The sequence below is a fragment of the Sorex fumeus genome, unplaced genomic scaffold (genome assembly GCF_029834395.1).
Source record: "Sorex fumeus unplaced genomic scaffold, SorFum_2.1 ptg000041l, whole genome shotgun sequence".
NCBI lineage: Eukaryota > Metazoa > Chordata > Mammalia > Eulipotyphla > Soricidae > Sorex > Sorex fumeus.
This window is the reverse complement of record NW_026606098.1, coordinates 10,751,133-10,894,356: the sequence shown is the minus strand read 5'-3', so window position 1 is coordinate 10,894,356 and position 143,224 is coordinate 10,751,133. Positions and strand designations below refer to the sequence as shown.

Genomic DNA, 143,224 nt, shown 5'->3' with positions numbered 1-143,224 from the left:
AAGAATAGAAAGAGCTATGCTTGGAATATCACGTTTCACTCAAATGAGAGAACGAATCCGGAGTTCTGACATCCGTCGACGATCAAGGATCAGGGACGCTGTCTCATTTGCCAAGTTGTCGAAAATCAGATGGGCTGGTCACGTAATGAGATTTAAAGACGACCGTTGGACTAGAGCTGTTACTGATTGGATTCCACGGGATGTCAAGAGACCGCGTGGCCGCCCACCTACCAGATGGTCAGACTTCTTTGTCAAGGTCATGAACGATCGGTTTGAGGCCCTCCATGTTCCCGGAGCGAAGAGATGCCATTGGGCTACACTAGCACGCGACAGGGACAAATGGAGACGTTACTGGCGCCCGCTCGAGCAAATCGACGACTAACGGGAAGTTAAGTGACTTAAGTGACTTAAGAAAGTTGATAGCCTCAAAAAGCAGGCAGACAGAAGACACATATTCTAGCAACCTCTCACGTAACATCATAGAGAATTTAGAAAGTAGGATTTTTAAGTTAAATAATATGTAACAAAGCAAATTCTCAGGCTGGGATAGTGCATTGGGTCAGATGCTTATCTTGCTCGTGGCTGACCCGGGTTCGAATCCCAGCATCCTATATGCCGCCCCTGCCGAACATGCCAGGAGTAATTTCTGAGTGCAGAGAAAGGAGTAAGCTCTGAATATCACTGGGTGTGGCCCAAAACCAAAAACCAAAAGAAGATTTAGAAGAGTTATTAAAAACAAAACAACTCCTCCCCAAGTTCTGTCATATTATTACAAAAATGGTAATTACATATTAGTGAGAGTTAAGTTCTGTATGCAAGTCACAAAACTCACCAAGTCTTTAATTACTAACAACACTTCTAATGTTAAACGACAATTGTATTATTTTTTATTTACCAACAAAATTATTCTTGGGCAGCATGACATAATCTACCATGGCAGCTCAAGATTCAAAGCAGGAATCAGTCTTGCACAAAATGACAGTGATCGTTCCTGATGGGGTTTGAGGGACCCTGTGGGGTACTGGGAATTGAACCCAGGTCTGTGGTGTGCAAGGCAAATGCCCTCCCACATGGACTATTGCTCTGGGCCCAATGTTTTTTCTTGGATTTTTCCTTTGGTTTTGGGGTCATGTTTTGTGGTGCTCATGGGATCACTCCTGGCAGTGCTTGGGGGACCCCATATGGTGCCGGGGGTTGAACCAGGTTTGGCCATGTGGCTCTCTGGCCCCACCCAGCCAGATGAGAGGTGCTTTCTCCCTGGTAGCGCTTCTCTCCCTCACCCACGTGCTGGATTCCAGTGCCCCTCGTGATTAACTTCCCTTCCCCCCCCACCCCCCCACACACACACACACGGCCAAGCTTAATCACCTTGAAACTCTCTGGAGTAGATGGAAGATCTATTCTTGGACTGCCACCTGCTTCTGGGAGGGATCCAAACTAAAACATGACAAAGAGTGTGTGGTACAAAGCAGCCGCATGGACGAAATTTAGCACATGGGTCAGGATAGGGCTGCTTCTGAGTGAAGAGCAAGACTAGGACATGACTGAAATTCATTAGGAAAAATGTCTCTGGTGCGGCTTCTGGTCACCTTTTTCATTTCTGTGATTATTTTGCAGTGTAAACTCAGCTTCACATGTGAAGACAAATAAATGCTCACTGTGGAACCGTGTCTCCGATTGATTCCTTTGTTTTTATTTACAAAATGTTTTAGTTAATTTGTATATTTTGACTTTTATGGGTCACATATGGAGGTGCTCAGGGGTTACTCCTCGCTCTGCACAGTTAATCCTTGTTCTGCACTCAGGAATTGCTCCTGACAGTGATCGGGGGACCATATGGGATGCTGGGGATTGAACCTGGGACAACTGCATGCAAGGCAAATGCCCTCCCACTGTACTATTGCATTGCTCGGGCTTCTTCTTTGTGATCTTAATTATTTTGAGTTTTTGTGTTTGGGCCACACCCAGCAATGCTCAGGGGTTACTCCTAGCTCTGTGCTCAGGAATTATTTCTGATGATGCTCAGAGTTCCCTATGGAGTGTCAGGGACCAAACCTGGATCAGCCACATGCAAGGCAAGCGCCCTCCCCACTGTACCATTGCTCCAGCCCTGCGATTCCTTTAACTTATTTTTTTCATAATTTTATTTATTTTTTCTTCTTATTTTTATTTATTGAATCACTGTAGCAAAAGTTACTAAGCTTTCAGGTTTAAGTCTCAGTCATACAACGATCAAACTCCTTTCTCTTCACCAGTACTCATTTTTCACCACCAAGAACCACAATATACCCCCCTACTACCCAATATACCCCTCCCAATGCCTGTGAGGCAGATGATTTCTACTTAACTTTTCTCTACATTGATTACATTCATTATTTCGACAAAAGATGCACCATTATTGTTTAGAATTCCCCCCCCCCCCAACAATCAGAATTGCTGAAAAGGCATTGTGAAACACTTTGTCTTCTATAGCTGGTATGAGAATCATATAATGTTGTGCGGCTGCAATAACAGCCTCGTGATTTTGGATTTCTGCAAAGAGCCAGATAATTACGAGATTGGTTTCTGTGCATCTGGTGTTATGGCAGTGCCGGAGAGCCGCTCGTGGGGGGCAACTCGTGATCTCGATAGGGTGTGAAAGATGAGTTGGTACCGCCCCCCTTCCCATGAGACTGCAGTTGCCCCATCACTGCTGGCTCATACCTGGCTTTCCTATAAGCTCTGAGACGCAGCCACCCTGCTGCTGGGGGGGGGGGGGGGAAGGCGGAAGGGAGCAACACCCTTTTCCTCCTGGGGAGGCATAGCGCCGTAGTTTAACGCATGGTCCATTCACTTTTCTGTTGCAAGCTGCCGGGCTCTGGATTAAGTCCTTTTGCCTCTGGAGCCATGGCCGTGCCGAAGAGCCACTCCTGTGGGACAACTCATGACCTCGGTAGGGCATGAAGGACAAGCCAGTACCGCTCCCCCTTCCATGAGATTGCAGTTGCCTCGTCACCGCCAGCTCATACGTGGCTTTCCAATAAGCTCTGAGGTGGCGGCCACCTTGTATGCGGTCCAGATGCATTTCTGCCAAAAGCTGCTGGGTTTCGAGATTTGTTTCTGAGTCTCTGGGATCATGGCCATTAATCAGCTTGATCAGGAGCCAGAGAGGCCGTTTGTAGGCGGCGACTTGAGGTCTTGCTGGGAGGGGGAGGAAAGGGCTGGTTCCACCCCCATCTGGTGAGGCCCCGCATGTCTTGTCTCTGTAGGCCCAAACCTGACTGTCCAGTGGCCTCTGGAGGATGGTAGTCACCGGGCCACCAGGGGGAACAGGCCAAGGCACGAAATCTATTCCCACCTGGAGTGGTCCAGCACCAGTAACCTACTTAGGAACAGGACACATTTCTGCCAAAAGCTTTTGGGTTCCGAGATTCGTTTCTGAGTCTCTGGGATCATGGCCATTAAGCAGCTCGATCAGGAACCAGAGAGGCCATGCCTCCAATTATATAGCTGAGCCGGAGGTGTTTTGTGGGTGTGTCTCCCACATACCTAACTTTTGGCTGTTTACTTTCTTGGTAAACTTTGCCCCAAGTTTTTGGGGTCTGACCAAAGGCACAGCATCAATTTTGGGATATCTGAAAGTCTGACAGTGCCATCAGGCTGCTGATGCACTCACCTCACAGGTACAAATTGACCTGCTGGTGGCACCATACCCCCTCCTTTAACTTATTTTTTATTTTTGTTTTGGCTTTTTGGGTTACATCCGGTGATGCTCAGGGGTTACTGCTGGCTCTGCACTCAGGAATGACTCCTGGTGGTGCTCAGGAAACCATATGGGATGCCGGGGATTGAACCTTGGTTGGCTGTGTGCCAGGCATTTGCCCTCCCCGCTATACTATGGCTCTGGCCCCTCCTTTAATTAAGATCTGATGTACAGCTGGAATACAGCTCAGAGTAGAGCATGTGCTACTCACAATGAGACCCTGGGTTCGATTCTTGGCACCTGGAGGAAAGAGGGAATTCAGAAAGCATCATCATAATACTGTTTATGTAGAGTCCGAATTTTGTTTTGTTTTGGGACCACAGCTCCAAAATGGTGCTCAGGGTTTTATTCTTGGCTCTGCACTCATGTTTATGGAGAATCTGCTGAAACAAAGGTCAAAGTTTTCAACTCAACTGGAGCCATTCTAGAGCATGTGCTTGTGTGCGTGTATGCACGCGCGCATACACACACACACACACACACACACACACACACAAAACCTTAACAGGTGTATTGAGATATAATTTACGCCATGAAAATTCGCCCACTAAAAGAAAACACTTTTGGTACATTTGTAGTTGTGCAAACATCACCACAGTTCAACTTTAGAACACATGTGATGTCCCCCAACTAAGTGTGTGTCATGAGGCTGGAGCTATAGCATTATGGGCATGGTGTTTGCCTTGCACACGGCAGACCTAGGTCCAATCCCATAACCCTGAGCCACATGAGGAGTGATCCCTGAGTACAGAGCCAGGAATAAGTCCTGAGCTCTGCCAGATGTGACCTCCATCAAAACACAAACAAAACAAAACAAAATTAAAAAAAAAAACCTACAAAGAGTGATGACTGGAGGGCTGGAGATTTTTTTCAAATCATCCCATGAACTCAGTATGAACACTCCAGGAGACAATCGTTTCATAAGTGACCATACACAACCTGTATCAACAGACCTGGTCACAAAGTAAATTCTGAGAGTTGTGGTCCGGAGCGATAGTACAGTGGGGAGGGTGTTTGCCTTGCACATGGCTGACCGTGGTTTGATCCCCGGCATCCCATAGGGTACCCCAAGCACCACCAGGAATGATCTCTGAGCACAGAGCCAGGAGTAACTCAGGAACATCGCTGGGTATGACTCAAAAACAACCAACCAACAAACAAAGAAATGGTTCCAGAGGGATGGAGAGATAGTGGATTGCCAAGGTGCAGTTTGCAAGCAGCACAGGGCTTCCCCGCCCAAACACCAGAGAATAACTGCACTAAGGGGGATGGCTGAGCTCTTTCCTTCCTTCCCTGCACTGCCCAGGCCCGGCCGTGGCATCAGCACCAGGGAAACTGCTCCAGGGAAACTGCTCCAGGGAAAGTGCTCCAGCAAGAAAGCGCGTCCTCAAGTAGCTGTCTGAGCTCAGAGGTCGCAATGAAAGGCTCCTTCCTGCTAAACAAGGAAGGAGCCAAAAGAATGACCGAGTTGGAGAAAATGAGTTGGAAGCTGTCAGCCCCGCCTGAAGGATGACAAGCACAGTGGGGGCTTTTCAGGGGCAGCTGGGGCTCATGTTTATTGACTTATTTTGGTTTTGGGGCCACAACCGGCAATGCTCAGGGAACCCTAGGGGATGCCAGGGATCAAACCTGGGTTGGCTCATGCAAGGCAAACTCTACTACCTGCTGTACTATCTCTGTGCTCTCTCTCCAGCCTGAGGCTCAGATTTAAATCACTGCTTTCATTTTAGCTTAGGGCCAGACGCAAAGGCATTATTTTTTATTTGACCTCCAATTTTTGTTTTGCTTTTTGGGTCACACCCAGTGATGCACAGGGGTTACTCCTGGCTCATGCACTCAGAAATTACTCGTGGCAGTGCTCAGGGGACCATATGGGATGCTGGGAATCGAACCCTGCTCAGCCATGTGCAAGGCAAATGTCCTACCCGCTGTGCTATCGCTCCAACCCCCCCAAAGATAATTTTTAATAAAATAAACACTCCAGGGATCCAACACAGAAACTTTTACTAGGACCCACCCACATGATCCAACCAAGACTCCATTACTTAAAAATTATTTTTAAAAATAAAAGACTGAACTTCTTAACTGCCAGTGATTTTAGGTAAAGAAAGAATAATAATAATTGGAAGAAAGAATGTACTTCTCCTCAGTCATCTTCCCAGAAACAGAAAGTCTTACTTCTACTGTTCTCCAACTCTACAAAAGCTTCGCTGATTCGAGGTTAGGCTGACAATTGAATCAAGTTTGTAATGAGGCGTGCTGCAAATTTAGCGTCCAAGGGTCTGGAAACTTTAAAATAAGCATCGTCATCCCCAAGGCAAGCCGAACTGGGTCTACCAAAGACCAAAGTAAGAAACGTTCTCTGGGCTCTCACCGGCACTTGCTGGGTGGGGCTTAATGAAGGGGAAAGTGCAGGTCCCTGGGGTTCCAGGAGAGCAGCCAAAAGCCGGGTTACTCCCTTGGCGGCTGGAGGAGAGCCAGGGAGGAGACGGAGGCCAGGCCAAGGAAAGGGGCTGAGCTCGGGGCACCAACAGCTCGGCCATGCAGGCATGGTCTCTCCTTACGCACACGACGCGCATCACGGGAGCGTGAGGCCGCCAGCCCCTACGGATCGACTCAGGACTCTCGACTCGCGTGCAGCAGTGTCAGTTAATAAGATGTTCTGGGCAGCCTTCTGCACGCCTAATCATTTTTGGCAACTGCCACACTGCGTTTGTTAAATTGAACGATCAAACGCCCTCCCAGGATTGCATCCTTGGGGATTTGAGATTTCTCTGTGGCTCTCTGGCTCACAGCAGCCAATCTTTTCCGTTTCTGACGGACGCCTCTTAATATTTCCGTAGTCAGTGAATTGCTGGCACAATCACGCATACTCACTATGCATTAGTTTAGTTTACTTTGGGGGCCACACGGGGTAGTGCTCAGGGGTTACTCCTGGCTCTGAGCTCAGGACTCATTCCTGGTGATGCTTGGGGATCTCTATGGGACTCTGTCAGCTATGTGCAAGGCAAGCGCCCCCTCCCTGCTATACTCTCGCTCTGGTCCCATGCATTATTTTAGAGATATATTCTTCTATTGTGCAAGAACTTGCTTCCTCTGCCCACAGACATAATGACGTTGATAGCATTATAGCACTGTTCTCCTGTTGTTCATCGATTTGCTAGAGCGGGTACCAGTAATGTCTCCATTGTGAGACTTATTGTTACTGTTTTTGGCATATCGAATACGTGACGGGGAGCTTGCCAGGATGTTGATAGCAATGACTTAAAATTATAAAATAGAATTTTTATTGAGTTATCATTAGGTTGCAATATTCTACCACTTTAGAGGTTTTCATGAACACCTCTCTGGGGGCACAAATTTGCTATATCTAGAATCAAAGTTCCCCTGCCATCCCACCAATGAAAATACACCATTATTTCTACCTGACCCCCCCAGTGATCACTACAATATTCTCTAAGTCTACAGGTTAGTTTAAGTAGGTGCTTTTACCTGTTTAAAATACGTTCTTTCTACTGGCTTTGTCACCATTTGGGGCCCAGGATGTGGCTTAGCCAACCTACTGCCTAGGTGAGGTCTTGGCTTGAACCCTTTACCACAGAGAGAAAAAGCCATCTTTGGAAACATCTGCCACTGGCTAACAGAGCAGATCTCTGAAACATGAAGCTGCTTCATGTCCTGGATCAGCTTCCTCTGTTCCCTGACCCTGAACTGAAAACTTTCCAAGAAGTGTGGTAGCAAAGTTTGATTTTGTACTTTCTTTTCCATGGTTCCTCAGAAACTCCTTTTTCTTTTCTTCTTCTTTTTTTTTTTTGCTTTTTGGGTCACACGCCGACCCGAGTTCGATTCCTCCGCCCCTCTCGGAGAGCCCGGCAAGCTACCGAGAGTATTTGATATGCCAGACACAGTAACAACAAAGTCTCCAATGGAGACGTTACTGGGCCCGCTCGAGCAAATCGACGATCAACGGGAGGGCCTTTACCTTTACCTTTTGGGTCACACACGGCAGTGCTCAGGGATTACTCCTGGCACTGCACTGCACTCAGAAATTACTCCTGGCGGCGCTCGGGGAACCATGTGGAATGCTGGGGATTGAACCTGGGTTGGCCGTGTGTAAGGCAAACGCCCTACCCGCTGTACTATCACCCCAGTCCTGCTCCTTTTTCTTAAAAGCTGCTGTTTGTAACTTTGCAAAGCAGAACTGAAACGATCTATGTGAAGAAGTTTGAGGCTAACTGCCAGTGCCTGCAGCCTCCTTCGGGGAAGGTGGTGAGGCCTGTAGCTACTGACTCCGCAGGGCTGTCTGGGGTGAAAAAGCCGCTGTCCAAGGAGTGATTCCACAGAGAGATCAAGTCAGCTGGCCACTCTGGTCAGAATTACATGTCTCTGCTCATTACAGGAGGACATAGATTGCTTGAGTTAAATGTGGGCACAATAGATCTTGAATAGCTGTGGCAACTGCTTCTCAAGTCACTCCTTCCTCGAGACATGCTGAAAGAGGGCTGAAGAACGATGTTAGAATGACAGTCTTCCTCAGTTTATCCTACCCCCTAAGAACCCAGAAGGCAAGGAAAGCCTTGAAATGGATCTCAGAAGCTGATGAAGCCAAGGCCAAAGCACAGTAAGAACCTGCAGCCTCTCCCTGAACTTTCATCAGGTTCAAATCAGTGCCTCGTGCAACAGACGTGATCATGAATGTGGTCGCTCGCCCTGTGCCCACAGTGACTTAAGATGCGGGAAAGCTGAATTTCGTGGCATTTTTGAAACATGTCTATTGTTCAGTATCCCCTACTTCTCTGAAAGAACTTCTAAAATGGCAACCCTGCAACAGAGGAAGAATAACATTTTTTACAAGAAGGGAAACTTGCAGAGGTTTGCAATCGTTTCTAATATGATCATGTAAAACAGCACAGACACTGAGATATTGAGACTAGGATGCCCTAGTGAGAAGGTCCTGGAAGACCCTCTGGACGTCCTTATTTCTCGTGAAGGGGTTCAGCACAGGGACAACTATTGTGTACATCCTAAGATCTCCTGAGCCCTGCCAGGAGTGATTCCTGCAGAGCCAGGAGTAAGCACAGAGCATCGCCAGGTGTGGTCCAAGAAGCCCCCCATCCTCAGAAAAAAAAATAAAAACTTCAGTGACCAAAAGGACATGCTGACCAATTCTAGATGCTCCACTCAACCGTCATTTCTCTAGACAGAAATGCGGTTCAGTTCCTAAGGTTCGGCTGTTCTGTTCAAGAGTCTCTGGAAGGCCCTCTTGATGTCCCTATTTCTCAGGGTGTAGATAAAGGGGTTCAGCATGGGAGTGATCACAGTATATATCACGGAGGCTACTACATTCTTCCGGGGAGAAGGGGAAAAAGCCAAACTAAGGTACACCCCAAGACCAGTACCATAGAATAAGCAAACCACGGTCAGGTGTGAGCCGCAGGTGGAGAAGGCCTTGTGCCGGCCCCCGGAGGAAGGGACTCTGAGGATGGAAGAAATGATCTTAGAGTACGAGAACAAAATCCCAGAGGCCGGCAGCGCTCCAAACACGGCCGCGATCAGGAACATCATGATGTCTTTGGCGGAGGATTTGTTACAGGAGATCTTGATGAGCTGGGGAAGGTCACAGAAGAAGTGAGGGACTTTGGCCACGGCACAAAATGTCAGCTGTGACATTAACAGGTGGTTCAGCTGGGATTCCAGCACGCTGATGAGGAAAGACGCCAGAGCCAGCAGGCTACACAGCTGGGGGTTCATGATGATGGGGTAGTGCAGGGGGTGGCAGATGGCCACGAAGCGGTCATAGGCCATCACAGCAAGAATGACACTGTCCAAACAGCCAAAGAGATTAAAGGAAGATAGCTGAGCCAGGCAGCCAGTGTAGGACATGCTTCTGCTCTGGGTATGGATGTCCCAAATCATTTTCGGGACCGTGCTGGAGATGAACCCAGAATCAGCCACGGACAGGACGGAGAGGAAGGAGTACATGGGGGTGTGCAGGTGGGGGTCGGAGCTGACAGCGAGGATGATGAGCAGGTTCCCTGTGACGGTGACCAGGTACATGGACAGGAAGAGACTGAAGAGGACGGGCTGGACTTGGGGGTCATCTGAGAGCCCCAGAAAGAGGAACTTGACCACCCCAGTCAGATTGTGGGGGTCCACAGAACATAGGCACCTTTGGGTGAGGGGAAAGCAGTAAGACAATATAAAGGAAACAGGTTTATAGGTCCCTTCTCTGTGTATATTTTTCCAAACCATTTTTTTCTGCTTTTTGGGTCACACCCAGCAATGCTCAGGGGTTACTGGTTACTCCTGCCTCGGAGCTCAGGAATTACTCCAGGTGATGCTTGAGGGACCCTACGGGATGCTGGGGATCAAACCTGCCTCCACTGCATGCAAGGCAAACACTCTATGTGTTGTACTATTGCTCTGGTCCCAAACCATTTATTCTAGTGTAAAGTTCTTGAGTTTTCAAAGTTTTCTTTCTGGTGCCTGAGTGATAGCCCAGTGGGGAGGGTGCTTGCTTTGCATGCAGTCAGACCTGGGTTCAATCCCTGGGATCCCACAGGGTCTCCTGAGCCCCACTAGGAGTGATCCCTGAGCACAGAGCCAGAAGAAGTCCTGAGAACTGGTGGGTATAGTAACCCCCCCACCCAAATAAAGACTAAATAGATGTAAACTAGGAGTAAAGGAACCTTCCCCCCAACCACCCTCCCCTCATACACTGTCACTTTCCATTTACATACATTCATACATATGGAGCTTAAAGGAAAACAGCCAGCCTCACACCTTTGGGCCCTTGCACCAGCTCCTTTGGCTAAGAATTGCCCTTGGGACCTGTCTTGGGGAGCCCCTCACACCCCCAAAAAATCAAAGACCTCCAGAGTACCAAGCTCAGAGGCTTCCACCAGGATACCACTGAGTTTTGTGGCTATATGGCAGCTCCCTTCACCAAGTTCACGGTCAATAATGACCTTTTGGGTAATGTGTAGAGAAAAAAACCTGGCAAGATCCATTTTCTGCTCTGGGGGTGGTGTGAACTAGCAGCTTAAAGAGGTAGGGTACAGAAGTAGAGCCCCCAAATCCATGTCCCCAGGTTCCCAGCAGAGTCAAGAGAAAGAACCATGAAAGACATGACTTGCAAGTTTGCTACTGGTTGAACCCTCCCGGTTCTCTAGGACTGAGGAGTCCTCAGCCTTCCCTCCCCGTATCAGCATCTCCCGGGTCACTCACTGCTCAGGGCTGGGTGGCACCTGCTGATGCATGGTATCAGGGGGTGCCCCCCACTGGAGGGGGGCTGGGGCTGAGGCTTTGTGCTCAGAACGCTCAGAAACACAAACTCCGGCATGGACCTCGTTTTCCTGAAGACCCTCTGGTGCCCAGTGAGACGCAGAGAGAAAATCCGACTGTCGCTTACAGAGCCGGAGTGACTTCAGGGCACAGGCTAATTATCTGCTCGGTGCAGCCAAGAGGGGCCAATGCACAGAACTCATCATTAGCCAAATTGGTGCCTGCTGCCCCGATCTCAGAGGAGCTCCTGGCATCAACAGGGGAGGGAGTGAAGGAAAGGGACTGAGGGTTCCAGAGTGGCTGACACCTCTTGTTCTTCCCGGCCCCCTCTGCATCCTTGACACCTGGCACTTGACCCATTGGCCAAGAAGTGTCCATGTTCTTGTATTACTTCTGGTCCACCTTATGGTCCTCCTGCCCCCTCCCCAAAAACCTGGTATTCTCAGCCTGTGACCAATGCTGAGGTTCACTGTCCATAAATCCTGTCTATGCCCTAAATTTGTTTACATGACATATGAGTGAGATCCCCTGGGCTTTGTCCTTCCTCTATAGGACCAGGACGGTTTATAGTGCATTGCAAAACAATGATAAAAAAATGAAAGGAGTGGAGCCTATAAAGATCATGGAAACTGGAATTCAGAAGCAGGGTGCTTGGTGATCTCTTTCCTGTCATGTTGGGGGGCTGGAGCGATAGCACAGTGGTAGGGCGTTTGCCTTGCACGCAGCCAACATGGCCAAACCGAGTTCGATTCCTCCGCCCCTCTCGGAGAGCCCAGCAAGTTACTGAGAGTATTTCGCCCTCACGGCAGAGCCTGGCAAGCTACCCGTGATGTATTTGATATGCCAAACACAGTAACAACAAAGTCTCCAATGGAGATGTTACCTGGCCCGCTTGAGCAAATCGATGATCAACGGGAAGGCCTTTACCTTTACCTCTACCCCAATGGTGCTGGAGACCTCCAGGGCTGTACCAATCATGCCCATGGAACTGTATGGTGCTGGGGGGGGGAATCAAATTCAGGTCAGGCAATGCGAGATATTGCTACCCAACTCAAGGAAATCTGAATGAACACACGCTTATAAAATTAAACCAGAGGGGCTGGAGTGACAGGACAGCAAGGAGGGCGTTTGCCTGGTATGCAGCTGACATGAGTTTGATCCCTGGCACCCACAGGGTCCACTGAGTACCTCCAGGAATGGCCCCTGAGCACAGAGCCAAAAGTGAGCCCAGAGCACCATGGTCCCCAAAACAAAAGTGAACAAAAAAAGAATATTGTGGAGCTGGGGACATGGCACAAACTTTGCATGTGGAAACTAGGGGTTCAACCCCCACTTCACATCCCCCCGCACTGCTGAATGTGGGCTCCAAAGGAAAATAAAAACAGAATACAAAGGTTGTAAATTTTATAAACAAGTACACTTTGGCTACACCAAATGAATAATAATAATAATCATAAATAAACAACTGTAACTTAACAGTAGCCAATTCTTTATTGCTTTAACTTGCAGCAACACTTAGCTCAAAACAATCACACAAAACAACTCTATAAAAATTTACATTTCCTTTAGGGGATAGGTTTTAATAGTTCAAAATAGTTTGCTTTACGAAACCTTCAGCGTTTCTGCTAAAACTCTCTCAGTCTGGGGCTCCATGAGGATCAATATCATTATCAGTAACGGTTTTCTGGTGGGTGATAAACTTGCAAGGAACCTCCTTCTGCCACATTAGCAACATCTATTTCTGGGATACTCTCTGAAATTGCTCTCAAGGTCCTTCTGGAGATGTCTTTTGTTTTTTGTTGTTTGGCTTTTGGGTCACATTCGGCGGTGCTCAGGGCTGACTCCTGGTGTGAACTCGGGGGATGCCAGGGATGGAACCCAGGCCAGCCACGTGCCAGGAAGGCACCCGCTCTGCTGGGCGGTGGTGCCAGTCGGGAGATGCTGCTCTTTCCCAAAACAGGTTCCCGTTGACCTGCTTCATTCTCTTCTTCTCTTCAGCGTGGATCAGCTTGTAAGTGAAGAGCGCATCTTGTACTTTTCTTTGGACGAACGCAAACCTCTCCGGGTTGGGGTCCATGGCTTCAAACTTTTCAAGGGCCCCATTGAGGTCGGCAAAGGCTTCGGCCAAACCCTGAGCTGTGAATTTTCTCAGGGGCTTTAGGTCTTTCTCTTCTCGGGCTCCAACTTCCTGTCGCTCTTCTGGCGCCGGGGGAGGTGATCCCTCGGCCACTGCATCCTGACACCCCTGGATGCCGCCCTCCTCAGCCCTTGGCACTTCGCTGGGCATTTGGACCCGGGTCAAGGAGTAGCGGTTCTTGAAGCCGCGGAACCACCTGGAGCTTGCGGTGAACTGGACATCAAAGCCAGGGCCGGCCTCTGCCTTCAAGGCGGCAAACAGGGCTCTGGCCTTGGCCGTGATCACCAGGGTGCTAAGCGGGACGTGCCTCTGCGTATGGGCCTCGATCCAGGCCAGGAGCCGCGTCTCCATCTCCGAGATGGGCCCTTCTCGGACCTTCGTCAGTCGTGTCGCCTGCAGGGACACGGAGCCTCGGACAGCTGCCAGCAGCTTCTCCTTGTTCTTCAGCACTGTGGCCACGGTGGAACGGCAGGTGCTCGACCGGCGCGCGATGGCTGACACGGTCGCTCCGCCTTCGTGCTCCCTGATCCACTTCACTTTGGTTTCCAGGGTGATGACACGGCGTGGCTTCTTGGGAGCCCCGCTGGGGGTAGCCTCTGCCCGCTTTGGTGCCATTGGGACACTCACCTGAGAGGTCAGCCGCAGTGGGGAAGGATGCGATTGAGGGGGCGGGGGTCTGAGGAGGAGGAGGGTGCAGCCTCCGCCAAGCAAGAGTCTGTGATGACACCGGGGTGTCTCCAGATGAGAGGAACTCGGGGCCCTCTGTCCTACAGATGCACCATCGTTTGCTGAGGTATCATTCTAGGGAGCAGGTCTGGAACAGAACACAAGGATCAAGGTGTCAGTACAAGAGAACATAACAGCTGTGTTCATGTAAACGACGGAGGAGATTCCTTTCTTGTTTCTTGATCAGGCCACACCGGTGGTGCTCAGGGCTCTCTCTTGGCTCTGAGCTCAGGAATCACTTTTTTTTTTTAAGGATTCAACAATGCATGATTTTTATTCTCTTGCTCTGAGAGCTTGTATCAAAAAAATATATATTAAACCAAGGAAAATAACTCAAGACTTATGGGCCTCTTGTGCTTTAAAAAGAAAAACAGAAGAGATAGCCACTAATTTGCTCAGATTTAGCAGGCCTAGTGTTCCTGTATTTTCAAAGTTTATAAGAATTTTTTTTTACCGGAGGAGGGAAGGAGAACATCCACTACCCCTTTCCAGAATTTAAACAGAGGGCAGTAGACATTTTTTTACACCCAAATAAAATCATGGCAGCAGTTAACATGTGACCAAGGTAAATGTAGAATGATGTTCTAAACAACAGCTAGGACTCTCAACACAACTAACACACTAAAATCATAGGAAGGAATCACTTTTTTTCCTTTTTCTTTTTGGTCACACCTGGCTTTGCACTCAGGAATTACTCCGGGTGGTGCTCAGGGGACCATATGGGATGCTATAAATAGAACCCAGGTCAGCCGTGTGCAAGGCAAGTGCCCTACTCACTATACTATCACTCCAGCCCAGGGATCACACTTTTTTTTTCTTTTTTTCCTCTCCCAATATTAAAAATTTTAGAAATATATATATATTTATATATGTGTGTATACATATACATATATATACATATTGCCTTTTGGGTCACATCCAGATGCTCAGGGGTTACTCCTGGCTCTATACTCAGGAATTACTCCTGGCAGTTCTTGGAGGACCACATGGGATGCCAAGGATTGAATTCAGGTCAGTGGCGAGCAAGGCAAATGCCCTATCAGCTATACTACAGCTCTGGCCCTAAATTTTATTTTTATAAAGTAATTCATAATAATTTATTACATTCAATATTCCAGTACCCATCCCACCACCATAACATCTTCCCATCACCATTGTTTTGAATTTTCCTACCACCAACCAAGCCTGTCAGGGATCACTCTTTTTTAAAAATTGAAAAAAAAATTTATTTTATTTTTTAAAATTTAATTTAATTAAAAAACTTTTAAGGGACCACTCTTAGCAGTGCTCAGGGGACCAGTGGGGGATTAAATCCAGGTCGGTGGCATGCAAGGCAAGTGCCTTACCCACTGGCCTCTTTGGCATCTCAACATAGGAACTTCCTAATATACAGGGAGCTAACAGGACTAAAGCAAGGATTGACCAAGCAACCACGGAAGGAGACCTCCACACCCCACTTATATTAATGGCCAGAGAAGCACCAAGGGCACTTTGGCCTCCCACTACACGCAGAACATTCAACCCCAAAGCGGCAGGACATACATTCTGGTCACACACAGAGCATCTTCAGGCACATACCACCTAATGAGGTAATAAATTCAAGAAGACTGAAATCACGACTACCTATCATGGCTATAATGTGTTTCTTATTTTTATTTTAAGGTTTTTGGGTCACCTAACCCGCTGCCAGGAGTCATTCCTGAGTGCAGAGCCAGGAGTAATCCCCGAGTTCACAGTAATACAAGTCTAGTCAAGAAACAAGAAAACAAACTCATAAGCGACCTCACCTCACCTCACCTCACCTAACAATAGGAAAATAATGCACACAAAGCCCAAGATAGTGAGAGAACAGACCAGCAGGGAGGGCGCTTGTCTTGCACACAGCCAACCTGGGTCCAATCCCTGGCACTCCATATGGTCCCCTGAGCCCTGCCAGGAGTGATTCCTGAGCACATAGCCAGGAAGTCAGTCCTGAGCACTGCTGAGTGCGGCCCTCCCCACAAAATAAATAAATAAATAAATAAAAAGGAAAGAAAAAGAAAGGAAGAAAGACAGAAGAGAAAGGAAGGAAGGAAAAGAGAGGGACTGGAGAGATAGCACAGAGGGGAGGGTGTTTCCCTTGCATGTAGGTCGACCTGCATTTGATCTCCAGTACACGGTCAGGTTCCCCAGCTTGCCAGAAGTGATCCCTAAGCAGAGAGCCAGGAGTCAGTCCTGAGCACCACCACTTGCACCCCCTCCACCAAAAAAACACAAAATACAAAAAACAAAATAAAAGGAAACACCATCACCAACAACAGAAGAGAAAGGTAGAAGAGGAAGAAAAAGGAAGGAAGGAGGGTAGGAAGAAAGGAAGTAAAGAGTGAGCTCCCCTCCATTTTTTCTTGGGGATCTTGGAAATATCTGGGGGCTAAGAGATGGCCCACAGCGACATGCCCCCAGAGGAACGCGCAGACTAGACCCCTCGGAGAGGAGATGGGCCCTGCCAGAGGTGCTCAGGGCCCCTTGCGAAGCCCACATCCCCGGGCAGAAAAGGCAACAGAGAGTTGAGACCCCCCTTTCCTCCCCTCACCTCACGATTCCTGATGGAGTCCAGCCTGGGGGACTGTCCACTTGGGCTCAGCCAAGAGGCTTCTCCTCTTGCAGCGCACTTGCAGAGACGGCTGAGACTTGGAGAGGACTCTGGGAGCTGGGGGGCTGGGAGGAACCCTGCTGAGGAGTGGGGGTCGATGGGGGAGGGGAAGGCTAAGCCTTTCTCAGCACCCTAGCAGCCACTCACTGAGCATTTGGGCAGTGGGAGCCCCATCTGTTTTGGGGGTGCTGTTCTACCCACACGGGTCCCCTGAGCATGGGCTGAGTTGCAGGGGGGTCCCCCAGGGCTGATGCTGCAAAGAGGGTCAGCAGCTGAGAAGACATCTCCCCATTCTCACCCCACATTCGGCTGTCAGCGGGGAAGGGGGTGGGGACTCAACTGGGGGGGAGGGGAAAAATTTAAGTTTCTTGGGTGCACAGGGGACCTGGGTGGCTCTTTAACAACCCCCCCAATGGATGCCACAGCCCCATCCTTGCTCCCTGTTTTTAAAGCAACACTTTAAAATGTAAAAAAAAATTACATACTTAATTTGAAAATTAAAAAAAATTCATCACAGAATTAAAACTTCAAATGGAAAAAAAACCCCTAGAAAATTAAATGTACGCACAATTTTACAAATTTTAAAGTTAAGAAAAGCTTCAATTATAATAAAAATAAAAAAGCTTTCCATCAGATCACAGTTAATTCACTCTTCGGAAAAAAGGCGAAAACCAATAAAACGATGTAAAAATCTATCCCGATGAGGCAGTGAAATGCAGAGGCGAAGGGCTGGGGTGAATGGGGTGGAGAGAAGGAGGCTGATCCACAGTTCTATTAATTCAGTCCAGGTACCCTAGTTGCTCCTAGCTAAACTTTCTGGCCTGACCTAGGGTGTAGGGGACACAATCTCACCTGTCCTCCAGTTCCCCAAAGTCTCTCTGGCATAAAGCTTACTTCCTGTGGGGTATAGGAGTGTGTTGGGGGGTGGGTGCTGGGGCTTGGTAGGCTGGAATCAGCCCCCTCGGTGTGAGATTTACATGTGAAAAGGGGCATTTCCCTTTCTAAGAGTTGGGGGATAACGTCTCTTAAGCCCGGGTGAGCAGCTTTCCCTGCCAAAGGCCACACTTGAAACTGGCCACAGCAGCGGCCTGCCCTAGGCTTGTGAGCCGCTTTCCAGGGAATTCCCAAGCGAAAATTATTTAAGAATGTGACTTAAGACATTTAGTTTGGTGGGGGCCGATGAGATAGTACAGCGGGGAGGGCGTTTGTTTTGCACGCAGCAGACTCAGGTTCGATCCCCGGCTTCTCATAGGGTCCTCATCCCTGTCAGGAGTAATTACTGAGCACAGAGCCAGGAAGAACCCATGAGCATCACCAAGTGTGGTCCCCCAAATAAAAAGCAACAAAAACAAAGGAAAAAGAAAACCCAATTTGGTAAATGAGTCCAGAAGCGGGCGGCACTCAGGGCTCTGAGCTGCAGGCTGCGCAAAAAATTTATCAAGAGAAGGTTTCCATGAGAACAAAGAGAGTTTGTGAAAGAGTGAACCATGGGAGAGAGAACTAGTACTGGAGTTAAAGCGCTTGCCCTGCACACAGCCAGATTCCTTGGTTCCGTTCCCTGGCAACGCATAGGGTCCCCCAAGTCTTGCCAGGAGTGACCCCAAGTGCAGAGTTAGGAGTCAGCCCTGAACACAACCTCTCACCAACTTCTAAATAAATCTCTCTGGCATAAAGGCAGTTACCCTGGGGTATTTTGCTGTGCTGGGTCCTGGGATCGGAGTGACCGGGCTGGCTTTAGGGACTGAGTGACAGAATGGAGTGACAGTAAGGTATATGGAGCACTCTGGGCACTGTAGAGCTTGGGGGACCATGTAGTTGTGGGGATCAGATCAGGGCTCCCCCCCTGCAAAACAAAATTCAAAACCACACTCATAACCAAAAGCTCTTGGCACCCCTAAATTTAATAAAGGTTTCTAGAAAAAAATTGAACCTATTACATTTTTTCTTTTTGGGGGGCACACTCAGTGGTTCTCAGTCTTGCTCCCGGCTCTGTGCCCAGGCACCACTCCTAGCAGTGCTCAGGGGACCCTATGGGGTGTCAGAATCGAACTGGGTTAGCTGTGTGCAAGGGAAGTACCCTCCCCGAAGCCATTACATTTAATGATGGAATATATCTTCTCACAAGCATAACTAGGCAACGGCGTTAAATTTTCATCGTGTCTATACATCGCCATAAAATACCCTCAGGCACGGGAAAGAAGTGTTAAGTCAACCAACACAGTTTGTGTGATGCTGACAGTACTGAGTACACAGGAAATCTGAAATAATCCATGAGCTGCAAAACTGAACTGTAAATATCACTGGACTGAATGTAAAAAAGTCAAATATATGTGTTAGCAAAATAAAGAGCTGGAGAGATAGTATGGCATGGGGTGTGCCTTGACTGTAGTACCCTGCCACTCCCCCCCCCCCCCAACCTTCCAGCCTTCCAAGGACTGTTTCCTGGGCAGAGTCAAGAGTAAACCCTAAGCATGACTGCGGCTGGATTCAATAAATAAAAAGCAAAACACAGGAAATAACACCAATACCTAGATATAAGTTAAAGATATTCAACACCTTTAAAGTTAAACCCCTTTAGCCCTGTTGAGAGAAAATCTAGACAAATAGGCAAGAGGTTACAATACTTTCATCAACCCTTCGAGTCAATCTCGGGAAGTTAATTTTACTGGGATGAGTCCATAAACACAAATGCACTGTCTTAGGGAACAGTGCTGAGCACTTGTGAGGGCTAACCGGCCTAAAAGCATTTCCTGGGCTACTACTTAGCCCAGGGCTGACTTTCCTGCCTGCACAGTTGTCTCCCGCTGCCCAGACCAGTATAAGCACCAAGGCCAATTCCAGATTTTGCTATGGACTAATTTCGTACTGGTAACATACTGGTAATTTCTAGATTCAGCCAAAACTTGGCCTCCTGCATGCCCTCTGGCAGATGGTTCTCGGGTTTTGGGATGAGCCTGGGGTAGCCATGCCCATACCCCTCGTTCACCACAGCGACTGAACAATGCACACATTGTCTGCTCATTCAAAAATGACTCTCCTTAGCTTCCCAATGGTTCCCAGTTAGAACGGCGTTTCCTCAAACCTATAAAATTCTCTTCATAACTTCCAAAAGCACATAGGAACAGCTGTCTAGACACACATGAGAACGCAGGCGTGCACACACACAGATAAAATATCTAATAGCACATGATTTAATACATGTGTATTTGTAACAAGACTGAGGTTCGCATGCATCCACCAAAGGACGGAAAGAGGGAAGTCCTCCCAGTAACAGAAGAACCCAGAATGGGTGAAATGCTTCAAAGGGGCACTCGGAAAGGGGAAAAAAAATACTCTTAAGAGTTGAGAGAACGCATGAGAAGCATAAGCAACGTCATTACGTACAACGGAAGGCAAATTCGGAGCAAAACTGGAGATTTTATTTTTGGTCACACCTGACAGTGCTCAGGGCTGACTTCAGTTTTTGTCTGAATCTGACTCTCCTGTGCTTGAGACTCTATGGGATGCCGTAGATTGAACCCTGGTCGGCCCTGTGCAAGGCAAGTGCCCTGCTGGCTGTACTATCTGATAAAACTGATGAATATTTTTAAAACATCCTTTGCTAAACGCTCAAATTAGAAAGTGCTGAATAGTTGATAAAGTAAAGTGATCATCGATTTGCTCGAGCAGGCCCAGTAACGTCTCCATTGGAGACTTTGTTGTTACTGTGTCTGGCATATCGAATACTCTCGGTAGTTTGCCGGGCTCTCCGAGAGGGGCGGAGGAATCGAACTCGGGTCGGCCATGTTGGCTGTGTGCAAGGCAGACGCCCTACCCGCTGTGCTATCAGTCCTGCACTGATTTGGAGTGTACTGTGGAATCAATCTATACTTAAAAATAAATTAAAAAAAAACCCTGAACTACCTACCAAAAATTAAATATAAAAATACTACCCTATAATAATGTTATTCATTTCTACGTATAACATTATGCCAGGGCAAAGAGGCATCTAAGTATGCCAAAAACAATCAGCAGGAAAAGAAAAACGACCCAGCGATCCACTTAGTAACCCCGAATTGTTAATGAATTCTTTTTAAATTTTTTTTTTTTTGTTTTTTGGGTCACACCCGGCAATGCACAGGGGCTACTCCTGACTCTGCACTCAGGAGTCACTCCTGGCGGTGCTCGGGGACCATATGGGATGCTGGGAATCGAACCCGGTCAGCCCTGTGCGAGGCAAACGCCCTCCCCGCTGGACTATCGCTCCCCCCCCCCAACGAACTCTTAAACTCTAAACGAACAGCAGCCGACACTGATCCTAAGTCTTAGAGTTCTGACGAGAAAAGAGATGAGCAAACCCAAATGCACTGAATGGGCCTCCTGAGCAGCGGTTGCCTACAGCAACTGGTGAGGAAGCAGACGAAAATTTCGGGAACCGTCAGGAAAGTTCTGTGTGGCGGTGACGCGATGGGACGGCGGGAGGGCGTTTGCCTCGCAAAGAGCGCCCCGGTTCCGGTTTCCATCCTGGCACCCTTTAGGGTCCCCCCGGACCCCCCTCCTCAGGAGCTATCCCTGAGCACCACCGGTGCGGCTTCAAAAATCAAAGAAAAAAAAGCAACGTTCCCTCAGTTTGGGGTGTGCGTGGGTGAAGTCGCCCTGTGGACCCCCCCAGCACCGCCGCCCACTTCCTGTCTAGCGGGACCCAAATACAACTGAAAACGCTAGCGGGGGCGGGGGGGGGGTAGGCGGGGTGCGACGGGCAGCCTCAGACAGAACGTGAAGACATCAGAACTGGGGGTGGATGCGGAAGGCACCCCAGAAAGCTTCGCCACGCTCGGCTTCGCACCCGCAGGGTCCCAAACTCAACCGTAACCGCCTCCCCAGGGCCCCTGGGCCCCCTAGCAAGGCCGGGTGCGTCCCCCTGACCCCACAAACAATTCCGCCTGCTTTTCTCTTTTGGGTTTGGGGCCCTACCCGCTGGTGCTGAGGGGTCACTCCCGGCGGGGCTCGGGGGCCCCTGTGAGGTGCCGGGGATCGAATTTACGTCAGCAGAGCGCCAGGCAAACACCCTTCATCGCTCCAGCCCTTCTACCTGCCTTAAAATTTTTTTTTTTTTTCCCAGAAGGCAATCTGTAATTCTGATACTAGTTGATCTGGCTGATAGCATCAGAATTACTTTGTCTCTATTTCTTTTTTTTTTTTTTAAATTTTTTTTTCTTTTTTTTATTAGTGAAAAACCATGAGGTACAGTTATAGGCTTACAAATTTTGTGCTTGGGTTTCAGTTATACAATGATCAAGTCCCCATCCCTCAGATGTTAAATTTTCCACACAAAAGCCACCGCTCAAGCCCGACTGCCACGCGCCTCACAGAGCTGAAGAGGCGTCGAGGGAAACTCACCAGCTTCACCATTCGCGTTGGAATCCCAACTCTACGGAGGCCCGAGACTGCAGGCCTGAGTTCTTTGAGTTTTCAGGCGCCGCAAGGGGTCACCTCTGGGCTGCAAAGCAGGGTCGGCCGCGTTGACAAGGCAAGCAAGTCCAGTGGCTCCGACCCCCGTACAATACTTTTGCAGTGGGCAGCACACGGCTGTCGCCGTCCGTGGTGTCTCTGATCACCAGAAACCCAAGGCTGCTTCTCTGGAGGCCATGACGCACGGCGAAGCTCAAGTCTGCGCGCCCGATCCGCTGCCCGCAGGAGGCGGGGCCACACCACACTCTGCGCATGCGTACTGAAGCCCCACAAGCAGTCTGCGGAAGTGGGCGGAGCCTTACGAAGTCTCGGTGCTCCCTGTGCCTGCGAGCGGTTTTCCCCGGTGCCTGTCAGCGGGTGTGGGCGGGGCCAGACGAAGCTCAGGCCGCGCTGCACATGCATGTGGCTGCTCCCAGGTGTGGCTCCGCACGTGCCTTGGCCTCTGAAGAGAGGCTGGGCACTCGAAGGCCCTGCCTCACTGCGCGCATGCGCAAGCGGCTGGTTTCTGGACCCTGTGGGTGTGCACGTGTGTGCACCGTGGCGGAAGGCCTTTGCCTCGGGGTGTGCATGCTTCCCGCTTTTCACCAGCGCATTCAGGCTGTGTGAATCTGCAGCGCTGATGGGTAGACGAAGCCTTGCTGCATTGGGGTGCACACATGCGGCCAAGGACACAGTTTAGGATGCAGGGGTGCGTGCTGTGAATGTTATTTTTTATTTGTTTTTGAAAAAATTTTTGTGTGTGTTTGGCCATATGTGGCTGTGCTCAGGGACCTTACTTGTGTATCCCAGGTAGTATTAAATTGTACTGGGGGAGTGGCGTGAGCCTGAAGACTTTTTTGGGTCACACCCAGTTATGCTCAGGGGTTACTCCTAGCTCTGCACTCAGAAATTACTGCTGGGGGTGCTCAGGGGACCATATGGGATGCTGGGAATTGAACCTGGGTCGCCCGCATGCAAGGCAAATGCCCTACCCACTGTGCTATCGCTCCAGTCCCTTGAAGAGTTTTAATTTATATATTTTTCTGTTCCTTCCAAGCTGTCTGCAGGACTCATCTTAGCAATTACAGTGATAGTGATTAGAAGCGAAAATTGGGGTCCAGGCCCAGAGTTGGGCGTTCAGTCTGCCTTTGTGGGTCTGCCACTCTGGGGTCTTGTTAAACAGGTTGTTGGCCTTCATCTCAGATTCAGAACCCAAAATTTCAGGGTCTTCCCAACCACTTCTCATGTAGTAAACCACCCAGGTCTATGCACGTGGGTCTGAAGGTTCAAAACAAATTTAATCAAAATTGATTAAAATTGATGACATAGGACCAAGACTTCAGTTCTTTACCTCCATTATTCTGTGGACAAATTATGGTCCTTAGGCCTTTTTATTGATAAAGTTACATCTCCCTTCTTTTTTCATAGCATTCATGTGTTTGAATTATCAAATTGATGTCCTATGCTTAGTAAAGTTTCTTGCTAGCTCATTATCATTCCTTAATGGCTTCATGGCTCATTATTTCACTTTTTTTTTGGCCACACCTGGCAATGCCTCTTCAAAAAAAAAGTGATTGATTAGGTGATTAGGACTAGAGAGATAAGTTCAGGGGCTGGAGTGTGTGCTTTGCAAGTGGGACACCCCTGAGTTTGAACCCCAGCACTGCCAGGGGTGACCCCAAAGCTAGAAGTTGTTTTTTAAATAAAAAAAATGAACATTTATTTATTTATTTATTGCTTTTTGGCGATGCATAAGGGTTACTCCTGGCTCTGCACTCAGGAATTACCCCTGGTGGTGCTCAGGGGACCATATGGGATGCTGGGAATTGAATCTAGATTGGCCGCATGGAAGGCAAATGCCCTACCTGCTGTTATTGCTCCAGCCACACATGTATTATTTTTAAGGTCCGATTTCTTTTAAATCTGAGAACTTGGGGCTGGAGTGATAGCACAGCTGGTAGGGCGTTTGCCTTGCATGCAGCCGACCTGGGTTCGATTCCCAGCATCCCATATGGTCCCCTGAGCATCGCCAGGAGTAATTCCTGAGCCCATGAGCCAGGAGTAACCCCTGGCCATCGCTGGGTCTGACCCAAAAAAGCAATAAATAAATAAATAAAATATGTTGTTAAAAAAATAAATCTGAGAGCTTCCACCAGTACATGCCGAAGTCCAGTTTCAGCAATAATAGGGCAGGGAAATTGCTCCAGTGGTGGGCCACATACACAGATAGAAGGACCTGGCTTCACAGGACTTCAGGTAAACCCAAGCACAGCTGATAGGACCCTGGGACTTCGGAACTACCTCTCGGGCCAAGAATTAAACTTTTTCAAGGCAAACACCCTCCCCACATACTATAACTTCAGTCCTGTTTATTGATTTTTTTTTCTTTTTGGGTCACACCCGGCGATGCACAGGGGTCACTCCTGGCTCTGCACTCAGGAATCACTCCTGGCGGTGCTCAGGGGACCATATGGTATGCTGGGAATTGAACTCGGGTCAGCTGCGTGCAAGGCAGACGCCCTACCTGCTGTGTTATTACTCTAGCCCCCTGTTTATCGATTTTTAATTTTTTGTTTTTGGGCCACAGCCGGTGGTGGTCAGGGCTTACTTCTGGCTCTGTGTTAAGGGATTGCTCCTGGAGGGGTTCAGGCAACTTTATGGGGTGCCAAGGATGGAACCTGGGTCAGGTACATGCGAGGCAATCACCTTTCCCCCTGTACTATGCTTTGGCTCCTAAAAATGTTTAACTATGGGGACCAGAGTGATGCTCAAGGCTTAACTCCTGTCTCTGCACTCAGGACTTACTTCTGGCAATGCTCAGGGGACTCTTTGGGATGCTGGGGAATGTACCGGGGTTGGCCATGCACAAGGCAAGCACCCTACCCACGGTGCTATCACTCTGACGTTGGTATAGCTTCTAAAGAAAATGGTCTGGAGTCTTCCTGCAAACTAAAGTTGGAAATACCCTAGGATGCAGTAATACCTGTGTTAGGAGTCATCCGAAGGAAATGAAAACATAAATTTGAAAATACAGGTGCTCTTTGAAATAAACTTTATTGGGAACAATATTGTAGCTTACTTTAGGGTCCTCATTCTTCCCACTAACTCATCTTTGTCAGAGGATTATTTCGCAAAGAAAATTTTTAGGTAAATATTTTTTTGGGGGGTCACACCCGGTGATACACAGGGGTTACTCCTGGCTTTACACTCAGAAATTACTCCTGGTGGTGCTCAGGGGACCATATAGGATGCTGGGAATCGAACTCGGATTGGCCGAGTGCAAGGCAAACGCCCTACCCTCTGTGTTATTGCTCCAGCCCCTTAGGTAAACTTTAATTTCCTGCCTGTCTGTGTTTCCTCTTTGCCTCTTTCCTTCTTGTAGTTAATATTTATGTCAGAGCTATACTTTCATATGTAATAAAATACTCAAAAATACAGTTGCGCCTCATTCATTCAAATATAGTGGCATGATTTACAATAGCCGAGACGTGGACTCCACTGAAAAGTCCTCTTGCACGTGGCCTGATAGAGTTTTGTGGACGATGGGATACTAATGCTCTCTGGGATACTGATTCTGTTGCTTCCCCTCCCCTTCACCCCACCCCTGATCTGCTCTTTAGAAGTTGGAAATTGCCCCCTTGGGAACAAAATGAATGGAATTTGAAGTGATTATAGTAAGTGAAATGTGTAAGAGAGTGAGAAGCAATTACCAAAGCTTTTATTAATAAGGGGAATCTGAATAACTAGAACAGATGAGTAGGCAAAGTCCACGAAGCTTTCCCACACAATCCCACCATCGGTGTCAACTTCTCTCCACCAATGTCCCTAGGTTCCCACACAACCCCTACAACCCCACAGCCTGCCTCCTTAGTAAGCAATTTTCTAGTTTGTGGTGGTGGAACATTATCCCCTAGAGCACTATTCTGAACATTTTTGTAAATCACAGTGCTTCAATAAAAAGTTTCATTAAAGAAAACTAAACTATTCTCCCAGACTTGATGAATATGTTGATGGTTAGTGGAGGGAAATAGAGCAACAGAGCATGGGGTAGAGAGAATTTTGGGTAATGGGGTGGTGTGGGAATTTTGGTGGAGGGTGGGAGGGCGATTTAGATATGCAAAGAAGTATCTATCAGCTTTGATGTTCTATGGTACTGAAGTAAACCAATGATGGATCAATTAAAAAGAGAAAAATACACGAGTATATTTATATTTTGTCATAAACTCTTATTTATTTATTTAATTTTTTTGGTCACACCTGGTGATGCTCAGGGGTTACTCCTGGCTCTGCACTCAGAAATTACTCCTGGATGTGCTCAGGGGACCATATGGGGTGCTGGGGATCAAACTCTGGTCAGTCGCGTGCAAGGCAAATGTCCTCCCAACTGCTCTATCACTTCAGCTCCCTTGTCATGAACTTTTAAGCATTTGCAGTTACTCATCTTTTTTTTTTTTTTTTTTTTAAATTTTTGGATCACACCCAGCGATGCCCAGAGGTTACTCTTGGCTCATGCACTCATGAATTACTCCTGGGCAGTGTTTGAGGGACCATATGGGATGCTGGGAATAGAACCCGGGTCGGCCGCTTGCAGGGCAAACACCCTACCTGCTGTGCTATTGCTCCAGTCCCCTTTCTCTATGGATTGTGATGTTGTACCCGTGGTGAAATTATTTGCCTGTGATTTGTAGCAAACTTTCCTTCCCAATTCTTGTCATTGTTCAAACTTAAATTGACTCCATCTCTAATTTTCCCTTGTTGAGTGTGTTTTTGAGATCACTTTTCCCTTAAAACAAACTAATTTGGACACAGTCTAATTTGGACCTAACTTTTCTGATGATTTGAAAGTCACCTTAAAAAATATATTCCCCCTGGATCAATTTTTCTGTCTTCTCTGAAGATGGGTCTATTCTAATTTCATTGATGCTCTTTACAGTGTCATATCTCAACGAGTTGTTGAACTGCCCCTTTTGGTTACTTATCTTCTGCACTGTAGCACTGTCTTCCCGTTGTTCATCAATTTGCTCAAGCGGGCCCAGTAATGTCTCCACTGTGAGACTTGTTGTTACTGTGCTGCTTGGCATATGGAATACGTCACGGGTAGCTTGCCAGGCTTTGCCATGCGGGCCAGATACTCTCGGTAGCTTGCTGGCCTCTCCGAGAGGGGTGGAGGAATCAAACCTGGGTAGACTTGGCCAGCCACATGCAAGGCAAACACCCTACCGCTGTGCTGTCACTCCAGCCTATTGCTGTGCTATTGCTCCAGTTTGACTTATCTTCAAAACATTAATTATAACAATGTCATGTGTCCTGGGCTGTTTGCATATTACATAAGCCAGCAATTATGAGCGTTTGATTGTCAATATCATTTTTTGAATGACATTTTGTGTTACATCTTAATCTGCTAGAGCAAGTCTTGGGTGCTGGGTCCTGCTGACATAATTGCCAATTTCATACTTTGATTGGCATAGATCATGTCATGGGAATCCTTTACTAGCAGCTTTTGCCCGAGGGAAGACAGACTCCAAAAGGAAGTGGAACATGATGGACCCACAGATCCCCCAGCCCCCCACTCCTGCCCCAGGGAAAAGAGTTTTCAAGCCAAGTTTTCATCATTTCCTGGGGCTGGAACTTTTCTTTCTTTTTTCCAAGAAAGTTGTTCTGAAAGAGGAAACTTTTTTTAATGGGGAGCTTTGAGAATTAGCCCCAGGACATCCCCCAGGGTAAAATACTCCTGTTGTACCTTCTTTTATATCCAAATCACAGATCTCACGAGACAAATAACTTACTGTCCCCTTCTATTGGAACCTGCCACCTACTGTGACCTCTCTGTATTTTAGCAGGGGTCCTGGACATCCTTCAGTCCAGGCTCCTTGCAGTGGGCATTGGTTGGCACGGTGCAGAGGGGCTCTTGGTCAGTGTTTGATTTCAGCCATAGATTCATTTTATTTGTGTTCAGCAGGTGGAGATGAAGCGAGACTTCTGGACAGCTCTGGACACTGCCATGTTTGCCGGAGAACAAGTGGCTGTCAGTTGAGCTGGACCTGAGTCCCAGCTGTGCTCACTGACAAAACACCACACGTGGAGACCCCAGCAGGGTAAGGCGTCTTCTCAACTGTGTCCTGATCCGTCTGTTATCACTGACAAGTGTTGGCCGGTTCATCACAGCACAGGTAGGGGGTAAGAATTCTGCATGGAGGGACGACAGGGACTAAATTAAGAGCTGTGTCCCTCGGTCAGCATAGCAATAATCCCAATTGCCTTTTAGGGAATAACTGTTGTGGGACAGTCTCTATGCATTTATAATGTCATTGTACCTATACTATCTTCTTCCATTTCTTTTTTCTATTTTTTGCTTTTTGGGTCACACTCAGCAATGCCCAGGGGTTACTCCTGGCACTGCACTCAGAAATCACTCCTGGGGCTGGCGCAGTAGGTAGGGTGTTTGCCTTGCACGCGGCTGACCCGGGTTCGATTCCCAGCATCCCATATGTTCCCCTAGCACCACCAGGAGTAATTCCTGAGTGCATGAGCCAGGAGTAATCCCTGTGCATTGCTGCATGTGACCCAATAAGCAAAAATAAATAAATAAATAAATAAGAAATCACTCCTGGCGGTGCTTGGGGGACCTTATGAGATATTGGGGATTGGACCTGGGTTGGCCACGTGGAAGGGTGGAAGGCAATGTCCTCCCTGCTGTACTATTGCTCCCCCCACTCCCTTATAGCTTCTTAGAAGCTTAGGGAGGTTCTTGTATTATCTTGCAGCCCCAAAGGTAAAGGGCACTGTAGCACTGTAGCCCTGTCCTCCCGTTGTTTATTGATTTGCTCGAGTGGGCCCAGTAGCATCTCCATTGTGAGACTTGTTGTTACTGTGTTTGGTATATTGAATACGTCGTGGGTAGCTTGCTACGCTTTGCCATGCGGACGAGATACTCTCGGTAGCTTGCTGGGCTCTCTGAGAGGGGTGGAGGGATTGAACCTGGTTTGGCCAGGCGTCTGCGTGCAAGGCAAACACCCTACCGCTGTGCTACCGCTCCAATGGAGCACAATTCAATGAGAAATTATTATTATTATTATTATTATTTGGTTTTGGGGTCACACCTGGCAGTTCTCAGGGCTTGACTCCTGGTTCTGCACTCAGGGATCACTCCTGGTGATGCACAGGGACTCTACAGGATGCTGGGGTCGAACCAGAGTCCACATTGTGCAAGGCAAATACCCTCCCTGCTGTACTATCACTCCAGCCCATCAATGAGCAATTGTGAATACGAGCCATAACAGTTCCCTTTACCACAGGGCCAACCTCTCCCTCTGAAGGAAGAATTAAAAATAACTGTGACTGGGGGCTGGAGCAATAGCACAGCGGGTAGGGTGTTTGCCTTGTATGCAGCTGACCCGGGTTTGATTCCCAGCATGCCATATGGTCCCCCAAGCACCGCTAGGAGTAATTTCTGAATTCAGAGCCAGGAGTAATCCCTGTGCATAGCTAGGTGTGACCCAAAAGAGCAAAAACCAACCAAACAAACAAACAAACAAACAAAAAAACCCAGAAAAACCCGTGACCAGGTGAAGCAATGATGACAGGCGAAAGATAAATTTTTCACAGGGGAAATTCTTGGCCAATGTTTTCTTGAATGAAGTGACAGACACATGGTTAAAGCAGTTAAAGTGAAAAATTAAGATTTGCAAGAAAACACAGGTTCTCTTTATGTCATTTAAACACACAAACATCAACATGACTTCCGACTTGACAAAAAAAAAAAAACAGTCTTTTTTGTATGACTCTAGTGTTTGTTTTCTGTTTTCTAGAGTTCCAGTATGAAAAAGTTGAATGTGCGCAGCCTTCTGGTTTGGCTTGCAGAGTTGAGACAGTCATGACCAGAGTAAGTTCACAGTAGACGTCTCAAATGACTGACTCCAAACTGGAAAACTTTAAATTGGGCTGTTATGGGTCAGAGTGATAGTACAGCGGGTAGGGCATTTGCCTTGTATGCGGCCAACCTGGCTTTGATTCCTGGCATCCCATATGGTCCCTCAGACCTCCAGGAGTAATTCCTGAGTGTAGAGCCAGGAGTAACCCCTGAGCATTGCTGGGTGTGACCCAAAAAGCAACAAAACAAAAAAAAAAAACCACCCCAAACAAACCAAAAAAACCCAAAAACAAAACCAAAAACTAAAAAAAGGCCATTTTCCTTTCCACCTTCTCAGCAAAGATGCTATGGCACTACCTACCCCAGATGCCCACTCTCTCTGGTTTTATTAGACCCACCCAGAAACTTCACATTTTTTTCTTTGTGTTGTTGTTGTTGTTTTTGGGTCACACAACCTGCAGTGCTCAGGGTTGACTCCTGGTTCTGGGCTGGGGAATCACTCCTATGGTGCTTGGGGGACCCTATGGGATGGCGGGGATTGAACCTGGGTCAACTGTGTGCAAGGTAAATGCTTTCCCCACTGTACTATCTCTCCAGTCTGTCACATTTTGTTCTGTCTGCAGCAAATACTTGCTGTTTCCCCGTCTCCTGATTTACAGTGCTCACCCTTCTTACAGTAAAAATATTCATAGCTAAAATGATCATTTCACCTTCCCTTACAGCTGAAATTGAGTCTCAGTCATTTTTAATTTAAAATTAATATATATATATATATATATATATATTTTGTGTCACACTCAGGGATGCTCAGGAGTTGCTCCTGGCTCTGCACTCAGGAATTACTCCTTGGCGATGCTTGGAGGACTATATAGGATGCTGGGGACTGAACCCGGGTTGGCTGTGTGCAAGGCAAATGCCCTACCCTCTGTACCATCACTCCAGTCCCTAAAATTAATATTATTTCTTGAAGGGGCAGAGCTTTGCACGTGGCTGACCCGGGTTGGATTTCCAGCATCCCATATGGTCTCCTGAGCACCACCAGGAGTAATTCCTGAGTGCAGAGCCAGGAGTAACCCTTCTGTATCACCAGGTGTGACCCCAAAAGCAAAAAAAAAATTTCTTTTTCAATGGAAGCATCCTACTTCCCAGCACCACCAATGTCATTTTACAGTTGCAGGATTACTGCACCAACCCGTTCACCAGCGTTTTAAGATCCCAGCCCCATTATTTCATTGTCTTTTCCCCTCCCTCCCTCAACCAATAATCAATAATTAATAATCAATAATCAATAGAAAACAATAACTGGTAGAAAGCATTGGCTGATCAAAACAGTGGCTATTGCACCGACAGATCACTCACCCGTTGGGTCTATGAATCTACTTGTTTTGCCCCAACATATGCGCACGCACTCTTGCTCTGTCCCAAGCTTCTCCTTCACACCTGCATGTCCTCTGTCCCCTGCATCATCTCTGCAGCTCAGGCACTCCCTCCTCTTTCTGGAAGCACCCACCCTGCAGGCCGGCTCTCACCCCCACGAGGATCTCCATCTAGCTTATATGCTGCATGGCGGTGCCGAGAGGTAACAACCGCTGTATCTGGAATGTCCCCATCGGGCCTTGGTGGCGGCTGGGGTTGTAGGCAACCTTGTTTGAGGAGGGGGCCAGGCAATGACCGGCCGCTGTAGCGTTCTAAGCGGAGTCTGGTGCTGGGGGCGGGAAGCGTATCAGGGAATGTTGTGTCTTGCCTCCGGGTGAGTTTCCTTCCCACCGCTCCATCCGTCTAGCCAGTATCTGCTCAAGTGCCAGAGCTGACGCTGCTGCAGAGAAAACAGATAAAGTCTTAAGGCACCGAAATAACTCTGGGCAAGTATTCTATCCTAGGAAATCCTGACACAGGCTCTCCTTGAGAACTCCTAGTTTTGCACTGTAGTTAAAAAATATATTTGAGATACCAAGGCTTACAAAATTGCTGATCAGAGAGTTGTTTCAGGCACACAGTGTTTCAACACCCATCCCACCACCTGTGTGACCTTCCCTCCGCCCCGGGCTCCTGCCCACCTCTACCCCAGCCCACCCCCCGGGACAGGCATATAGAACAAATGGATGTCATATCACTTGTTCTAACAAAACTTAAAGGAATTTTGTTGCTCAAAGGTCAGTGGACTTAAGAGAAAATAAGTCAGTAAAAGTCAGTTTGGGGGGCTGGAGTGATAGTACAGTGGAGAGGGCGTTTGCCTTGCATGTGGCTGACCCGGGTTCGATCCCCAGCATCCCATATGGTCCCCCAAGCACTACCAGGAGTAACTTCTGAGTACAGAGCCAGGAGTAACCCTTGAGCAGCGCTGGGTGTAACCTAAAGAGCAAAAAAAAAAAAGTCAGTTTGTGATGAGTGATGACCATCTGATTGGAACCTATGTAAATAAAAAAATTCAAATTCAAAAATATTTAAATCATTGAATGCAGTTGAGTATAAAGCTCTACTCATTAACATAAGTTGTTATCCACTCTGGCATTGAAAATATATTACTTGAATTTTTATTTGTGTACTCTGCAGTGGACTTTGATTCCCTTTTTTTGGTTTGTTTGTTTGGTTTTTTTTTGCTTTTATTACTGAAACACCATGAGGTACAGTTGTAGACGTCCAAATTTTTGTGCTTGGGTTTCGATTACACAATGATCAAATACCCATCCCTCCATCAGTGCCCATTTTCCACCACCATGGATCCCAGTATCCCTCCCACCCCCATCCCCCCCATCCCACACTGCCTCTGTGGCAGGGCATTCCCTTTTGTTTTCTCTCTCCTTTTGGGTGTTGTGGTCTGCAAAAGAGGAATTGGGTGGCAATCATGTTCGGTCCATAGTCTACTTTCAACATGCATCTTCCCTCCTAGGAGGATCCTGCAAACACCCTTTATTTGGTGCTCCCTTCTCTATCTGAGCTTCCCTTTCCCCTAGAATGCCCAGCTGGACTCTAAGCCATGGAGTAATCCTCCTGGTACTGATCTAAGCTATTCTTGGGTATTATTTGATTCCCTTTTTAACTCCTAGTTCTATGGTAGAATTATAGACCCATCTTGTCATAATGATAATATTGGTCATTCATCAAGACCCTATTATGACCAAAGGAATTTTTAGCCTGACAAAGAAGGTAATAATATAACATTTTTTTCCTACTTAAAATTTTTTTTTCTTTTGTCTACAACGGTGAAACTCAGGGGTTACTCCTGGCTCTGCACTCAGGAATTACTCCTGGTAGAGCTCGACAGACCATGGGGTAAAAGAGAAGGAACTGGGGTTGTCTGCATGCAAAGCAAGCAATCTCCCACTGGACTATTTCTCTGGCCCCAACCATGAATTTGTTCATTTATTTACTTATTTTTGGACCACACCTAGACATGTTTGGGCATTAATCCTTGCTCTGCACTCAGGAATCACTTCTGGGGGAACTGGTGTGTGTGTGTGTGTGTGTGTGTGTGTGTGTGTGTGTGTGTGTGTGTATGGGGAAACCTACGGGATGCCAGGAATTGAACCAAGGTCGGCTGAGTACAAGGCAAGTTCCTCTCTGTAGCATCACTCCATTCCCAACCATGACTTTCTTGTAGATCCGCAGGCTCCATGGAAGCAGCAAACCAGACAGAAGCATCACAGTTCCTCCTCCTGGGACTCTCCAAGGATCCGGACCTGCAGCCCGTCCTCTTCGGCGCCTTCCTGTCCATGTACCTGGTCACGGTGCTGGGGAACCTGCTCATTGTCCTGGCCAGCATCTCTGACCCCCGCCTGCACACGCCCATGTACTTCTTCCTCTCCAACCTGTCCCTGGTGGACATCTGCTTCACCACCACCACCATCCCCAGGATGCTGGTGAGCATCCAGACGCAGAGCCAAGCCATCTCCTACGTGGGCTGCCTCACGCAGGTCTACTTCTTCATGGTATTCGTTGGGTTGGACAATTTCCTCCTGACCGTCATGGCCTATGACCGCTACGTGGCCATCTGCCACCCCCTGCACTACACGGTCATCATGAACCCCCGTGTCTGTGCCTACCTGGTGCTTGCGTGCTGGCAGGTCATCATCTGGGTGGCCCTGTGGCACATCCTCCTGGTGGTGCGGCTGACCTTCTGTGTGGGCACCGAGATCCCTCATTTCTTCTGCGAACTAGCCCAGGTGCTCAAAGTCGCCTGCTCAGACATCCTGATCAATAACATTTGCTTGTATCTGTCTGCGGCCTTGCTGATTATAGTTCCCCTGGGGGGCATCCTCTACTCTTACTCGAAGATCGTCTCATCCCTGGTGCGCATGTCTTCCGGGAAGGGCAAGTCCAAGGCCTTCTCCACCTGCGGCTCACACCTCTCAGTGGTTTCCTTGTTCTATGGCACTGGCCTGGGCGTCTACCTGAGTTCTGCGGCCACTCACGTGTCTGAGAAAAGCTCTGTGGCCTCGGTAATGTACACGGTGGTGACTCCCATGCTGAACCCCTTCATCTACAGCCTGAGGAACAGGGATGTCAAAGAGGCACTGGGCAGGCTCCTCAGCCGAGCCGTCTCTTGTCAGTGATGGGCCTCAAGTGCATCACTAGGGGACACTTTGGTCCCCAAGGCTGGTTCAATGGAGGGATGAAAGACCCTGAGTCATTTTCTCCCTCAGAGACAGACTCTGTGTCTCCTTTGCTGATGGCAGGCAAGCCATTGAATTTGTTAGTCTTTGTTCTTTCTCTCTCTCTTTCTCTCTTTCTCTCTCTCTTTCTCTCTTTCTTTCTTTCTTTCTTTCTTTCTTTCTTTCTTTCTTTCTTTCTTTCTCTGTCTTCCTTCCTTCCTTCCTTCCTTCCTTCCTTCCTTCCTTCCTTCTTCTTCTTCTTCTTCTTCTTCTTCTTCTTCTTCTTCTTCTTCTTTTCTTTCTTTCTTTCTTTCTTTCTTTCTTTCTTTCTTTCTTTCTTTCTTTCTTTCTCTCTCTCTTTCTTTCCTCCCTCCCTCCCTCCATCCCTTCCTCTTTCTTTCCTTCCTTCCTTCCTTCCTTCCTTCCTTCCTTCCTTCCTTCCTTCCTTCCTTCCATCCTTCCTTCCTCCCTCTCTCTCTCTCTTTCTTTCTTTCTTTCTTTCTTTCTTTCTTTCTTTCTTTCTTTCTTTCTTTCTTTCTCTCTCTCTCCCTCTGCCATACTTGGTGATGCTCAGGAATCACTCCTGGTGGTGCTCAGAGGACTCTAATGGGATGCCAGGGATCGGACCCCAGGTTGGTTGTGTGCAAGGCCAGCATCCTACCTGCTATATTCTCTCTCTGGCTTGTATTTTTTGTATTTTCTATGACTTCGTTCTGCAATTCCAGGTCTCCTCCATTTCCCACTTTTGTTCCAAATACATAAAGTTCCTTTCCCAACATTCCCAGTCTGTGAATGGAAACCTTTGGAATCAATGAGACTCTCCCCCACTTCCACCCCAAATCCTTTCAAATGCTAACCCGCCATCACTAACTCTACTCTAAGCTGTTTCTCCTGAAGAAATTGAAATCAATCTTTCTGGAATCACCCCCAAGGAAACCCCATTGAGTCAGGACTTGCTGCTCATGGGTATGAGTTCACTTTTCTTCAAAACTCCCTGTGAGGACCGTTTCCTCCTGTTGCCCCACTTTTCCAAAACAGGGAGCAAGGTGGAACTGGACTGTCACCTGGCATGGTGGGCTCCAGCCTATTCACCTACTGTTGCTTTCCTGCTTTGTATGACAGTTGTGATGTGGTTTTGAATTTGATGTAAGAATATTTGGAAAGCTGACTTGGATAGTTGGAAGGTTCTCCTGTCCCCACGAGTCATGGTAATAAACTGCCTGAGAAAATGCTTTGTTTCTCAGTTCTTTGTTGCCTAGCATCCTTTCTTCCCTCTCTCCCTCCCTCCTTCCTTTCCCCCCTCCCTCCTTCCTTCTCTCCCTCCCACTCTCCTTCCTTCCTTCCTTCCTTCCTTCCTTCCTTCCTTCCTTCCTTCCTCCCTCCCTCCCTCCCTCCCTCCCTCCCTCCCTTCCTTCCTACCACTGAATTTTCTTTTTTTTTTACTTTTTAAAAAATTTTATTGAGTCACCATGAGATAGTTACAAGCTTTCATGTTTAGGTTACAATCACACAATGATCAAACATCCATCCCTCCACCAGTGCACATTCCCCACCACCAATATCCTCAGTATACCCCCCCTTTCCCACCCTCCCCCTGCCCCCATGGCAGACATGATTCCCCATAATCTCTCTACTTTTGGGAATTGTGGTTAGCAATACAGACCCTGAGAGGCTACCATGTTTGATCCTTTATCCACTTTCTGCACACATCTCCCATCCCGACCGATTCCTCCAGCCATCTTTTTCTTAGTGATCCCTTATCTATTACAGCTGCCTTCTCCCCTTTGCTCATGAGGCAGGCTTCCAGCTATGGAGCAATCTTCCTGTCCCGTGTATCTACTATCCTTAGGTGTCAGCGTCATGTTATGTTGTTTTATATTCCACAAATGAGTACAGTCCTTCTATGTCTGTCTCTCTCTCTTTCTGACTCATTTCACTTAGTATGATACTCTCCATGTCTATCCATTTATAAGCAAAGTTCACGACTTCATCTCTCCTGACAGCTGCTTAGAATTCCATTGCCTATCACTGAATTTTCAAGCCTGTACATTTTGGGGGTGGCACTCAGCAGTGCTCAGGGTTTACTCCTGACTCTGAACTCAGGAATCACTCCTGGCAGTCTTAGGGGACCCGATGGCATGCCAGGGATCAAACCTGGGTCGGTTATGTGCAAAATAAACGCCATCCTGGCTGTATTATTTCTCTGGACCCTTACATTTTTTTTAAATGAAGACACTGTGATTTAAAAGATGTTCACGGTAGAATTTCAGGAATTCAATGTTCCAGCACTAACCTCCCCCTATTCCCAACCCAAGCCATGTCCTCATGTTCTCTTTCAACCCCTTAGACCCCTCCTTAGTTGGCTTATTTACAATTTTGGTTAGTGTACATTGGATATCACTAAATTTTTGTTTTGTGTATGTGTATGTGTGTGTGTGTGTGTGTGTGTGTGTGTGTGTGTGTGATGAGAAGGACATCCCAAGCAGAGCTTAGGGAGCCTGGGGGCCACTCCCAAGGCTACTCAGTCAAGCAGACTGATTGACTATTGAATGCTCTGTCTCATGATGTGGAGCTGGTCAGGTCTAGCAAGATGGGTATTCCTAGGTTTATGCCCAGTGATGCTCATCAGGTCCTTGTACATGCAAGACAAGCATCCCCTACTTTTCTTTTTGGGCCCCATCTGGTGATGCTCAGGGATTACTCCCGGCTCTACACTTAGGAATCACTCCTGGTGGTGCTTGGGGACAATATGGAATGCTTGGGATTGAACCTGGGAGCATGCAAGGCAAGTGCTGTACTGCTGTACTATAGCTCTGGACCAAGACAAGCAGCCCTGGCTCTGACCCCTGAGTTCCCTCATAAATCCTTCTTTTTTTTCTTTTTGGGTCACACCCGGTGATGCTCAGGGGTTACTCCTGGCTCTGCACTCAGGAATTACTCCTCGAAGTGCTTGGGGTGGGATGCTGGGATGAAACATGGGTCAAATGCATGCAGGCACCCCCCCCCCCCCGCACTATTGCTCCAGTCCTCCTGCATTTTTATGTATGCCTTCCTGAAACAGAGCATCATTTGCAACTTAGAATCATATTTCTTCTTCCTCATGGTTTTATTTCTATGGCATCCCCCAGGAGAGGCCGGCAGGAATACAGGCAATATCCTACAGATGCTCCCCTTACCCCCCACCTTCAGGGTAATGATCCTGATGTCCAGTGGCAAATGGAGCCCACTTTGTCCAATCCCTAGGCTAGAAGTGGTACCCCATCACAGGTAGACTCAGACAGAGACTTAGGAGACAGATGGTGTCATTTGCCCTGACAAAGTGAGATTTACACTTGTTTGATTTGCCAGAATTCTGCATGGGCTGAAAAGTTAGCCTGTTCACTGTGGCCTCTTGCTCCCAGAAGCTTCTGGAAGTTTCCAGAAAAGCTTTCCCAAAAGTGGGTAAGAAAAAGATGCTCAGGAAATAACACAATACACAGACAATGCCTGCTCAGAATTTGCCACCCACTAGCGTCCATATAAAGAACAGGATGTGATAATTCAGCTCATACTGACTATCATTAATCAGGCAGCTATTAATCTAGATAGAAAAGTGGGTAAGTTCAAAACGTACAGTGTGAAGCTACAATATACCAGAGGCTTTTTATTCTAGTGATTTAAGAAAGCTTTACATTTTTATTTCCAATTATCCTAGCAATAGTGATGTCACTTAAGTACTCCTAAGGAATATTATCTCCTCATTATTGGTAGGAAACATGAGGCCCAATTTCATAGCTCAGCTGTTCTCATGCATGGATGGACAATCTGAATTAGCTTGAACAGAAACAAGATTTTTAGACAGTAGGCTACATTCCGAGTTGTAAAATCTAAGTAATTAATATGTGACTTTGCTCGAGCGGGCCCAGTAACGTCTCCATTGGAGACTTTGTTGTTACTGTGTTTGGCATATCAAATACTCTCGGTAGCTTGCCGGGCTCTCCGAGAGGGGCGGAGGACTCGAACTCGGGTCGGCCATGTTGGCCACTTGTAAGGCGAATGCCCGATAGCACAGCGGATAGGGCGTTCGCCTTACAAGCGGCCAACATGGCCGACCCGAGTTCGAGTCCTCCGCCCCTCTCGGAGAGCCCGGCAAGCTACCGAGAGTATTCGATATGCCAAACACAGTAACAACAAAGTCTCTAATGGAGACGTTACTGGGCCCGCTCGAGCAAATCGACGATCAACGGGAGGGCCTTTACCTTTTACCTTTTAATATGTGACTTTAAATAGTAAAAGAAACTAAAGTGGATAATTGTAGGATAATGTTGATTTGCCCTTCCTGCCTGGCTGCTGGGAGCTTGTGTTTGTTGATTGCCCCCCATCCTAACCTGTCAATTATCTTTGTCTACTGATCAGACTCTGACTTGTAAATATTGTCTTTCTCTTTTCCTTAATGTCCTTTGCGTGGTTAGTTATTTCAGAAAAATTGCTTTTTGTATGGATACAGGAAGACAGTTAAAAAGACAAGCCTGTAGCTTGGGAGTTGATTGACTCCAGATAAGATTACCTCCTAGACATCTGATCTCTCAACTTAAGCCTCAGTTGCCCTTACCTTTAGAACTCCAAAGGTAGGGTCCTGACGAGGGACTGGATGGATCAAGGGCAAATGGTGAGCTATGAGCTACCCTCGCATCAAAATGGGCTTGGCTAAAGTGCCCTAATGCTTAATTATAAGTTAAGAGCTTGGTCATGGACAAATTCTGTCATAATCCAAAAGTAATAACTAGATTTGGACCCTGCTGGGGTTAGGAATGATTAATCCGGCCTGAACACTGCAGTCTGATTCTGTAGCGAGATGTCCCCAGGAAAGTCACCCTATAAGCCTAAAATTGTCTATTACTGTGTCCATACAGAATGGTAAATATTAGGAAGTAGAATTAAAGATGTTAATTAAGTTGCAGTTCTAAGGAGAGGAGAAACACACCTTGAGGGTTGTTTTGCCCTTGTGGGCTGCAGGTGGTCGGAAAGTCTAGAAAAACATTTTTGATCACTTTTCCCGTGGGGAGGCATGGTTGGGGAGGCGTGGTGAGAGAATAAAATGTGACCGTGGGGATAAAGGGGGGATTGAAGGAGATGGAGGATTGCATGGAAGGAGAGAAGAGGGGAGACAGTTATGGAGACAACAGAGAGACAGCAGAGAGAGAGAGAGATAGAGGAGACAGATATAGCAGGAAGAAAGAATTGCACGGATAGAGAGATAGAGAGAGAGGGTTGGAGAGAGCTGGGAGAGATGAGAGATTGAATAAATGGCAACTAATCAGCAACCAGCTTGGCCCTTGTTCTTCCTTTGTCAGTCCAAAGCAACAGCCATCCCAGATGGAGAGCACCAAATGCGGGCAGCAAGAGAGAGCCGCCCAGAGTGCCTGCGAACATCCTCTCAAGTGTAATCCCCTTGAGAGAGGGGCTTACACAGCTCTTCGAGTGAGTGGGGATTTACACAGATAATGTTTATTTTGTGTATCAAAACGATAGTGATACAAAGCAACTTTGACTTTCTATTTATTCAGCCTCCACCCCTCTCGGAGAGCCCGGCAAGCTAACTGAGAGTATCTCGCCCGCATGGCAAAGCCTGGCAAGCTACCTGTGGCATATTCAATATGCCAAAAACAGTAACAACAAGTATCACGATGGAGACGTTACTGGGCCCGCTAGAGCAAATCGAAGAACAACGGGAGGACAGTATATCAATAGAAAATTATTATAATCCACACATTCACTGCCAGGACAATGGAGTACTGTGGCAATGAGTAAGCTCCTCTAGAGAACTATCTTAAAATTAAACTACTAGACTTCCCTCACCACCCCAATGAGACCCCGAGTCGCTGCCCATGAATGGCCTCTCTGGCTCCTCATCAAGCTGCTTAACGGCCATGATCCCAGAGACTCAGAAACAAATCTCGGAACTCAGTGGCTTTTGGCCAAAATGCGTCTGTACCTGCAGTAGGTTACTGTAGCTGGGCCACACCAGGAGGGAAAGGGTGCTGTCCCTCCACCTGCTCCCCCTAGGTGGCTTGGTGGCTGTCATCCTCCAGAGACCATTGGATATTCAGGTTTGGGCCCTCAGTGATGAGACACGTGGGGCCTCACGGGATGGGGGTGGAGCCGGCCCTTTCCTCCCCGTCCCAACAAGACCCTGAGTTGCTGCCCATGAACTGCCTTTCTGGCTCCTGATCAAGCTGCTTAACGGCCATGATCCCAGAGACTAAGGAACAAATCTCAGAAGCAGCAGGTTTTGGCAGAAATCCCTCCAGATTTAAGTGTTAAAATTTCGGAATTTCAAAATTGCACGGCCACTGTGCAGCCACATGACATCACATGTTATTCATAACTAGCAATAGAAAACAAATTGTCTACTGTTGCCTTTTCAGCAGATCTTAGTGTTGGGGTAAAATCCCAAATAATAATGGTGGGTCTGGTGTCAAAATATTGAATGTGATCAAAGTAGAGAGAGGGAAATGTGGAAATCCTCTGCCCCAAAGGTAGGGGGAGAGTGTGGTATGGGGGTATACTGGGGTTTTTGGTGGTGGAAAACAGGCACTGGAGAAGGTACGGGTGTTTCATCGTATGACTGAGACTTACACCCGAAAGCTTTGTAACTGCTCTCATGGTGATTCAATAAATGGTAAAGATGGTAAAGGCCCTCCCGTTGATCGTCGATTTGCTCAAGTGGGCCCAGTAACGTCTCCATTGGAGACTTTGTTGTTACTGTGTTTGGCATATCGAATACTCTCGGTAGCTTGCCGGGCTCTCCGAGAGGGGCGGAGGACTCGAACTCGGGTCGGCCATGTTGGCCGCTTGTAAGGCGAACACCCTACCGCTGTGCTATCGCTCCAGCCTTCAATAAATAAAATTATAAAAAATGAAAAAAAAAGTAAGGTGGAGTTCATGCCCAATTCAATCAGCTAATCAGTGGCTGAATAAATAGCAGTACTCCTACATAAAAGAATTAAACTACTAGAGGGGTTGGAGTGATAGGACAGCGGGTAGGGCATTTGCCTTACACACAGCTGACATGGGTTTGAATCCCAGCATTTCATATGGTCTCTTGAGCACCGCCAGGAGTAATTCCTGAGTGCAGAGCCAGGAGTAACCCCTGTGTGACCTGGTGTGACCTAAAAAGCAAAGACAAACATACATAATAAGCTATTAAAAAAAGACTGTTTTCACTATGAGCAAAGGTCAGAAAAGTCCAGCTACTTGAGCTTTTCTGCCTTGTGTGCCCCTTGTGCTTATTAAAAATGCACAAAGGGACATCCATTATTCTCTGTGCTTGTGAAACATCAACATTTGTAATATTAACAATACAAACCTAACTAACATTTACTCAAGGACAATGTAGCGTGCTAAAGGTAGCCTGGGTCATGGAAGTACTAACAAGATTTCTTGATAATACTTAGGGACCCTCATTACACCTTTATCAGAACTTTTTCTCGTCCTGCTCATGTTTGACTCAATCTGAACTTCAAAACTGTATGTGACACATGATCATGTGTGTTATTATTATTTTTAATAATGTAGGAGTACTGCTATTTGTTCAGCCATTGATTAAGCTGATTGAATTGGGGGTGTACTCCACATTACTTTAAAAAATTCAGAAGGTTAATTTTATTTTATTATTTTAAAATTGTTATTTTTATTAAATTATTATTAAAATTATTATTTTTATTCCCAAAAGCAAAATAATAATACATTTTATTTATTTATTTGTTTTTTTTGGGTCACACCCAGCGATCGACACTACCTCCACTACCCAGACGTCGCCACACTCCAGGACGCTTTCCGGCTTCGCGGCCGCGCAACACATCATAAAACACTAAATACCCATCTTCCAGAATTGTCGTACCATATTTGATAGGGTTCAAATATGGTAACACCTACAAGGGTGATTAGAGGTCGCCCCAAAAGCCTCTATCCCTCTCGGAAAGACCGGCCAGCTACCGAGAGTATTCCGCCCGCAGAGAAGAGCCTGGCAAGCTATCCGCTGTGTATTTGATATGCCAAAACCAGTAACTACAACTGGTCTCATTCACCTGACCCTGAAGGCTTCACCGACATGGCAGCACTGAGAAGGATGAGAAAGGAGAGGCCGACAAAATCTCAAGGCCGAACTAGGCTGCCACAACAAAGGAAGACAAAAATGATCGTCTGTACTTTCAATGCATGTACGCTAGCATCAGATACATCCATCGAGGACCTGATGGTACAAGCGCAAATGATCAAGTACGACATCATTGGTCTGACCGAGACTAGAAGGCACGAATCTCACCATGCCCTTTTCAACACTGGAGAAGAATTGTTCCTCGGAACATGCGATAAAAGAGGTGTTGGAGGCGTCGGTGTCCTTGTCAACACAAACTTGGCCAAGAGCATTGATTCATTCAAATGCCTAACAACCCGAATCGGACGTTTACATTTGAATAGATGTGGCTCACTGCCTGCATTTTCTATCTTCGTTGTCTATGCAGCAACATCTCATTATGATGAAAGAGAAATCGAGAAGTTCTACATGGAGCTGGAGAAGTTCTATAAAGAAGACCACACCTTCTACAAGATCATTGTGGGTGATTTTAATGCCAAGATAGGACCGAGAAGATCAGCTGAAGACTTCACACCGGGACCCATGGCCTAGAATGGAACGAACAGGGTGAGAGACTGTCTGAGTTCATCATGTCGACAAAGACCATCCATGGTAACTCACAGTTCCAGAAGGCAGAATCTAAACGTTGGACATGGGAGTCTCCCGGTGGACGATTCCACAATGAAATAGACCACATCATATTGCCTGACTGATGTCGCTGTTGTCCCAAAATTTCGAACGGGATCGGACCATCATCTCCTTCGTGCAAAATTCTGCTTCACAGAGCGGGGAGAAAGGGCTGCAAAGTTCAAAAAGAGAACTCCCAGAACGACCACCAACTGGGAACTCTTTGGCACTATTGCGGCAACATGGGAAGATGCCATTGTTGACAACATTGACGAGGAATACAATCGACTGGTTCAGCACCTCCATGAATGTGCGAGGAATGCCAAGAGAGAGATAGCCACAAAAAAACGCCTGTCTTCGAAAACTCTTGAGCTAATTCGCCAGCGTGGTTTGGCGCATGCCTCAGGCAACTGCAAGCTAATGTCTGAGCTCGCAAAGCAGTGCAGAGATGCGATCAAGGAAGACCTCAAAGAGAGAAGAGCAGAAGTACTGGTAGATGCTGCAGAAGCTGGGAAAAGTATTCGTTATGCCCGCCTGTCCTTCGCCAACTACAAGACCAAGATGACTGCCTTCCGACGTCCTGATGGATCCATCGCATCCTCCAGAATGGCAATGGAGAAGATTATCCATGACTTCTACTAAAATCTCTTCGATAGCCATGTCCACTTGACAACATACCAAATTCCACAGGATGGATATGTCGTTCCCAACGTTCTCCCTTCCGAAATCCGACACGCCATTTCGTCGGTAAAGAAACAAACAGCACCCGGCCCAGACAAGGTCAGACCTGAACACCTGAAGAACCTGCCATCAGTACTCATCAATACACTGGCTCGGCTCTTCACTCGCTACCTGCAAGGTTCACTTGCTACCTGCAAGGTTCCGTCCCAATGGAAAACCAGCAGGACCGTACTACTGTTCAAGAAGGGAGACATCCATGACATTGGCAACTATCGCCCGATCTGCCTATTGTCTGTCATCTACAAGTTGTTCACTCGAGTCATCCTAAATAGGATTGGCAGAACACTAGATGAAGGACAACCATGCGAGCAAGCCGGGTTCCGCAAAGGATTCAGCACCATCGACCATATCCACACAATAACCAAACTCATTGAGGTTTCTCGGGAGTTCAAGATGCCGCTCTGTTTAACGTTCATTGATTTAAAGAAGGCCTTTGATTCTGTTGAGATGGAAGCGGTCATTGAAGCCCTAGCCAATCAGGGCATTCAAGCCCAATACCTCAAGATCCTCCGTGAGCTGTATTGCGGATTCACTACCAGGATCTCACCATTCTACAAAGAAGTGATCGTTGATGTCAAGAGAGGGGTTCGGCAGGGTGATATCATTTCACCGAAACTCTTCAGTGCCACCCTCAAGAACATCATGCGACGACTGGAATGGGAAGGAATGGGAGTGAAGATAGATGGTCTGCAATTATACCACCTGTGCTTTGCTGATGACATTGTTTTAATAACACCAAATATCAGCCAAGCGGCATAAGTGCTGGCCGACTTTGACCGTGAGCGTGGAAAGGTAGGACTACAGCTGAATCTTACGAAGACAATGTTTATGAGAAACAGCCTCGTTCCTGATGCCCCATTTGCTCTCAACGGAACGACCATCTCCGAATGCAACAGCTATGTGTACCTAGGTCGAGAAGTCAACATGACAAATGACCTGGCACCCGAGCTGCACAGGAGGAAGAGAGAGGCTTGGAACGCCTTCAAGAACGTTGAAGAAATAGCTAAGAGGACGAAGAACCTCCAGCTCCGGGCACATCTCTTTGATTCCACTGTTCTTCCTGCATTAACATATGCCTCAGAGACCTGGGCCCTACGCAAACAGGATGAGAACGCTATTCAGGTCTCCCAAAGAAGAATAGAAAGAGCTATGCTTGGAATATCACATTTCACTCAAATGAGAGAAAAAATCCGGAGTTCCGACATCCATCGACGATCAAGAATCAGGGACGCTGTCTCATTTGCCAAGGTGTCAAAAATCAGATGGGCTGGTCACGTAATGAGATTTAAAGATGACCGCTGGACTAGAGCTGTTACTGACTGGATTCCACGGGATGTCAAAAGACCGCATGGCCGCCCACCTACCAGATGGTCAGACTTCTTCGTCAAGATCATGAACGATCGGTTTGAGGCTCTTCATGTTTCCAGAGCGAATAGATGCCATTGGGCTATACTAGCACGCGACAGGGACAAATGGAGACGTTACTGGCGCCCGATCAAGCAAATTGACGACTAACGGGAAGTTAAATGATTAAGTGAAGTGACCCAGCGATGCTCAGGGGTTACTACTGGTTTACACTCAGGAGTTACTCCTGGCAGTGCTTGGGGGACCATTTGGGATGCCGGGGATTGAACCCGGGTTGGCTGCTTAAAAGGCAAACGCCCTACCTGCTGTACTATTGCTCCAGCTTCAATAATAATAAATTTTAGTAAGACTCTGTGATGTAGAAAGTTGTTCATAGCAGAGTTGTTTCAGGGCACATGATGCTCCACCCCCAACCCTTAGTATGACCTTCCCTCCACCAACGGCCCCAGGTCCCTTCCACCTCCCGCCTGCCCCCGGGGCAGAAGAAAATAAACAGATTTCATCTTACAGGAGCAAGCATCATTCCTAACAGTTATGTACACATGCATTAATAAAAGCAGACAATTCCAACGTGCTGTTATGGAAATAAGAAAAGCCTCCTAAACATGGAATCGAAGGGTATTTTCAAGGCAAGGAGGCACAGAGGAGGGAGAGGGAGCGCGTGAATCTCCAGCTTTGCTCCCAAGGGTTTGATCCCCAGCATCCCATAGGGTCCCCTGAGCATCACCAGGAGTAATTCCTGAGTGCAGAGCCAGGAGTCAGCCCAGGAAACTTTTTAATTGGGAGCTTTGAGAATTAGTCCCAGGACATCCCTGTTAGGATAAAATACTCCTGATATACCCCCACTTTGTTCCTAATTCACCGATCTCTGAACAAGACAAATAATTTGCTGTCCCCTTCTTTTAGAACCCGCCACTATCTCTGTACTTTAGCGGGGGTCAGACATCTTTCAGTCCACGCTCCTTGCAGTGGGCATTGGTTAGCAACAAGCACATGGGCTCTTGGTCAGTGTTTGATTTCAGTCATCGATTCATTTTATTTGTGTTCACCAGGTGGAGATGAAGCGAGGCTCCTGGACAGCTCTAGACGTTGCCATGTTGCCAGCAAATGAGTGGTTGTCAGTTGAGCTGGATCTGAGTCCCAGCTGTGCTCACTGACAGAAATACCATGTGGAGATCCAGCAGGGTAAGGTTTCATTTCAACTGTGTCCTGATTGGTCTGTTATCATTGACAAGTGTTGGCCAGTTCATCACAGCACAGGCAAGGGGAAAGAATTCTGCATGAAGGAACTACAGGGACTAAATTAAGAGCCGTGTCCCTCAGTCGGGGCTGGAGTGATAGCACAGCGGTAGAGCGTTTGCCTTGCACCCAGCCGGGCTGGCCAACCTGGGTTCGATTACTCCGCCCCTCCTGGAGAGCCCAGCAAGTTCCCGAGAGTATCTCGCCCACACAGCAAAGCCTGGCAAGCTACCCGTGACGTATTCCATATGCCAAACACAGTAACAGGTCTCACAATGGAGACGTTATTGGGCCCGGTTGACCAAATTGATGAACAACAGGAGGACAGTGCTACAATGTTATCCCTCAGTCAAGATACAATAATCCGAATTATTGTAATGCAGTGTTATCCCTCAGTCAGGATAGCAATAATCCGAATCACCTTTTAGGGAACAACTGTTGTGGGACAGTCTCTATACATTTATGATGTCATTGTACCCTTATTTCTGCTTAGAAGCTTAGGGACATACCAGGCTGTGCTCAGTGATCACACCTGGCAGGGCTCAAGGAATCCTCTGGAATGCTGGGGGTCAATCTGTGGTCAGCTGTGTATAAGGTGAGTGCCCTCCACGCTGTAGCATCACTCCAGCCCCGACAACAAAATTTGTGTCTTCCCTGCAGATTCACAGGCTCCATGGAAGCAGCAAACCAGACAGAAGCATCACAGTTCCTCCTCCTGGGACTCTCAAAGGATCCGGACCTGCAGCCCGTCCTCTTCGGCGTCTTCCTGTCCATGTACCTGGTCACAGTGCTGGGGAACCTGCTCATCATCCTGGCCAGCATCTCTGACCCCCGCCTGCACACGCCCATGTACTTCTTCCTCTCCAACCTGTCCCTGGGGGACATCTGCTTCACCACCACCACCATCCCCAGGATGCTGGTGAGCATCCAGACGCAGAGCCAAGCCATCTCCTACGTGGGCTGCCTCACGCAGGTCTACTTCTTCATGGTATTTGTTGGGTTGGACAATTTCCTCCTGACCGTTATGGCCTATGACCGCTATGTGGCCATCTGCCACCCCCTGCACTACACGGTCATCATGAACCCCCGTGTCTGTGCCTATCTGGTGCTTGCGTGCTGGCAGGTCATCATCTGGGTGGCCCTGTGGCACATCCTCCTGGTGGCGCGGCTGACCTTCTGTGTGGGCACCGAGATCCCTCATTTCTTCTGCGAACTAGCCCAGGTGCTCAAAGTCGCCTGCTCGGACATCCTGATCAATAACATTTGCTTGTATCTGTCTGCGGCCTTGCTGATTATAGCTCCCCTGGGGGGCATCCTCTACTCTTACTCGAAGATCGTCTCATCCCTGGTGCGCATGTCTTCCGGGAAGGGCAAGTCCAAGGCCTTCTCCACCTGTGGCTCTCACCTCTCTGTGGTCTCCTTGTTCTATGGCACTGGCCTGGGCGTCTACCTGAGTTCTGCGGCCACTCACATGTCTGAGAAAAGCTCTGTGGCCTCGGTAATGTACACGGTGGTCACCCCCATGCTGAACCCCTTTATCTACAGCCTGAGGAACAGGGATGTCAAAGGGGCACTGGGCAGGCTCCTCAGCCGAGCCGTCTCTTGTCAGTGATGCGCCTCAAGTGCATCACTAGGGGACACTTTGGTCCCCAAGGCTGGTTCAATGGAGGGATGAAAGACCCTGAGTCATTTTCTCCCTCAGAGACAGACTCTGTGTCTCCTTTGCTGATGGCAGGCAAGCCATTGAATTTGTTAGTCTTTGTCTTTCCTTCCTTCCTTCCTTCCTTCCTTCCTTCCTTCCTTCCTTCCTTCCTTCCTTCCTCCTTTCCTTCCATTGACTTTTCAAGCATGTACATTTTGGGGGGACCACACTCAGCAGTGGTCAGGGTTTACTCCTGACTCTGGGCTCAGGAATCACATTTGGCAGTCTTATGGGACCCAATGGCATGCCAGGAATCTAATATGGTCAGTCACATGCAAAGCAAACACCCTCCTGGCTATATTATTGCTCTGGTCCCTTACATTTTTAAAATCAAGACACTGTGATTTAAAAGAAGTTCATGGTAGAATTTCAGGAATCCAATGTTCCAGCATCAACATCCCCGAAGTACCCAAACCATGTCCTTATGTCCCCTCTAACTCCCCCCAAACCTCTCCTTAGTAGGCCTATTTAAAAGTTTGGTTAGTGTAGTTTGGGCATCACTAAATTTGTGTGTGTGTGTGTGTATGTGTGTGTGTGTGTGTGTGTGTTGAGAGGAACGTCCCAAGCAGAGCTTAGGGATCCTGGGAACCACTCCCGAGGCTACTCAGTCAAGCAGACTGACTCACGATTGAATGCTCTGTCCCACTGTGTGGGGATGGTTGGGACTAGAAAGATGAGGACCCCTAGGTTTACACCCAGTGATGCTCATCAGGTCCTTGTACATGCAAGACAAGCATCTCCCACTTTTCTTTTTGGGCCCCACCTGGGGATGCTCAGGGGTTACTCCTAGTTCTGCACTTAGGAATCACTCCTGGTAGTGCTCACGGATCATATAGGATGCCGGGGATTGAACCTGAAAGCATGCAAGACAAGTGCTCTACCTGTTGTACTATCGCTGTGGGACAAGACAAGCAGCCCTGACCTTGACTCCTGAGTTCCTTCCTGCACTTTTTTTTTTGCTTTTTGGGTAACACTGGGGACGCTTAGCGGTTACTCCTGGCTCTGCACTCAGGAATTACTCCTAGCAGTGCTTGGGGGACCATATGGAATGCTGGGATCGAATATGGATTGACTGCATGCAAAGCAAACACCCTACCATCTACTATCACTCTGGTCCTCTTGCATCTTTATGTATGCCCTCCAAGGTTCCTGAAACAGGGCATCATCTGCACTTTAGAATCAGATTTCTTCTTCTCATGGTTTTATTTCTATGGCACCACCCAGGAGAGGCTGGCAGGAAAACAATCTGGAGGAGATTCTCCAGACCCTCCCTCCCACCACCTGAGGGTAATGTTTCTGATGTCCAGTGGAAGCTGGAGTCCACTTTGTTCAATCCCCAGAGACCAGGTGTGTTACCACACACAGGCAGATCCAGAGAGAGACTTAGGAGACAGATGGTGTCATTTGCCCTGACAAAATGAGATTTGCACTTGTTTGATTTGCTAGAAATCCCCATGTGCTGAAAAGTTATCCTGTTCACTGTGGCCTCTTGCTCCCAGAAGCTTCTGGAAGTTTTCAGAAAAGCTTCCCCAAAAATGAGTAAGAAAAAGATGCGCAGGAAGTAACACAAGACACAGACAATGCCTGTTTAGAATTTGCCACCCAGTAACGTCCATATAGAAGAACAGGATGTGATGGTTCAGCTCATAATGACTATCCTCCCACTTCTCATCATGATCTTTGGAATCAGTTTTGATATGATCAGGGATTTATAGAGAGAGTATCTTGCTACTGGGAGTATCTCACCTGCATGGCAAAGCCTGGCAAGCTCCCCATGACGTATTCCATATGCCAAACACGGTAACAAGTCTCACAGTGGAGATGTTACTGGGCCTGCTGGAGCAAATCGATGAACAACAGGACAGTGCTACAGAGCTACAGGGATCTAGAGTCTCCTTTGCTGCTCCCTGTGGCATGGGATATGCCCACAGGCTTGAGAGTCAGTGACTGTGGATCACTGATGAATTTCACTGAATGACACTGGCACATGACCAAATTATTGTTTGTCATGTCTATTTGGTAATTTGTTCATAGCTGCCATACTCAGGGGTCCTCTGAGAAGGGTGCTCTTGAGGTACTAACCAGGTGCATCATCCCCAGACTTGAGCGTGGAGGTTCAGTTCCAAACATCCGTGTGGGGCTGTTTGTGGACCACGGCCAGGGGTTTCCTTCATTCCTTGATCCAAGTGTCTGGATGGAGCTTCCCGAAACCCAGCAAATGAGGTTCCATTGGATGAGCCATCAGGAGAGCAAGAGACAGAAAGAAGAAAGACAGATTGTGCTGGCTTTCCCCAGATATGTGACTTCTATTCTGTGTTTCCTTGGGAGAAGGGTACACCGGGTGATGCTCAGGGGTTACTCCTGGCTCTACACTCAGGGATTACTCTTGGTGGTGCTTGGGGGAATGTATAGGATGCCAGGGGTTGGACTCAGGTTGGACGTGTGCAGGGCAAATGCCCTCCCCTTTGTACTATTGCTCTGACCCCCCCACCCAGTTGCCTGATTTCAATGGTTTTCTTTTTTGGATGGATTAAAGAAAACATTTGCTCAGATTTAGCTATTTATAGCAGATCTTTCTCTTAAGTAAACAGAGACTTGATCAATATTTCTTTAAAATATTTAAAAAATATATTTTTTTGGTGTTACTTTGGCCACACTTGGCAGAACTTCCTCCTGGCTTTGTGCTCAGGGAACATGCCTGTTGGGACTTGGATCACCATAGGGAAATTCTGGGGATCAAGCCCAGGTCTGCCATGTACAAGGCAAGTGTCCTACCCACTGCACTGTCTGTCCATTCTCTATAGAGTTTTCTGACACATGTAGCATTCTGCAATATTCTGACTCTTTGGATGAAGAGCTAAGATGAGCAGTCTTCAGATTGAAAGGTGTATTAATCTGGAAATCTGTGAATCATGAAATTTGTTCCATAAGGCACCAGGCAATTCGATTGCAAGTTGGTCTTCTGAAGGATTTTTTTTCTCAATGAAGTCTATACTAGCTATTTATTTTTTTAACTTTTTAAAAATTTATTTATTTATTTATTGAATCGCTGTGGGAAAAATTACAAAGCTTTCAAGTTTAGGTCTCAGTCATGCAAATATCAATCACAATTCCCTTTTCCAATACTTATTTTTCACCACGAAGAACCCCAATAAATCCCCCCAATCCCCCCCCAATGTCTGTGGGGTAGATGAATTCTAGTTAACACTCTGTCTACTTTGACTAGCTTCATTGTTTTGATAAAAGTTGCACCATTATTATTTAGACTTTACCACCCCCCCCAAACTCAGCCATGCTGAAAAAGCATTGTGAAATGATCTGCTTTCTACAGCTGGGTTCAAGAATTAAATGATGTCTTGGTTTTGGATTTCTGCTATTTTATGTATTAACCCTGCAAGTATTTCTACTGACAGTCAGATAATTAAGAGATTGGTCTCTGTGCTTCTAGGGCCGTGGCTGTGCAGGAGAGCCGCTCGTGGGGGGCAACTGGTGACCTCAGTCGGGCGTGAAGGACAGGCCGGAGCGCCCCCGTCCTATGAGGTACCCATCGCGCCCCCACCCCAGGCTCAGACCTGCTCTCCACCAGGCTCCCATGCGGCTGCCATCTTTCTTTCCAGAGAGGAGAAGGTGGAAGGGAGCAACACCCTTTCCCCTCCGGGCAGGCAAGATGGCGCGGATTAATGCATAGTCCATTCGCTTTTCTGCTCCAAGCTGCTGGATTTCTGTATTAAGTCCTTGTGCTTCTGGGGCCGTGGCTGTGCCGGAGAGCCGCTCGTGGGGGGCAACTGGTGACCTCGGTCGGGCGTGAAGGACAGGCCGGAGCGCCCCCAGTCCCATGAGGTACCCATCGCGCCCCCATCCCCGGCTCAGACCTGCTTTCCACTAGGCTCCCATGCGGCCGCCATCTTTCTTTCCAGAGAGGAGAAGTATACTAGCTATTTTATTTGAAATCACGAAAAAGATACACTGTCCTTAGCTAGACTCTTTTTTTTTTCCATTAGTGAAACACCTGGAGCTAGAGTGATAGCACAGTGGTAGGGCGTTTGCCTTGCACACAGCCAACACGGCCGACCCGAGTTCGATTCCTCCGCCCCTCTCGGAGAGCCCGGCAAGCTACCGAGAGTATCTCACCCGCATGGCAGAGCCTGGCAAGCTCCCCGTGACGTATTCGATATGCCAGACACAGTAACAACAAAGTCTCCAATGGAGACGTTACTGGGCCCGCTCGAGCAAATCGATGAACAATGGGAGGGCCTTTTTTTTTTTTTTTTTTTTTTTTTTTTTTAGTGAAACACCATGAGGTACAGTTGTAGACTTACAAACTTTTGTGCTTGGGTTTCAGCTATACAATGATTGAGTACCCATCCCTCCACCAGAGCCCATTCTCCACCACCAATGATTCCAGTAGCCCTCCCACCCTCCCCACCCCATCCCCCCACCCCGCCCCGCCTCTGTGGCAGGGCATTCCCCTTTGCTCTCTCTTTCCTTTAGGGTGTTGTGGTTTGCAATAGAGATATTGAGTGGCCATCGTGTTTGGTCTATAGTCTACTTTCAGCACGCATCTCCCAACCTGAGTGGATCCTTCAAACACCCTTTATTTGGTAGTCCCTTCTCTATTTGAGCTGCTTTCCCCGCCAGCATGTGCTGCCGGCTTCCAAGCCATGGAGCAGACCTCCTGGGACTTATCTCAACTATTCTTTTTTTTTTTGTAGGAGTACTGCTAATTATTCAGCCACTGATTAGCTGATTGAATTGTACATGAACTCCACCTTACTTTTTTTTTCATTTTTTATAATTTTATTATAAAATTATCGCGGGACCGATAGCACAGCGGGTAGGGCGTTCGCCTTACAAGCGGCCAACATGGCCGACCCGAGTTCGATTCCTCCGCCCCTCTCGGAGAGCCCGGCAAGCTACCGAGAGTATCTCGCCCGCACGGCAGAGCCTGGCAAGCTCCCCGTGACGTATTCGATATGCCAGACACAGTAACAACAAAGTCTCCAATGGAGACGCTACTGGGCCCGCTCGAGCAAATCGACGATCAACGGGAGGGCCTTTACCTTTACCTTTATAATTTTATTTATTGACTCACCGTGAGAGCAGTTACAAAGCTTTTGGGTCTAAGTCTCGGTCATACAATGAAACACTCGTACCTTCACCAGTGCCCATTCTCCACCACCAAAAACCCTAGTATACCCCATCCCACACCCTCCCCCCACCTGTGGGGCAGATGATTTCCACATTACTCTCTCTCTACTTTGATCACATTCAATATTTCGACACCAGACCCACCATTATTATTTGAGATTTTACCCCAACACTCAGATATGCTGAAAGGGCAACAATAGACAATTTGTGTTCTATTGCTGGTTATGAATAACATATGATGTTGCGTGGCTGCAGTAGAGCCATGTGATTTTGAAATTCCGAAATTTTAACACTTAAATCTGGAGGTATTTCTTCCAAAAGCCACTGGGTTTTGAGATTTGCTCCTGAGTCTCTGGGATCATGGCTCTTCAGCTGCTTGATCAGGAGCCAGGGAGGCCGTTTGTGGGCAATGACTTGGGGTCTCGTTGGGGTGGGGAGGACAGGCCCAGCTCCACCCCATCCCATGAAGCCCAACAAGTTTCGTCACTGCGGGCCCAAGCTTGACTGTCCAATGGCCTCTGGAGGATGGCGGCCACCGAGCCGCCAGGGGGAAACAGGCGGAAGGACAGCACCCTTCCCCCCTGGGGTGGCCTGGCGACAGTAACCTACTGCAGGGTCCGGACACATTTCTGCCAAAAGCTGCTGGGTTTCGAGATTTGTTTCTGAGTCTCTGGGATCAAGGCCATTAAGCAGCTTGATCAGGAGCCAGAGAGACCATTTGTGGGCAATGACTTGGGGTCTCACTGGGGAGGGGAGGACAGGCCCGGCTCCCTGCTCCATCCCGTGAGGCCCAACAAGTTTTATCACTGCAGGCCCAAGCCTGACTGTCCAATGGCCTCTGAAGGATGACGGCCACGGAGCTGCCAAGAGGGAGCAGGTGGAGTGACAACACCCTTTCCTCCCTGGGGTGGCCCGGTGACAGTAACGTACTGTGGGGTCCGGATGCATTTCTGCCAAAAGCCACTGGGTTTCGAGATTTGTTTCTGAGTCTCTGGGATCAAGGCCATTAAGCAACTCGATCAGGAGCCAGAGAGGCCATTCGTGGGCGATGACTTGGGGTCTCGTTGGGGTGGGGAGGACAAGCCCGGCTCCACCCCCACCCCATGAGGCCCTGTGTGTCTCGTCACTGGGGGCCCAAACCGACTATCCAGTGGCCTCTGAAGGATGGCGGCCACTGGGCCGCCAGGGGGAACAGGCCAAGGCACAAAACCTATTCCCACCTGGGTTGGCCCAGAACCGGTAACTTACTGCAGGGACCAGACACATTTCTACCTAAAGCTGCTGGTTTCCAAGATTCGTTTCTGAGTCTCTGGGATCACGGCCATTAAGCAGTTAAATCAGGAACCAGAGAGGCCTTGCCTCCAATTATATAGCTGAGCTGGAGGTGGTTGTGGTTGTGTTTCCACATACCTAACTTTTGGCTGTTTACTTTCTTGGTAAACTTTGCCCCAAGTTTTTGGAGTCTGGCCAAAGGCACAGCAGCAATTTTGGGGTATCTGGAAGTCTGAAGGTGCCATCAGGCTGCTGATGCACTCGCCTCACAGGTACAGATTGACCTGCTGGCAGCACCATACCCCCTCTCAACTATTCTTGGGTGTTCTTCTCCCATTCTGTTACTTTATATTCCCCAGATGAGTGCAGTCTTTCTGTCTGTTCCTCTCTTTCTGGCTCATTTCACTTAGCATGATACTTTCCACGTATAACCACTTGTATGTAAATTTTATGACTTCATCTTTGGCTGGAGTGATAGCACGGCAGGTAGGGCATTTGCCTTGCACGCTGCTGACCCGAGTTCGATTCCTCTGCCCCTCTCAGAGATCCCAGCAAGCTACTGAGAGTAACCCACTCCCAAGGCAGAGCCTGGCAAGCTCACTGTGGCGTATTCGACATGCCAAAAATAGTAACAACAGGTCTCACAATGGAGACATTACTGGTGCCTGCTCAAACAAATTGATGAACAACGGGAAGACAGTGCTACAGTGCTACATCTTTACTAACAGCTGCATAGTATTCCACTGTGTAGATGTACCAAAGTTCCTTTAACCAGTCATCTTTTTTTGGGCACTGGTCTTCTGGAATTTATGGTTTCAGAAATTCTTTGGCTTCTCTGATCAAACAAAAATGTCCCAAGATTTTTTATTAGCCTGCTCTACTGAGAAGCTTCTGGAAGGCCCTTTTGATGACCTGGTTTCTCAGGCTGTAGATAGATGAAGGGGTTGAGCATGGGAACAACCATGGTGTACATCACTGAGACCACTGCCCCCTTCCTGGGAGACGGAAGACAGCTGAGCTGAGGAAAACCCCAATGGCTGTCCCATAAATTAAGCAGATCTTGGACAGGTGAAGAAGGCTTTGGACCTTCAGCCTGTGGATGAAATTCTCAAAACAGAGGAGCCAATCTCCTGTAAGAGTACAGGATCTGGGCCAGAGCGATAGCACAGCGGGTTTCCCTTGCATGAGGCCAACCAAGGTTCATTCCCCAGCATCCCATATGGTCCCCCAAGCACTGCTGGTAGTAATTCCTGAGTGCAGAGCCAGGAGTAACCCCTGTGCCTTGCCAGATGTGACCCAAAAACCAAAAAAATAAAAGAGTACAGGATTCCCGAGATTGGCACACCTCCAAAGATAACAGCGACAAAATATATTTGTAAGTTATCAGTAGGTTGGAGCAATAGCACAGTGGGTAGGGTGTTTACCTTGTATGCAGCCGACCTGGGTTCGATTCCCAGCATCCCATATGGTCCCCCGAGCACCGCCAGGAGTAATTCCTGAGTGCATGAGCCAGGAATAACTCCTGTGCATCACCGGATGTGACCCAAAAAGCAAAAAAAATAAAATAGTTATCGGTTAAGATGTCCTCACAGGCCAGCCTGAGTAGTTGAGGGGCGTCACAGAAGAAGTGAGGGACTGCCACCTGGGTGCAAAAGATGAGCTGTGACATCATCAAACAACGCAGCTGGGAGTCCAGCAGGCTGATGCAGACGCACCCCAGAATCAGCCAGCCACAGAGATGGGGGTTCATGATGACAGGGAAGTGCAGTGGGTGGCAGATGGCCACGAAGCGATCATAGGCCATCACCCCTAGAATGACACTGTCCAAACACCCAAAAAGGATAAAAAGGGACAGTTGCACCAGGCAGCCGGCATGAGAGATATTTCTGCTCTGAGTGTGAATGTCCCAAATCATCTTTGGGACCGTGGAGGAGGTAAAGCTGATGTCGGCTGTGGACAAAACAGAGAGGAAGAAGTACATGGGCGTGTGCAGGCGGGGGTCAGAGCTGATGGCCAGCACGATGAGCAGATTCTCCGTGATTGTGACCAGGTACATGGACAGGAAGAGGCCGAAGAGGACCGGTTGGACTGGAGGGTCATCTGAGAGCCCCAAGAGGAAGAATTCCACAGGCCCTGTGACATTGTGTGAGCCCAGAGTGCAGAGACATGTTGGGGCAAAGAAATGAGAGAGGGTCCATCATTGTCAATAGTTTGGATCCAAGGAACCCACAGTCACAGCGACTTCCCTTGGGGCTTAGCCACTTTCACTACGAGCTCTTGGTTTGCGACAAACGTTCTTCTTAGCATCATTTTTCTCTGGACTTTTACTCCATCCTCCTGCTGTCTCAGCCTGGCTTGGAAAGGCTCAGTGACAGAAAGATGAGGAATGAGGAAAGATCAAGATTCCAAAAGTCAAATGAAATCAAAACAGTATCCAGGACTTTGTTTATTCATTCATTTATTTTTTTTTATGTAGGAGTACTTCTATTTATTCAGCCACTGATTAGCTGATTGAATTGGGCATAAACTCCACCTTCCTTTTCCCCCCCATTTTTTATAATTTTATTTATTGACTCACCATGAGAGCAGTTACAAAGCTTTTGGGTCTAAGTCTCGGTCATACAATGAAACACCCGTACCTTCAACCAGTGACCATTCTCCACCACCAAAAACCACCACCAGTATACCTCCGTCCCACATCCTCCCCCTACCTGTGGGGCAGATGATCTCCACATTACTCTCTCTCTGCTTTGATCACATTCAATATTTTGACACCAGACCCACCATTATTATTTGGGATTTTACCCCAACACTTGGCATATCGAATACTCTCGGTAGCTTGCCGGGCTCTCCGAGAGGGGTGGAGGAATCGAACTCGGGTCGGCTATGTTGGCCGCTTGTAAGGCGAACGCCCTAACCGCTGTGCTATCGCTCCAGCCCGATATGCCAAACACAGTAACAACAAAGTCTCCAATGGAGACGTTACTGGGCCCGCTCGAGCAAATCGACGATCAACGGGAGGGCCTTTACCTTACCTTTACCTTACCCCAACACTCAGATCTGCTGAAAAGGCAACAGTAGACAATTTGTTTTCTATTGCTAGTTATGAATAACATATGATGTCGCGTGGCCGTGCGATTTTGTAATTCCAAAATTTAACACTTAAATCTAGAGGGATTTGTGCCAAAACCTGCTGGGTTCCAATATTTGCTCCTTAGTCTCTGGGATCATGGCCGTTAAGCAGCTTGATCAGGAGCTAGAAAGGCTGTTCGTGGGCGATGACTTGGGGTCATATTGGAGTGGGGAGGACAGGACCGGCTCCACCCCCATCCCGTGAGGCCCTGCATGTCTCTTCACTGTGGGCCCAAACCTGACTGTCCAATGGCCTCTGGAGGATGACAGCCACCGAGCCACCAGGGGGAAGCAGGTGGAGGGACAACACCCTTTCCCCATGGTGTGGCCCGGCGACAGTAACCTACTGCGTAGTCCGGACTCATTTCTTCTAAAAGCCACTGTTTTTCGAGATTCGTTTCTGAGTTTCTGGGATCAAGTCCATTAAGCAGCTTGATCAGGAGCCAGAGAAGCCGTTCAGTGGGCGATGACTTGGGATCTCGTTGGGACGGGGAGGCCAGGACCAGCTCCACCTCCATCCTATGAGGCCCAACAAGTTTCATCACCGTGGGCCCAAGCCTGACTGTCCAATGGCCTCTGGAGGATAATAGCCACCAAGCTGCCAAAAGGGAGCAGGTGGAGGGACAACACCCTTTCCTCCCTGGGGTGGCCCAGCGACAGTAACCTACTGTGTGGTCCGGACACATTTCTGCCAAAAGCCACTGGTTTTCGAGGTTTGTTTCTGAGTCTCTGGGATCATGGTCAGTAAGCAGCTTGATCAGGAGCAAGAAAGGCCATTCATGGGCGATGACTTGGGGTCTCGTTGGGGTGGGGAGGACAGGACCAGCTCCTCCCCCATCCCGTGAGGCCCTGCGTGTCTTGTCACTGCGGGCCCAAACCTGACTGTCCAGTGACCTCTGGAGGATGGTGGCCACCGGGTCGCCAGGGGGAACAGGCCAAGGCACAAAACCTATTCCCACCTGGAGTGGCCCAGCACCGGTAACCTACTGCAGGGATTGAACACATTTCTGCCAAAAGCTGCTGGGTTTTGAGATTTGTTTCTGAGTCTCTGGGATCATGGCCATTAAGCAGTTCAATCAGGAACCAGAGAGGCCATGCCTCCAATTATATAGCTGAGGGGTGGGGGTGGTTTGTGGGTGTGTTTCCCACATACCTAACTTTTGGCCATTTACTTTCTTGGTAAACTTTGCCCCAAGTTTTTGGGGTCTGGCCAAAGGCACAGCAGCAGTTTTGGGGTATCTGGAAGTCTGAAGGCGCCATCAGGCTGCTGATGCACTAGCCTCACAGGTATAGATTGACCTGCTGGCGGCACCATACCCCCTGTATCCAGGACTTTAAATGAATGAGTGATGGCTTTCAGAATCTCATTTAGAAAAAAAAAGCGCTAATTAGAGGACATTACTGGGACTAGAGAATTAGGGTTAAGTGGTCTAAGGAAGTGATGAGGTGGGTGCAAGTGGTTAAAATAAGGTCATTGATGGAGGGTCTGGGGTGCTAGGACAGTGGTGCGTGAAGTAATTTATCAATCCTATAAGTGTTACAACCATTATAAATACATTACCTATAGCACTGTAGCACTGTCCTCCCATTCTTCATTGATTTGCTCAAGCGAGCACCAGTAATGTCTCCATTGTGAGACTTGTTACTGTTTTTGGCATATCCAATACGCCACAGGGAGCTTGCCAGGCTCTGTCGAGTGGGTGGGATACTCTCGGTAGCTTGCCGGGCTCTCCGAGAGGGGCGGAGGAATTGAACCCAGGTTGACCGCGTGCAAGGCAAATACCCTACCCGCTATGCTATCGCTCCAGCCTACATTACCTATATCTATAATAAAAATAAAGAACACGAATAAGTACCATTTAATTTTAGTCAAACAGAGCACTTAATTCCCTTGCTGTGGATTATTTGTAACCCCCCTCTAATAAAGTATCTAGTTTCATTTTTCTTATCACTAGCTTTGGCTAATGTTTGCTGGTGGTGGTGGTGGTGATAGTGTGTGTGTGTGTATGTGTGTGTGTGTGTGTGTGATATTGAAGATGAACGGGGCTTCACATATGCCAGGCAAGTGCTCTACGTCTGAGCTACTCTCCCAGTTCCCCTTCCTGTTTAAATATTAGTCTTGTCATGTACTTTCTCCTTCTGCCCAGAGCTTGGGAAAGAAATAAAGAAGGTTTAATCTTTCACTTAGAAAATAAATAGGTTGTGGGGGCTGGAGCTCTAGTGCAGTGGGGAGAGAGTTTGCCTTGATTGTGGCAGACCGGGGTTCAAGTCCTTCCAGGAGAAATTCCTTAGAGCAGAGCCAGGGGTAGGCCCTGAGCATTGTTGGGTGTCACCCAAAAGCCAGAAAGAAAGGAGGAAGGAAAATAAGAAAGTAAGAAGAAAGGAAGGAGTGAAGGAAGGAAAGAAGGAAGAAAGAAAGGAAGGAGGGAAGGAAGGAAGGATGGAAGGAGGGAAGGAAGGAAGGATGGAAGGAGGGAAGGAAGGAAAGAAAAATAGAAGGAAGGAATACATCTTGGTGACTACAGTTAATACTATTGTTGCAATTCAAGCATTTAAACACTGCTGAAAGTATAAATCTCGAAAGTTCTCATTAAACAATCAAATAGTTGAAGCTTTGAATGGAGCTACAGATGAAATAGAATCCATGTGGTGATCATTTTGCAAAATGTTAAAACAAGTCTTTTATCACCAGAAACTAAAATAACGTTATCTCCGTCACTCAATCATATTGTGAGAAGAAATTAGAAAACCGTGGCCAGAGTGATAGTGTAGCAGGTAAGGCATTTGCCCTGCATGTAACTGACTCAGGTTTGAACCCTGACATCCCCTCTCTTCCCCATACCCACCAAGAGTGATCTCTGAGAGCAGAGCCAGGAGTAAGCCCTGAGCGTCACCGGGTGTAAACCAAAAACCAAAAACTAAATCACAGTAGCACCTTTGTGACAAGAGCAAATGTACCTCTGCAGGACACTCCCTCGAAACTCTCACCTTCAAAACCACCATAAATTAAACCAAGACAGCCCGTTCCGGCACTTTTGTGAGATTTCAAACAAGTGTTTTGGCTTTGTTTCAGGGCCATACCTAGTCATGCTCAGGGCTGACTCCTGGCTCTGTGCTCAGGAATCACTCCTGGCGGGGTTGAGGGGACCCTGTGGTGTGCTGGGGTCCGAATCTGGGTCTGCCGTGTGCAAGGGAATTTCCTCCCCACTGTCCTATTGCTTCAGCCTCTCAAACAGCTTTGAGACATTCTCTGCTTGCTGCCCAGACACAGACAGTCTCTTTCCTTGTCGGGGTGGCACTAATCACCTCAAGATGCCAACCAATTCCAGACTGCGGCTCCATCCAGCTTAGGCAGATCTGTGGAACACCGTGGGGCATTTCAGGAAGAGTTTGGGGTTGGGGAGATTCATCAGTAATGAATTGGGAAGGTCAAAGGCTAGAGATGCTGGTGGGGAAAGCAGAATATTTCCTGAGAGCCGTGAACCCCAACACTGAAAAGCAAACACGAACGCCCTGTGTGTCTCTCTGTGTGCATGACCCAGAATGATGCACAGGTGTCCCATGTCTGTTGCGGGCCCCACTTGCCTGGGTGGGGAGACAAGAGTCAGGCCCAGCCTCCCGCACCCAGACGAGCACTCACTCGTCTCTGCGTCTCTGCAGGCTCATGCTTTGAGCTGGGCTCTGTGCCCGGGTGAGGGAGGAGAGCTGAGACCGTGCTTGGGACGGGGAGGAAGGAGAGGGCGGGCATGAGCCTGCACAGGTGCTGGTGGTGAAAGGTGGCCCAGAGGTGAGCCCCGCTGAGAAATGCCCTCCAGGCTGCAGGGCTGACTCCTTATGATGCCGCCACGGCCTTGAGGGATCAAGACACGGAACTTGTGGGAAGATTCTCGATTCTCATTAGCCCAGTCCCTGGGAACTCCTAATTGTAGCAGATGAAGAAAAGGGAGGATTCATGTCATCAGAAAGTGTGTGGATTACTTCTTTGCAGAGACAGCTCCCCTAGACGTCCCATTTTGCTTCGACGTCCCATTTCAACAATCTCAATATTAGTGTCAGAGTTTCCAAATTGAATTTTTTTGGGGGGTGCCCCACCTGCCTGGGTGGGGAGACACGCAGGTAGGTGGCATTCTTTAGGATAAACTTATTTAAAAATAAGATTATCATATAATTTTAACCTACATAAATAAGAAAATTAAAATAATTTAATACAATATAGTTTCTGTCTATTCTCTTTTACATAACTAAGTTTTCAACTTTGGCACCTAAAAAAATTAAAAAAAATTTTAAATAAAAAATCATTTTTATTTTTTATTGAATCACTGATACTACATATTTACAGTATTGTTCTTGATTGAATTTCAGTCATATAATGTTCCAACACCTGTCCCTTCACCAGTCTGCACTTCCCACCACCAATGGTCCCAGTTTCCCTCCAGCCCCGGCCGCCCCGTCCCCACCTGCCACTATGGCAAACACTTCTTCTCTCTCTCTGTGTCTCTCTGTGTCTCTGTGTCTCTCTGTCTCTGTCTCTGTCTCTCCCCTTTCCCTCCTTTTAGGTCTTATGGTTAGCAATGCAGATCATGAAAGGTTATGATCACGATCACAATCATCCTGTTGTTCGTCAATGGCCTCGAGCAGGCACCAGTAGTAGCGTCTCCTTCCCAGCCCTGAGATTTTATTTTATTTTTTATTTATTTATTTATTTAAATAATTTATTTATTTATTGAATCACTGTGGGAAAAGTTACAAAGCTTTCAGGTTTAGGTCTCAGTCATGCAAATATCAAACACATTTCCCTTTACCAATACTTATTTTTACCATGAAGAACCCCAATAAAACCCCACCCTCCACCCCTCCCAATGCCTGCGAGGCAGATGGATTCTAGTTAACACTCTATCTGCTTTGATTAGATTCATTGTTTCAATAAAAGATGCACCACTATTATTTAGAGTTTACCGCTCCCCCCCCCCCCAAATCAGACATGCTGAAAAAGCATTGTGAAATGATTTGCTTTCTACAGCTGGGTTCAAGAATTAAATGTTGGTTTTAGATTTCCGCTATTTTACTTATTAACCCTGGAAGTATTTCTACTGAAAGTCAGATAATTAAGAGATTGGTTTCTGTGCTCTGGAGTCGTGGCCGTGCTGGAGAGCCGCTTGTGGGGGGCAACTGGTGACCTCGGTAGGGCGTGAAGGACGGACTGGAACGTTCCCCTTCCCATGAAGTTTTAGTCGCCCCCAGACCCCCAGCTCATACCTGCTGTCCACAAGGCTCCCATGCGGCCGCCATCTTTCTTTCCAGAGAGGAGAGGGCGAATGGGGCAACACCCTTTCAGCCCTGAGATTTTAAAAGAGGCATATTCAATGCTCTTTCAGGGTTAGGAGAATGAGACCCATAATTATTACTGGCATTTGGCATATTGAGTACGACACGGGAAGTTTGCCAGACTCTGCCGTGCGGTCAGGATACTTTCAGTTGCCTGCCAGGTTCTCCAAAGGAAAAATGAGATAATAAGATGTCAAGAGGCCATGAATGCGACCATGCACTTCTGGGAGCTGGGTTTTATAGTCTCTGCGTCTTGGCCGTTGATGGGACCAACCTGGCGCCAGAGGCAGCTGGTGGGTGTGATGCCTACCTACTGGGAGATGGGGGATCTGGGTGGAGAAGGCCCAGTCCCAATCCAAGTAGGCTTGGAGATCTCAGCCCCGGGACCCGCTTGCCTGGGTTCCTCTGCCGGTTCCTTCATGCATGAGGCTTGTCCAGACATGTGGAGAGTGGTCTCAGCATGGCTGTGGCTGGTTCTGGATGTCTTCGATTGCTGGGGCTCTGCTGGCGGGGGGGTGGGGTGGGAGGAGGGAAACTCAACCCGACCCCCTCCAAGGGGCCCCGGTAGAATATATATATTCTACAAATGAATGCAGTCATTCTATACCTGCCCCTCTCCTTATGACTCATTTTACTCAGACTCTCATTGTCCATCCATTTATAACCAAATTCCATGACTTAATTCTTCCTAACAGCTGCATAGTATTCCATTATGTAGATGTACCATAGTTTCTTTATACATATGTCTATTCTCAGGCACTCGGGTTGTTTCCGGATTCTGGCTATTGTGAATAGTACTGATGACACGGGACGGGGATCGGAACCAGGCCCTCTTGCCCTCTAGTACTGTATGGACACATTGCAATACATTTGCCTTTTTTGGTTTGGGTTTGGGGTCACACATGGCAGTGTTCAGGCCTGACTTCTGGCTCTGTACTTGGGGATTAATCATGTTGGTGCTTGGGCCCATATGGAATGCTGGGGATCGAACCTAGGTTGGCTACCTGCAAGGCGAATGCCCTCCCTGCCATGCTCTCACTATGGCTCAGAAATTTTGTGTTTGTATTTGAACCATATTGGTTGAATTCCCCGATGGGTCTTTCTCATTCCTTAAAGCCCTCGTGCTGACTGAGTCACACTGAAATTCAATTCAGGATGGGGGTAGCGGGAGTCACAGGGTTACAGCATTTGCTCTGCTTGAGGGCCCCCAGAAGTGACTCCTGAACTGTGGGCAGCGATGGCTGAGCATCTGGCCAGGAGAAGCCCCAGAACTACCAACTGCTTCCAATTCTATCACTGTCACTGGTTACTGTCACTGTCCCCCCGTTGTTCATTGATTTGCTCAAGTGGGCCCAGTAACGTCTCCACTGTGACACTTGTTACTGTGTTTGGCATATCGAATACGTCACGGGTAACTTGCCAGGCTTTGCCATGCGGGCGAGATACTCTTGGTAGCTTGCCGGGCTCTCCAAGAGGGGCAGAGGAATCAAACCTGGTCAGCCGGGTGCAAGGCAAACGCCCTACCCGTTGTGCTATCGCTCCAACCCTCCAATTCTATCAATTTATAAAATCTGTAAATATGATTTGATTGACAAATCTGATTTGATGGACAAATCTGATGCTTCTGATTTAGAGAAGCACCTGCTCCACACAGAAGGCAAAGGAAAGAGCAAGCATGATTTCTTTTTTTCAGTTTTCAGTCAGACACTGTGATGTAGGAAGTTATTCAGAGTAGAGTTGTTTCAGGCACACGGCACACGGTGTTCCAACCCCAAACCCATCCCCAGTGTAACTTCCCTCCACCAACAGCCCCAGGTCCCTCCCATCCCCAGCCCACCCCTTGGCAGACATAAAACAAATGGATTTCATCTTATAAGAGCAAGCATCAAAACTCCAGCAGCTGCCAACTTCCAGAACCCAATGAGAAGTGCAGGTAAGCGGTTCAGTGACGGCAAACTCCAGGCCTCAAGGGATAGGGGATGGGTCAGTCCTTCTCATCCCCCCATCCCCCTTGGAACCCTGGAGGTCATGCCCACAAACAGCCTCTGGCTGATACTTGAACTCCTTTAAGACCATGATCCAGAGACACACAAAGGAATCTTCGGACTGAGCAGCTTGCTGCAGAGATTTCTCCAGACCCTAATCATCTAAAATTTTAGAATTCTAGGAGCACTATGCGACATCTTAGGCTATTCATAATAAGTGATACAAAAAAGAGTATGGGGGAGACTGTCTGCCATAGAGGCAGGGGGAAGGGTAGGATGTGGGGGATACTGGGGACCTTGGTAGTAGAAGATGTGAACTGGTGGTGGGTTGGATGATCAATCATTGTATGACTGAAGCTCAAACAGGAAAGCTTTGTAACGGCATCTCAGTGATTTAAAATAATAATAATAATGATGATGATGATGATGATAAATACAATAAAATTAACATTCTGAATAAAAAAAGTAATGCAGAGTTCATGCCCAATTCCATCAGCTTAATCAATGGCTTGATAAATAACAGCATTCCTACATTAAAAAAAAGGAGCAAGCATAATTCCTATCTATTATGCACACATCCATCAATAAAAGCGGACAATTCCAACGTGTTATTATAGAAATAAGAAAAGCCAAACCCAAGTTTGGCTTGGGTGAGTGGGGGGGGGGGGTTAAATAAAATTAACTCCAAAAAAAAAAAAGAATTAAAAAAATAAACAAAACCCATCACCACCACCCAACAGAGAGAAAATATATTCTTGTTTGATGAGTCATCACGAACACAATTCCTTTGGAGATGTCAGCGTTCACTCATAATTCCATTTAAAGAGACACTGAAATGAACATTGAGATCTCTAAAATTGAACCTTGAGGAGCAGAGGTAGTTGCCATGGGAGAGAAATTTCTCCCCCAGCCCCTCACATCCAATTCCTCTCTTTTCTCATTCTCTCCCATTAGGAGTCCCCAGGGACTGGGCTAACGAGAATCAATAGTTCTTACTGCTGAGTCCTGTGGCATGATCCCTCAAGGCCGTGGAGACATCATAAGGAGTCAGCCCTGCAGCCTGGAGGGCATTTCTCAGCGGGGCTCACCTCTGGGCCGCCTTTCACCACCAGCACCTGTGCAGGCTCATGCCCGCCCTCTCCTTCCTCCCGGTCCCAAGCACGGTCTCAGCTCTCCTCCCTCACCCGGGGCACAGAGCCCAGCTCAAAGCATGAGCCTGCAGAGACGCAGAGACCAGTGAGTGCTGGGGATGCTGGGTGCGGGAGGCTGGGCCTGACTCTTGTCTCCCCACCCAGGCAAGTGGGGCCCGCAACAGACATGGGACACCTGTGCATCATTCTGGGTCATGCACTCAGAGAGACACACAGGGCGCTCGTGTTTGCTTTTCAGCGTTGGGGTTCACGGCTCTTAGGAAATATTCTGCTTTCCCCACCAGCATCTCTAGCCTTTGACCTTCCCAATTCATTACTGATGAATCTTTCCAACCCTCAAACTCTTTCTGAAATGCCCCAAATGGTGTTCCACAGATCTGCCTAAGCTGGATGGAGCTGCAGTCTGGAATTAGTTGGCACCTTGAGGTGGTTAGTGCCACTGTGCCAGGGAGGGAAATAGAACTGTTTGTCTCTGGGCAGCAGAGAACTCCCAAAGCTGTTGGAGGGGCTGGAGCAAATAGGACAGTGCACAGGAGAGTGCTTACCTGGCGGTATCCCAAAGGGTTACCTGAGTGCAGAGTCAGGAGTCAGCCCTGAGCATGGCTGGGTGTGGCCCTGAAACAAAACCAAAACACTTGTTTGAAACCCCTCAGAAGTGCAGAAACGGGCTGTCTTGGTTTATTTTAAGGTGGTTTTAAAAGTGAGTTCCGAGGGAGAGTCCTGCAGAGGTACGTTTGCTCTTGTCACAAAGAAGTGCTATAGTGGTTTCTTTTTTCAAGTTTTTGGCTTGCACCTGATGATGCTCAGGGCTTACTCCTGGCTCTGCTCTCAGGGATTACTCTTGGCAGGTTTGGGGAAAAGGGGGATGTTGGGGATCAAACATGAGTCAGCTGCATGCAGGCCAAGTTCCTTAGCTGCTACAGTATCATTCCAGTCTCAGCATTCTTTTATCTTTTCACAATATGATTGAGATAATATTTTTTATCAGTTTTAGGCGATAAAAGACTCGTTATTTCAATGTTTTCTGAAATAGTCACCACATGGATTCTATTTAATCTGTAGCTCCAACAAAAACTTTAATTTTTCTTTGGGTGATGAGAAATTTTGAGATTTATAATTTTAGCAATGTTGAAAAACTTGGATTACCAAGATATACATATATCTACATGACCTTCCTTCCTTCCTTCCTTCCTTCCTTCCTTCCTTCCTTCCTTCCTTCCTTCCTTCCCTCCTTTCCCTCCTTCCTTTTTTTCTTTCTTCCTTCCTCCTTCTTTCTCTCCCTCCCTCCCTCCCTCCCTCCCTCCCTCCCTCCCTCCCTTCCTTCCTTCCTTCCTTCCTTCCTTCCTTCCTTTCCTTCCTAGTTTTTGAGTTATACCCGTGGTGCTCAGGGGTCACTCCTAGCTCTGCACTTGGGAATTTTTCCTGGTGGGGTTCCGGGCACCCTATGGGATGGTGGGGCTCGAACCTGGGTCTGCTTGAGCAAAGCAAACTCCCTCCCCACTTGTACTATTGCTCTGGCCTCTGCAACTTATTTGTTTTCTAAATAGAAGATTCGAACTTTCTTTATTTCTTATACAGGCACCAGGCAGAAGGTTAATATTTACATGATTTACATAGGATGGGGGCGGGGGTGCTGTCAGGGTAGAGCACTTGCCTGGCGAATGTGAAGCCTAATTCATCCTCAATATAGCGCGTGGACACACACACACACACAAACACACACACATCGTCAGCAGCAATATTAGCCAGTGCTGGTGTTAAGAAAAATGAAGCTGATACTTTATTTTATTTATATATGTTTTATTTATATATGTTTTTACAAATAATTTATAGCAAGGCAATTAAATGCTCCATGTTTGAGAGAAATTAAGTGGTACTTATTCATGTTCCTTATTTTGATTACAGTTATGGGTAACATATTCATATGGGATTGATAAGTTACCTCACTTACCACTGCTGTAGCACCCGAGACCCTTCATCAATGACCTTTTTTCCCAGCACCTCCGCCCACCTCATCACTTCCCCCACTGCTCTCCCTTATTTCTATAGTTCCAGTAATATTCTCTAATAAGGACATTAAAAAAATCTTTGCTAAATGAGATTTGAAAGCCTTTGTTCTTTGATTTCCTTTAATATCCTGGACACTGTTTTGCTTTCATTTGACTTTTGGGATCTTGAAATTTCATCACTCCTCATCTTTCTGTCCTGAGACTTTCCCAGCGGGGCTGAGGCAGCAGGAAGATAGAATGAAAGTCCAGAGAAAATGGTGCTAAGAAGAATGTTTGTCACTCCACAACACCCAAAAGGAGAGAAAGAACAAAAGGGAATCCCCTGCCACAGAGGAGGCATGGATGGGGGGATGAGGGGTTGGGAGGAATACTGGGATCATTGGTGGTAGAGAATGGGCACTGGTGGAGGGATGGGTACTTGATCATTGTATGACTGAAACTCAAGCACGAAAGTTTGTAAGTCTGTAAATGTACCTCACAGTGATTCATAAAAAAGTAATAACAAAAGAAGAATGCTTGTCGCAAACTGAGACCTTGTACTAAAAGTTTCTAAGACCCAAGTAAAGTCTCTGCGATTATGGGTTCCTTGGATCCAAACTATTGACAGTGATAGACCCACTCTCATTTCTCTGCCCCAAGGTGTCTCTGCGCTGTGGACCCACACAATGTCACAGGGGCCGTGGAGTTCCTCCTCCTGGGGCTCTCAGATGACCCTCGAGTCCAGCTGGTCCTCTTCGGCCTCTTCCTGTCCATGTATCTGGTCACCGTCATGGGGAACCTGCTCATCGTGCTGGCCATCAGCTCTGACCCCCGCCTGCATACGCCCATGTACTTCTTCCTTTCTGTTTTGTCCACAGCCGACATCGGCTTTACCTCCTCCACAATCCCAAAGGTGATTTGGGACATTCACACTCAGAGCAGAAATATCTCTCATGCCGGCTGCCTGGTGCAGCTGTCCCTTTTTATCCTTTTTGGGTGTTTGGACAGTGTCATTCTAGGGGTGATGGCCTATGATCGCTTCATGGCCATCTGCCACCCCCTGCACTACCCTGTCATCATGAACCCCCGTCTCTGTGGCTGGCTGATTCTGGGGTCTGTCTGCATCAGTCTGTTGGACTCGCAGCTGCATTGCTTGATGATATCACAGCTCATCTTTTGCACCCAGGCGGCAATCCCTCACTTCTTCTGTGACCCCCCACAAATTCTCAAGCTGGCCTGTGGGGACATCTTTACTGATAACCTGGTTATGTATTTTCTTGGTGCTATTCTGGGAGGTGTTCCAGTCTCAGGAATTTTTTATTCTTACACGAGAATTGTGTGCTCTGTTTTGAGAATCTCATCCACAGGTGGGCGGTCCAAAGCCTTCTCCACCTGTGGCTCTCACCTGTCTGTGGTTTGCTTGTTTTATGGGACAGGCATGGGGGTGTACCTCAGCTCAGCTGTTTCCCAGTCCCCCCGGAAAGGGGCAGTGGCCTCAGTGATGTACACCATGGTTGTCCCCATGCTCAACCCCTTTATCTACAGCCTGAGAAACCAGGACATCAAGAGGGCCTTCCAGAAGCTTCTCAGAAGGACAGTTTAGCCTCAATTGTTATTTATTATTTTTTTTTCTTATTGGGTCATACCCGAGTATGCACAGGGGTTACTCCTGGTTCATGTACTCAGGAATTACTACTGGTGGTGCTCAGGGGAACCATATGGGATGCTGGGAATTGAACTCGGGTTGGTCACTTGCAAGGCAAACGCCCTTCCTGCTGTGCTATTGCTCCAGCCCCTCAGTTGTTATTTTTACAATTAAAATTCTTTTAATTTTATTTTTTATAAAGTTGTTCACAATAATTTATTATATACAAATTCCAAGACCAATCCCATAACCATTATACCTTCCCACCACATTATTTTGACTCTTCCCACCACTACCCAAGCCTGCCCCCAAACAGGTCCTAAATAATTTATTTTGTATTGTTAGTTATGAATAATCCACTAAAAATGATCCAAAAAAGTTTCCTAGAGGAAAGTGTGTTAAGATTGTTGTATCTCACCCTGAAGTCATTTAGCCCTTGTATAAGAGATTGCGCACATGTTGTTGTTACAGGTTGACCCCTGGGTACTATACATACATGTTTTGATTGAGATGGGTTGCTTTCTACTTTCTACTCCATCCAATGTGGTGTGATCCTCTTGGTAAACCAGTAGGTTAGAGTATGAGACGACTCAGAAATTCTAATAAAATTTCAAATAGGGTGATAAGCTGGAGTTAAGCTCTCAACTGGATGGGCAGTTTGGGTCAGAAGGCATCTCTGCAACTTTGGCTCTCTTCCAAGATTTATTTGTGAGTCTCTGGATCATGGCCATTAGTGAGCTTATATGGCGCCAGAGACAGTTTGTGGGCGTGACTGCCAGGCAACCAGAAGGACAGGGGGATGAGGGGGAGGTCTCCCATCCCCAACTCCATGAGAATCCGGAAATTTTGGTCACAAGACCCGCATTCCTGAGTTTCATTCTCATGGATGAGGCTCGTCTCAAGCCTATGGAGATTGACCAGGAACATGGTGGCAATTGGGTTTTGACTGCCGGGTTCTGTTGGATTCCCAGATGAGACTCATCCTGGTGCAGGATCTGGAGGCATCTCTCTAGCCTCAATTGTTATAATATTTTTATTTGATCATAGAGTTGGAAAATGATGGCAACACCAACCTTGTGTCACGGCCAAATGTTAACATCCTGATCCACCAAACTTTGTAATTCTGCATTTTCAGATCTCTTCATCTCCCTATCTGAAAATTGCAAAATTGCTTATTTTAGCCCTTCTTCTACATGGAGCGAAGGGATATTCTCTAATGACATGAGATTAACCCCCCTTAATAACCCCCATTTTTTTTTTTGCTTTTTGAGTCACATCTGGCATTGTACAGGGGTTACTCCTGGCTCATGCAATCAGGAATTACTCCTGGTGGTGCCCGGAGGACCATATGGGATACTGGAAATCAAACCCGGGTTGGCCGCATGCAAGGCAAATGCCCTTCCTGCTGTGCTCCAGCCCCAATAACCCAATTCTTTCACCTGTTTGACTCTTTGGATTTTGCTCCTGTCACCTACATCTTATTTAGAAATGCGTAATTGCCTCTTAATTTTTAAATTCTTTTATTTTTTAAATTTTTATTAGTGAAACACCATGAGGTAGAGTTGTAGACTTACAAACTTGTATGCTTGGGTTTCAGCCATATAATGATTGAGTACCCATCTCTCCACCAGTGCCCGTTCTCCACCACCAATGATCCCAGTAACCCTCCCACCCCCCCACCCGATCTCCTCCACCCCACCCTGCCTCTGTGGCAGGGTATTACCTTTTGCTCTCTCTTTCCTTTAGGGTGTTGTGATTTGCAACAGAGGTATTGAGTGGCCATCGTGTTCAGTCTATAGTCTACTTTCAGCACGCATCTCCCAACCCGAGCAGATCCTTCAAACATCCTTTACTTGATGATCCCTTCTCTATCTGAGCTGCTTTTTCCCCCAGCATGTGCTGCCAGCTACCAAGCCATGGAGCAAACCTCCTGGTCCTTATCTCAACTATTCTTAGGTGTTAGTCTCCCATTCTGTTACTTTATATGCCACAGATGAGTGCAATTTTTCTATGTCTGTCCCTCTCTTTCTGACTCATTTAACTTAGCATAATACTTTCCATGTATATCCACTTGTATGCAAATTTCATGACTTCATCTTTCTAACGGTGGTGTAGTATTCCATTGGGTAGATGTGCCAAAGTTTCCTTAACCAGTCATCTGTTATTGGGCACTCGGGTTTTTTCCAGATTTTGGCTATTCTAAACAGTGCAGCAATGAATAGACAAGTGCAGATGTCATTTCGACTGTACTTTTTTGCCTTTCCGGGATACATTCCCAGGAGAGGTATTGCTGGGTCAAATGGGAGTTCAATTTCTAATTTTTTGAGAATCATCCATACTGTTTTCCAAAAGGGCTGAACCAGTCGGCATGCATAATTGCCTTTTAGCACTGTAGCACTGTCATTCCGTTCGTTGTTCATTAATTCGCTCGAGCAGGCAGCAGTAACGTCTCCAATCTGTCCCTGTCACATGCTAGTGTAGCCCAGTGACATCTGCTTGCTCCAGAAAAACGAAGTGAGACTTGTTGTTACTTTTTTTGGCATATCAAAATCGCCATGGGTAGCTTGCCAGTCTCTGCTGTGTAGGCAGGATACTCTCGGTAGATTGTCGTGTTCTCGGAGAGGGACTGAGGTATCGAACCTGGGTCGACCGCATTCAAGGCAAATGCCCTACCTACTGTGCTTCTTTTTCTGGGGGTGGTTATACATTGCATAACTCAGGAGTTACTCCTGGTTCTGCACACAGGAATTATTCCTGGCAGTGCTCAGGGAACAAAATGGGATGCCAGGGATTGAACACAGGTTGGCTATATGCAAGGCAAATGCCCCCCCACCCCCTGCAGTGCTCTCATTCTGGCCAAGGATTTCTATGTTTACATCTGATCCATACTGGTTGAATTCCCTGTTGATTCTTTCTTGTCCCTTAGAGCCCTCGTGCTGAGTGAGTCACACTAAAAACTCTATCCTGGATGGGGGTGGGGGGGAACCACAGGGTCACAGCATACGCTCTGCATGAGGGCCACCGGGTGTGACTCCCGTGCTGTGGGCAGTGATGGCTGAGCACCTGGCCAGGAGCAGCCCCAGAACTACTGACTACTTCCAATTCTATCAATTTATAAATTTTATAAATCTGACTTGATTGACAAATCTGATGCTTCTTCTGATTTAGAGAGGCACCTGCTGCACACGGAAGGCAAGAAAAGAGCAAGCGTGATTTCTCTTTCAGGGTTTAGTCAGACACCATGATGTAGAAAATTGTTCAGAGTAGAGTTGTTTCAGGCACACAGTGTTCCAACCCCAACGCTCTCTCCCATGTGACTTCCCTCCTCCAACAGCCCCTGGTCCCTCCCACCCCCAGCCGGATCCCTTGGCAGGCTGAAACAAATGGATTGCATCTTACAAGAGCAAGCATCATTCAGAACAATTACGCACACATTCATCAATAAAAGCAGAAAATTCCAATGTGCTGTTATGGAAAAAAGGAAAGCCAAACCAAAGAAAGATGGGGGGAATGAAAGAAAAATAACACAGAAATTGGGGCTGGAGTGAAAGTTCAGCGAGTAGGGCCTTGCTCGCAGCCAACCCGGGTTCGATTTCCAGCATCCCATATGGTCCCCTAAGCACCTCCAGGAGAAATTCCTGAGTGCAAAAGCCAGGAGTAACCCCTGTGCATCGCCGAGTGTGATGCAAAAAGCACACCCCCTCCAAAAAACACCCCAAAAAACCTCCCAAAACCCACCAAAAATAATTTAAAAATAAACAAAACCCATCACTACCACTACCACCAAAACCAAAATATGTCTGTTTGATTAGTCATGACAAACACAATTCCTTGGGAGATGTCAAAATCCACTCACAAATTCCATTTAAAGAGACATTGAAATGAACATTGGGATGTTTCAAATTAAAATGGAGGAGCCGAGGGGATTGCCATGGGAGAGAAACCCCAGCCCCTCACATCAATTCCTTGATAACCTCCTCTCTCCCATTAGCAGTCCCCAGGGTCTGGGCTAAGGAGAATCGAGAATCTTCCCACAAGTTCTGTGTCTTGATCCCTCGAGGCCGTGGCGGCATCATAAGGAGTCAGCCCTGCAGCCTGGAGGGCATTTCTCAGCGGGGCTCACCTCTGGGTGCCTTTCACCACCAGCACCTGTGCAGGCTCATGCCCGCCCTCTCCTTCCTCCCGGTCCCAAGCACGGTCTCAGCTTTCCTCCCTCACCCAGGCACAGAGCCCAGCTCAGAGCATGAGCCTGCAGAGACGCAGAGACCAGTGAGTGCTGGGGGTGCTGGGTGTGGGAGGCTGGGCCTGATTCTTGTCTCCTCACCCAGGCAGGTGGGGCCCATAACAAACACGGGACACCTGTGCATCGTTCTGGGTCATGCACACAGAGAGACACACAGGGCGTTCGTGTTTGCTTTTCAGCGTTGGGGTTCACGGCTCTCAGGAAATATTCTGCTTTCCCCACCAGCATCTCTAGCCTTTGACCTTCCCAGTGGATTATTGATGAATCTCTCCAACCCCAATCTCTTACTGAAACACCCCAAGATATTCACAGATCTGCTCAAGCAGGATGGCCACAGTCTGGAATTAGTTGGCATCTTGTGGTGGTTAGTGCCACCCTGCCAGGGAAATAGAACTGTCTGTCTCTGGGCAGCAGAGAACTCCCAAAGCTGTTGGAGGGGCTGGAGCAAATAGGACAGTGCGTAGGGTGCTTACCTGGTATATGGCCAATCCGGGTTTGAGCTCTGATATCCCAAAGGGTTCCCTGAGCACCACCACGAGTGATTCCAGAGCACAGAGTCAGGAGTCAGCCCTGAGCATGGCTTGGTGTGTCCCTGAAAGAAAACCAAAAACACTGTTTGAAATTCCACAGAAGTGCAGGAATGGGCTGTCTTGGTTTATTTTATGGTGGCTTTGAAGGTGGGAGTTCTAAGAGAGTGTCCTGTAGAGGTACATTTGCTCTTGCCACAAAGACCAGGGCTTACTCCTGGCTTGGTCTCAAGGGATCATCTTGGGGGTTTGGGGTACATAGGGGTTGTTTGGGATTGAGCCTGGGTCACTGCAATCGCCTTACCTGCTGCACTCTTTCTCCTGTCCCGGTTTTCTTTTATCTTCTTATAATACAATTGAGATAATATCATATCAGTTTCAGGCGATAAAAATTCTTGTTATTTCAATATTTTGCAAAATTGATCACCACATGGATTCTATTTAATGTGTGTGGCACCATTCAAAAACCTCAATTTATTTTTGTGATGAGAACTATTCTTGGGGGGGGGTCACACCCAGCGATGCTCAGGGGTTATTCCTGGCTCTGCACTCAGGAATTACTCCTGGTGGTGCTTGTGGGACCATATGGTCCTTCCTTCCTTCCTTCCTTCCTTCCTTCCTTCCTTCCTTCCTTCCTTCCTTCCTTCCTCCCTCCCTCCCTCCCTCCCTCTCCTTCCTTCCTTCCTTCCTTCCTTCCTTCCTTCCTTCCTTCCTTCCTTCCTTCCTTCCTTCCCTCCTTCCCTCCTTCCTTCCCTCCTTCCTTCCTATTTTTTGGATCACAACCAGTGATGCCCAGGGCTTACTCTTGGCTCTACACTCAGGAATCTGTCCTTGAGTGTCTTGGACCCGGGTCTGCTGCAACAAGGCAAACTCCCTCCGCACTGTACTAATGCTCCAGTCCCCAGAACTTATTTATTTTCTAAATTGAAGACGCAAATTTTATTTCTTGCCCAGGACTGTGCAGATAGGGAGAGTGGAGGACAAGGTTAACATTTTCACATAATGGGACTGGGAGTATTGTCAGGGGTACAGCAGTTGCTTGGCATATGTGAAACCCAATTCATCAACATAACACAAACTCGGCAGCAGCAAACATTAGCCAATGCCAGTGATAAGAAAAATGAACCTAGATACTTTATTACAGTATTTTCACAAATAATCCACAGCAAGGGAATGAAATGCTCCATGTATGGGATGTTTGAGTAAAATTAAGTGATCCTTATTCATTCTTTTTATTTTTATTATATATTAAAATTTTTATTATTTTATTATTTTTAAAATTTTACTTTTATAAAGTTGTCACAGGCTGGAGCGATAGCACAGCAGGTAGGGCATTTGCCTTGCACGCAGCCAACATGGCCGACTTGAGTTTGATTCCTCCGCTCCTCTCAGAGAGCCCTGCAAGCTACCGAGAGTATCTCGCCCGCACGGCAGAGCCTGGCAAGCTCCCCATGACGTATTCGATATGCCAAAACACAGTAACAACAAAGTCTCCAATGGAGATGTTACTGGGCTCGCTGGAGAAAATCGATGAAAGTTGTCACAATAATTTATTGAATTCAATATTTCAACAGCAATACCTTCCCACCACCATGATTTTTGAATTTTCCCCTACCACCGAAGCCAGCCCCAAAGGCAGATCCTAATTAATTTATTTTGTATTGCTTGTTATGAATAATCTACTAAAAATGATCCAAGAAGGTTTCCTTAGAGGAAAGTGTGTGAAAATTGATCTCTCTCACCTTGGAGGCATTAAGCCCTTGTATGAAAGATTACTAATATGTTGTTACAGGTCCTTCTACTTTCTACTCCATCCAATGTGGTGTGCTACTCTTTGCATATCAGTGGCAGAGAGCATGATTCTAAAATCCAGTAATTCTAAAGTTTTTAATAGGGTGATGGAATTGGAGTTAAATTTTTAACTGGATGGTGACTTTGGGGTCCTGAGGCATCTCTGCAGCTTGTGGCTCTCTTCTGACATTTATTTGTTAGTCTCTGGATCATGACCGTTAATGAGCTTATATGGCATCAGAGGCAGTTTGTGGGCATGACTGCCAGGTACCCAGAAGCATAGAGAAATGAGGGGAGGTGGCCTATTTTCGACTCCCTGCAAGCCTGGAGATTTCCGTCACAAAACCTGCTACCTGAGGTTTTCAAAAGATTCATTTATAGATGAGACTCGTCTCGAGCCTGTGGAGATGGGCCGTGAGCATGGTGGCCACTGGATCTGGGGGTTTTAGGCTGCCTAGGCCCAGTTGGGGTGGGTGCTGGGCTCACCAGCTCCCCTCAGAGGTGCTCTGGATGAATTCAGCCTGGCGCGGGGTGTGGAGAATCTCCTTTATTTTCAATACAGATAAGGTATTTATAACAGTTCAACACTTATGGGATTGATAATTTACCAACTCACCACTGCCTAGCACCCCAACCCCTCCATCAATGTCTTTTTTCTATGCCTCTGCCCACCTCATCTCTTCCCCGCACTGGTCACCCTTAATTCTGTAGTTCCATAACAGTTATTTAATTAGCAGTTTTCAATTCTAAATGATATTCTGAAAACCTTCGTTCTTTCATTTCCTTTAAAGTCTTGGACAGCTTTTTGCTATTGTTTGAATTTTGGAATTTTGACTTTTGGAATCTGGAAATTTCCTCACTCCTGTATTTCTGTCGTTCAGCCTTTCCAAGCCAGGCTGAGACAGCAGGAGGATGGAGTAAAAGTCCAGAGAAAATGTTCTAAAAAGAATGTTTGTCACAAACCGAGACCTTGTAGTGAAAGTATCTAAACCCAAGTGAAGTCGCTGTGATTATGTGTTCCTTGGATCCAAACTATTGATAGTGATAGACCCACTCTCATTTCTCTGCCCCAAGGTGTCTCTGCGTTGTGGACCCACACAATGTCACAGGGGCCGTGGAGTTCCTCCTCCTGGGGCTCTCAGACGACCCTTAAGTCCAGCTGGTCCTCTTTGGCCTCTTCCTGTCCATGTACCTGGTCACCGTCACGGGGAACCTGCTCATCGTGCTGGCCATCAGCTCCGACCCCCGCCTGCATACGCCCATGTACTTCTTCCTCTCTGTTTTGTCCACAGCCGAAATTGGCTTTACCTCCTCCACAGTCCCAAAGGTGATTTGGGACATTCACACTCAAAGCAGAAATATCTCTCATGCCGGCTGCCTGGTGCAACTATTTTTAATATGTTTGGGTGTTTGGATAGTGTCATTCTAGGGGTGATGGTCTAGGGGTGATGGCCTATGATCACTTTGTGGCCATTTGCCACCCCCTGCATTACCCTGTCATCATGAACCCCCGTCTCTGTGGCCGACTAATTCTGGGGTCCATCTGCATCAGTCTGCTGGACTCCCAGCTTCATTGCTTGATGATATCACAACTTATCTTTTGCACCCAGGTGACAATCCCTCACTTCTTCTGTGACCCTCCTCAACTGCTCAGGCTGGCCTGTGGCGACATCTTCACTGATAACCTCATCATGTATTTTCTTGGTGCTATTCTGGGTGGTATTCCTGTCTCAGGGATTTTTTATTCTTACACGAGAATTGTGTGCTCTGTTTTGAGAATCTCATCCACAGGCAGGAGGTCCAAAGCCTTCTCCACCTGTGGCTCTCACCTGTCTGTGGTTTGCTTGTTTTATGGGACAGGCATGGGGGTGTACCTCAGCTCAGCTGCTTCCCAGTCCCCCCGGAAGGGGGCAGTGACCTCAGTGATGTACACTATGGTTGTCCCCATGCTCAACCCCTTTATCTATAGCCTGAGAAACCAGGACATCAAGAGGGCCTTCCAGAAGTTTCTCAGTAGGACTTCTTAGCTTCAATTCTTATAAATATTTTTTTTGATCATAGAATTGGAAAATGATGGCAACACCAACCTTGTGACATGGCCAAAAAGAACTTATAGATCAGCCAAACTTTGTCTTTGTTTTTCTTTTTTGGGTCACATCTGGCAATGCTCGAGGGTTACTCTTGGCTCTGCGCTCAGGAACCACTCTGGTGGTTCTTTGGATGCTATGGGATGCTGGGAATTGAAATCGGGTCAGCTGCATGCAAAGTAAATACCTTACCCTCTGTACTATCACTATGCCCCCACATTTTTATATGTAGAAGTGCAGCTATTTATTCAGCCATTGATTAAGCTTATTAAATGGGATATGAACTCCACATTACTTTAAAAATTTTTTAAATTGAACATCCGTGAGATAGACCATTACAAAGCTGTCATAGTTGGGTTTCAGTCATACAATGATCCAGTACCCATCCCTCCACCAGTGTGCATTTCCCACCACCAATGTTCCTTGTTTACCTCCCACCACCTCCAATTACACCCCCATTCCCCAGCCTCACTCTATGAGAGGCAGTTTCCTCCTTGTTCTCTCTCTCCTGCTCATTTTGTGCATCATGGTTTGCAATATAGGTGCTAAGAGATCATGGTGTTTGTTCAGGGAATGTGGTATTTTTATCGGGACGGTAAGGCTTTAGTAGCTTTGCAATTGGGTGGCCACTCAGGGGTATGGATATGACTGTCCAGCCTTCCGGAAGTACAGGGAAGTGGGGGGAGGTAGTCCATCCTGACCCTGAGAAAGCCTGAAGATTTCAGTCACAAAACCCACATACCACAATTTTCAGCAGATTATGTCTTGGTGAGATCTGTCCTGAGACAGATGGTGGAGACAGGCCAGGGGCATAGCAACGATTTTGGATTGTGGGAACAAGCAGCTTCGGGAGCTCTGCTTGGACGGGGACCATCAAACTCCCTTAAGAACCCAATTCTCTCACCCCTTTGACTCACTGGATTTTATCCTTGTCACCTCTGCCTATTTAGAAATTAGAAATGCGTAATTGTCCTTTAAATATCTAAAAGCATAAATGTCTGTGTGTGTAGTTATCAACCCTGTTCATAGCCTGTTCAGTAATTTTAATTCTGATCAGATCACTGATATAAGTTGGTCCAGGGTTTAATGTCTCAATCTTGGCTTCCAAGCTTCAGGGTCTTATTTGGGGCTACCGTCCAGTTGTTGTTGCTTTTTGAGTGATGCCTGGTGATGCTCAGAGGTTACTCTTGGCTCTGCACTCATAAATTTCTCCTGGCAGTGCTCAGGGAACCATTTTGGATGCTGGGGATCGAACCTGGGTCAGCCGTGTGCAAGGCAAGCACCCTACCCTCTGTATTGTCACTCCCACTATTCCATCCCCATCTTTTCTTTTTATCTTTGCTTATCAGAAAGTGGAGACGTGTAGGGGACAAGACCCAAAGACACTTAGGAAGTGGAGAATGCAGGGGGAGAAATTCAAATCTCCCTTGTGTTCTCCTGGCATAGTTCTATGCTAGGATTGTGGTTCCTTGTGATCCCCTGCACCTCTCTGCTTTCTGACAAGCAAAGGTAAAAAGAAGCCCAGAGCTGACTGGAAACCCAGACCCATCCTTACTGGTCCCCAAACAGCAGCAGGAGGAACCCTGAGCAATGAGTGGGTGTGGTCCGTGGAACACCCCCCCAAGTCCTGAAATAAAAACAAATCAATGGCAGGATGTGGCCAAGTCAGCACCAGTTTGCACCCCCGACACGGGGCTTCTTGTGGGGCATCTGGTGTGGGCACTGTGATGGGTTGCAGATTCATCAGGGGAACATCTCAGTGTCCTGTGGTCCAGAGACCACAGTCCTGGACAGGGAAGATTTGACCTTCTCCCCCATGTTCTCCCCCTCCTATAATTGCATCATTCTGTAGACTTATCTGCCAAGGACAGTTCTTTCTCCCAAGCAACTCTCAGCACTGTCAGCACTGTCCTCCTGTTGTTCATCGATTTGCTCCTGTGGGCCCAGTAACGTCTCCATTGTGAGACTTGTTGTTACTGTGTTTGACATATTGAATATGTTACAGGTAGCTTGTCAGGCTTGTGTGGGCGAGATACTCTAGGTAGCTTGCCGGGCTCTCCGAGAGAGGCAGAGGGATTGAACCGGGCTTGGCCGGGCTGGCTGCTCACAAGGCAAGCACCCTATCGCTGTGCTATTATGTTTGCCCAAGCAACAAGGCAGGGAAAGATTGGTTAGATATTTCAAATCTTATCTTCCCCCAATCCAGTTGGAGAGGTTCCCTTAGGGTCATAAGACAAGTACAATCAGAAATAGAGATAAAATGGGGCACAGAGGATCTTTGGGGATTGAGGATATTCTCATTTGATTAATTGGGGGGTTAGAGAGATAGTACAGAGGAGTGGGCACTTGCCTTGGAAGTGGCCAACCTGGGTTCAATCCCCAGCACCTCATAAGGTACCCTGAGCCCTGCTAGGAGTGATCCCTGAGCGCAGAGCCAGGAGTAAGCCCTGGGCACCAACGTTTGTGGCCCCCCAGTTTTTATTTTAAAAGCTAACATTAGAAGTAACTTGGGGAACGTGGCACCCATCATAGGGGGATTTTTTTTTCAAAAGAGAATAATCAAATCTTTTACTTGTGCCCAACCAGAGAGTGGCTTCATGGGGCATCTACTGAAACCTTCAGCTTTTGTTTTGCTTGCATGAACAGCATTGAGTCTTTGGGTCATAACAGAAAGGAGTTTAATTACTCAGTGGACATTGCGCTACTCTGCTCACATGGCCCACACACACGCCATGCAGGGGGCCATTCCTTCAGGGCCCCATTTGCAATTCTGTCGAGCCTCGGTGGCAGAAACGGATGTGATGCTTCTAGGAAATTCTCTCATTGCTGCCGTTCCATGCACCTTCCCAGCGGAGTTCAGAGAAATGAGACGGAGCTGCGTCTCCCACAGACAGTCCCTGTGAGAACTCTTGTCCTTCAAATAAAATGCGTGTTGTTTTGTGCCACTGACTTTGGGTTGATTTTATTCCTGTCGATATTCATAAAGCTTTTAATAGAGTTGGGGGCATTCAGTGATCCTTCTCCGAACCCATCACTGACGTCCACAGCCTCCACCAACACTTCAAGGCTCCCTCCTTCACTCCACATCTCTCCTTAGACTAATTTATTGAATTGATTTATTTTTACTTTTTAAAAAATTGACACATTTTTAAAAATTAAAGCACAGTGATTTACAAAGTTATTCATAGCTGAGTTTGAGACATACCATATTGCAGCACTGATCCTACCACCAGCGTCAACTTCCCTTCACCCATGGTACCGGTTCTCTCCCCTCTGCTCCTCCACCTCTGCCCCGCCCTCTTGATAGGCGCATTTGTAAGGGGTACTAAGGAATGACAGAGCCAAATACCCAAATCACAGAGTAAGCAACCTGACACCAAGAGACCCAAATTTTTTTTTTTTTTTTTATAATTTATTTATTTATTGAATCACTGTGGGAAAAGTTACAGAGCTTTCGGGTTTAGGTCTCAGTCATGTAGATACCGAACACATTTCCCTTTACCAATACTCATTTTTAACCCCGAACCCCAATAGACCCCCACCTCCCACCCCTCCCAATTCTTGTGAGGCAGATGAGTTCTAGTTAATACTCTATCTACTTTGACTAGATAGATTATTTCGATAGAAGATGCACAATTATTGTTTAGACTTTACGACCCCCCCCCCCCCAATCAGACATGCTGAAACAGCGTTGTGAAATGATTTGCTTTCTACAACTTGGTTTAAGAATAAAATGATGTCGCGCGGCCGCTATAGCGGCCGCGCGGTTTTGAATTTCTGCTATTTTACTTATTGACCCTGGAAGAATTTCTATTAAAAGTTAGTTAGTTAAGAGATTGATTTCTGTGCCCTGGAGTCGTGGCCGTGCCGGAGAGCCGCTCGTGGGGGGCAGCTGGCGACCTCGGTGGGGCGTGGGGGACGGCCCACAAAGCCCCCCTTCCCATGAGGTCCCCGCCGCTCCCCCGAGCCCGGCTCAAACCCGCTTTCCACAAGGCTCCCGTGCGGCCGCCATCTTTCTTTCCAGAGAGGAGCGGGCGGGCTGGTCAACGCCCTTCCCCCTCCGGGCAGGCTTGGTGGCGCGGATCAACACAAGTCCATTTGCTTTTCTGCTCGAGACCCAAATTTTAACAGGCGAATTTAGCAAATACATTTAATTTGCTTATTATTGTTTGGGTTACATATATACTGTAGTGTTGATTCTTAAGGACTTTTTGCTTGTTTTTGTTTTGGAGCCATATATGGCTCAGGGCTGACACTGGCTCTGCGTCAGGGACTACCCCCGGTGCTGGGGATTGAACCCGGGTTGGCCAGCTATCGCTCTGCCCACTGATTCTTAGGGCTTGGATGTACATAGTCACTCAACACTAGGCTACAAAAAAATGGGATTTTTTTATGCCAGTACCTGAAGTAAGTGATATCTGCTATAGACATTAAAAAAATAGAAGGAAGAAGGACAGACAGAAGAGGGTAAAGGACAGACCACAAAGAAGAAAGCATAATTCTTTAGGGATTTTATTAGTACTATTGATTATTGAAACAAGACAATTTGCAGGTCCACGTTTCTACTTTGAAGTTTAAACTATAGTATGTGTGTGTGGTCAGAGAAGTAGTTTGTGCTGCACACGGCTAACCCGGGTTTGATCACCAGCATCCTGTATAGGCCCTGGAGCCCACCGGGAGTGATCCTTGACTGCAGAACCAGAAGTAAGTTCTAAGCACCGCCAAGTGTGGCTCAAAAACCAAACCAAAATAAAAATAATAACAACAACAACAGGGACTGGAGTGATAGTTTAAACAGCCTTGCATGTGGCTGACCCGGGTTCAATTCGCAGCATTCCATATGGTCCTCTGAGCACCACCAGAAGTAATTCCTGAGCACAGAGCCAGGAGTAACCTCTGAGCATCACCAGGTATGACACAAAAAGCCAAAAAAAAAAAAAGAGATAAAACCCTACAACACATCTGTCATGAAAAAGCAGGACAGAAGGTGCCAGAGACATAGTATAGCAGGCAAGAGACTTGCCCTGCATGTGGTCAATCCAGGTTGGATTCTGGCACCCCATATGACCTCCCAAGCACCTCCTGGGAGTGATTTTTGACAGCAGAGCTAGGAGTATGCCTAGTATGCTGGCTGTGGCCAAAGAAAAAAGAAAGAAAGAAAGAAAGAAAGAAAGGAAGGATTGAAGCAGGGATGGGAGTGCTGGTGAAAGTCCAGTTCATCTCTCTTCTTCACATGAGGAGTGGGGCATCTAAGAGGAAATATTGCAAAAGCATGTCTGGAAGAAAAGAGAATTTATCCACGAAAAAGGCACACCGTGACTGGATCAGAATTTCCTTGGTGATGAGACGTGGGTGATAGATTTCAGCCCACCTCATCCTTTTTTTCTGCGAATCACAGGCAGAATTCAACTTGTGGGGGTGCAAGAATGCTAGGGTGGAGAGAGGGAAAACGCTAGCATGGCCGGAGACCAAGCCTTCAGTTTCAACCCTGGGAATGTCAAGAGCCACTAAGATCAAAGACACAAGTTTAGAAGCTCCTGAGAGAGAAGAAAAGGAAAGAAATAAAGTTGCAGAGGGAGTTTCAAAAAAATCCAAAGAGGAATAAAACCAATGACCAAAGGGCCATTAGTACAGGAGACATAGAGTTTGTCTCTGAGGGAGAAAATGAATCAGGGCCTTTCAACCCTCCACTGAACAGCCTTGGGGACCAAAATGTCCCTTAGTGATGCACTCGGGGCCCATCACTGACGAGAGACAGCTTGGCTGAGGAGCCTGCCGAGCGCACCTTTGACGTCCCTGTTCCTCAGGCTGTAGATGAAGGGGTTCAGCATGGGAGTGACTACCGTGTACATCACTGAGGCCACAGAGCTTTTCTTAGACACGTGAGTGGCCATAGAACTCAGGTAGACACCCAGGCTGGTGCCGTAGAACAAGGAGACCACAGAGAGGTGTGAGCCGCAGGTGGAGAAGGCCTTGGACTTGCCCTTCCCGGAGGACATGCGCACCAGGGATGAGATGATCTTCGAGTATGAATAGAGGATGCCCCCAAGGGGAATTATAATCACTAAGGACGTGGATACATACAAGCAAATGTTATTGATCAGGATGTCCGAGCAGGCGACTTTGAGCAACTGTGCCAGTTCGCAGAAGAAGTGAGGGATCTCGGTGCCCACACAGAAGGTCAGCCGCGCCACCAGGAGGATGTGCCACAGGGCCACCAAGATGATGACCTGCCAGCACGCAAGCACCAGATAGGCACAGACACGGGGGTTCATAATGACCATGTAGTGCAGGGGGTGGCAGATGGCTACGTAGCGGTCATAGGCCATGACGGTTAGGAGGAAATTGTCCAACCCAACGAACACCATAAAGAAGTAGACCTGTGTGAGGCAGCCCACATAGGAGATGGCTTGGCTCTGTGTCTGGATGCTCACCAGCATCCTGGGAACGGTGGTGGAGGAGAAGCAGATGTCCACCAGGGACAGGTTGGAGAGGAAGAAGTACATGGGCGTGTGCAGGTGGGGGTCAGAGATACTGGCCAGAATGATGAGCAGGTTCCCCAGCACTGTGACCAGGTACATCGACAGGAAGATGCTAAAGAGGATGGGCTGCAGGTCCGGATCCTTGGAGAGTCCCAAGAGGAGGAACTGTGATGCTTCTGTCTGGTTTGCTGCTTCCATGGAGCCTGTGGATCTGCAGGGAGGTCGTGGTTTGGACTGAAGGGGTGCTGCAGTGGGGGAGGGCACTTGCCTTGCACGCAGCTGACCGCAGTTCGATTTCGGGCACTCCAGAGGGTTCCTTGAGCCCTGCCAGGTGTGATCACTGAGCACAGCCTGGCACGTCCCTAAGCTTCTAAGCGGATAGAAGGGTACAATGACATCATAAATGCATAGAGACTGTCCCACAACACTTGTTCCCTAAAAGGCGATTGGGATTATTGTTATGTTGACCGAGGGACACGGCTCTTAATTTAGTCCCTGTCGTCCCTCCATGCAGAACTCTTCCCCCCTGCCCGTGCTGTGATGAACCGGCCAACACTTGTCAATGGTAACAGACGGATCAAGACACAGTAGAGAAGACGCCTTACCCTGCTGGGATCTCCACATGCTATTTCTGTCAGTGAGCACAGTCGGGACTCAGGTCCAGCTCGACTGACACCCACTTGTTCGCTGGCGACACGGCAGCATCCAGAGCTGTCTGGGGGCCTCGTCTCATCTCCACCTGCTGAATATAAATAAAAGGAATCGATGGCTGAAATCAAACACTGACCAAGAGCCCATCTGCACGGTGCCAACCAACGCCCGCTGCAAGGAGCGTGGACTGAAGGATGTCCAGATCCCCTCTAAAGCACAGAGCTGGCACAACTGGTGGCGGGTTCTAAAAGAAGGGGACAACAAATTACTTGTCTTGTTCAGAGATCGGTGAATTAGGAACAAAGTGGGGGTGGATCAGGAGCATTTTACCCTAACAGGGATGTCCTGGGGCTAATTCTCAAAGTTCCCAATTAAAAAGTTTCCTGAACTAACTCCTGGCTCTGCACTCAGGAATTACTCCTGGTGATGCTCAGGGGACCCTATGGGACGCCGGGGATCGAACCCTTGGGAGCAAAGCTGGAGCCTCACGTGCTCCCTCTCCCTCCTCGGGGCCTCCTTGTCTTGGAGATACCTTTCGATTCTGTGTTTAGGAGGCTTTTCTTATTTCCTTAACAGCACATTGGAATTGTTGCCTTTTTGATGGACATGTACATAACGGTTAGGAATGATGCTTGGTCCTGTGAATCTAAATCTTTTTATTTTCTGCCTGCCCAGGGGGCAGGCAGGGAGGTAAAAGGGACCTGGGACCATTGGTAGAGCGAAGGTCACACTAGGGGTGGGGTTGGGGTTGGGACACTGTGTGCCTAAAACAGCTCTGCTATGAATAACTTTCTCCATCACAGTCTGATATAAAATTTTTTTAAAAGTGGAATTCTGCTTGCACTCTTTTTGCCTTCTGTAACATATTCTCTTAAATCAGAAGAAGCTTCTGATTTGTAAACCAAATCAGAGTTCTAAAAAGCATAACTTTATAGCATGTATAAAATATCAGTGTTGGAAGCAGTTGGCAGTTTTGGGCTGCTCCTGGCCAGTGCTGGGCTGTTGCTTCCTGCAGTACAGGAGGTGACACCCAGGGCGCCCTCATGCAGGAGCAGACACTGCAGCCCTGTGGCTTCTCCCCACCTCCATCCTGAATTGAGGTTTCAGTGTGACTCATTCAGCATGAAGGCTTTATTTATTTATTTATTTATTTTTATAATATAAGAACACTGTTATTTATTCAGCCATTTATTAAGCTGATTGAACTGGGCATGAACTCTATTACTTTTTAAACTTCTTAAAAAATTTCATAAGTTAGTTCACAATATTTGTAGCACTGTAGCACTGTTCTCCCGCTGTTTATCGATTTGCTTGAGCGGGCCCAATAACGTCTCCATTGTGAGACTTGTGGTTACTGTGTTTGGCATATCAAATACGTCACAGGTAGCTTGCCAGCTTTGCCGTGTGGGTGGGATACTCTCGGTAGCTTGCCGGGCTCTCCGAGAGGGGCGGAGGAATTGAACCTGGGCCGATCGGGTGTCAAACGCCCCACTCGCTGTGCTATTGCTCCAGCCCCACAATATTTGATTACATTTAATATTCAAACACCAATCCCGCCACCATTACACCTTTCCACTGCCAAATTCAGGATGTTTCCATCTCAAACCCCAATCCCTGTCCCTAAACGCAACCGAAATAATATATTTCATATTGTCTTTTATGAAGAACTGCTGAACATGCTTACAAAAAAGTGTTGCTATAGGAAACAGTGTGAAGATTGTTCTATTTTGGCAGGAGCCATTAAGACATTCTATAGGCTCAAAAATGAGAAATTGAGCTCCCAGCAATGCCCACTCCTGGGAATATATCCCAGAGAGGCAAAAAAGTATAGTCAAAGTTACATCTGCACTTGTTTGTTCTTTGAGGCACTGTTTATAATAGCTAGGATCTGGACAAAACCTGAGTGCCCGAGAACAGATGACTGTTTAAAGAAACTTTGGTACATCTACACAATGGAGTACTATGTAGCTGTTAGAAAAGATAAAGTCATGAAATTTACATACAAGTGGTACTACATGGAAAGTACCACTAGGGCGTTTGCCTTGCACGCAGCTGACCCAGTCGGCCCAGGTTCGATTTCTCCGGAGAGCCGGGCAAGCTCCCCGTGACGTATTCGATATGCCAAACACAGTAACAACAAGTCTCACAATGGAGATGTTATTGGGCCCGCTCGAGCAAATCGATGAACAATGGGAGGACAGTGCTACAGTGCTACAAGTACCAGGAGATTTATTCCATGGCTTGGAGGCTAGCCACACAAGCTAGGGGAAAAGGCAGCTCAGATAGAGAAGGGAGCACCAAATAAAGGGTGTTGGGAAGATCCTCCCAGGATGGGAGATGCATGCTGAAAGTAGACTATAGACCGAACATGATTGCCACTCAATGCCTCTTTTGCAAACCACAACACCCAAGAGGAGAGAGAGAACAAAAGGGAATGCCCTGCCACAGAGGCAAGGGGGGATGGGGGGATGGGGGGTGGGAGGGATACTGTGATTAGTGGTGGTGGAGAATGGGCACTGGTGGAAGGATGGGTACTCGTTCATTGTATAACTGAAACCCAAGCACAAAAATTTGTAAGTCTACAACTGTACCTCATGGTGTTTAACTAATAAAAAAAAAAAGACATTCTATAGGATATCACTAACGTGTAAAAATTTGGGTGATGTGAGCTTTGGTATATATATCTGAAAATATATATATTTGCATATATATATTCCCCTCTATGATTTTTGCCTACTATCTGAACCCTATCAAATGTGATGTGGTATTTATGGAGAATAGTTTTATGATGTATTGCGTGGCTGCAAAGTGGCCACACATTCTAGGAGTATGTTTACTCAAATGTGAGGCTTGGCCGGAGTGCATGGGGGAGGGCCTTTAGCGTGGCGGCCATTGAGTTGTGGAGGTTTTTGGCTGCCAGAACTGGGTCCCTTGAGACATGGAGGGCTCATACCCACCTCCCCTGGGGCAGCCCAGTGAAGAGAGCCTGGTTGCAGGGTCAGGACATTCTGCGATGCTCTCTTTCGGGATTTTTAGTTTATAGTCCCTTGGTCTTGGCTGTTGATGAAAAGTATTGATCAGGGCTGGAGTGATAGGACAGTGAGTAGGACATTTGCCTTGCACGTGGCTGACCCGGGTTCGATTCCCAGCATCCCTTATGGTCCCCTGAGCACGGCCAGGAGGAATTTCTGAGTGCATGAGCAAGAAGTAATCCCTGTGCATCGCTGGTGGTGATCCAAAAAGATAAAAAAGTATTGATCAATCCTCTGGTGTACTTAAGAGAAAGATTTGCTATAAATAGCTATATCCAAGCAAATGTTTTCTTTAATTCATCTATCTGAGTCTGCTGTGATGGAGTAACACTCCTGGTCTCTGGGGATTGTACAAAGTGGGTTCCAGCAACCACTACCACTGGACATTAGGAACATTTCCTTGAAGTAGGGAGGAGGGTTCAGGGGTAAGGAGGGTCTGGAGGAAATTGGTAGTATTCCTGCCGGCGTCTCCTGGGGGGGGGGTGCCATAGAAATAAAAGCCATAGAAATAAAATGACAAGAAAGAAGAAATCTTATTCTAAGGTGCAGGTGATGCTCTGTTTCAAGAACCTTGGAGGGTTCCACATAGGAGGATCAGAGTGATAGAACAGAGGATAGGACATTTTCCTTGCATGCAGTTGATGTGTGTTTGATCCCGCATCCCATATGGTCCCCAAGCACTGCCAGGAGTAATTCCTGAGTACAGAATCGGGAGTGATCCCGATCCCTAAGCATCTTGGGTGTGACCCAAAAAGAAAAAAAAAGATGCAGGAAGGAACTCAGGGGTCAATACCAGGGCTGCTTCTCTTGGCCCAGAGCGATAGTACAGCGGGTAGAGCACTTGCCTTGCACACTACAGGTTCAATTCCTGTCATCCTATATAGTCCCCAAGCACCACCAGGAGTGATTCCTAAGTGCAGACAGGAGCAACCCCTGAGCATCGCCAGTTGAGACCCCAAAACAAAAGTGGGGAATGCTTCTCTTGCATGTACAAGGACCTGATGAGCATCACTGGGTGTAAACCTAGGGGTACCCATCTTGCTTGACCCAACCAACCTCACATCACAGGACAAGCATTCAACAGTCAGTCAGTCTGCTTGGCTGAAAAGCCTCGGGAGTGGCCCCAGGCTCCCTAATCTCTGCTTGGGATGTCCCTCTCATCTCTGCCCCCGCCCCCCCTCCCCCCATCAAATTTAGTGATGTCCAAACAACACTAACCAAATTTTAAAAAATAAGCCTACTAAGGAGGGGTCTCGGGGGTTGAAAGGGGACATGAGGACATGGTTTGGGGGTAGGGGGGTATTGGTGCTAGAACATTGGATTTCTGAAATTCTACTGTGAACATCTTTATAAATCATAATGTCCTCATTAAAAAAATTTAAGGGGCCAGAGCAATGACACAGTGGGGAGGGTGCTTGCTTTGCACGTAAATGACCCAGGTTTGATCCCTAGCATGCCATAGGTCCCCCTAAGAATTCCAGGAGTGATTCCTGAGTCCAGAGTAAACCCTGAGGACTGCTAAGTGTGCCACCCCAAATGTACATGCTTGAAAATTTAATGGAAGGAAGGAAGGAGTGTGAGAGGGGGGAAAGAGGGAGGAAGAGAGGCAGGATGGAAGGAAGGAAGAAGAGTGGGAGGGAAAATGGGAGGAGGAATGAGAAAATAACGGAAGAAGGGAGAGAAAGAAGGAAAGAAGGAGGGAGAGAATAAAGGAGGCTAGGCAGTACAGAATAAAGATACAAAGCCTTTTCTCAGGCAGTTTATTACCATGACTCGTGGGGACAGGAGAACCTTCCAACTATCCAAGTCAGCTTTCCAAATATTCCTACTTCAAAGTACAAAACCACATCATGACTGTCATACAAAGCAGGAAAGCAACAGTGAGTGGGCTGGGGGCCACCATGCCAGGTGAGAGTCCAACTCCACCTCGCTCCCTGCTTTGGGAAAGTGTGGCGACTAGGAGGAAAGGGTCCTCACAGGGACTTTTGAAGAAAAGTGAACAGTGAGCCCTGACTCAATGGGGATTCCTTGGGGGGTGATTCCAGAATGGTTGACCCCAATTTATGCGGGAGAAACAGTTTAGAGTGAGAGTTAGTGATGGTGGGTTGGCATTTGAGTGGACTTGTGGTGAAAGTGGGGAAGACGATATCTTCATTGATTCTGAAGGTTTCCATCCACAGACTGGGAATCTTGGGAAAGGAACTTTATGTATTTGGAACTAGGGTGGGAGATGGAGGAGACCTGCAATTGCAGAACGAAGTCATAGAAAATGCAGAAAATACAAGCCAGAGAGAAAATATAGCAGGTAGGATGCTGGCCTTGCACTCAGCCGACGTGGGATTCTATCCCTGGCATCCCATAGGGTCCTCAGAGCAACCGCAGGAGTGATTCCTGAGCATCACCAGGTGTAGTAAAAAGAAAGAAAGAATGGAGAAAGAAAAGAAGGAAAGAAAGAAAATAGGAAAGAAAGGAAGAAAGAAATAAAAGGAAGGAAAGAAAGAAGGAAAGAAAAAGAGAGAGAAGAAAGGAAGAAGGAAAGAAAAAACGAAAAAAGAAAGAAAGAAGGAAGAAAGGAAGGAAGGAAGGAAGAAAGGAAAGAAAGAAGGAAAGGAAGAGAGAAAACAAGACAGAAGGAAGAAAGGAAAGAAAGAAGAAAAGAAAGAAAGAAATGGGGTTATGGTGCCACCAGCAGGTCAATCTACCTGTGAGGTGAGTGCATCAGCAGCCTGATGGAACCATCAGACTTTCAGATACCCCCAAATTGCTGCTGTGCCTTTGGCCAGACCCCAAAAACTTGGGGCAAACTTTACCAAGACAGCAAATGGCCAAAAGTTAGGTATGTGGGAAACACACCCACAAACCACTTCCGCTCAGCTATATAATTGGAGGCATGGCCTCTCTGGTTCCTGATCAAACTGCTTAATGGCCATGATCCCAGAGACTCAGAAACGAATCTCGGAACCCAAAGGCTCTTGGCAGAATTGCGTCCTGTTCCTAAAGTAGGTTACTGGTGCTGGGCCACTCCAGGTGGGAATAGGTTTTGTGCCTTGACTTGCTCCACATGGCGGCCCAGTGACCGCCATCCTCCAGAGGCCACTGGACAGTCAGGCTTGGACCTGCAGTGATGAGACACGCGGGGCCTCACCAGATGGGGGTGGAACTGGCTCTTTCCTCCCCATCTCAATGAGACCCCGAGTTGCTGCCTACAAACGGCCTCTCTGGCTCCTAATCAAGCTGATTAACGGCCATGATCCCAGAGACTCAGAAACAAATCTCGAAACCCAGCAGATTTTGGCAGAAATGCATCTGGACCTCACACAAGGTGGGTGCTGCCTCAGAGTTTATTGGAAAGCCAGGTATGAGCCGGCGGTGATGGGGCAACTGCAATCTCATGGGATGGGGGACTGTACCGACTCGTCTTTCATGCCCTACTGAGGTTACGAGTTGCCCCCCATGAGCGGCTCTCCGGCATGGCCATGGCTCCAGAGGCAAAAGGATTTAATCCAGAGCCCGGAGCTTGTGGCAGAAAAGTGAATGGACCATGCGTTAAACTTTGGCACCATGCCTCCCCCGGAGGGAAAGGGTGTTACTCCCTTCTGTCTTTTCTGCCCCCAGCAGCAAGGTGGCCACCGCTTCAGAGCTTATAGAAAAGCCAGGTATGAGCCGGCGGTGACGGGGCAACTGCAGTCTCATGGGAAGCAGGGCAGTACCGGCTTGTCCTTCACCCTCTACCGAGGTCATGAGTTGCCCCCCATAAGCGGTTCTCTGGCACAGCCATAACACTAGATGCACAGAAACCAATCTCGTAATTATCTGGCTCTTTGCAGAAATCCAAAATCGCAGCCGCGTGATATTATATGATTCTCATAACCAGCTATAGAAAACAAGGTATTTCACAATGCCTTTTCAACAATTCTGATTGTTGGGTGGGAAATTCTAAACAATAATGGTGCTTCTTTTGTCGAAATAATGAATGTAATCAATGTAGAGAAGAGTTAAGTAGAAATCATCTGCCTCACAGATATTGGGAGGGTTGGGAGGGGGGTATATTGGGGTTCTTGGTGGTGAAAAATGAGTACTGGTGAAGGGAGAGGTGTTTGATCATTGTATGACCGAGACAAATCTGAAAGCTTAGTAAATTTTCCCACAGTGATTCAATAAATAAATATAAGAAGAAAAAAAATTAAAATTATAAAAAAAATTAAGGTTGAGTTCATGCCCAATTCAATCAGCCAATCAGTGGTTGAATAAATAGTAGTACTCCTACATTAAAAAAAAAGAAAGAAAGAAAAAGAGAAAGAAGAAAGGAAGGAAATAAAGAAAAAACAAAAAAGAAAGAAAGAAAAGACAAAGAATAATAAATCCAATGGCTTTCCTGCCATCAAAACAGGAGACACAAAGTCTGTCTCTAAGGGAGAAAATGACTCAGGGCCTTTCATCCTTCCATTGAACAGCCTTGGGGACCAAAGAGTTCCTTAGTCCCTCGGGGCACATCACTGACAAGAGACAGCTCGGCTGAGGAGCCTGCCCAGCGCACCTTTGACGTCCCTGTTCCTCAGGCTGTAGATGAAGGGGTTCAGCATGGGGGTGACCACCGTGTACATCACCGAGGCCACGGAGCTTTTCTCAGACACGTGAGTGCTTGCAGAACTCAGGTAGACTCCCAGGCCAGTGCCGTAGAACAAGGAGACCACAGAGAGGTGTGAGCCGCAGGTGGAGAAGGCCTTGGACTTGCCCTTCCCAGAGGACATGCGCACCAGGGATGAGACGATCTTCGAGTACGAGTAGAGGATGCCCCCCAGGGGAACTATAATCAGCAAGACCGTAGACAGATACAAGCAAACGTTATTAATCAGGATGTCCGAGCAGGCGACTTTGAGCAACTGTGCCAGTTCGCAGAAGAAATGAGGGATCTCGGTGTCCATGCAGAAGGTCAGCCGTGCCACCAGGAGGATGTGCCACAGGGCCACCAAGATGATGACCTGCCAGCATGCAAGCACCAGGTAGGCACAGACACGGGGGTTCATAATGACCATGTAGTGCAGAGGGTGGCAGATGGCTACGTAGCGGTCATAGGCCATGACGGTTAGGAGGAAATTGTCCAAGCTAACGAATATCATGAAGAAGTAGACCTGCGTGAGGCAGCCCACGTAGGAGATGGCTTGGCTCTGCATCTGGATGCTCACCAGCATCCTGGGGATGGTGGTGGTGGTGAAGCAGATGTCCACCAGGGACAGGTTGGAGAGGAAGAAGTACATGGGCGTGTGGAGGCGGGGGTCGGAGATGCTGGTCAGGATGATGAGCCGGTTCCCCAACACTGTGGTCAGGTACATGAACAGGAAGATGCCGAAGAGGACAGGCTGCAGGTCCGGATCCTTGGAGAGTCCCAAGAGGAGGAACTGTGATGCTTTTGTCTGGTTTGCTGCTTCCATGGAGCCTGTGGATCTGCAGGGAGGTCGTGGTTTGGACTGAAGGGGTGCTGCAGTGGGGGAGGGCACTTGCCTTGCACGCAGCTGACCGCAGTTCGATTTCGGGCACTCCAGAGGGTTCCTTGAGCCCTGCCAGGTGTGATCACTGAGCACAGCCTGGCACGTCCCTAAGCTTCTAAGCGGATAGAAGGGTACAATGACATCATAAATGCATAGAGACTGTCCCACAACACTTGTTCCCTAAAAGGCGATTGGGATTATTGTTATGTTGACCGAGGGACACGGCTCTTAATTTAGTCCCTGTCGTCCCTCCATGCAGAACTCTTCCCCCCTGCCCGTGCTGTGATGAACCGGTCAACACTTGTCAATGGTAACAGACGGATCAGGGCACAGTAGAGAAGACGCCTTACCCTGCTGGGATCTCCACATGCTATTTCTGTCAGTGAGCACAGTTGGGACTCAGGTCCAGCTCGACTGACACCCACTCGTTTGCTGGCGACATGGCAGCATCCAGAGCTGTCTGGGGGCCTCGCCTCATCTCCACCTGCTGAATATAAATAAAAGGAATCGATGGCTGGAATCAAACACTGACCAAGAGCCCATCTGCACGGTGCCAACCAACGCCCGCTGCAAGGAGCGTGGACTGAAGGATGTCCAGATCCCCTCTAAAGCACAGAGCTGGCACAACTGGTGGTGGGTTCTAAAAGAAGGGGACAGCAAATTACTTGTCTTGTTCAGAGATTGGTGAATTAGGAACAAAGTGGGGGTGGATCAGGAGCATTTTACCCTAACAGGGATGTCCTGGGGCTAATTCTCAAAGCTCCCAATTAAAAAGTTTCGTGGACTGACTCCTGGCTCTGCACTCAGGAATTACTCCTGGTGATGCTCAGGGGACCCTATGGGACGCCGGGGATCGAGCCCTTGGGAGCAAAGCTGGAGTCTCACGTGCTCCCTCTCCCTCCTCGGGGCCTCCTTGTCTTGGAGATACCTTTCGATTCTGTGTTTAGGAGGCTTTTCTTATTTCCTTAACAGCACATTGGAATTGTTGCCTTTTTGATGGACATGTACATAACGGTTAGGAATGATGCTTGATCCTGTGAATCTAAATCTTTTTATTTTCTGCCTGCTCAGGGGGCAGGCAGGGAGGTAAAAGGGACCTGGGGCCATTGGTAGAGCGAAGGTCACACTAGGGGTGGGGTTGGGGTTGGGACACTGTGTGCCTAAAACAGCTCTGCTATGAATAACTTTCTCCATCACAGTCTGATATAAAATTTTTTTAAAAGTGGAATTCTGCTTGCACTCTTTTTGCCTTCTGTAACATGTTCTTCTCTTAAATCAGAAGAAGCTTCTGATTTGTAAACCAAATCAGAGTTCTAAAAAGCATAACTTTATAACATGTATAAAATATCAGTGTTGGAAGCAGTTGGCAGTTCTGGGCTGCTCCTGGCCAATGCTGGGCCGTCGCTTCCTGCAGTGCAGGAGGTGACACCCATGGGCCCTCATGCAGAGCGGACACTGCGGTTTTGTGGCTCTTTCCCACCCCCATCCCAAATCGAGTTTTCAGAGAAGTCAAAGAATTTATGAAATCATAAACTCCAGAGGCCAAATTTGCAATGGAATTGCCTGGTGGTTTATGGAGCAAATTTCCTGATTCACACATTTTCAGACCTTCCAATCTGAAGGTTGGTCATCTTAAATCTTCATCCACAAGAGTAGGAATATTCCAGAATGATATATGTGTCAAAAACCACCAAAGAAAGTGGACAGACACAGTGATAGGACACTTACCTTGTACATGGCAGACCTGGGCTTGATCCCCAACACTCCCCTATGGTGTCCCCAAGCCCCAAGTGCAGTGTTTCCTGAGCACAGAGCTAGGAGGAAGTCTTGGGCACTGCTGAGTGTTGCCAAAATAACTCCCCCCCCAAATTTTTAAAAAACGTTAAAGAAGTACTGATCAAGCCTCTGGTTTACTTAAGAGAAACATCTGCTATAAATAGCTAACTCCAAGCAAATGTTTTCTTTAATCCATCCATAAACGCAAACCCTTAAAATCAGGCAACTGGGCGTACAGAGGGGAGGGTGTTTATCTTTCACACATCTGACCTGAATCCAACCCCTGGCATCCCATAGGGTCCCCCAAGCAACACCAAGAGTAATTCCCGAGTGCAGAACCAGGAGTAACCCCTGAGCATCACCCGGTGTACCCTTCTCCCAAGGAAACACGGAATAGAAGTCACATATCTGGGGAAAGCCAACACAATCTGCCTTTCTTCTTTCTGTCTCTTGCTCTCCTGATGGCTCATCCAATGGAACCTCATTTGCTGGGTTGCGGGCGGCTCCATCCAGACAGTCTTGGATCACAGAATGAAGAAATTCTCTGGCCAAGGTCTGCAAACAGCCCCACACGGGGGTTTGGAACTGAACCTCCACACTCAAGTCTGGAGATGATGCCACCTGGTTGGTACCTCAAGAGAACCCTTCTCAGAGGACCCCTGAGTATGGCAGCCATGAACAAACTACCAAATAGACATGACAAACAATAATTTGGTCATGTGTCACTGTCATTCAGTGAAATTCATCAGTGATCCACTGTCACGGACTCTCAAGCCTGTGGGCATATCCTATGCCACAGAGAGCAGCAAAGGAAACTCTCTGATCCCTGATCATATCACAACTAATCCAAAGGTCATCATGAGAAGTCAGAGGATATTCTGTATGAGCTGAACCATTACATCGTGTTCTTCTATGTGGATGCTACTGGGTGGCAAATTCTGAGCAGGCATTGTTTGTGTCTTGTGTTACTCCCTGGGCATCTTTTTCTTACTCACTTTTTGGGAAGCTTTTCTGGAAACTTCTGGAAACTTCCAGAAGCTTCTGGAAGCAAGAGGCCACAGTGAACAGGCTAATGTTTCAGCCCATGGGGAATTCTGGCAAACCAAACAAGTGCAAATCTCACTTTGTCAGGGCAAAAGACATCATCTGTCTCCTGAGTCTCTTTCTGGGTCTGCCTGTGATGGAGTAACACTCCTGGTCTCTGGGGATTGGACAAAGTGGGCTTCAGCTACCACTGGACATCAGGAACATTTCTCTGAAGTGGGTCGGGGTGGGGGCAGGGGTAGGGAGGGTCTAGATGAAATTGCCTGTATCCCTGCTGGCCTCTCCTGGGGGTGCCATAGAAATAAAAACTATAGAAATAAAACGACTAGGAAGAAGAAATCTGATTTTAAGGGGCAGATGATGCTCTGTTTCAGGAGCCTTGGAGGGCTCCATAAATATACAGGAGTGTAGGATGACATTTTGTCCTTCCTGCATAGCCTCAGGTAGTTTAGGTTTATTGGGTTACTTCCATCACAGTGCTCCCAATCTTCTGTGTTTATTTGTAACTTCTTTCTTTGTGTTCGGTTGACTTGTAAATATTGTTTTTCTCTTCTCTCTAAGTTCACTGCATAGTTTATTCAGAGCAATGTCCTTTTTGTATGGACACAAGAAGGCAGTATATGCTATCCTTTTGTAACATGGGCGTTTATTGACTCAGTGATATTTTCCTCCTGGGCCTCAGCTGCCCTTACTTTCTAGCATCCCCCAAAGCAGGGTCCCGACGAGGGACCGTATGGAACCAGGGCAAACGGTAAGCTATGTCCTACCCTGGCATAGAGATGGACCTGGTCAAAGTGCCATAATGCTTAAGCGCTTGGTCATGGGAAAATCCAAAAAGTCATAACTAGATTCGGACCCTGCTAGGGTTACAATGATTAATCTGGCCTGAGCACTGTAGCCTGAGTCTGTGGCAAGATGTTCCCAGGAGAGCTGCCCTGCAAGCCTCAATATTATTTCTTACTGTATCCACACAAGAATAACTAGTATTAAGATGTTGATAGAGTTATTGGACTGAGGAAAGGAGAAAAACACCTTAGGAGGTATTTAGCCCTTGGGCAGTCAGGAAGGGCTTTGGAATACCTCTTAGGGGGTGTTTCCTTTGAATCTGGTGGGCCTCAGGAAGGACTTACTTATATTGATTTTGCTACCAGACTGGGTGCAGTGCCAACCCAGAGTGCTGGGGAGTTGGAGAGAAGAGAGTGGGAGAGTGAGAAAGAGCAGGGCAGCAAGATGGACCGCGGAGAGACGAGCAAGGGGGACAGAGAGAGAAGAATGTAGAAGAAGAATACAGGAGCACGCACGTGGAGAGAGAGAGAGAGAGCCCAGACTGCGAGATGGAGCACGGAGAGATGAGCGGAAGAGACAGGAGGAGACGGGAATGAAGGGCAGTGTGAGACTAGAATGGGAGACTCAGGGAGACGGGGGAGGCGCGTGGGGAGAATGGAATAAACGGCATCTGATCAATCAACCGGCTTGGCCCTGGCTTCCTCCATCGCCTACCCCAGGTCCATGGCTGCCCCAGAACCCGAGTGGCTAGGGGAAGAGCTTGTTGGGGCCTCCCCCTGGCTGTTGCCTGGAGATATTATACACAGGAGGATAGTACAGAAGGTAGGACATTTGCCTTGCATGCAGTCGACCATGTTTGATCCTGGCATCTCATATGGTCTCCCAAGGACTGCCAGGAGTAATTCCTCAGTGTAGAACCAGGAGTAACCCTGAAACATCCCGGGAATGACCAAAAAAAAAGATGCAGGAAGGAACTCAGGAGTCAAGGCCAGGGCTGCTTGTCTTGGCCCAGAGTCATAGTACAGCAGGTAGAGCACTTGCCTGCATGCTCCCAGGTTCAATCTGCGTTATCCCATATGGTCGCCGGGCACCACCAGGAGTGATTCCTAAATGCAGCCAGGAGTAACCCCTGAGCATCGCCATGTGGGGCCCAAAAAGAAAAGTGGGGGATGCTTGTCCTGCATGTACAAGGACCTGATGAGCATCACTGGGTGTAAACCTAGAGGTCCCCATCTTGCTAGACCAGACCAACCCCAGATGGTGGGACAGAGCATTCAACAGTCAGTTAGTCTGCTTGGCTGAGAAGCCTCGGGAGTGGTCCCAGGCTCCCTAATCCCTGCTTGGGATGTCCCTCTCATTTCCGCACCCCTCCCCCCACAAATTTAGTGATGTCCAAACTACAATAACCAAAAATTTTTAAATAAGCCTACTAAGGAGGGGTCTCAGGGGTTGAAAGGGGACATGAGGACATGGTTTGGGGGCCAGGGGGATGTTGGTGCTGGAACACTGTATTCCTGAAATTCTACCGTGAACATCTTTGTGAACACAGTGTCTTCATTTTTAAAATAGTAAGGGGCCAGAGCAATAACATAGCTGGGAGGGTGGTTGCTTTGCACATAACTGACCCAGGTTTGATCCCTGGCATGCCGTAGGGTCCTCTAAGACTGCCAGGAGTGATTCCTGAGTCCTGAGTCAGGAGTAAACCCTGAGCACTGTTGAGTATGGTTCCCCAAAAATGTACATGCTTGAAAAGTCAATGGAAGGAAAGAAGGAAGAAAGGAAGGAAGGAAGGAAGGAGAGTGGAAAGGGAGGGAAGGAGGGAGGGAGCAGAAAGAGAGAGAGAATATAGGGAGGAAGGAGGGAGGGAGAGAGGGAAGAAATTTTGTTAGGCAACAAAGAAGCAGGGGAAGCAAAGCATTTTCTCAGGCAGTTTATTACCATGACTCATGGGGACAGGAGAACCTTCCAACTATCCAAGTCAGCTTTCCAAATATTCCTACTTCAAAGTACAAAACCACATCATGACTGTCATACAAAGCAGGAAAGCAACAGTGAGTGGGCTGGGGGCCACCATGCCAGGTGAGAGTCCAACTCCACCTCGCTCCCTGCTTTGGAAAAGTGTGACGACTAGGAGGAAATGGTCCTCACAGGGAGTTTTGAAGAAAAATGAACTCATACCCATGAGCAGCGAGCCCTGACTCAATGAGGCTTCCTTGGGAGTGATTCCAGAATGGTTGACCCCAATTTACGCAGGAGAAACAGATTAGAGTGAGAGTTAGTGATGGTGGGTTGGCATTTGAGTGGACTTGCAGTGGAAGTGGGGAAGACGATATCCTTATTGATTCTGAAGGTTTCCATCCACAGACTGGGAATCTTGGGAAAGGAACTTTATGTATTTCTAACAAGGGTGGGAAACGGAGAAGACCTGGAATTGCAGAAGGAAGTTATAGAAAATACAGAAAATATAAGCCAGAGAGAGAATATAGTGGGTAGGATATTTGCCTTCCACTTAGCTGATGTGGGGTTCTATCCCTGGCATCCCATAGTTGTCCTCAGAGCATGCTCAGGAGTGATTCCTGAGCATCACCAGGTGTAGCAGAAAGGAAGAAAGAAAGAAAGAAAGAAAGAAAGAGAGAGAGAGAAAGAAAGAGAGAAAGAAAGAGAAAGAAATAGAAGAAAGGAAGGATGGAAGAAAAGAAAGAAGGAAAGAAAGAGAAAGAGAGAAAGAAGGAAGAAAGGAAGGAAGGAAAGAAAAAATGAAGAAAGAATGAAAGAAGGAAAGAAAGAAAAGACAAAGACTAATACATCCAATGGCTTGCCTGCCATCAGTACAGTAGACAAGAAGTCTGTCTCTGAGGGAGAAAATGACTCAGGGCTTTTAATCCCTCCACTGAACCAGCCTTGGGGACTAAAGTGTCCCCTAGTGATGCACTCGGGGTCCATCATTGACAAGAGATGGCTCGGCTGAGGAGCCTGCCCAGCGCACCTTTGACGTCCTTGTTCCTCAGGCTGTAGATGAAGGGGTTCAGCATGGGGGTGACCACCGTGTACATCACCGAGGCCACGGAGCTTTTCTCAGACACGTGAGTGTTTGCAGAACTCAGGTAGACTCCCAGACCAGTGCCGTAGAACAAGGAGACCACAGAGAGGTGTGAGCCGCAGGTGGAGAAGGCCTTGGACTTGCCCTTCCCAGAGGACATGCGCACCAGGGATGAGACGATCTTCGAGTACGAGTAGAGGATGCCCCCCAGGGGAACTATAATCAGCAAGACCGTAGACAGATACAAGCAAATGTTATTAATCAGGATGTCCGAGCAGGCGACTTTGAGCAACTGTGCCAGTTCGCAGAAGAAATGAGGGATCTCGGTGTCCATGCAGAAGGTCAGCCGTGCCACCAGGAGGATGTGCCACAGGGCCATGCAGATGAGGACCTGCCAGCACACAAGCACGAGACAGACACAGACGCGGGGGTTCATGATGACCGTGTAGTGCAGGGGGTGGCAGATGGCCACATAGCGGTCATAGGCCATGATGGTCAGGAGGATATCGTCCAAGCTAACGAATACCATGAAGAAGTAGACCTGCGTGAGGCAGCCCACATAGGAGATGGCTTGGCTCTGCATCTGGATGCTCACCAGCATCCTGGGGATGGTGGTGGTGGTGAAGCAGATGTCCACCAGGGACAGGTTGGAGAGGAAGAAGTACATGGGCGTGTGCAGGCGGGGATCGGAGATGCTGGCCAGGATGATGAGCAGGTTCCCCAGCACTGTGACCAGGTACATGGACAGGAAGATGCCGAAGAGGACAGGCTGCAGGTTCGGATCCTTGGAGAGTCCCAAGAGGAGGAACTGTGATGCTTTTGTCTGGTTTGCTGCTTCCATGGAGCCTTTGGATCTGCAGAAAAGTCGTGGTTGGGACCGAAGTGATGCTACAGTGGGGAGGGCACTTGCCTTGCACACAACTGACTGAAGTTTGATCCCATGGCACTTCAGAGGGTTTCTTGAGACCCACCAGGTGTGATCACTGAGCACAGCCTAGTATGTCCCTAAGCTTTTAAGCGGATATAAGGATACAATGATATCATAAATGCATAGAGACTGTCCCACAGTTGTTCCCTAAAAGGCGATTGGGATTATTGCTATGCTGACCAAGGGACACAGCTCTTAATTTAGTCCCCGTCGTCCCTCTGCAGAATTCTTTCCCCCTACCTGTGTTGTGATGTAATGACCAACACTTGTCAATGACACAAAACCTATCAGGACACAGTCAAGAAGATGCCTTACCCTGCCAGGATCTCCACATGATATTTCTGTCAGTGAGCACTTCTGGGACTCAGGTCCAGCTCGACTGACACCCACTTGTTTGCTGGCGACATCGCAGCATCCAGAGCTGACCCGGAGCTTCTCTTTATCTCCACCTGCTGAATATAAATAAAATGAATCGATGGCTGAAATCAAACATTGACCAAGAGTCCATCTGCATGGTGCCAACCAATGTCCGCTGCAAGGAGCGTGGACTGAAGGATGTCCAGACCCCACTGAAGTACAGAGAGGTCACAGTTGTTCGCGGGTTCTAAAATAGGGGACAGCAAATTACTTGTCTTGTTCAAAGGTTGTTGAAATAGGAACAAAATGGGGTACATCAGGAGCATTTTAACCTAACGTATGTCCTGGGGCTAATTCTCAAAGCTCCCAATTAAAAAGTTTCCTGAACTGACTCCTGGCTTTGCACTCAGGAATTACTCCTGGTGATGCTCAGGGGACCCTATGGAACGCCAGGGACTGAACCCTTGGGAGCAAAGCTGGAGCCTCACGTGCTCCCTCTCCCTCCTCATGACCTCCTTGTCTTCAAGATACCCTACGTTTCTGTGTTTAGGAGGATTTTCTTATTTCCATAACAGCACATTGGGATTGCAAATTGAGATTGTCTGCTTTTTTTGTTGGATGGGTGCATACCTATTAGGAATGATGCTTGCTCCTGTACAGTGAAATCTGTTTATTTTCTACCTGCCCTGGGGTTGGGAAGGGAGGTAGAAGGGACCTGGGGCTGTTGGTGAAGGGAAGGTCACACCAGGTGTGGGGTTGTTGTTGTAACATCGTGTGCTTGAAACAACTCTACTATGAACAACTCTCTACATTGCAGACACTTATTAAAAATCTTTTTAAAAATGCAGTTCTTGGGAAAAAGAAAATGGGAGGAATCAACCTACGTAACTTCAAACTCTACTACAAAGCAGTAATAATTAAAACAGCATGGTACTGGAACAAAGGCAGAGCTGCAGACCAATGGAACAGGTTGAATATACTAACATCTCCCCCAAACATATGATCATCTAATCTTTGATAAGGGAGCAGAAATGTGAAGTGGAGCAAGGAAAGCCTCTTTAACAAATTGTGCTGGCAAAACTGGACAGCTACATGCAAAAAATGGGCTCAGATCTCTGCCTAACACCGTGTACAAAAGTAAGATCAAAATGGAATTAAAGACCTCAACATCAGACTGGAATCCATAAGATACATTGAAGACAAAGTTGGCAAAACCCTCCATGACATTGAAGCTATTGGTATATTCAAAGATGTCATGCCACTGGCCAAGCAAGTGAAAACAGATAGGCAAATGGGACTACCTCAAACTAAGAAGCTTCTGCACCTCAAAAGAAACAATGACCAAAATACAAAGACAGTCTACAGAATGGGAAGTGATATTCGCCCAATACCCATCTGACAAGGGCTTGATATCAAGGATATACAAAGTACTGGCTGAACTCCACAAGAAGAAAAAATCCAATCCCATCAAAAAATGGGGCGACAAAATGAACAGAAACTTTCTCAAAGAAGAAATTCAAATGGTAAAAAGGCGCATGAGAAAATGCTCTACATCATTAATCATCAGGGAGATGCAGATCAAAACAACAATGAGATATCATCTCACACCACAGAGACTGGCCCACATCCAAAAGAACAAAAGCAACCAGTGCTGGCGCAGATGTGGCGAGAAAGGGACCCTCCTTCACTGCTGTTGGGAATGCAGACTGGTTCAGCCCTTTTGGAAAACAGTATGGACGATTCTCAAAAAATTAGAAATTGAGCTCCCATTTGGCCCAGAAATACCACTCCTGGGAATATATTCCAGAGAAGCAAAAAAGTATAGTCTGACATCTGCACTTGTCAGTTCATTGCAGCACTGTTTACAATAGCCAGAATGTGGAAAAGACCTGAGTGCCAGAGAACAGATGACTGGTTAAAGAAACTTGGTACATCTACACAATGGAGTACTATGTAGCTGTTAGAAAAGATGCAAACAAACAAATTGCTCCAGTGGCCCAGTAAGTCTCCATTTTGAGACTTTGTTGTTACTGTGTTTGGCATATTGAACACATCACAGGGAGCTTGCCAGGCTTTGCCTGGGCGAGATACTCTCAGTAGCTTGCTGGGCTCTCTGAGAAGGGCGGAGGAATCGAACCCGGCTGGACTGGGCTGACTGCACGCAAGGCAAACGCCCCACTGCTGCTCCATAGCTCCAGCCCTAGAAAAGATGAAGTCATGAAATTTACATATAAGTGGTACTACATGGAAAGTATCATGCTAAGGGAAATGAGTCAGAAAGAGAGGGATAGATATAGAAAGATTGTATTCATTTGGGGAACATAAAGTAACAAAATAGGAGACTAACACCCAAGAATAGCTGAGATAAGTACCAGGAGGTTTATTCCATGGCTTGGAGGCCAGCCGCATATGCTAGGGGAAAAGGCAGCTCAGATAGAGAAGGGAGCACCAAATAAAGGGTATTGGAAGGATCATCCCAGGATGGGAGAAGCATGCTGAAAGTAGACTATAGATCGAACATAATTGCCACTCAATGCCTCTTTTGCAAACCTCAGCACCCAAAAGGAGAGAGAGAACAAAAGGGAATGCCCTGCCACAGCAGCAGGGTGGGATGGGACGGATGGGGGGTGGGAGGGATACTGGGATCAGTAGTGGTGGAGAATGGGTACTACTGGTGGAGGGATGGGTACTCGATCATTGTATAATTGAAATCCAAGCACAACATTTGTAAGTCTACAACTGTACCTCATGGTGTTTCACCAATAAAAATTAAAAAAAATAAATTCATAACCAGCTTTCCCCTCCAGAAAAAAAAAAGAAACTCTTGGTCAGAGTGAGAGCACGGCAGGAGGACTCTATCGTTGCATGAAGCTACCCCAGGTTCAACCCGTGGCACCACCAGGTACTGTCCCTGAGCACAGAGCCAGGAGTCAGGCCTGAGTACTGCTGAATGTGGCCCCCAAACCCAAGCCAACCAACCAACCAAAAAAAGGGCAAATTGTTGATGAAATGTTGGCGGTTGAGAGGGCCCAATTCCGACCCCCGGTCCCATGTCATCAGTCTCAGTCAGTTACACAGGGAGCTGTGTGAGACCTTCAGCCCTGTGTGCGTGGACCTGGGTGTTCTATTATACACTAAGTGGCTGGGCAGAAGAATCTGGAAAAGACCCGAGTGCCCAAGAACAGATGACTGGTTAAAGGAACTTTGGTACATCTACACAATGGGATACTATGCAGCTGTTAGAAAAGATAAAATAATGAAATTTGCATATAAGTGGATCAACATGGAAAGTATCATACTAAGTGAAATGAGTCAGAGAGAGAGGGGACAGACATAGAAGGATTACACTCATTTGTGGAATATAAATTCACAGAATGGGAGACTAACACCCAAGGATAATGAAGATAAGGGCCAGGAGGATTGCTCCACAGGTTGGAAGTCGGCCTCACATGCTGGGGGAAAAGGCAGCTGGGATAGAGAAGGGGCCACTAAGTGAATGAGGCTTGGAGGGCTCCCTCAGGATGGGAGATACGTGCTGAAAATAGACTACAAACCACACATGTTGGCCACTCACTATCTGCGTTGCAAACCATAACACCCCAAAGGAGGGAGAGTAAAAGGGAATGTGCCTGCCACAGAGGCAGGTGGGGGGAATGGTGTGGGGGTGACGGGAGGGATACTGGGAACATTGGTGGTGGAAAATGTGTACTGGTGGAGGGATGGGTACTCGATCATTTTATGACTGAAACGCAATCATGAAAGTTTGTAAGTCTGTAACTGCACATCATGGTGATTCATTAAAAAATTTTAAAAAAGTGGCTGGGAAGACCCTGACCTTTGAGGTTCAGTGGATCTGGGGTGAAGACCAACAATGGACCTTCGGAACACACTCCCAGGAGTGGCGACTCGCAGAGGCAGACGCCACCCTGGACACCAACTCCGGGTCTGGACCTCAATTCTCACTTCTCATCAGGGCTCTTCCCTGAAGTTTGTTTTCCCTCCCTCTCCCTGGCATCTCAGGCTTTCCTGGCACACGTGGCTCTTTTAGAAGTCTCAAAAGCACCTTGGGGACATGGCAGGTCCTTTATCCTGTGTGACTATCTTCAGCACAAGGAGAGAATCTGTCAGTATTACAGATGGTCCAAGTGAGGCATTGGCAGTTTGGATTTTTTTTTTTGCTTTTTGGGTCACACCCGGCAATGCACAGGGGTTCCTCCTGGCTCTGCGCTCAGGAATTACCCCTGGTGGTGCTCAGGGGACCATATGGGATGCTGGGAATCGAACCCGGGTCAGCCACGTGCAAGACAAATGCCCTACCCGCTGTGCTATTGCTCCAGCCCGACAGTTTGGATTTTTAAAATTTATTTATTGCTTTTTTTTTTTGCCAAACCTGGTGGTATTCAGGGCTGACTCCTGGCTCTGTGCTCAGGGATCACTCCTGGCGGGACTCTGGGGCCTCTGTGGGGTGCCGAGGATCGGACCTGTGTTGACACATGCAAGGCCAGCGTCCTTCCTGCTAGTCTATCTCTTCCATCTGATTTTTTCTAACGTTCCTGTGACCAGCCCCCTGCCATGCCAGTGTATCCCTCTTCCTCTATTCATGCTCAAGGCTTGGTGGTGACAGCCCGCTAGATCTGGCCTCTGAGAAAGCGCTCCGTCCCTCGAAGATGTTACTGGTGCCCACTCGAGAAAATCAATGAACAATGGGAGGACAGTGCTACAGGACAGTGCATATATATATTTAAAATTGTACATGGGGGCCAGAGCAATAGTATAATGATTAAGGTGCTTGCCTTATACGTGGCTGACGCAGGTTCAATCCCCAGTATCTCATAGGAACCAGAGCACTGCCGGGAATGATTCCTGAGCTCAGAGCCAGGAGTAACCCCTGAGCACTGCCACATGTAGCCCCAAAACTAAACTAATGCATAATGAGTATGCGTGCTTGGGCCAGCACTGACTATGGAAGTTTTAAGAGACATCTGTGCAGAAGTGGAAAAGATTGGCTGCTGTGAGCCAGAGAGCTACAGAGAAATCTCAAATCCCGGAGGATGCAATCCTGGGAGGGCATTTGATTGTTCAATTTAATAATTTAATAATTTAATAAACATGTCGTGGCAGTTGCCAAAAATGATTAGGCGTGCAGAAAGCTGCCCTTCATGAATGGCTTATTAACTGCCACTGCTGCACGTGAATCAAGAGTCCGTCCGTAGGGGCTGGCGGCCTCACGTTCCTGCCTGCGCGTCTGGAGAGACTATGCCTGCACGGCTGAGCTGTTGGTGCCCCGAGCCCCTGCTCAGCCCCTTTCCTTGGCCTGGCCTCCATCTCCTCCCTGGCTCTCCTCCAGCCATGAAGGGAGTAACCCGGCTCTTCGGCGGCTCTCCTGGAACCCCAGGGACCCGTGCTTTTCCCTTCATTAACCCCACCCAGCAAGTGCCTGCAAGAGCCCAGGGAATGTTTCTTCCTTTGGTCTTTGGTAGACCCAAGTCGGTCTGCCTTGGGGACGGCGATGCTTATTTAACGTTTCCAGGACCTTGGATGCTGAATTTGCAGTGTGCCTCCTTACTGACTTGATTCAATTGTCAGCCTAACCTCGAATCAGCGAAGCTTCTGTAGAGTTGGAGAATAGTAGAATCAGAACTTTCTGGCCGCTGTTTCTGGGGAGATGACTGAGGAAAGTCACATTTTTCCTTCCAATTGTTATTATTCTTTCTTTACCTAAAATCACTGGCAGTCAAGAAGCTTGGTCTTCTGAAAAATTGTTTTAAAAGATACCTTACATCATGGAGTCTTGGTTGGATCACGTGGTGGGTCCTAGTACAAGTTTCTATGTTGGAGACCTGGAGTGTTTGTTTTATTAAGAAAATCTTTTTTTTTTCTTTTTGGGTCACACCCAGCGACGCTCAGGGGTTACTCCTGGCTCATGCACTCAGGAATTGCTCCTGGCAGTGCTCGGAGGACCATATAGGATGCTGGGAATCGAACCTGTGTTGGCCATGTTGGCTGCGTGCAAGGCAAACGCCCTACCCGCTGTGCTATCACTCCAGCCCCAAGAAAATCTTTTGGTTTTGACCAATTAAAAAATGCCTTTGGGTATGGCCCTAAGCTTGAGAGCAATGATCTTTTATTTTTTTCTTTTTGGGTCACACCCCACTGGGTGTGTGATGTTCAGGGACTACACCTCACTCTGCACTCAGGAAGTACTCCTGGCAGTGCTTGGGGTACCATATGGGATGCCAGGGATCGAACCCAGGTCAGTCGCATGCAAGGCAAATGCCCTACCTGCTGTACTATCGCTCTGGCCCTAAGAGCAATGAGTTAGATCTGAGCCTCAGAGCTGGAGAGATAGCACAGAGATAGCATGGCAGGTAGTACAGTTTGCCTTGCATGAGGCTGACCCAGGTTCGATCCCTGGCATCCTCTAGGGTCCCCTTAGCACTGCCAGGAGTAACCCCTGAGCATTGCCGATTGTGGCCCCACAACCAAAATAAATCAATAAACGTGAGCCCCAGCTGCCCCTGAAAAGCCCCCACAGTGCTTGTCGTCCTTCAGGCGGGGCTGACAGCTTCCAACTCACCTTTTCTCCAAGTCGGTCATTCTTCTGGCTCCTTGCTCGTCAGACCAGTCTTTCATTGCAGACTCTGAGCGCAGACAGCTCCTTGAGGATGCACTTTCTTGCCGTAGCACTTTCCCTGGTGCTGACAGTGACTGCTGCGGCTGGGCAGTGCAGGGAAGGAAGAAAGGAGCTCAGCATCCTGTTTGGGGCAGTTACTCTCTGGTGTTTGCGGTTGTTCTCTGGTGTTTGGGGTGAGGAAGTCCTGTGCTGCTTGCAAACTGCACCTTTGCGTTCTACTATCTCTCTGGTCCTCTGGAACCATTTTTTGTTTTGTTTGTTGTTTTTGAGTCACACCCAGCAATGTTCCTGGGTTACTCCTGGCTCTGTGCTCAGAGATCATTCCTGGTGGTGCTCAGGGGAACCTATGGGATGCTGGGGATCAAACCTGGGTCGACTGTGTGCAAGGCAAAATGCCCCCCCCCACCCCCACTGTACTATTGCGCTGGTCTACAACTCTCAGTATTTACTTTGTGACTAGGTCTACTGATGCATGAAATGATTGTTTTCCTGGAAATTTCACATTGAGTTCATGGGATGATTTGAAAAAAAATCTCCTTGTTGGATTCTTAGCCCCAATAATTAAGGTATTTTGTTTTGGGGGAATCACTGATTACACCCAGCAATTCTTGGCCAACCAGTCAAGACAGTTGAATGCTATGACCCAATGCTTCTTGCGATGGCTTGGGCATGGGGGGGTCATGCGGTTTCATAAATCTAAAGAGGGGTGGGTGCACTTAAGATGTGTCCTAAACTCTGTACTCTTTCCCCAGCCCCAAATAAGCCTTAATTGAAATGCATAGTGAAAACAATAGATGAAATTATGACAGCACTTTGCATAGTTCTCTTAGACTTTTTTTTTTGTCTTTGGGCTCATGTGCTATGCAGGTCATTGAGTAGAAACGCTTCCCTCTCCTCCTGCAGAATCAATCTGGTTCTATCCCCTCCCACCCTCTACAATAGATCCAGAACCGACAGACACAGCTGTCTTCTTTCCCTTCTGAGATGCTATCAATAAGTCAATGAGTGCAATAAAGTTGGAAGATAGAGCATCAATAATCAACATCAGAATTTGTTTCCACAATCCCATCCAAAATACAGGGAGAAAAGGCTGGGGTGTGACTCAGTAGTTGAGCATTTGTCAGGCATCTGTGAGGCCCTGGGTTAGTCCCCAGATAACACAATAAAAGAAGAAAACGCAAGTAGGAGAGGAGAGGAACCGAGGCTTTCCTTCTTGAAGATGCACAGATGGCTAAGGGGCCTCTGCAAATGTTCATCATTTCTAATCATCAGGAAAATGCAAAGCAAAAGGACTATTAGATACCACCTCTCACCAGTGAGAATGACCTGTGTCAAAAAAGAACAGAAGCAGCTTGTATTTCTGGGAATGTGATGGTGACAGAATCTTTTATATTTTTCACTCCTTGGTCACACCCATGATGCTCAGGTTTTACTCCTGGCTCTGAACTCAGGAATCACTCCTGGTGGTGCTCAGGGAACCCTATGGGATGGTGGGGATCGAACCTGGGTTGGCCATGTGTAAAGCAAACACCATTCCTGCTGTGCCCCGGCCCTGAATCTACATCCATCAAGGGTAGGAACATTATCTAGCTTAGCCTGCATAAAAGCAGTAGCAATGAGACATCTCCAAAATTTTTTTTAAAAATTAAAATTTAAATTAAAAATACAATGCCCATAAAACACAGACATCGGACTGTTGATCTTCAAAGGAGCACTGAGATTAGGGTGTCCTACTCACCCATCTTTGTAAAGTTTAATTCATCTCAGCTAATGATTTAAAAAAAACACCCCCTGAATTCTTCATCCAGAGACCTCAGATCCAGGAGGAACAGAGAGGGAGGGTAGGGTCAACACAGAGAATCAACCACCACCTACAACTCATTTCAGGTCATCTGATTGTCAAGAAATACGCAGACCGCCTGAGAACAAAGATTTTACTTTCAGCATCTGCTCACACAATGTGATTGATTATGTTCCAGGACAAAGCTAACTGTCCTCCAGGAAGAGGATTCAGGAGAGACTAGGGACTTCGGATGGATTGGGGGGAAGAACAGCTATACCAAGGGGTGATGTCCATGAAGGGGCCCTGGATGTGGAAGATCATTCAGAGAGTCAGAGAAGTTTCTTCTGGACGACCCTGCTGAGGTGCCTGGGGCAAGCCTGTGGTTCTTGGCTGGGGGATTTTGCTGGAAGCATTTGAGGTGGGATGGCCTGTGGGGTATGTAGGTAGGCAGAGCATCACTTGGTGGTTTTATATACTTAACAGAATGGGAAGGAATGGGAGTGAAGATAGATGGTCGGCAATTACACCACCTCCGCTTTGCTGATGACATTGTTTTAATAACACCAAACATCAGCCAAGCGGCACAAATGCTGGCCGACTTTGACCGTGAATGTGGAAAGGTAGGACTACAGCTGAATCTTACGAAGACAATGTTTATGAGAAACAGCCTTGTTCCTGACGCCCCATTCGCTCTCAATGGAACGACCATCTCCGAATGCAACAGCTATGTCTACCTAGGTCGAGAGGTCAACATGACAAATGACCTGGCACCCGAGCTGCGCAGGAGGAAGAGAGCGGCTTGGATCGCCTTCAAGAACGTCGAAGAAATAGCTAAGAGGACGAAGAACCTCCGGCTCCGGGCACATCTCTTTGATTCCACTGTTCTTCCTGCATTAACATATGCCTCAGAGACCTGGGCCCTACGCAAACAAGATGAGAACGCCATTCAGGTCTCCCAAAGAAGAATAGAAAGAGCTATGCTTGGAATATCACGTTTCACTCAAATGAGAGAACGAATCCGGAGTTCTGACATCCGTCGACGATCAAGGATCAGGGACGCTGTCTCATATGCCAAGGTGTCGAAAATCAGATGGGCTGGTCACGTAATGAGATTTAAAGACGACCGTTGGACTAGAGCTGTTACTGATTGGATTCCACGGGATGTCAAGAGACCGCGTGGCCACCCACCTACCAGATGGTCAGACTTCTTCGTCAAGATCATGAACGATCAGTTTGAGGCCCTTCATGTTCCCGGAGCAAACAGATGCCATTGGGCTACACTAGCACGCGACAGGGACAAATGGAGACGTTACTGGCGCCCGCTCGAGCAAATCGACGACTAACGGGAAGTTAAGTGATTAAGTGATTAAGTGAACAGAACGCATCTTCGTAGAGGGGGAGATCTCCATAACAGGCAGTTTCCAATACGCCTGCTCACCCCTCAGCTTGCTCCAAGTGTAAACCAAGCACTATGTTGGGGTTTCCCAGAGAGAGCCCTGAGCATTGGAGAGCTGAGCACTGTTCCCGGTCAGCACTATCTAGAACCTTCCGAAGGCTGCACTGGAGAAGGTCACCTCCTGGAACACCCTGAATGACTCTAACCCACACGTGGATTATTGGGATGTTAGAAAGGTTGATTCATGGAAGTGGCAACGAATAAGTGAACATACAAAATCATTTTTTAATATGCCAGAATACGTTAGTGAAAAGTAAAGACTGGGGGGTTGGAGTGACAGTTCAGTGGGGAGGGCATTTGCCTTGTACGCAGATGATGGCATCCCATAAGGTTCCCCAAGCACCGCCAGGAGTAATTCCTGAGTGCAGAGCCAGGAGTAAGCCCTGAGCATTGCCAGATGTGACTCAAAAAGCAAAAATAAAGACCAAAACCTGGGCTGTCATTGGGACTGGAGGGATAGTACAGCATGGAGTGCTCTTGCTTTGCATATGGTATACCCCCACCCCTAGTACCCCATATGGTCCCCTGAGAACTTCCAGGAATGATACCTGAGAGCAAATCCAGGAGCAATTCCTGAGCACCACCAGGTGTGAGCCCCAAACAAATGTTAAAAAATTCATTAATTTTTTTGCAGGGCTGGGCCACCCTGGCTTTGCTCAAAGGCTATTCCTGGCTCTGTGCTAAACAGGCACCCTTGGTCACTGTCACTGTCACTGTCCTCCCGTTGTTCATCGATTTGCTCGAGCGGGCCCAGTAACGTCTCCATTGGAGACTTTGTTGTTACTGTGTCTGGCATATCGAATACTCTCGGTAGCTTGCCGGGCTCTCCGAGAGGGGCGGAGGAATCGAACTCGGGTCGGCCATGTTGGCTGCTTGTAAGGCAAACGCCCTACCGCTGTGCTATTGCTCCAACCCTGGCACCCTTGGTAGAGCCAGAAATTGAATAGTAGTCAAGGAAAGTGCCTGGCATCCTATGCGACCTCTCTTGCGTGTAAGTTGATCTTATTATTAATTGCTCGCCTTCAGGTGGGGTGGCTGGAGTGATAGTACAATGGGGAGGGTATTTGCCTTGCACGTGGCTGACTTGGGTTCAATCCCTGGCATTAATGTGGTCCCCTGAGCACCAGCAGGAGTAACTCCTGAGCATTGCTGGGGATGACCCCAAAATCTTGGTCCCCTGAGTACCATGAGAGAAATCCCTGGGCACCAAGTATGACCCTCCCCAAACCACACACACACACACACACACACACACACACACAAACATATACAATCACTTCAAGATGTTCCCTAACAATCCCTCCTTGAGGGAACCATCAAAGCAGCGAAGAGCACAACCAGGTTATGTGATCAACTATGCGGACAGGCATTTGGGTCTGGCGCCCTACCTAAGGCTCAACGCCAAAGGGACAGAAGAGGGAAGCACTGAGATCAAGCCGCCTGCCTGAGGCCTCTGCAGGGCCAGCTGATGTCCCTGTTCCTCAAGCTACAAATAAAGGGGTTCAGCCTGAGGGTGACCACAGCGTACATCACCGAGGCCACGGCACTCTTTCTGAAAGAATGAGATATGATGGAACTGAGGTACACCCCAAGACCTGTGCCATAGAACACGGCCACCACGGACAGGTGCGAGCCGTGGGTGGATAAGGCTTTGCACCTGTTGCCCGTGGAGGAGATTCTCAAGACAGAGGACATGATCCAGGTGTAGGAGTACAGGACGCCTGAGACAGAAATCCTGGCAAAGACGGCAGCCAGAAAATACACGGCCACGCTGTTGGTGGGGCTAGTGCTGCAGGCCAGCTTGAGAAGCTGGGGCAGGTTGCAGAAGAAATGAGGGATTTCCACCGGTGGGCAGAAGGTGAGCTGTGACTTCATCAAACAGTTCACAGCAGAGTTGAGAAGGCCGAGGAAAAAGGACCCCCGCCACTGCCGGCAGCAGAGGCGGGGATTCATGATGGCGGGGTAGTGCAGTAGGTGGCAGATGGCGGTTGTAGGCCATCACTGCTAGGATGACGCTGTCCAAGCAGGCGAACAGATTGAAGAAACACACCTGCGCCAGGAAGCTGGGATACAGGATGTCTCTGCCATTAGTCTGAAGGTCCAGCACCATCCTGGGCACTGTGGTGGAGCTGTAGCTAATGTCAGTCAGGGACAGGACAGAGAGGAAGAAGTACATGGGCATGTGCAGGTGGGCATCGGAGCCCACGGCCAGGACAATGAGCAGGTTCCCCATGACAGTGACCAGAAACATGGACAGGAACAGCCCAAACAAGAGAGGCTGCTGGGCTGGGTCATCAGAGAGCCCCAAGAAGAGGAATTTTATGGCCCTCGTCAGATTGTGGGGTTCCATGGAGCAGAAACACCTTTCGGAGAGGAAAAGGAAAAGAAAGTTGCTAGAAAGCAAATGCGCTACAAGAAGTCTGACGTGCATTGACGGTTTGGGTTCAAGCAACCACTAAAGAACTCCCTGAAAAAGAAAATCATGAAATTCGCTTATAAATGGATGGGCAGGGAGAGGATCATGCTGAGTGAAATGAGTCAGGAGAGGAACAGACATAGAATGACTGCACTTATCTGTGGGATATAAAAAAATAAATAGTATGAGACTGATACCCAAGGACAGTAGAAACATGGGCCAGGAGGATTGTTCCATGGTTGGAAGCCTGCCTCAGGTGCTTGGGGAGAGGGTAGCTGGGATAGAGAAGGGAACATGATGACAATGATAGTTGGAAGTGATCCCTCTGGACAAGAACTGTGGGCTGAAAGGAAATAAGGAACAAACATGATAACCTCTCGTATCTGTACTGCAAAGCATAATACCCCCAAAGAAGAGAGAGGCAGAGACAGAGAGACAGAGAGACAGAGAGACAGAGAGACAGAGAGACAGAGAGAGTGCCTTCCATAGAGACAGGTTGGGGGTGGTGAAACTGGTGACATTGGTGGTGGGAAATGTACACTGGTGGAGGGATGGGTGTTGGAACATTGTATGACTAAAACCCAATCATGAACAGCTTTGTAACTGCATCTCATGGTGATTTAATTAAAACAAAACAAATTGAAAGAAAGGTTAAGAATTCCCTCGCAGTATGAGTACCCTAGCCTGAAATTCTATTAAGGACTCATCTGGAAATCACAGTGCCTAAATTCAAAGAAAAAATTACTTTATTTCCAAAACAAGAAATAATTCCTACTTTAGACCTCTACATCTCAAATAATAGGCTTCAATTATGATAAAACATCCTTAAAAATTTTTGGTACTGAGGCTGGAGGACAGCGGGGCAGGCATTTGCCTTACATGTGGCTGACCTGGGTTCGATCCCTGGCATCTCATAGGGTCCCCTGAGCACGACCAGGAGTGATTCCCAAGAGTAGAGACAGGAGTCAGCCCTGAGCATTGTTAATGGCCCCCCAAAAACCAAACCAAACCAAACCAAACCAAATCAAGCCAAAAGGCAATTCCCAGCTCTATGTTTGGGGGGCCAGTTGGTACTGGGGATAGAACCCAGTTCACTGCGTCCAAAGCGAGCACTGCTGCCCATTGAGTTGCCTCTTCAGCACTAACATCTCCTGATTAAAACCCCTTTACCTGGACCTTTGCTCCACCCCCATAGTACTGCTATAGGCACTACCTTCGAAAGACTGCTAAGAAAATTAGAGATGCCACGTCATTGAAAGATCTTTGTTTTGTTTGGGGGCCACATTCGATGGTGTTCAGGGCTGACCCCTACCCCTGAGCTCAGGGGAATCAACCAAGGTCAGCGAAGATGCAAGGCAAGTGCCCTGTTCACTGTCCTATTGCTCAGGTCCCGTTAAAAGAATTAAAACCAAAAGCAAACTCCAAAACCTATTAAAATGTGTATCTTCTCTGATAATGGAAACAAAGAGAATCAGAAATATCCTATCCTCATAAAGAATATTAATCAAAGTAAAGGCATTTCTGTTTTTTTCGAATATAGAACAATGGACCCCTACTTGGAGTATTTCCAGACACGAAGCATAGCAACAAGGTTGTCGTGATTGTGTCCACTGACAGTTTGGAGGCAAACTCTATTTCTCCCCCCTTGTTCCTATCATCTTGGCTATGTGATAAGCATTGGAATTTGTGTTGGCAAAGGCTGAGGGAGCACTCCTGGGACCCGACACGGGCGACATTTCTCAAGTAGATTAATGATAGGCAATAACTGATGGCAGGTTTTGGAACATGAGATTTGATTTTTTTTTTTGCTTTTTTTTTGCCCACACCCGGCAATGCACAGGGGTTACTCCTGGCTCTGCACTCAGGAATTACTCCTGGCGGTGCTCAGGGGACCATAAGGGATGCCAGGAATTGAACCCGGGTCAGCCGTGTGCAAGGAAAACACCATACCCACTGTGCTATCGCTCCAGCCTCTGGAATGTGGGATGTTGACCCTATGGAATTCAGACAAATAACTGATCAGTAATCATGGAAGGTCGATAAACAATACTGGTAATAGTGGAATACAGACAAATGACTGATTGGAGATGGTGATGGAATCTGGATCAACCACTTTGCTTCTGCTTATACCAATCTTCCCCATGTCATCATGGGTCTAACTTTTACCCACTTACCACTTGCCCCTGTGCTGGAGCGATAGTACAGCAGGTAGGACATTTGTCTTGCACCAGACAAACGTTTGTGGCCGACCCAGATTTGATTTCTCTGTTCCTCTTGGAGAGCCTGGCAAACTACCGAGAGTATCACCCCTGCATGGCAGAGCCTGGCAAGCTACCGTGGCGTATTCTATAGGCCAAAAACAGTAACAACGAATCTCACAATGGGGACATTACTGGTGCCCGTTCGAGCAAATCGATGAACAACGGGAGGACAGTGCTACAGTGCTACCACCTGCCCTTGTCCTGCATGCATTACATTCTGTTTGCCCCTAGATAATACCTGTTGATCCTGAATAAAACTGTCCACAGTGCCATCAGCCTCTAGCCCCTAGGCATGATCCCTGAGTGCAAAGCCAGGAATTAGCCCTGAGCACCATCAGATGTGTGCCCCTCCTCAAAACCCAAAAAGAAAAGAAACACTGAAACTTGCTTTCCCCACAGAAAGCCTTCCATTCTGTTCCAGGGCTGGCTGGTGATGCCCTACACTGCCATCACATTCACCAGCTCTGCCTTTAAAATCACTGCGGAGCGGCTAGAGCCATAGCACAGCGAGTAGGGTGTTTGCCTTGCACGTGGCCGACCTGGGTTTGATTCCCAGCATCCCATATGGTCCCCCGCCAGGAGTAATTCCTGAGTGCATGAGCCAGAAGTAACCCCTGTGCATTGCCATGTGTGACTCAAAAAGAAAAAAAAATGAAGGCAAAATCACTGTGAAGGACTTAAGGGTCATCACGGCAAGATCCCTTTCTCGATCTCTCTGGGAGAGGCTTCTGGATACATCTGGGAGAGGGGAAGAGCAGAATGTAGAATGAAAACTTGGGAACTGCCAAAACAGAACAAGTTCTGTTTCTCCTAAAGAAGAGAGACATCTGGAGACCTCCTGCGGATACGCTCCCACCTGGCTGTGCTATACATTCTGCCCATCACTGGGATGAGAACACGGGACCCATGGTCCTTCCTTCATCCACCATCTCTGTAGCCCGTGCTGGCTCCTGATATGAGTTTCCAAGCCCTGGGAGAGGAGGAGGGAAGGAGGAGAGTGAAGCCTCTCTCCGGGGCCCTGAAAGACATACAGACGCGGGCGGGAAAGCTCTTGTGTGGAGTCTGACTCCGGAAACTGCTGACGTTAAGAAGGAGACGTTAATATACCAAGAAGAGACAGAGGCCTGGCTCATTATCTACCCTCCTGTGGGCCAAGGAGTCAAGCCACAGAACTCATAATTAGTGAAATTGGTTCTTTCTACCTCATCTCTGAAGACCTGCTAATAGGAACAACGGAGGCAGTGGAAACCAGTGGCTCGCCCTAGAAAGGTCTGATCTTGCCTGTGGCCAGGAATCATATCACCTGTATGTTGGTCTCTCACTCCAGTTTAAAAGATGTGAACATAAAAACAGGCTAAATCGCTCCTTTTCATTATATCTTAAAGCTTTTGGGCTTTCACATTCGCCAGTCTGTGGTGCCAGTCAGATCCACTCGGGAGAGTCTACCTCTCACGGGAGTCCTGCATTGATTTCCTGTTTCTCACTTAAGATTTCTCCGATATCCAAAGTGATCGTTTCTAACTATTCTGATCATACCAGTCCCTTCCTAATAGTTGGAAATAATCCCTTTGGACAGGAACTGAATGTTGAAAGTAGGAAGTAGGCAAAGAGATATACCTGATAACCTTTCAGTAACCAGTAACCTATTGCAGACAATAATGCCCAAAAGGGAGGGGGGGAGGGGAGAGACAGAGGAAGGGAGAAGGGGGGAAGGGAAAGAAGGGAGAGGGAGAAAGAGGGAAGGAGGGAGAGGGAGGGAGGGGGGAGGAAGGGAAAGAAGGGAGAGAAAGAGAAAGAGAGAAAGGGAGGGAGAGAGAGAGAGGAGAGAGAGAGAGAGAGAGAGAGAGAGAGAGAGAGAGAGAGAGAGAGAAGAAAAGTGCCTGCCATAGAGCATAGAGGGAGTGGGTGGGTGGGACAGAAACTGGGGATAGGGATGGTGGGAAATGTACACTGATGAATGAATGGGTGTTGGAACTTTGTATGAATGAAACCCAATCATGAACAACTTTTTCTCACGGTGATTCAGTTAATAAATTCTAAAAAAATACTATTTTGATATTTGATAGTTTCCTGAGCATCACCAGGTGTGACCCTCAAAACAAACAAACAAACAAACAAGTTGATAATGACTTCATACATTAATTAGGATTTTTTTCTTATTTGTATGACTCTGAATCCAGGCTTTTGCTCCCTTGTGGGGCATGGTGGGATTTATAGAACTCTTTTTCATGTATATAATTCCTGCTTGTTTACCTGCGACTTGCTCATTCTCTTAGGCAGAACTTAGATTTTAATGAAGCAACCATCTGTGGAAATCCACATTGCATTCAAGGAATGACTGAAGATTCGTTTGTATGGCCCCTCTTAAGTAGTTTTGGGAGGAATGCTTCCGCATTGGTTTATTGTTGGTTTGTTTGGTTTTGTTTTTGTTTTTTGGGCCACACCCAGTGAGACTCAGGGAAACACTCAACTTTGTAATGGGCCAGTCATCTGGCACACCCAGAAATAAACTATGTGGACACTAGTGGAGAGAATTGACACTGGTGGTGGGATTGGTGTTGAAATATTGTATGCATAAGACACAATGGCTGGGGGCGAGATTGAAAGTATAAGCAGGAGGGCATTTGCCTTGCACACAGTCAACCTGAGTTTGAAGCCCACTGACACTCCAAAGGGTCCTGAGCACTGTGGATGTGGTCCAAAAGGCAAAACCTCAAACCGAAACCCCCAAATAAAACTGAACTATCAATAACTTTGTAGATCAAATAAAAATTTCAAAAATAATTAAAAATTGCATAGAAAAAAAGAAATGTCATTGATTTGGATAACTGTTTCCAGTTGGGCTATGCAATGACATGAAGGATAGTCACCAGATGAGTGTGAGGCTCCACCCCCATTACTTTTCTGTGTTAGCATGTGGGCTTGAAACACCCACAGACTCAGCAGAGGGACTCTCTGCACCCCTCCCCCAACAGTCTACAATAGCAAAATTTCCCCTAGGCCAACAGGGCAAGGGGAGGAAATGCCCTCTGATTTGTCTCCACAGCTCATTCCATCCATGCCTCAAGTCAGAAGATACACATGTCGGAAATGGCTCGAATGACTGGGTCACATGCTTTGCACAGGAAACCCTGAGCATGGCCAGCTAGAGGCCCCAAAGCAAATAAAAAGAGACACAGAAAACCAGCAAAACTTTTTTTTTTTGTGGGGGAGGGTTTGGGGCCACACCTGGTAATGTTCAGGGTTTACTTCTGGCTCTGCACTCAGGGATTACTACTGGCAGCCTCGGGGACCCACAAGGGGTGCTGGGGATTGAATTCAGCTTCGCTGTGTGCAAGGCTTATGGTCAACCCACTGACCTATTGCTCTGGGCCACAAACTGAAACCCCCAAATAAAACAAAGATCACTCCTAAGTTTCTGACAACAGAACATGGTTTCTTGAGAGGAAAGGGATTTTGGGGGGAAGAATAGGAAGAAGCCTACTTGATTGTGTTTAATGGGAATAGATGATTTTTTAAAATTTTTAAATGAAACACTATGAGATACAATTACAGACTTACACACTTTCACGACTACATTTCAGTCATACAATGCTTGACTATTCATCCCTCCACCAGTACCCATTCTCCATCACTAATGTTCCCAGTATCCCTCCTACCCCCATCTCCCCCATCCGACCCTGCCTCTGTGTCAGGCACATTTCCTTTTACTCTCTCTCTCCTTTTGGGTGTTATGGTTTGCAATACAGGTATTAAGTGGACATTGTGTTCGGTCTAAAGTCCACTTTCAGCACGCATCTCCCATCCTGAGCGGACCCTCCAAGCATGCTTTGCTTGATGGTCCCTTCTCTATCTCATCTGCATTTTCCCCCCAGCTTGTGAGGCCAGCTTCCAAGCCATGGAGCAATCCTCCTGGTCCTTATCTCTACTATCCTTAGGTGTTGGTCTCCCATTATGTTGCTTTATATTCCACAAATGAGTGCAGTCATTCTATCTCTGTCCCTCTCTTTCTGACTCATTTCACTTAACATGATACTCTCTCCATGTGGATCCACTTATATGAAAATTTTATGACTTCATTTTTTCTAATAGCTGCATAGTATTCCAATTGTGTAGATATACCAAAGTCTCTCCAATCAGTCATCTGTTCTCAGGCACTTGGGTTTTTTCCAGATTCTGGCTAGTGGGAATAGAATTTTATTGGTCGTGGGATATGGTATACATCTCATTGAATTCTTAAATCTATAGTCCTGGAACTAATAATTTATTGATGGCAGATCAATAAATAAGGAAGTTTCTTCTTTTGCCTTTTGCATGATATCTGGTATTTCTCAGTTATATTTCTTGGCGTTTCCAAGGCTTCTGAGTCTTTGTGCTCATGGATGTCCAGCCTCCTGTTGATCTTTGAAGGTGAGCTGAGATTGGGATCTCCTGTTTATGCATCTCTGCAAAGTGAAGTTTAATTCACATCAGCTACTGACAAATACCTGAATTCTTCATCTAGAGACTTTAGGCCAGAAAGACAATATAGCAAGAACAAAACCATTTTCATTGCCAAGAACCATCTGTTAAGGACACCATTTATTTAACCTTGAGCATTTGCTCACCAAAAGTGATGTAAATCAAAATCATTTTGCAGGAAAATAAATTCTCAAGGAAGTGAATGCAGTGTCCCCAGGGACACTGGGTGGGTTTTGGGGAAAAACAGCTTCACCAAGGGGTGATGTCCATGGAGGGGCCCTGCATGTGGAAGATCACTCAGAGAGTCAGAGAAGTTTCTTCTGGATGCCCCTCCTGAGGTGCCTGGGGCAAACCTGTGGTTCTTCGCTGGGGGATTTTGCTGGAAGCCTTTAAGGTGGGATGGCCTGTGGAGTATGTCGGTAGACAGAGCATCACTTGATGGTTTTATATACTTTACAGCACACATCTTTATAGAGGGTGAGATCTCCATGATGGGCAGTTTCCAATACGCCTGCTCGCCCCTCAGCTTGTTCCAAGTGGAAACCAGGTGCCATGTTGGGGTTTCCCAAAGAGAGCCCCGGGTGTTGAAGAGCTGAGCACTGTTCCCGGTCAGCACTATCTAGAACCTTCCAAAGGCTGCATTGGAGAAGGTGACCTCCTGGAACACCCTGAAGGACTGAGGCTCTAACCCACCCGTGGATTATTGGGATGTTAGAAAGGTTGATTCATGAAAGTGGCAAAGAATAAATGAATAAAATTGATGTTTTTTTTTGTTTGTTTTTTGGATCACACCTGGCTATGCACAGGGGTTACTCCTGGCTCTGCACTCAGGAATTACACCTGGCGGTGCTCAGGGGACCATAAGGGATGCTGGGAATTGAACCTGGGTCAGCTGCATGCAAGGCAAACGCTCTACCCGCTGTGCTATCTCTCCAGCCCTCAAAATTGATGGCTTTTTGGGTTACACCTGGTAATGCACTAGGGTTACTCCTGGCTCTGCTCTCAGGAATTACTCCTGATGGTGTTCAGGAGGTCATATGGGATGCTGGGAATAGAACTCGGGTTGGCCACATGCAAGGCAAATGCTCTACCTGCTGTGCTATCACTCAAGCTCCTAAAAAGTTTTTTCAAAGAGCTTAGAAAAAAATTTTTTTGGCTCTTTGGGCCGCACACAGCAGTGCTCAGGGTTACTCCTGGCTCTGCATTTAGAAATCACTCTTGGCAGTGCTTAGGGGGCCTATGGGATGCCGGGGATCGAACCTGAGTCTGTGGTGGGCAAGGCAAATGCCCTACCTGCTGTATTATCTCTCTGTCCCCGAAATTAGAAAACTCTTAAAGAAGAAAATGAAATGACTTTCATTTGAAGGGTGACTTCTCCACAAGGTGCCCCATCCAAGCCATGGGCAGGCTGATATCCAAGTCAAAAGTCATCAGTGAATTATGAAATTCATGGATGAATTCATTATTAAATTAAAAATGATCCCACTTTGGATGTCAAGATCTGTGGACTTGGAATTAAGAAACAAGTCTTAGAGGCATGCTCTCTCTGTCTCTCCTGGGAAGGCGGGTGAGTCTGACATTTGGAAATCTCTCCTCGATCTCTCCTTCCTGCTGTGAATTTTGGTGGTCCTCTGAGATGGGGACCCCAGGAGCCAGTCTGTCTCATTAGGAGTGCAGCTGTCTGGATCCCTCAAGGCCAAGCAAGTGCCATTAATTAGCTGCCGGGGTCCTGCAGGGGAGCAGCCACACAGACTCACATCTTCTTCCTAGAGCGATTGTCAGCCTTGGCGGATTCATGCCCGGATCTACCTTCCCGTCCACTTCAAGGAAAGCCCATCAGTCACCGGCATCCACTTAGCAGGAGCGGGCAGGGGACCCGGATTCAAATCATGAGCCAGCAGAGATATCGCAGAGGCCAGTGAGTTGCTGGAGAGATGGCGGTGTGGCAGGGGATGTGGGGGTCTTTCCCTCTGCAGACAGCCTAACTGTGCAGGGGCGGCCTCCCGCCTGCTCCCTGATAAAGGCGTTAGAGATTTTGCTGGAACAGTTCATGACGCTGAGGCTATTACCCTGAACTCTGACACTCGGCGAGATGAAGGGGAGGATTAACCTAACCAGGAAGAACTCAGGGTTGTCTCCAAGCAGAGACAGTGCATGGAGGAAATACATAGTTGGTGACCAAAATTAAAAAAAAAATCAGAAGTAGCTCCAGTTGTTTGATTTCCAGAAATCAGCTCAGGTGCAAGTGAGGTGAGGGTTAAGTAGGCTTTTAGTGGTCATGGGCATCTCTGAACTGTATTTGCTGCTCAAATATTGTCGACACTCGGCATAAATAGCACAAAAATTAGACGTGGGTGTCTACACCGATACCATCCTATGCAGCAGGTGTAGAAAGAGTGCACATGGCTGGGGCACTCCCTCCCCGTGGAATGCAAACACAGATCATCTCAGCTAGCCCGATGTAGCTGTGAGTTCAGCAAGGTGGCTGGCGCGGGTGCTATTTGGTGACTGTGTAACTGATGCGCACAGATTGCTCACTGCCACCAAAAGAGGGAAGAACCAGGCAGGATTCAGTGCTTGTTCCAGAAGCATCGCCAAGTTGGGATGTTGCTTAAGTGTAAATACTGCTTTATAAATTTGTTCAACCAGAAATACAGAGTTACTGAGAGGTACCTACATATATATTTATATATACATACATATATTTATATTTAAATAAAAAATTCTCAATTATATTTTATATAGATTTATATAACCCGTCGATAGCACAGCGGTAGGGTGTTCGCCTTACAAGCGGCCAAGATGGCCGACCCGAGTTCGATTCCTCCGCCCCTCTCGGAGAGCCCGGCAAGCTACCGAGAGTATTCGATATGCCAGACACAGTAACAACAAAGTCTCCAATGGAGACGTTACTGGGCCCGCTCGAGCAAATCGACGATCAACGGGAGGGCCTTTACCTTTACCTTTACCTATATAACCTGTATTATGTCATATGTATATATTTTAATATACCAATATATTTATATTTATACAGATTTGTTTGGGCTGGAGCGATAGCACAGCGGGTAGGGCATTTGCCTTGCATGCGGCTCACTTGGGTTTGATTTCTCTGTCCCTCTCGAAGAGCCCCACAAGCGACTGAAAGTATCCTGCCTGCACAACAGAGCCTGGCAAGTTCCCCGTGGCATATTCGATATGCCAAAAACAGTAACAACAAGTCTCACAATGAAGATGTTACTGGTGTCCGCTCGAGCAAATCAATGAACAACGGGAGGACAGTGCTACAGTGCTACATAGATTTGTTTATTATCTTTATATCTATATAAGGGCTGGAGCGATAGCATAGAGGGTAGAGTGTTTGCCTTGCACACAACCAACTCGGCCGACCCAGGTTCGATTCCTCCACCCCTCTTGGAGAGCCTGGCAAGCTACCAAGAATATCTCGCCCTCACGGCAAAGCCTGGCAAGCTATCCGTGGTGTATTTGATATGCCAAACACAGTAACAAATGTCACAATGGAGACGTTACTGGGCCTGCTCAAGCAAATCAATGAACAACGGGAGGACAGTGACAGTGATATCTATATAAGATATATATTATATTTATTATAGATATTTATTTGCATATGGATTATATTTAAATCTATATAGATTAAACTGTCACTATCACTGTCCTCCCATTGTTCATCGATTTGCTCGAGCATGCCCAGTAACGTCTCCATTGTGACACTTGCTACTGTGTTTGGCATATTGAATACATCACAGATAGCTTGCCAGGCTTTGCCATGCGGGCAAGACACTCTTGGTAGCTTGCCGGTCTCTCTGAGAGGGGCGGAGGAATCAAACTCGGGTCAGCCATGTTGGCTGCTTGCAAGGCAAATGCCCTACCCACTGTGCTATTGCTCCAGCCCATATAGATTACTTTTATTATTTGTTTGTTTGTTTGTTTGTTTGTTTTGGGTCACACCCAGCAATGCACAGGGATCACTCCTGGCTCTGCACTCATGAAACACTCCTGGAGGTGCTCAGGGGACCATACGGGTCACTGGGGATCGAACTGAGGTCAGCCATGTGCAAAGCAAATGTCCTCCCTGCTGTGCTATTGCTCCAGCCCCCTATTAATTACTTTTATATCTGCTTTCATTTCTTTGCCCCAAGGTGTCTCTGCACTTTGGACCTCCACAATGTCACAGGGGCCGTGGAGTTCCTCCTCCTGGGGCTCTCAGATGACCCCCAAGTCCAGCCCGTCCTCTTTGGCCTCTTCCTGTCCATGTACCTGGTTACTGTCACAGGGAACCTGCTCATCATCCTGGCCGTGAGCTCCGACCCCCGCCTGCACACCCCCATGTACTTCTTCCTCTCAGTCCTGTCTGTGACTGACATCGGGTTCATCTCCAGCACGGTCCCCAAGATGATCCTGGACATCCACACCCAGAACAGAGGCATGGCCTACGCCAGCTGCCTGGCTCAGCTGTCTTCCTTTAATCTTTTGGGGTGTTTGGACAGTGTCCTCCTGACCGTGATGGCCTATGACCGCTTTGTGGCCATCTGTCATCCCCTGCACTACCCTGTCATCATGAACCCCCGGCTCTGCGGACTGCTGGCTCTGGCATCTTTCCTTATCAGCCTGGTGGAGTCCCAGCTGAACGTCCTTGTCATCTCACAGCTGGACTTCTGTCCCGTGGTGGAAGTCCCCCACTTTTTCTGCGACCCACCTCAGCTCCTCAAGCTTGCCTGTGATGACACCTCCACCCAGAACATCCTAATCTACATCATTGCTGCCCTCTTTGGGGCACTTCCAGCTTCTGGCATCTTCTTCTCTTACTACAAAATCGTGTCCTCCATTGTGAAAGTCCCAGCCAAAGGGGGACGGCACAAAGCCTTCTCCACCTGCGGCTCCCACCTGGCTGTGGTTTGCTTGTTCTATGGAACAGGCCTAGGGGTCTACCTCAGTTCCACCCTCCCAAGCGCCTCACGGAATGGTGTGGTGGCCTCCGTGGTGTACACCGTGATCACTCCCATGCTGAACCCCTTTATCTACACCCTAAGGAATAGAGATATGAAGAGGGCCTTGCAGAGGTTGTTGCCTAGAACTGGCCCCATGTGACGAACAGGTTTTGTCTGGATGTGCAGAACAGCGGTGACATCCTCAGCTCTTGACCGACTGGCCCTTGGTGTCCCATCTTTTATGCTTCTCCTGCCTGTCATTCCACATGATGCTTTATATTTAAATATGGTCTTCCTGGGAGCCAGAGAGATAGCACAGTGGGCAGGGCAACTGCCTTACATGCAGCTGATCTGCATTTGATCCCCAGCACTGCATAGGGTTCCCTGAGCACCTCCAGAAGGGATTACTGAGTGCAGAGTGAGCCCAGAGTCAGCCTTGAACACCGGTAGGTGTCACTCAGAAAACAAGCAAACAAATAAATAAATAAATCTTTGGGGTGGCTGGGACTATACATGCAGTGTTCAGGAATTACTCCTGGTTCTGTGCTCCAGGATCACTCCTAGCCAGTGCTGAGGGGACCAGATGCAACCAAGTAGGGGCTGATTCTGTACAAGGCAAATGCCTTAAGCCATGCTTTCTAGCTGTCTGCACTCTAAATATGTTTTATTCTGGCACAGATTGAATGTGCTGGAGGGATCTATGATCTGACTGACATGTGTCAAACTGCTGTATATTTGATCTCATTGCACCCGAGACCTGGATATCTTATAGAAATGCACAATTTTCTGTGAAGTGTATGTGACACATAATCTTTTCCATGGTCCAAGGTACATACGCAGGCCTTCAATGACATGCATCGGTGCTGTTAATGTGAGAGATTCTCTGACACCGGTTCTTTTTTTATTTTTTGTGTTTGGGTCATACCTGGCGGTGTTCAAGGACCACTTCTGGAGAAAGGGACTTACGGGATGCGGGGATTGAACCCAGGTTGGAAACATGCAAAGCGACTGTCTCATCCACCATCCTATCTCTCTGGCTGTCTGTGATGAGAACGTTCATGCATCTTTCAAATACACAATGCGGGGTCGTTCACTATTGACACAGACTGAAACTTGTGCCCTCGCCAGGTTCTTATTACATAGCCCAGATGATTAAGAATGGGAAGAAATGGAGTTTGGCTTTGAAACTATCAGTGGGTACATACTACAGAAATGTGGGATGCCCGGGATCCAACCCATCATGCTGGCCGCATGCAAGTGCCCTACCCACTGCCCTACCCACTGCTCAGACACTGACACCAGTGGTATTTTTGTTTGTTTGTTTTTTACATTTTCGGGCCACACTTGGTTTTGCTCAGGGGCTACTCCTGGATCTGTATTTAGGAATTACTCATGGCAGGCTAAGGGAAACATATGAGGTACCAGGAATCAAACTGGTTGGCTGCGTGCAAGGCAATCGCTCTCCCCACTGTACTATTGCTCCTGACTTTGATTCCTTTTTTGTTTGTTTTGGCTTTTTGGGTCACACCAACGATGCTCAGGGGTTGTTACTTCTGGCTCTGCACTCAGTAATTACTCCTGGTGGTGCTCCAGGGACCATAAGGGATGCCAGGAATTGAACCCGGGTCAGCCATGTGCAAGGCAAATACCCTCCCCGCTGGACTATCGCTCCGGCCTTCTGACATTGGTTCTTGATCCTGAACCTTTGAGAAGTACCCAGAGTACTTGAAAACTCATCATTCAAGTCCCACCACATCCTATTAATTAATTAGACTGGGGTGTGGCCTAGCAGAGAGAGATACTTTGTCCTTGCTTCCTTTTATTTATTAAAGAAAGAGTATTTACAACCTCATTACACATCTGGGGGTACAACATTGTAAATGAACATCTATATATTCAGCATGTTGACCTCTAAATATCTGGTCTCCATCTTTGGCCCACACAGTGAGCTCATTTTACCCAACTGACCTGCAGACCTTTCATCCCCTCTGAATAATGACTCGTTTATTCTTATAATTTAAGATGAGGTTTTAGTCCCTGCAGGGGGAAACTCAAGGGCTACTTTTTCCTCAGTGCTCAGGAGTCATGCCTGGCCATGCTCCAGGGATCTTGTGGTGCCAGAGATGGCATCTGGGTCTCTGGCATGCTAAGCATGAACGCAGTCCACTGGGCTACCTTTTTTGGCCCTTGCTTTGTTTCCTTTCATGTAGGTAGTTGTTGCTTTTGCTTTGGTGGTGAGTTTTTTTTTCCCCTCCTCAGGAGACCACACCTGGTGGTGTTCAGGGAATACTCATAACTCCTACTCCAGTGCTCCCAGCCTTGTCCATGCAGTGCAGGGGATCAATTCAAGTCTCCTATATGCTCAATATCAGCTTCAGTTCCGTGGGTCACTAACTAGTTTGTTTCTTTATTTTTCTTTTTTTGCTTTTTGGGTCACACCCAGCGATGCTTGGGGGTTACTCCTGGCTCTGTGCTCAGGAATTACTCCTGGTGGTGCTCAGGGGACCATATGGGATGCCGGGGATTGAACCTGGGTCAGATGAGTGCAAGTCAAACACCCTACCCGCTGTACTATTGCTCTGGCCCCTGTTTCTTTTTCACAGGTGAGTCAAGTGTTTGTTTTGCTCTGTTTCATGGATTTTATTTACAGTGTATTTCACTTAACATCCTGTACTACGCTGGGTTATTTTCCAAGCCGGCACAGTTTTATGCCTTTCATCTTCCCTTCACTATTTAAACCACTGCTCTGATAAAATTGCTTTCATTAAAACAACTAGTGTCTATTTTCTTCAACATGGAGAAATTTATAAGTGAGCCAAAGGCATGTCTAACCCTGCTTTTGGAAGATTACAAATTGAACTGGGGGTGGGGTGGGGATAAAACTCACAGATTATTGTGATGACATACTTTGGTCCAAAACATGCAATTTAACTTCAAGGTCATTTATATAATATTCAAACTGGGCTGTTAGAGCTGCAAGTCATCAGTGATTAAAAGCAAATGAAAGATTTTTTTTTTATTGCTTTAACACAGCCTCAGCTGTTTTTATCCACAGTTCCCAGGTTTTTCACTGTTTTCAAGAGTGTAAAGAATAAAAAGGTGCTTGGACTTAGAAAAACTGGGGCCGGAGCAAGAGGACAGCAGGGAGGATGTTCACCTTGCACGCAGCCGACCCAAATTCGATCCCTGGCATCCCATAAGGTTCCCTGAGCACCACCAGGAGTAATTTCTGAGTGCAGAGCCAGGAGTAATCCCTGAGCATCACCTAGTGTGCCCCCCAAAAAAGACAGAAAGAGAAAAGTTTACAGAAAAGTAGAAGAGAAATTAACTCCCCAAGTTGGAAGGAACTTAGCATAGGACTCTCAGTTAATCAAGTCTCCAGGTTTGCTTTTGTTTTTTTTGGGGGGGGATTTTATAAGAAAACTGGGTCTTAGTGTATCTTATACAAAGCTGCAGAGGAACTCCCCCTCCCCATTTGATTCCTAGAGGAGTCTGATTAATTGAAGGCCCTTTTGTGTTGCTAAGATAAACTTCTCCATTCCCTTAGGCTGGGAGACTGTGGGTGAAGTGAAAACCTTTCAGGGTATCTGTTTGCCCATCTGCTGGGTGATTACCCATTTTCTCTAAGTATCTAAGGCTTGGGGAAGTCCAAGGCTGGGGGTAGAACTCATGGCCTTGGGACATTGTCCACTTCCTCCTACTCAAGGAGTCCTGGTGTTTGCAGAATGTGTGAAAGGTAGAATGGGACAGCTTCCCCAGAGCCTCTGGCAGGGCAAGTGAGGAAAAGGGAGGCTTCTCTATCTGCTTGCATGAGGACTTGGGGTGCAAGTATTATTAGTGTTTCAGACGCACATAGTCATTGCTTCGCTCTCACCCTGGAGAGCCAATGTCCCTCCACCGCTGTCCCTATGATGTAGTCAGGCAGGCAGGTAGGGAACGTCTCCTCCCAAGGCAATGGCAATAAATTTCCTGGGAAGTAATAGCCCTGAAGTTTCGAAGTGGACCTTGCAGAAAATTGGAACTAATGCCTGATAAGACCCCACCTGGTCCAAGTCTGTAACAGGCCCTGAGGAGGCTGGACCCCTACAGAGATGATGAACTTCAGCACATACTCACACACACACACACACACACACACACACACACACACACACACCACACACACACACACTTAGGGACTTGAAAGAGAGGAGGCTGGACCCCTACAGAGATGATGAACTTCAACACACACACACACACACACACACACACACACACACACACACAAAATTAGGGACTTGAAAGAGATTCACCAGAAGCTTCAAAACTGTTCCTTTGATACAATACCGAATCAACCTCCACTTGTCAGAAGACTCCAGACTAAGGAATGTGCATATAAAAGCCGGTTGTAAAGGTCATTCAGGGCTTCTCTTGCTTGGGTGCGGTGCTCTCTTTCTCTCTCTCCTCCCCTTCAAAAAAACCTCCAAATAAAATCTGTTTGACTTCAAACTGCTTGTCTACTCCTGAAATTCTTTTCTGCTAGGTGAGACAAGAACCTAGTAACTCTGGGTCCCTGATGGCAGAGGTGGATGGGGAGAAAATGTTCGTGTTTCTCCTCCCTGCCTCACGTAAGCCACCTGTGGGGCCCACGGACATCACCTAGGTCCTTCCCTTTCTCTCTCTCTCTCCCTCCCTCCCTCCCTCCCTCCCTCCCTCCCTCCCTTCCTTCCTTCCTCTCTTCTTTCTTTCTTTCTTTCTTTCTTTCTTTCTTTCTTTCTTTCTTTCTTTCTTTTGCTTTTTGAATCACACCCTGTATTGCACAGGGGTTACTCCTGGCTCATGCACTCAGGAATTACATCTAGCAGTGCTCGGGGGACCATACGGGATGCCGGGAACAGAACCCAGGCCGGCCGCGTGCAAGGCAAATGCCCTACCTGCTGTGCTATCGCCCCAGCCCCCTAGGTCCCTTTCTGTCTCCCCAAATTAGTGATATAGGCAGAATCTCGCTGTTTGTTCTTGTTTGTTTGTTTCCGGGTCACACCTAATGGTGCTCCAAGCTCACTCCAGGCTCTCTGCACACAGGGCTCGTGCCTAGTGGGGATCAGGAAACCACGTGGGGCACCAGGGACCCCATCCAGATGGCCCAGATGAACTATGTCCAAAGTAAGCACCGTTACCTGCTCTTCTGTCTCTCCAGACCCTCTGCCTACTTTTCAACTGTTCAATTCTAGACAACTACGCAGCATTGCACACCCAAAGGCTCAAGTGATATGAATATAATATTGTGAGGTCCCTTGGGACCCTGAGGGAGACTCCAGAGTTAAAACTCTACTAATTAGTAACTTTCCCTTTCCTGCCCCCTCCCTAGTAGAGCCTTAGCTGTGAAGCCCTTCCTTATTGGCATGTAAATTCAGAAACCATTTGTTGGCCCTTCCTTATCTGTTACCTCTGTTAGGAACTTTTCCCTTATCCACCTCCTCCAGAATGCAGGAGCCATGAGCTGAGAATCAAAGGGAGCCAGGTGATAGCCAAATGTCCGAGTTACCAGATGCCCACTAGCCACAATGCCTATTATGTAAATGCTGATCTTCGAATCTATAGGCTAAGGAGTGATGTACTTTTAAATGGACTGGTTAAGAAAGTCTATGTTGTTATAAATCTATTGGCTATGAAATGCGTGGGCTTTGCTATAAAGGTTAGTGAAGGCCTATATAAGATCCCCTTTGAAGAAGCTCAGGGTCTTGCCTGATGGCTTGACCCTTGCTAGCCAGCTCAATAAACTACCTGCTTGCTGATTGCATTCCTGCGTGGTCCTTGCTTGCGGTCAGAGATCCAGAGTCGTGACTTAACAATATAAGTGAACATATGCTAAGACTCCCGATGATTATTGATAAAAGGTGTTAGTTCATAATAATTTTTGGGGGGCATACCCCCAGCATTTTCAGGGAACCCTATGAGAAGCTGGAGATTGAACCCCAAGTTAGCTTCATGTAAAAGCAAGCACCCTCCCTGATGTACTAATTGTGAATTTATTTATTATTTTTATTTATTTCTTTCCATCCCCTATTTGGTTACTTTAAAATAAATTGTACCTCTCCGTTGTAATTCCTTATTATTAGCATATTTTCCATCCCATATAATAGATGTTTGATTTTTTTCCCCCTTTCAAAACAATATTTGGTTTCATTCAGATTGGCCTACATTGACTTTTCTTTTCTTTTGAGAACGGGTTTTGCGGTCCTGATTCTTTCTTTGAATTATTTTGGATTGCATCCCAGGTATTTTATATATTCCAAAAAGAACCTCTGGACTATTTTAATTCCTCTGTGAAAAAGAGTGTAGATAGTTAGACACTACCTTTTTTCAATGATGGCATTTAAACTGTTCTTCTTAAAAAGTTATTTTTATTGTAATTTAACACTTTATCCTAATAAGCTACAATATGACACTGAAATATGCATCTGGGGGTTGGAGAGATAGGACAGTGGGTGAGGTGCTTGCCTTGCATGCAGCCAACCTGGGTTTGTTCTCCAGCACCTAAGCCCTGCCAAGAGTTACCTGCTGAATGCGGAACCAGGGGTCAGCCCTGAGCACAGCTGGGTGTGGTCCCACCCCCAAATAACAACAAAAAACTACAATTTTTTTTCTGAAATAAAATAATTTTATCTAGGAAGTATGAGTCTCCTGCCCCCGTGCCTGGCTGTCCTCACTGGGGCCCCTTGGAGGGGGTCGGGTTGAGTTTCCCTCTCTGCCCCGAGCAGAGCCCTGGCAGCTGAAGGCCTCCAGGACCCAGCCACAGCCACGTAAACACCACTCTCCACACGCTTGGACGAGCCTCACACATGACGGAACTGGCAGAGGAACCCAGGTGTGTGGGACCCGGGGCTGAGATCTCAAAGCCTACTCGGTTCAGGTCTGGGCCTCCTCCACCCAGATCCCCCATCTTCCAGTAGCTAGACAGTTACACCCACCAACTGCCATGTAACCCCATCAATGGCCAAGATCCAGAGACTATAAAACCAAGATCCCGGAAGCTTATCTTATTATCTAATTCTTGCTCTCAGAGAACCCAGCAGGCTACCAAGAGTATCCTGTCCAAATATATGCCCAACTGGGAACACCTGTATAGGTGATTAGAGGCTGCCCCAAAAGCCTCCATCCCTCTTGGAGAGTCTGGCAATCTACCGAGAGTATCCTGCCCACACGGCAGAGCCTGGCAAGCTACCCTTGGCGTACTCGATATGCCCCAAACAGTAACAATGATGGTCCTCATTCTCCTGACCCTGAAAGAGCCCCCAATATGCCATTGGGCTACACTAGCATGTGACAGGGACGGATGGAGACGTTATTGGCGCCTGCTTGAGCAAATCTATGAACAATGGGATGATAGTGATAGTGATAGGAAATATGAGAGGAGAGAGAAAAGAACCCATTAAGGTAAAAGAAAGGAGTTACATAACCCAAGTTGGAATATCAGACATTCCGAAGTAGAAACAACTTCAGAGTCCAGAATGGACACAGACAAATATAAAAAATATAAACGCTAATTATAAAACATGAAATTATCAATTATTAGAGCTTTATAGTAAGTGAAATAAGTCAGGCAAAGAAAGATAAACACCACATGACTTCAGTCCTATGTGAAAGGGAAAGAAACAAAACAAAAACAAAATCTTTAATATTCTACAACTCAAAAGCAGCTATATGAGGGAAGGAGAGAGGCGGGTTGAGTTTCCCTCCCTGCCCCTCGAGCAGAGCCCCAGCAGCTGAGGAACTCTGGAGCCAGCCATGGCCATGCTGGGACCACTCTGCACACGTCTGGAGAAGCCTCATACATGAAGGAACTGGCAGCGGAACCCAGGCATGCGGGTCCCGGGGCTGAGATCTCCAAGCCTGTTCAGATTGGGACTGGGCCTTCTTCACCCAGACCCCCCATCTTCCAGTAGGTAGGCGTCACACCCACCAGCTGCCGCCAGCGCCAGGTTGGTCCCATCAACAGCCAAGATGCAGAGACTATAAAACCCAGCTCCCGGAAGCACGCGGCCACATTCGTGGCTGCGCGACATCTTATTATTTCATTTACCTTTGGAGAACCTGGCAGGCTACCAAAAGCATCCTGCCCGCACGGCAGAGTCTGGCAAACTTCCCGTGTCGTACTTAATATGCCAAATACCAGTAACAATGATGGGTCTCATTCTCCTAGCCCTGAAAGAGCATTGAAATGGCTCTTTTTAAAATCTCAGGGCTAGGAAGAAGGAGATGTTACTGGTGCCTGCTCGAGGCAATCAATGAATAACAGGATGATCGTGATCGTGATGAGGGAAGGAGGTATGTGAAGGGTAAAAGATAAAGGGGGCTCAAGTGTTTATAGTGTATGTCAACTCGACTTTTGATGGTGATTTATATTATAGTATACACAGATGCTCTCAAGCATAACATTGTACACTGGAAATTTATATAGCATTTATAAACCAATATTATTTTAATAAAAACAAAACAAAGAAAATCAGCTCTGGCCCTTGTTGGATATTAACCCTAAGTGTTTTAGGTTTCACCAGGGAATTGCCCCTTTTCCTCCTCCCGGAGATAGTACATTAGGTAGGGTGCTAACCTTGCATGTGGCGGCCTGGGTTCAAGAACTAACCCAGGTTTAATCCCTGGTACCTCATATGGTCCTCCTAGCACCACCAGGAGTAATTTCTGAGTGCAGAGCCAGGGGTAACCCCTGAACATCGTGGGGTGTAGCCAAAAAAGAAAAAAAACTTAAGGGGCCAGAGCGATAGCACAGTGGGTAGAACATTTGCCTTGCATGCGACTGACGCAGGTTCAATTCCTGGCATTTCATATGGTCCCCAGACACCACTAGGAGTGATTCCTGAGTGTAGAGCCAGGACCTGAGCATTGCCAGGTGTGACCCAAAAAGCCAAAAATAAACAACAAACTTAAATAACTTAGCTCAAGACGTTGAGCACATGCCTGGCAGGTATGAGACCCTGAGTTCTATCCCCCACACCACATGCTTCCCTCCCAGCACCATATCCTCAGGTCCCGTTTAATATGTTTTGAATATCAGAATTATAACCTGGCTTTTTTTTTCTCTTTTTATATTTTTTTATTTATTTTGTTACATTTATTTATTGAATCACTGTGGGAAAAGTTACAAAGCTTTCAGGTTTAAGTCTCAGTCATACAATGACCAAACACCTTTCCCTTCACCAGTATTTATTTTTCAACACCAATAACTCCAATATACCCCCCTCTCACCACTCCCAATGCCTGTGAAGCAGATGATTTCTACTTAACTCTCCCTCTACTTTGATTGCTTTCATTATTTCAAAAAAAGATGCATCATTATTGTTTAGAATTTCTCAACAATCAGAACTACTGAAAAGGCATTGTGAAATAATTTGATTTTTATAACTAGTTATGAGAACCATATGATTTTGGATTTCTAATATTTTTTGTCATATTTATAATTGACTTTATTATAGTTGACTTAATAGTACTACCCTTAGGAATATTTATAATAAAAATGCCATCTTAAAACATTTATAAACAATGATATTCATCACATTGTTAAAAATAACATTTTTATTTTTAAAAAATTTTTTTTATTTAATCATTTTTTTTATTAGTGAAACACCATGAGGTACATTTATAGACTTATAAATTTTTGTGCTTGGGTTTCAGTATAACCTGGCTTTTATTCCCCCTCTATTGATGTTTTCATGTTGTTTTCCTGATTTCTATTTTGTTATCTAGTCTCATTCCCTTGGGCTGGAGCAATAGCACAGCGGGTAGGGCATTTTCCTTGCACGTGGCAGACCAGGGTTCGATTCCTTCGTTTCTCTCGAAGAGCCCGGCAAGCTACCGAGAGTATCCCGCCTACGTGGCAGAGCCTGGCAAGCTCCCCGTGGCATATTTGATATGCCAAAAACAGTAACAACAAGTCTCACAATGGAGCCCTTACTGGTGCGCACTCGAGCAAATGGATGAACAACGGGACAACAGTGCTACAGTGCTTTTATTTATTTATTTTAATGTAAGAGCACTGCTATTTATTCAGCCATTGATTAAACTGATTGAATTTGGCATGAACTTCACATTACTTTTTTTTAAATTCAGAATAATTTTTATTTTTTTATTTTATTATTGTCACCCCCCCTTTTTTATTGATTCACCCTGAGATACAGTTACAAAGCTTTCATGTTTGAGTTTCAGTCATACAATCATCAAACAACTGTTCCTTTACCAGTGCACATTTTCCACCACCAAAATCCCCAGTATTTCCCGCCCCCCACCCATGAATTTATTTTTAACTTTAAATTTGTTTGGTTTTGGGGCCACACCCAGCAGTGCTTAGGGTTACTCTTGGATCAACACTCAGGGATCACTCCTGGCAGTGCTTGGAGGGGGCTGGGGGTCAAATGGGGTTTCTGGGATTGAACCTGGGATTGAACCTGGCTTCACTATGTGCAAGGCAAGCATCTTCCCCGCTGTACTATCTCTCCGGATCCTAGCTCATAATTCTTCTCCAACTATTTTGAGTGCGTCTTTGAAATGACTGCTCTTGACCTATAGGACTATACCTCAGAGCCAAGGACTAGAAATGGGTAAGTGACAGGAGAGTTTTGTGACAGGACAGATGAAGAGAACAGCACCCTTACCCCCAAGGTGCCAGAACTGCCAAGCAAATTTTTTGGGCTTTTTGGGTCACACCTGGCGATGCTCAGGGCTCCCTCCTGGCTCTGCACTCAAGAATGACTCCTGGAAGAGCTTGGGGGACCCTATAGGATGCCGGGGATCGAAGCTGAGTCTTCCACATGCAAGGCCAATGGCCTCCCTGTTGTCCTATCACTTTGGCCCCTGCCAAGCAATTTTGACCAAAGTCATTTACGAGCAGGAAGCAAACTCCAAGGTGATGAAGAGGCACTATTTCAATGGCTCCTACAGCTATGAGGTCAACAAAACCAACAAACAAAACAAAAACCAGAGTACATTTTCCCATCACTCCACGAAGAGTGTTCTCAGGACAACTTTCTGGAGGGCTCCCTTGATGTCTCTGTTCCCGAGGCAGTAGATGAAGGGGTTCAGCATGGGGGTGACCACCACGCACATCACCAAGGAGATCATCTTCCTCTGGGGATACCTCAGTACTGAGATACACACCCAGGCCCGTCCTGTAAAGACAAAACGGTGAATGGGAGGCGCAGGTGGAAAATGCTTTAGAGTTTCTGTCCTCTAAACGCACGCTCAGGATGGAGAAGAAAATACTGGTATAGGGGAAAAGGATCCCCAAGAAAGGAGCAAAGCCCCGGAGACTGGTTACAACATAGATGATGACCTGGTCGACCCTCATGTCTGGACAGGTGAGTGTGAGGACCTGGACCCACTCACAGTAACAATGTGGAGTGACCCAATGGTGACAGAAGGTCAGACATGGCATCCACAGGCCCCGAAGAGGCAAATAAGACAAGCTCAATAGCCAGGACCCTCCAACCAGCCAGATGCAGAGGAGAGCACTAATGATGACTGTGTAATGAGGGGGTGCAGATGGCCACAAAGTGGTCATAGACCATGAAGGTCAGGAGCAGAGTGTCCATGCTCCTGAACACCAAGAAAGAGAAGATCTGCGTGAGGCAGCCCACATAGGAGATAGAGCTTTGCTGTGTGTTTGGAGGCTGGCCAGCATCTTGGGGTGATGGTGGAGGTGAGGGACAGGTTGGGTAGGAAGAAGTACACAGGGGTGTGGAGGTGGGGGTCGGAGCTAAAGGCCAGGATGATGAGCAGGTGGTCACAAACGTGGCCAGAAACAACCCAAGAGGAGGTGATGCAGGTAGGTAGGTTAAGGAAGTGCTCCCCCCTTGCCTCCCCCCTTGCCCCCGCCCCACACATGATGGCATTGAAGTACCTGGAAGTAATAAATTCACCAGTCCTAAGTCTGACCCACCTTTTGGTTACAGAGAGCAAGACCTGATAAGACCTTCTCCAGTTGCAGACCCTGAGGAGACTGGACCCCTCCCTATAGAAAGGGCCTGAAGGAAATTTCTGGAGAACCCTCAATTCTTTCCTTTAATTAACTCTCAGCTAGCCCAGACCAGAGAAGGCTGGACTCATCCTCTGAGAGAAGATCCAGCAGGACCAGGTCCAGAAAAGGAGTTTCAAAGGCTACACCCAATTCTACCCACTTAGCAACAAAGCTACCATTGGACTCTTAAGACAGAAACCCCACATGGGGGGCAGGTTGGAAAATCCCTATAAAAGTCACCTTGAACAAAGGAAAGGTGCACATATTCTGTCTGAGCCCATGGGCTACTTGAGTTCACATGGTCGAGCACATGTGATGCGTGAGCACATGTGTTGCCCTTATCGCCCTCTTCAGATGTGTACTTTCATGCTTTCATAACTAAATGATGAAATGAGTGGAAGGCCTCTCTCTACCCTTGGAGAAGCCCAAGTTCTCTCTTGAGCACATTACTCACCACGATCTCCCACTTTCTCTTCCTCATTCCCTTCAAAAACCTCCAAATAAAATCTGTTCTACTTCACTGCTCGTCTACTCCTGAAATTCTTTTCTGCGAGGCAAGACAAGAACCCAGTAACCCTGGGTCCCAAGGGGCAGAGGTGGATGGGGAGAAAGTGACTGTCTTTCTCCTGCCTGCTCCACATGAGCCACCCGTGGGGCACACTAACATCAGAGGGATTGATGTCCCAAGTTTCATGAGAACCCCAGGAAGAAAAAATTCTGAAATGTGGATTGATTTTCCATGTTGCTGATACCACCTATTAATTGATTAAGGAAGGAAAAGAACAAGATAAGGATTCTGGTCTATCCTGGAAATCCTGACTATATGTTATATTGATGATTGTCTGAACAAAGCAATTAGAATTATGCATTCCATTCTTCCTGCTAAGGCAGAATATCATAAGCTGATCAGTTTCTATTTTTTGATTTCTTGGAAGTGATCTATCTTCTTTCTCTCTGCCAGAGACATGTTACAGATAAACATGAGAGAGTTTGAGCCTTAGTGAGAAAATGCTCCATATTCACCTTAGCACAACAGGGAAGAGCGATCAAGGCAGTCATTGTTGGTGCATGGAGCGTGTCCTGGGGTCTCTGCCTGGGGTTTGAGTCAGAAGGGTCAGTGGTAGGCTCAGTGTGGAAGAGTTGCTTGAACGTCTGGACAGAATTTTGCAGGCTGGGTAAATGCAGGTTTGCTTTTCAGGGGAAAAAAGAAAGGAAGGAAGGAAGGAAGGAAGGAAGGAAGGAGGGAGGGAGGGAAGGAGGGAAGAAGGGAAGGAAGGAAGGGAAATGAGGGAAAGGAAAGGAAGGAGGGAGGGAAAGAAGAAAAGAAGGAAGAGGAAAGGAAGGGGAAGGGAAGGGAAAGAAAAGGAAGTAAGGGAGGAAGGGAAAGGAGGGAAAGAAAAGGAATAAAGGAAGGAAGGAGGGAGGGAAAGAAGGAAGGAGAGCAGGAAGAAAGGGAGGAGGGAGGCAAGGAAGGAGAGAGCACAAAGGAATGTAGCACATGCTTTGCAAACTGGATCCTCAGGTTCTATCCTTCTTGGTTTCCCAGAACACTGCCACTTGCTTAGCCCAAACACTAAAATGGGGTAACACTGGTGTACCTGTCCTCCACCAATAATATGAATAACAACAAAAAATTGATATAGATTTTTTTGCTGTCTGCTTCCACCAACCGCCAGCGATCCAGGGATTGGATTACGCACAGAAGACCCACCCTACCGGTACCAGATAAATACCTCACTGGCAGACCACCACTACCTCCACTACCTCTACTACCCAGCCACTGCCACACTCCAGGACACTTTCCGGACCGCATGGCCACAAAGCGGTCATGCAACACATCATAAGACACTTAATACCCATCTTCCAGGATTGCCGCACCATATTTGATAGGGTTCAAATATGGTTTGAACCATGGGAACACCATCGAAGGAGTTCCGACCTCCTTTGATGGTCAAGAATCAGGGATGCTGTCTCAATTTGCCAAGGCGTCTAAAATCAGATGGACTGGACACGTAATGAGATTTGGAGACAACCACTGGACTAGAGCCATTACCAACTGGATTCCATGGGACGTCAAAAGAAAGAGAGATCTGGTGTGCTTCTCACAAGGCGAGCAGCTTGTAAATGTTGGTGTTTCACAGAGTTGAAAGAGGATAAAAAGGGTGGAGATCAAGAAGATCAGATGTGGGGTATTCATTTTTTTTTTTTTTGCTTTATGGGTCACACCTGGCCATCCATGCACAAGGGTTACTCCTGGCTCTGCATTCAGGAATTACTCCTGGAGTAATTCTGCTGCTCGGAGGACCATATGGGATGCTGGGAATCAAACCTGGGTCGACTGTGTACAAGGCAAATACCCTATCTGCTGTGTTATTGCTCCAGCCTCAGATGTGGGGTATTCTTGTGCCATAACATCCCCACTCTCTCATTCCACCCCTAACGTTAGTTGCCACAGACCAGATGTCAGACTGAACCGACACATCATTTTTGCAAATGTCTACCGAGAACCATGCATAAAGGTAAAGATGGAGGAGGATGGTGAATTTATTTTTTTTTAAACCAGGAGCTAATTCCCAGCAAAGAAATGTGGCAATAAAAAAATGTAGAGAATTCCTGGGAGCAGCCCGGCAGACCTCCATTACCTCCACTACCTCCACTACTCAGCCGCGGACGCCCTCCAGGATGCTTTCCGGACACTTAGGTTGGGACTCACACAGGGGTGAAGCCCCAGAGAGCCAGGGAAGTGGAACTCTGTGACCTCGGACTCCAGGCTCAATGGACCCAGGTGCAGAGATCCTCTGCCTGCTCCCAGAAGCCCAGCAGACCTCCTTTACCTTCACTACCTCCACTACCCAGCCGCGGATGCCCTCCAGGATGCTTTTCAGACTGTGCGGCGGCATTGTGGCCGCCCAACACATCATAAAACACTTAATACAAGATTACTGCACCATATTTGAATGCGTTGAAATATGGTTTGACGTATGGGAACACCTGTAAGGGCAATTAGAGGCTGCCCTAAAAGCCTCTATCCTTCTTGGAGAGCCTGGCAAGCTACCGAGAGTGCTCTACCGACACGGCAGAACCTGGCAAGCTACCCGTGGTGTATTCGATATGACCCTGAATGAGCCACCAATATGGGAGTGTTAAGAAAGATAAGGAAGGGGAGGCTTATAAAATCTCAGGGCCGACCTAGGCTGCCAAAATGAAGAAAGACAAAAATGACTACTTTCAGTGCACGTATGCTGGCATCAGATTAATCCATTGAGGACTTGATGGTGCAAGCGTGAAAGATCAAGTATGACATCATTTGTCTGACTGAGACGAGAAGGCGTCAATCACATCATGCCGTTTTTGACACTGGGGAAGAACTGTTCCTCGGAACATGCAACAAAAGAGGTGTTGTTGGTGTCAGTGTCCTTGTCAACATGAACTTGGCCATAAACATTGATTCATTCGAATGCCTGACAACCCAAATCAGACAATTACACTTGAATAGATGTGGCTTACTGTCGGCAGTTTCTATCTTTGTTGTCTACGCACCAACATCCAATTATGATGAAGGAGAAATTGAGAAGTTCTACATGGAGCTGGAGAAGTTCTATAAAGAAGACCACACTTTCTACAAGATCATTGTCAGTGATTTTAATACCAATATAGGAATGAGAAGATCAGCCGAAGAACTCGACATTGGGACCCATGGCCTAGAATGGAATGAACAGGGTGAGAGACTGTCTGAGTTCATCATGTCGACCAAGACCATCCATGGTAACTCACAGTTCCAGAAGGCTGAATATAAACGTTGGACATGGGAGTCTCCCGGTGGACGGTTCCACAATAAAATTGACCACATCATATTCAATCGACGGTCTTGCCTGACCGATGTTGCTGTTGTCCCAAAATTCCAAATGGGATCGGACCACCGTCTCCTTCATGTAAAATTCTACTTCACAGAGTGGGAAGAAAGGGCTGCAAAGTTTAAGAGGAGAACTCCCAGAATGCCCACCAACTGTGAGCTCTTAGGCACTATTGCAGAAACACGGGAAGATGCCATTGTTGATAACATTGACAAGGAATACGATAGACTGGTTCAGCACCTCCATGATTGTGCGAGGAACACCGAGAGAGAAATAACCACAAAAAGATGACTGTCTTCAAAAACTCTCAAGCTCATTTGCCAAGGTGGCTTGGTGCAAGCCTCAGGCAACTGCAAGCGAACGTTCGAGCTCGCAAAGCAGTGCAGAGAAGCAATAAAGGAAGACCTCAAAGAGAGAAGAGCAGCAGTGCTGGCAGATGCCGCAGAAGCTGGGAAAAGCATTTGCAACGCCCGCCTGTCCTTTGCCAACTACAAGATCAAGATGACTGCCCTCCGACGTCCTGATGGATCTATCACATCTTCCAGAAGGGCAATGGAGAAGATTATCCACGACTTCTACTCAGATCTCTTTGATAGCCATGTCCACCTGCCTGCATACCAAATTCCGCAGGATGGATATGTCATTCCCAAAGTTCTCCCTTCTGAAATCCGACACGCCATTTCGTCGGTAAAGAATCGAACAGCACCTGGCCCAGACCCGAACACCTGAAGAACCTGCTGTCAGTACTCATCAATACACTGGCTCGGCTCTTCACACACTACCTGTCTGAATGCAAGGTTCCATCCCAATGGAAAACCAGCAGGACTGTACTACTGTATAAGAAGGGAGACATCCATGACATTGGCAACTATCACCCGATCTGCCTGTTTTCTGTCGTCTGTAATCTGTTCACTCGAGTCATCCTGAATAGGATTAGTAGAATACTAGATGAAGAACAACCATGTGAGCAAGCCAGTTTCTGAAAAGGATTTAGCACAACTGACCATATCCACATGATAACCAATCTCATTGAGGTTTCTCGGGAGTTCAAGATGCCACTCTGTCTAACGTTCATTGATTTAAAGAAGGCCTTTGATTCTGTTGAGACTGAAGCGGTCATCGAGGCCCTAGCCAAACAGGGTGTTGAAAGTCAATACATCAGGATCCTCCATGAGCTGTATGCGGATTTGCTACCAGGATCTCACTATTCTACAGGGAGGTGATCATTGATGTCAAGAGAGGGGTTTGGCAGGGTGATACTATTTGAAACTCTTCAGTGCCACCCTTGTGAACGTCATGCGACGACTGGAATGGGAAGGAATGG

General features: G+C 47.4%; 8 protein-coding genes and 2 pseudogenes across 8 annotated transcripts; 5 read left to right on the top strand and 5 right to left on the bottom strand.

The window, feature by feature from the left end:
* Nucleotides 1–7,953: 7,953 nt before the first annotated feature.
* On the bottom strand, nucleotides 7,954–13,778 carry LOC130028891 (olfactory receptor 18-like). Its single transcript, XM_056119727.1, has 4 exons — nucleotides 12,985–13,778; nucleotides 8,985–9,911; nucleotides 8,217–8,263; nucleotides 7,954–8,045 (listed from the first exon to the last, which is right to left on the bottom strand). The coding sequence occupies exons 1-4, from the start codon at nucleotides 13,776–13,778 to the stop codon at nucleotides 7,954–7,956; spliced, it is 1,860 nt and encodes a 619-aa protein (XP_055975702.1).
* Nucleotides 13,779–33,435: 19,657 nt separating this feature from the next.
* LOC130028890 (olfactory receptor 7D4-like) lies at nucleotides 33,436–34,374 on the top strand. Its single transcript, XM_056119725.1, has one exon. The coding sequence runs from the start codon at nucleotides 33,436–33,438 to the stop codon at nucleotides 34,372–34,374; it is 939 nt and encodes a 312-aa protein (XP_055975700.1).
* Nucleotides 34,375–47,174: 12,800 nt separating this feature from the next.
* LOC130028889 (olfactory receptor 7D4-like) lies at nucleotides 47,175–48,113 on the top strand. The gene has a single exon (XM_056119724.1). It carries the CDS (start codon nucleotides 47,175–47,177, stop codon nucleotides 48,111–48,113), a length of 939 nt encoding a protein of 312 aa, XP_055975699.1.
* An 8,411-nt stretch (nucleotides 48,114–56,524) lies between these two features.
* Nucleotides 56,525–69,807, top strand: LOC130028888 (olfactory receptor 18-like). The gene is made up of 2 exons (XM_056119723.1): nucleotides 56,525–56,673; nucleotides 68,865–69,807. The coding sequence occupies exons 1-2, from the start codon at nucleotides 56,525–56,527 to the stop codon at nucleotides 69,805–69,807; spliced, it is 1,092 nt and encodes a 363-aa protein (XP_055975698.1).
* A 6,859-nt stretch (nucleotides 69,808–76,666) lies between these two features.
* On the top strand, nucleotides 76,667–78,437 carry LOC130028886 (olfactory receptor 18-like; annotated as a pseudogene).
* Nucleotides 78,438–84,238: 5,801 nt separating this feature from the next.
* Nucleotides 84,239–85,177, bottom strand: LOC130028885 (olfactory receptor 7D4-like). Its single transcript, XM_056119722.1, has one exon. It carries the CDS (start codon nucleotides 85,175–85,177, stop codon nucleotides 84,239–84,241), a length of 939 nt encoding a protein of 312 aa, XP_055975697.1.
* Nucleotides 85,178–93,155: 7,978 nt separating this feature from the next.
* Nucleotides 93,156–94,094, bottom strand: LOC130028884 (olfactory receptor 7D4-like). Its single transcript, XM_056119721.1, has one exon. It carries the CDS (start codon nucleotides 94,092–94,094, stop codon nucleotides 93,156–93,158), a length of 939 nt encoding a protein of 312 aa, XP_055975696.1.
* A 6,605-nt stretch (nucleotides 94,095–100,699) lies between these two features.
* On the bottom strand, nucleotides 100,700–101,638 carry LOC130028883 (olfactory receptor 7D4-like). Its single transcript, XM_056119720.1, has one exon. It carries the CDS (start codon nucleotides 101,636–101,638, stop codon nucleotides 100,700–100,702), a length of 939 nt encoding a protein of 312 aa, XP_055975695.1.
* Nucleotides 101,639–113,386: 11,748 nt separating this feature from the next.
* Nucleotides 113,387–114,305, bottom strand: LOC130028882 (olfactory receptor 7E24-like; annotated as a pseudogene).
* Nucleotides 114,306–123,371: 9,066 nt separating this feature from the next.
* On the top strand, nucleotides 123,372–126,199 carry LOC130028881 (olfactory receptor 18-like). Its single transcript, XM_056119719.1, has 2 exons — nucleotides 123,372–123,388; nucleotides 125,251–126,199. Exons 1-2 carry the CDS (start codon nucleotides 123,372–123,374, stop codon nucleotides 126,197–126,199), a joined length of 966 nt encoding a protein of 321 aa, XP_055975694.1.
* Nucleotides 126,200–143,224: the final 17,025 nt, after the last annotated feature.

Coding starts and splice junctions, on each gene's coding strand:
- LOC130028891 (XM_056119727.1), bottom strand. CDS start 13,778: ATGGCACCAAAGCGGGCAGAGGCTACCCCCAGCGGGGCTCCCAAGAAG. Junction 9,912..12,984: donor AAGCAGGTCAACGGGAACCT/GTTTTGGGAAAG, acceptor CCTCACCCAAAG/GTGCCTATGTTCTGTGGACC. Junction 8,046..8,216: donor CAGCATGTCTCGAGGAAGGA/GTGACTTGAGAA, acceptor TTTTCACCCCAG/ACAGCCCTGCGGAGTCAGTA.
- LOC130028890 (XM_056119725.1), top strand. CDS start 33,436: ATGGAAGCAGCAAACCAGACAGAAGCATCACAGTTCCTCCTCCTGGGA.
- LOC130028889 (XM_056119724.1), top strand. CDS start 47,175: ATGGAAGCAGCAAACCAGACAGAAGCATCACAGTTCCTCCTCCTGGGA.
- LOC130028888 (XM_056119723.1), top strand. CDS start 56,525: ATGTCCCAAATCATCTTTGGGACCGTGGAGGAGGTAAAGCTGATGTCG. Junction 56,674..68,864: donor TTCTCCGTGATTGTGACCAG/GTACATGGACAG, acceptor CTCTGCCCCAAG/GTGTCTCTGCGCTGTGGACC.
- LOC130028885 (XM_056119722.1), bottom strand. CDS start 85,177: ATGGAAGCAGCAAACCAGACAGAAGCATCACAGTTCCTCCTCTTGGGA.
- LOC130028884 (XM_056119721.1), bottom strand. CDS start 94,094: ATGGAAGCAGCAAACCAGACAAAAGCATCACAGTTCCTCCTCTTGGGA.
- LOC130028883 (XM_056119720.1), bottom strand. CDS start 101,638: ATGGAAGCAGCAAACCAGACAAAAGCATCACAGTTCCTCCTCTTGGGA.